At 47.7% G+C, this 144179-nt stretch overlaps 1 protein-coding gene across 2 annotated transcripts; it reads right to left on the bottom strand.

Annotated features, from left to right (window-relative positions):
- Positions 1 to 70332: 70332 nt before the first annotated feature.
- LOC138504018 (WD repeat-containing protein 76-like) lies at positions 70333 to 141980 on the bottom strand. Of its 2 annotated transcripts, XM_069624187.1 has the most exons (7): positions 136821 to 141980; positions 131452 to 131605; positions 130921 to 131079; positions 103943 to 104160; positions 103324 to 103476; positions 73734 to 73790; positions 70333 to 71183 (listed from the first exon to the last, which is right to left on the bottom strand). In XM_069624187.1, exons 2-7 carry the CDS (start codon positions 131581 to 131583, stop codon positions 70931 to 70933), a joined length of 972 nt encoding a protein of 323 aa, XP_069480288.1. In that variant the 5' UTR covers positions 131584 to 131605; positions 136821 to 141980; the 3' UTR covers positions 70333 to 70930. The 2 variants fall into 2 exon arrangements, with proteins under 2 accessions (XP_069480288.1, XP_069480289.1); XM_069624188.1 differs by lacking the exon at positions 136821 to 141980 and having other exon boundaries at positions 131452 to 132425.
- Between the last annotated feature and the right edge of the window lie 2199 nt (positions 141981 to 144179).

Here is a 144179-nt window from a genome sequence, read left to right as displayed (position 1 = left end):
ATCACAAAGAAAAGAAAAGGCGCTATAGAGAACTATCATACAAAATACATCTGTATTACAATTAATACAATATTTCTTACAAACAGTGCCAGTTCTTAAACACCGAACAAACCACTTAACTGACAGTATGGATTTATACATTACATTTATACATTTCTACAATGCATGCACAACATGTTCGTCCTTAAGGAGTTATTTACTGGCATTCTTATGGCACTTTTGTTTTCAATCTAATTAATTTGAAGGACATTCTCCACGGATTTAGTTAATCTTTAGATGATAGCAACATTTAGAAGATGCCTTTGGAGAAATATCACTCTCTCCTTAAGGAGAATCAATTATTCTGGGAAACACAAATCCGATAATTAATATATTTCTCTAATTGCCCAATAGCTTTTAAACTATTTAAGTATGGATTATCAATTTTCTAAAGAGCCACCAAATCTGCAACAAACAAATTACACACATTGATCAACATCTATATCCTGCAACACATTTTAAAAAAAAAGAAGACATATGTACACCGTGTTTGTGATCTTTACTGAACATTAACTGGTGAGTTTAGTCAGAAATGTTATCTTATCAGGTTTTTGAAGGACAATGACCTCACAATGTATTCGCCACCTGTAACTCTTTAGCCCACCCCCTTAGGATTCATCTTATCTTACTTCTTCAAATTGGTTATCATATAAATCCACACTAAGAGAGGTTTTAGATATGATTTTTATTTTTTAAAGTGTGACATTTTAGAAAAGAAAAATTATTAGAACAAAAAAATGAACACTGATCCAACTTTGAATGCATCTCACCTTGTTTTCATTACAAACATAGAGCATGGTAGCATTATAAAAACGCAAGTGTCCTATACGAAAGAAGCTTTATTTGTAACAACATTAGAGTCATAACATTGTACATTGCTACGAAATGTACTTGCAAGGAGCATGCCACCAGCCTTGTTTAAAAAAAGTATTATCAAAGTCATAAAGAGATGAACATAGAGACATCAGAAAATCTCTTTATTCCAGATATATCCTTTGAGAAAGGAGGCAAGAATACGTATTTTTTTCAAAACTGTGTGTGGCCCAAAATATGTAAGATTGCTATTAAATTGTAAGCCACTCTACTGCCTCATTTGAACCCATAGCACTACAATTGGACAAGAGCAAAGGTTGACAAGTAAAACATTATTTGAAACAGCAGTAATTAACATCCCTTACCAATAGTCCAAGATTGTTTTACATGAGGCAGCATTGTGGCGTAAAATATAGTAGCATGGGGTTACATATTTTGAAAACTATACTTGATATGATATATTTTATTTATAGCACGCCTATTCACAGGAGTTATAAGGCGCAACATTTTACTTATAATTGTATTTAGTCCCCCTGCTTTTTCTCAAAAAATAGACAGGGTACACCCCCGCAACCCCGCTCCCCTTAAATGGTATAATGGGCACAGCTTTACCAGCTTTCGCCCAATTTCTTTTACAGACGGCTTTTTTGCCGTGATTTTATTACTGCACACAAAGATAACTAAGGAATGTTTGAGTCAAAGAGTTCAACTGAAGAATCTGTCTGCGTCCAAAACCTATACTTGCCCTCACAATTAACTCTATGCAATGTGTAGGGATATCAGCTACCAAAACGAAACCGTGTTTAACCCAAAGTTCTGCCCCTTCCCCAAGTGTGAAGTAGTTTGTAACACAGTCTCAAAATTATCCTCCGTAGACAAAAGGGAAAATAGTTTGAATCAGGACCCAGGGTTCCCCTCCCCAGGTTTAAGGCAGTTCACAACAGAAACACTGGGGTTCCCTTCCCCAAGTTCAAAATAGTTCACAGTAGAAGCACTGGTTTCCCTTCCCCAAGCTCATAATAATTCAGTTTTAGTAGGCTCCACAAAAGCCTCACAATTTCTGGTTTTCACCTTCTGGTGGTTGACCTGTATTCAATCCAGTATTTAGAACAAAAAGCCACCTGCTTTATTTTAATTCAGTTCAGTGTTCAAATAGGTATGTATGTTTTATATGGTTGAGCGATAAAGATTTCTTCTTTTTTACGCCATTGAAATGTCTATTTCGCAGATTGGAACCTTCCAGTACTGCCCCTTCACTTTTCTCAAGGTGCACGGCCCTTTTAACACTTTACGTGGTTTGTTAATTTAATGCCAGTTTAGACAGAGGCTTTCAGACCCATGCGATCACTTCCCTACTCTGTATACTTGCACAATCACTGGTTCCTTCACAGTGCTCGTGGTCAGTTTCACACCGGGTTTCCTAGACTCTGAAACTCACCAGCTTCCTTTGCAGGCTTTCTTGCATATCACGCTGGAATTGCTTCAGCTTGGCTGCCTCCAGGGATTTCTCTTCTGCCCCTGAGACACTCCCACGCTCTCACAGCGCCAAAGGAGGATGAGCACTCTGCCTCTTCGGTAGAATGCCGGCCCCTGAGCATGCTACCTTCTCTTGCCTCGCTGTGATGCCAGAGAACTCCTGTTCCCACGCCGTCCCAGATAGGAGCGCCAGCCTCTGCAGTCCCTGGTATTCTGACGATCGTCACACGGCAGCTCTGCATCCAATGGCTCACAACAATGTCTCGCCTTTCTCTCCCTCCTCTCTGTGTTCTTTTGGCTTCCCACCTTTTTATACACCTGTGGTGTTGAATGAGCTGCAGGTGTGTGTCCTCTTTCAATTGCTTGACTATAGTTAGGCTTATTAGTGAGACATGCCCGACCTTTGTAGTGGTATTCCTCTAAGGCTCCCTTCCTCGTCTCAGTACCAGTGTGGTGTGTATGGCTCCTAGTCGTCTTTTCCTTATCCCAGTACTAGAATGGCATGATCAACAAAATAAGGAAATCTGGTTTACAATAACCCATAAAGGTTGGAGAAGGATTGGGTGGGTTATGAGGAAAAGGGGGATACCATGTCTGAGTGAGAATACCCTCAGGTTTCTCACAATACACAGATGAATTTAGTAAGATAGTGTGAGAAACCGGAGGGTATTCTCACTCCTACTCCCCTTGGATCCTCTGCGCAGGTGACTAGGGAAAGGCCACTGCTTTTGGAACCTGACCCTTGGGGTGGATAAGCGAGGGAAGATCACCTGGGTGGAGGGTCCTTGAGGATTAGGAGTGGGGTGCCCTCAGGCAAGACATGGCATCACCCTTTTCCCATTGATGATCAACCTAACTGTAAGGAACGCTGTCATGAATGGCCGGGTTCGACCCTTCTGGACTTCATGGTCCTTGATGCACTGCGGCATTAACTCTGCAACCCATCCAAAATGGCCACTGACACAGAACTGCGGCCGTCTAGCCTTTGCATGCAACCACCAGCTTCCCAGAAAACCGGCACGCCTCCGTGGCTCAACGTGTCTCAACTCTACCCCTACGAGTTACTAGACGTGTTCGAGTTCGCTCTCTGTGTATTGTGCATTCCATCTTCCTTCACTCCTGGAAACCCCCCCCCCTTTTTATTCCTTACCTTTCGTTATCTTCCTTCCTGGATTTATTGCCATTGTTCCTGGATATACGAACGCTACCGGCTTGGCAGCCGGCTTCCACGCTGGAACCCCGAAGACTCGCATTCCATCTTATACAAGTCACGGTCGGTGAAAAGGAAAGAAGCCACATCCCGGAAGAACGCCAACAAGGATAAAAAGGTGAGAAAGAAGGGAGCTTCTGACAGATTGAGACGCCCAGAACCTGATATGGAAGCGGCAGTCGAAGACCTCATGAGAGGTATGAAAGAATTAACTACTGCGGTCCAAAATCTTAAAGCCGAAAATGCAGCTTTAAAACAGCTGGTCCTATCCCGGGATTCCGCAGTCAAGGAAAGCGTTCTGCTTGGCGGAGTTGTGGATAAGTATGATGGATCTTCTAGGTCCCTACGTTCCTTCCTTGATTCATGCTTAGTGCACTTCACTTTCAAACCCTACTATTTTTCAACACCACGAGCAAAGGTTGGATTCATGATACCCCACTTAACAGGTAATGCATTAACCTGGGCTAATCCCTTGGTTAATACTGGAGATCAGCTTTTGGAGGACTACGAAGGATTTGTGGATGCCCTAAAAGCCATGTTCGATCGCCCTGAGCTTGTCTACAGCGCACAAGAAAGACTTCTTGAATTTAAACAAGGGAGCCAGGACATGCTCTCTTATGTCACTCGCTTCAAGCAGCTAGCCAAAGAAGCAGATTGGTCACAAGAAGCCAGTTTCACTCTCTTCAGAAGAGGTTTAAATGATGAGGTTAAGGATGAGCTAGCCAGAGTGGCTCGTCCAGCAACCTTTCAGGCCCTATGGACCTATCCTTGCAGATAGATTTCAGGATCCAGGAGAGAAAGGCTGAGAAAAGAAAGGTGAAAACCTCCCAAAGGACAGCTACTGAATACTTAACTACCAAAGAGACCGTTGCTCCACGAACCCCAGATCCGGACCCCATGCAACTAGGTGCCTTTAGGGGGCCAATTTCTCCACAAGAAAGGCTCCGCAGAATCGATACTGGTCTCTGCATGTACTGTGCCTCTGACAAACATTTGGTTAGAGAATGTCCTATAGCACCACCCCGGCGTTCGGGAAACGCCAGCTCCCGATCCTAAACGGAGCACAGCTTCAGGAGAGAGATGCCTGCTCCGCATCCATTCCTTCCTTGAATACTCCTGGACAGAACACCTTAGTACTTCTACAAACTGTACTGACATCTACCGAGAATGAATCCTTTCCCATCCTGGTGCTCGTGGACTGCGGTGCCATGGGGATTTTCATTGATCATGAATGGGACACCGCTAATGGGATTCCGAGAGAGCTCAAAGAAGTGATACAACCTGTGGAGGGAATCAACAGAAGACCTCTGTCTTCAGATCCTATTACTCACCAAACAAAGGAACTACAATTATCAATAAACAACCACCAGGAAAGAATACGGTTTGACATCATAAAGGCTGCCCACTATCCCATGGTACTAGGCATGCCCTGGTTACAGAAGCACAACCCTTACATCAATTGGACAGCAGGTTCCTTGGCTCTGAGTTTTGTATGTCTCACTGTTTATGTCAGGACACATCCCGGATCCCCTAGTAAACTCTCAGAACCATGAACCATCCTCCTTAAGCGTGTCCAACATTAACCAAGTACCAGAAACTTACCAGGCATTTTCTGATGTGTTTTCAACAGACATTGTCCAAGCTCTTCCGCCCTACAGACCTGAGGATTGCGCCATTGAAACAGGTTCTTCCGCTTTGATTCCATTTGAGAGAATGTTTATATCATCCAAGCCTGAAAAGAAGGCCCTACGTGAGTACCTGGATACCAACTTAGCAAATGGAACCATTCATTCTTCAAAGTCTCCCGCAGTCACGTCCTTGTTTTTTGTTCCCAAGAAAAACACAAGGGAGTTTCAACCTTGTTTGGACTACCATGGTCTTAATCAGTGTACCCTCAAGGACCGTTATCCATTACCACTCATTTCAGATATTCTGGAGGCCGTTCGAGGAGCTGTTATATTCACCAAACTCGACCTCAGGGGTGCTTACCATCTCATTAGAATCAAGGAGGGTGATGAATGGAAGACGGCCTTTAGAACTCCTTTTGGCCACTTTGAGTATTTGGTAATGCCCTTTGGTCTTGCCAACGCTCCTGCGGTATTCCAACGATTCATGGACAGAGTCTTCTCGGATATGTTGTTCCTTTTTGTTATCCTATACTTGGATGACATATTGATTTATTCAAAAGACCCTCAGATTCATGAAGAGCATGTCAAGGCAGTTCTACAGTGATTGCAAGAAAACAAACTCCTGGCCAAACCTGAAAAATGTTTATTCCATACTCAAACCGTTCACTACCTGGGTTTTGTGCTCAGTCCTAAAGGAATTGGAATGGACCCTGGCAAGATAGATTCCATACTTTCGTGGCCGGCGGCTACCACTGTGAAGCAAATACAATCCTTCTTGGGACTTGCAAACTTTTACAGAAAATTCATTCCTACATTTTCTGCAATTGTACAACCCATCGTGGCTCTTTTAAAGAAGGATACACCGTTTGTTTGGTCTACAGAACAAGAGAAGTCCTTCCAACATCTAAAAAGAAAGTTCACTGAAGGTCCTATCCTAGCCCAACCCGACATAGATTGAATCTTCCTGGTGGAAACCGATGCTTCTGACTATGCTATTGGAGCAGTCCTAAAACAAGAATTTGAGGACAAGATGTAACATCCAATCGCCTACCTATCCCGTACCTTGACCTCAAGTGAAGGAGAAGGAGCTTTTGGCCATCCGACAAGCATTCACTGATTGGCGTCATTTGCTCCTGGGAGCTAAATGTCCAGTGCAAGTACGAACAGATCATCAGAACTTACAAGTATTACAATCCCTGGAGTGCAGAAATAGTCACCAGGCCCGTTGGGCCTTCTTTTTTGCGCAGTACCAGTTTTGGATCATCCACCTTCCCGGAATCAATAACATCGTTGCTGATGCCTTGTCCAGACGTCCTGACTACAAATCTGTGGAGGTCAGGGCATTTCCAAAGAAGTTTCCAAAAACTGTGTTTGTGGCACAAGCTAATTGCCTCCTGGAAGACATCCATGCCCATACTCCTTCCTCAGATCTCTGGAAGGAATACATCCAGAATAATCATTGGAACTTGAATACAAAGGATGGTTATCTCTTTAAGGAGCAACGACTGGTCATCCCTACACAAGGACTGAGAAATAAAGTCATGAATCTCTGTCATGATATCTTTCATTCAGGAAATCGAGGCATCACAACTACCCTTCAGCTCATACAGAGACAATTTTGGTGGCCAAGAATGACCACTGACATAAAGGACTACATTCAATCCTGTGCTGTGTGCAATCAAAACAAACACGACAATAGAAAACCTGCCGGTCTTCTGCATCAACCTACATTACCAACACGTCCTTGGGAATTCATCGCTACAGATTTTATTGTGGAATTACCACCATCCCGGGGATATACAACCATAATGGTTACAATTGACTTGTTTACCCATACAGCTCATTTCACACCACTGTTCAAATTGCCCTCTTCACTTGAACTTGGATGGTAATCCATGAAGTCTGAATTTATTGAACACATATTCAGACTTCATGGATTACCATCCAAGATCATCTCCGACAGAGGTCCCCAGTACAAATCCCAGTTCTGGAAACACCTCTGTCAAATACTAGGTATTCAGCAAGCGTTGTCTTCAGGATATCATCCTCAAACCAACGGGATCACAGAAAGAACCAACCAGACTTTAGAGCAATATCTCTGCTGTTTTGCTAGCAAGGTCCAGGATGATTGGTCACTATTGATTCCAGTAGCTGAGTTCGCTTACAACAATTCAGACCATTCGGCCATCAAGACTAGCCCTTTTTTCTGCAGTCAAGGATTCCATCCTTCGGTTTTACCATCAATTTTGCCACATCCTACCCCGGTACCTGCAGTTGATTCCTGGATTGAAAAATTGGTGAACGTTCACAAGGATGCTAAAGAACATTTGGAAAAGGCCAGGATAGCTGTTAAACGATATGCAGACGCTAAGCCAAGACCTAGCCCTTCTTATTCAATAGGGGACGAAGTCTGGCTATCCTCCAGACTCCTTCCTCAACATCTACGGACTAACAAATTGGCTCCTAAGTATTACGGACCATTCACCATCAAAGAAATCATTACCCCAGTGGCATATCGACTTCAGCTCCCAGACTCCTGGAAACAAATTCATCCGTTCTTTCCCACCTCCTTATTGAAGCCATATGTACAATCCAATCAGACAGTTCCTAGACCTAATCCTGTGCTCATCAACGATCAGGTCGAATTTGAGGTCTCCAGTATATTTGATTCCAGGTATAGACGAGGTCAACTACAATACTTTGTGGAGTGGAAAGGCTATCCCCCTAGTGAGCGTACATGGGAACCAGTTTCTAACATGAATGCTCCTCGTCTACTGCAAAGGTTTCATCGAATACACCCAGGCAAACCAGGTGGGTCCGGGCTCAGGAGGAGGCATGCTGTCATGAATGGCCAGGTTTGACCCTTCTGGACTTCATGGTCCTTGATGCACCGCGGCATTAACTCTGCAACCCATCCAAAATGGCCACCGACACAGAACTGCGGCGGTCTAGCCTTTGCGTGCACCCACCAGCTTCCTAGAAAACTGGCATGCCTCTGCAGCTCCGTGTGTCTCAACTCTACCGCTACGAGTTACTAGACGTGTTCGAGTTCGTTCTCTGTGTATCGTGCATTCCATCTTCCTTCACTCCTGGAAACCCCCCTTTTTATTCCTTACCTTTCGTTACCTTCCTTCCTGGATTAATTGCCATTGTTCCTGGATATACGAACGCTACCGGCTTGGCAGCCGGCTTCCACGCTGGAACCTGGAGACTCGCGTCCCAGTTTATACAAGTCACGGTCGGTGAAAAGGAAAGAAGCCATGTCCCGGAAGAACGCCAACAAGGATAAAAAGGTGAGAAAGAAGGGAGCTTCTGACAAACTCATTGTGGCAACAGTAAAGACAGACACAAGTGATCACAGTTCAAGGGTGTTTATTAAGCTGAATATGCAGGTTGGAAAACACCTAATCTAATCTAAATCTAAAATGGCACCATCAAATGAAAAATAAGGCAGTCCTTCTGGCATCTTGTCAAAGTAAAAAGGGCCTATACTAAAAAAATTGCCAATCCTTACAACTAACATAGAAAGAGTGTGGGATAGAGTTTACAATAAAGAAAGAAAGAAGTGTTCACAAATAATAAGTCAGGATGGGTTAGCCAGGGGTCTCCCTTCCCCATGTTTTCAACACGGGACAAGGTGGCACCTCTGAACACAGCACATGCTCGAGGTTTCCCAGCACGAGCTGACAGTTTCGTTTCAGCTATCAGATTCTTCGATGGTTAAGTCTCTTTTGATGAAGTCTCTTTCCCTCGAGGACCTGATCTATCCAATAACAAATTAAAGTTGTTTTTTTAATCGCACTTAGGGTGATGATTCTTCACTCCTGGGTCGCCCTCTTCCGGGTTCAGACCCCCTCAAATCTCAGCCTTGCTCCGTGGGGTTCACTGTGGCTTTTCACAGTAACACTTTCTCCTGTTGCATTTCACAGGTCTTAGTGTCTTTTTAAACACCACACTGTGGACGTCCCTCCGTCGGGTTCACTCTTGTCATCACAGTGTTCTTTAGGGCATCATGCTTCGCCTCCGGCCAAAATCAACAGGTCCAGCGACCCACTGTGTCCTCGATGCGCACTAGAGGGAGTGGGGATGGCGCATATGTTCTGGGGGTGCCCAAAGATCCGGATGTTCTGGTCCAGAGTTGAGCAGACCTGCAGAGGAGCAGGGATGACCTGATACACATGGTCCCCGAAGGAATGCCTACTTGGTGCGTACCCGAGAATAAGCAAACTGCGACACATAGTGAAGCTCATGGACATGGCATGTATGCTGGCCAAGAGAGCCTTAGCCATGACGTTGAAGTCCTTGAGAGGCCCACACTTTGAGAGATGGTACAAAGACCTCGAACACTGGACTGGGGCTGAGACAAAGGTGTGGGGAGATGGAGTAGACAAAGCAGGAGGAGAGTCAAGCCCAACATTTGAAGACTGGAAAGCACTAACATGAGATATGTTCCTCCCCTCGGACGACAAACTCCCCTGAACCACCCCCTGACTACCGAAACAATACCGAATCAGACTTGGAACACAATGCTCCACAAACACACTTGTAGATCCATGTGAACTAATACTTATCCGCCAGCTCCACACCCAAGAAACTCTGATGCTGGAGATTCACATGAACCGAAGGAAAATCCCTGAAGGACTCAGACGGCAAAGAGACCAGTAGCTTAGTTGTTATTGTTTAAAAGTTTATATATTATGATTGTTTTTCCCCTTTCCTCCCCACTCCCGCTCGCTCCCTTTCCTATCACCCCCCTCCATCCCCTTCCCTTCTCCTTCAGAAAACCTCACCTCCCCTCCACTCCCCACTTATGGAAATGATGCCTTAATCGATTATTTGTAAATGCCACTAAACGTTAAATGCTAATAAAGACATTTCAAAATAAAATCATGCTTCGCCCCCTCCTGTCGGAATCCCTTTGTCAGGTTCACTCTTGCCAAGTTCTTTGCTTGTCGGTCTAAGACTTTTGATTGTACAGCGGATTTCGCTAGACCTCTGTATGACCACTTTGACCTTCTGGTTGCGGCCCTCCTTCTTAGGCCTGCTGGTATCGGTAGTTCCAACAAATGCGGGATTCACAAGAGTCTCTCAGGTGAACACCCACGTAGTGCCTGACCCTTCTGCAGCTGGTTTTCCCTTAACTTTTCACAGTTCTTTGAACTTCCCTTCTTTCACCACTTTGCAACTTTCATTCAACACAGTTCGGTTTCTTATCGGCTCTCTCCTCGACTCATCGACTGTGATGAACTGCTTGGCTTCTCTCGCACCTGAGACAAGGACGGTACCATGGTAGCAGGCGTCTCTCACTGTCTTGCTTATCAGCATAGGCATGCTCTGTGTACCGTTGACATCTGCTGTAACACACATTAGCTATTGTTTGCAGTCTTATGATTCCTTTCAGTGAGGCTTTGCAGGTCTGAGTTGGAAAGGGCAAGGTTGCTTCTCTCCTTGCCGCCCCTTCGGTACTCGCTGCCTTTCTCCTCCTCTTAAATTGCTGTACTTGGATAGCTGTCTCGTTGTGCGGTCTCCCTGGCTTGTAGTGTACTCTCGTGCTCCACCTTTTATCCCTGTGGGGAAGGGAAAGGACTGCCAATTGCGTGGTTGTGGTCAATTGCCTGACTTTGCCTGACCCTCGTATTGGGACATGTTAGGTAAACAGCTCTGGTGTTAGTCTGTTGTCTTTCATGGTGTGTGAAAGTGTTTGTGTTGGAAAAGGGGGGAGGGGCAGTATTTCTGAGTATCCTACGTGGTAGGATGGGGAAAAGATGCTGAAAGAAGGGGGATACTGCGTCTCACCCATGAGTATCCCACTCCCACTCCCCCAGGACCCTCCATCCAGGTGATCCTCCCCCACTGGTCCACCCCCAGTAACTGGATCCAATAGCGATGGCCATGTCCTGATCACCTGGATGACAGATCCCGGGTACTAGCTAGGAAGACACCTTCAGGTTTCTCACATAACCCTCCCCTGACCTTTATGGGCTATTATAAGCCAACTCCCATAATTTCCCTATATGTGACACTTGACAGTACTGAGACGAGGAAGAGGAGACCGAGTAATGCACACTAGACCATGTAACCACTTTAGGGCCTTTAAAGTGTAGTGAAGGTCAGGCATGTCCTCTTAATCATGGTCAAGCAAATCAATTGGAAGTATACACCCACAGCCTGTTAAAAGGTTGCAGGTGTTTGCCTCCACCATCACCTCCTCCCCCCCCCCCCCAGACCCCTCATTCCTCCCCTTTTGCCTCTCCCACTGATTCTGTCCTGGCCAATCTTCATCTTGCTATCACTAACACTCTTGACATTCTTGCCCCTGTCATGAGGATCTGTCTGGAACCAGCCTCCAAGCGTAACATTTGGTACGACTCCGATCTAGCTGCTCTAAAACGCAAGTGCAAAGTTGCTGAACAGAAATGGCAAACCTCTGGCTCATCCTCTGACAAACTGGCTTGTCGCCTGCTCCAAAGACAATACCGTCTCTCTATCGGCTCCAAGAAGATGGCCCACATCCAGGCCCGTATCTCTGGAGCCACTAAAAATATAGTTGAACTCTTCAAAATCTGCAAGGAACTAGCCAATCCATCTGCAGTCTCTACCTCGCCTCTTCCATCTCAGGCCCTCTGTACTGCACTGGCCACCCATTTCTCATCTAAAACTCAGGATAGTATGACCCCTCTCCCTTCTCCCCCCTCCTCCACTCCTCTCCCTGTCCCCCTGCCTCCCTTGGCTTCTCCCCTTTCACTTCGGATGAGGTCTCTAGAGTAGTCTGCTCTATGAAGGTCTCATCCAAATGGGTGTCCCCTTGTACTTCCAGAACCATCAAGGACATCTCCTCCCTTGCACGGCTCTTGCTGACTTCTGAACCCACTCCTTAGCCTCTGGCTCTTTCCCTTTGTCTCTCAAGCACTCCCTTGTGCACCTCCTCCTAAAAAAGCCTTCAGTCAACCCCTCCTGTTTGGCCAACTACTGCCCTATCTCTAACACACCCTTCCTTGGGAAACCCCTGGAGAAGTTGGTCTTCCTCCAACTGACCCAACACACTGAGCTCGTTGGTTGTTTACATGACCATCAATCTGGATTCCACACATCCAGAGGCACGGAAACTGCTCTCCTGAACACCTGTAAAGAACTGCTCACTAATTTTGACTCTAACTCTCCTGCTGTTCTCATTCTCCTTGAACTCTCTTCCGCATTTGACACAGTCAATCACTCTATCCTCATAAAGCGGCTCCAATATCTCAGACCGGGCACTGGATTGGTTGACCTCCTTCTTTACTGACCACCCCTCCAAGGGGCTCCTGAGTTCCTTCTCCTTCACCACCACTCTGTCTACATGTGGTGCTCCCCATGGCTCTATCCTCTTGCCTTGGCTTTTCAACATCTATCTTGTACCTCTTGCTCACATGATCTCTGCCTTCTCTGCTCATTTCCAGTGTTACACAGAAGACACACAACTCTTCTTCAAGCACCCTTCCTCCTAATCCTCCTCTTCTTCCTCCTCTATCATCCCTGACTGCCTGTCTGCCGTTCAGTCCTGGTGCAAGTCTAACGATCTCTGTCTTAATGCCAGTAAGACCGAAATTCTTACTATCGAGACACCTGTTCCCCGTTTCCCTCCTGCACTCTGGCCACCCTCAATGGGCTCTCCTGCCTCTCCTTCCACTGAAGTCAGAAACCTCGGGGTCATCTTCAACTCCTCTCTCTCCTTTATTCCTCACATCTTGGACATTACCAAGAAGACCCACTTTCAACTTCACCTCCTTAGAGGCATTCTCCCTTTGCTCACCTTCCCCCAGAAGCGCAATGTCTCGGGAGCTCCGGTCCTCTCCAGGCTGAATTACTACAACAGCCTCTTCCTCAACGTGCCTCTTTCTTCCCTACGCCCTCTTCAACTAATCCAAAATAGGGGTGCAAGACTTATGCTTGGCCTCAAGCCCAGGCACTATCTCTCCAGCCCCAAAATCTCTTCACTGGCTCCCATTTGCTGCAAGGATCAAATTCAAGACCATTTGCATCATCCACAAGGCTGTCTGGGCCCTGGGACCACGCTACCTGCAGCTTTCTCTTACTAAATACTCTCCTTCTGGATACCTTTGATCTTCTGGCTCCAACTCTCTGCTGATCAAATGTTTCTCCAAGCAGAGAGCTGGGGGCAGATCTCTGTCCTTGGCTGGCTCCCTCCTCTGGAACAGTGTCCCTCTCTCCGTCTTGAACCGGACCACCCCAAGTTCCGCAAACAACTCAAGACTTTCCTCTTCTCCTCCTCCTTCCCTCTCCACCGCCCATGCTAACCATCCCCACAGCTGCTGGGATTGCTGGCCTGGTCCTTGTCCAAAAGGGTCCTGGTCTTCTGCCCAATCGCCTCCAGCACCCGCCAACCGGTACTGTCCTCTGGCCCACACCCACCCATCGGTTGGTTTATCCCAGCCCTGCACTTAACTGTTGGGCGGTAGACCTCCCTCTTTGCTTGAACATCTCAGCCAATGCACCTACCCATTGCCTCCCCAACATGCACTTTTCTTTTTCACTGCACTTGCATGTTCTGAATGTCACAAGGCCTAGTAGGACCACTTTTCGTTTTATTTATTCACTGCCATTTCCATTATTTTTTGTTCCCTTTCTCTCTTCCCTTTTGCCTTGTGGCACTTTAAAACACTGTTCTTGTTGTACAAGTGCCTTATAAATACCCAATCAATAAATAAAAGCAGACAGTCTGGGCAGCAAAGAGAGAGACTGGGAAACCTGTGGGAAGGAGAACAGGAGACCCATGTTTGGAGAAGAGGCAGCCGCTTTGCAACCTGTAGGATAGGGAGCACGCCAGCCCGAAGTCTTGTGAGCAGGAGCCCCTGTGATGAGCGATGTGCAGCAAGAGCTGCGAAAGCATCTGAGGGCGCGGGATGCTGTCCACGTCTAGATAGAGGTAGTAGAGCACTCAGCGGGGCAGAGACAAGCCCCTGAATGTGAGAGGGGCTCATACCAGCGTTTCCGCTGACCTGCAAGGATGGAAGAGAGAACAGGAACATCGCTGCAGACCGATGAGTGTCAGGAGAGGCACTCGGTAGCCAGGGGGCATTCTTAGCGGGAGGCGAAGCAGAAATACATTACCGAACGAAAGGAAAACTTACAATGAAAGCTGCTAGTGCATATATTGAATATCAAATTAAATGGGAGATTGAAATGAAGCCTATTGAACATTTATTAAACAACAAGCTGAGTGAAATGTAACCATTGAGCTCATTGCATATCTGGTAAATACAGAGCAGAGTGAAGTCACACAATTAAGCTTGTGGAATATAAAACTAATTGAAGCCTTATGGGCAAAGCAAGTGATAAAAGACTACCAAAGGGGAAATGCCCAAGTAACAACAATATCCATGAAACCACATCAGTATGAAAGAGTGCTATAAAAGGTGGGACAGAAGTAAGACCACCACAATGTGACCTTTATGAACAATTGCAGTGCGGCAAGGCCAAAGACTGGCAAGGGGTGTGTTAAATAATGTGGCAGAGTCAGGGCAATACCAAGGAGAAGCCAAAGAAGTGTGAATATTATACACAAAGCCAAGAGGCCCCAAGGAAAGGGATCCTGGTTGTGCAAACTGTGGTGGGTTGACTGTGTAATCTGACAACTGCACCTAGACCATTGAGCCCTGAACTGCGAGAACCAAAAGACATTGTGGAATAATACTAAGAAGGGGCACTGTCAGTGAATGGGTGAGGCAATCCAAACATATGATCAAGCTGACCTTAAGTCGTGTTAACCTTTTTTTTTGTTAAACAATTTTTATTAATTTTTACAACAACCAATCAACAACAAAAAACACAAACCCAACAGTGCATGTCATATAAAATCAAGCATCATATACAATATCATGAAATGTCCAGTCTCCCCATTTCCCTCCCCCCCAACTCGAGCGTACCCCACTTCGCCATCTGCCATTGCTTCCTCTAGGGGTGCCTCCCCTTCTGTATCCCCAGAGGAATCCTGTTCACTTAGGCAGGCCTGGGTGGATCCAGACAATGTGGCCACTAAGTGTCTCCAGGCCATCAAAGTTTCTGCTTTCTCATCCCCCCTCTATTGACCGCTTCATTCCATACCACCGTTTCCGCTTCTGCCCATTTCTTGAGATCGTGCCACCAAACATCCACCTTTGGTCTATTATTCGCTTTGCACCCCATGGCAATTCTGCGCTTGGCCAGTATATAGGCCAAGTCCTTGAGTTTACTAACATGTTTCAGTTTGCGGGGTCTAGAAACCCCCCCACCATGCATGCCCACACAGATTCCACATTTAGTATGATCCCATTCTCGATTAAGCGGTGGGCAACTTCTGCCCAGAATTTTCCAATTTCCAGGCATACCCAGAACATATGTATCATCCCTGCATTCACTTCCCCACATTTGGGACATGTTTGTATTCCTGCATTCTTGAATCGAGCAATCCTCTGGGGGGTCATATATGCTCTGTGAGTAACGTATAGCTGCATCTGTTGCAACCGCACATTCCTGGACACTTTTTTGTGGTTTCTCTGAACCCTCTCCCACATCCCATCATTCATGGGTTCCCCTGCTTCCTCTTCCCAGTCCCGTCTCAGCTGGGTCACCTCCTTTCCCACCCTGGACATCAGCAGTTCATAGATTCTAGAGACCTCGTGCCCCCCCTATGAGATATCGTAAATTGTTTCTATGGCCGTGTCGGGTTGACCTTCCAGTGCTATTTCTGACCATGGCCCTCATTACGATACTGGCGCTAAACCATTGCGCTATTAGCACCATGGTTGGTGCCGGTATCGTAACGAATCCGCCAATGTTCAATGGGGAATTACCACCCCATTCCAAGGTTGGCGGGGCGGTAATTCCCCATTGAACATTGGCCCTTCTCCATTCCTATTTTTGCCCCATAGGGCTCAATGGGACTGGGGAAGGCGCTAAGTACGGTACCGCAAATTGCGGTACCGTACTTAGCACCAAGGTCCCTTTGCGGGTCCCTACTTTAACGGCTGGTCTAGACCAGCCGTTCAGGTCGGGTCCCGCAAAGGGACCTCGTAGTAAGGCGCTAAGTGTTTAACGACGCCGCAGCCTTTTACGGCGCCGTTAAACACTTAGCGCCAGGGTCCTAATTAGGGCCCATGTCTCTTTCCCCCGTCGCACCAATATGATGTAAGTAATATACTGCCCTGAGTGAAGACCAGTATCCTCTACAAGAGCGTTAAATTCCAATATCTTCCCATCTTGCCATACATCTCCCAGCGTTGCAATGACCACTGGTTCCCAATATTTGCGAATCGTCTTCCTTAGTTGCTTGTCCACTCCGGTCAATGCCACCAGCGGCATTTGCGCAGAGCACAGGGTCGGGTTCTCCATGACCTGGCAAGCCTTGTGCCACATCTTCCATCCCAGTTCTAACATTCTCGTGCCCCCTTTTAGCTCTGGATTTGGCAGCCATATCCATTCTTTCAAAAAAAACAGAAAAACTTCAGACCTCAACAATTTGGACTCCGATGTTGAGTCTTCCGTCAACCACTTAGCCACATATTGTAGTTGACTGGCCAAATAACAAACCTCGAATTTGGGCAATTTTATGCCCCCCTTGTCATACATATTCTGCAGTTTACATAGGGCTATTCCATTCCTGGTATTATGCCATATGAACCCTCTACATATGCTTTGGAGTTTAACAAAGAACCGCTTGGGTATCATATATGGTATATTCCCAAAAAAGTGTAAAATCCTCAGCAATACAACCATCTGTCTTCTCTGTGTTATATTTGTATTCGTCCTCTACCGTCTGATAAATATCGATCCCCAGGTATCCAACGGTTCGAGTCACCCACTGTATTTGTAATACTGGTAGACTTTCTCGCGGAATCCCCTTATATTTCCCCAAGGGGAATATGCATGATTTCTTAGGATTGACTGTAAGGCCAGAGAGCAACGTAAATCGCTCCATTACTTTTAAGATATATTGCAGGTTTTCCTCAGGATACTTCAAGTATAACAGCATATCATTAGCATACATTGATATTAAATGTGGCCCTTCTTTCGTGTAGATCCCCACCACCTCATATTGTTGCCTCAGATATATCGCTAAGGGTTCCAGTGCGAGAATAAACAGCATCGGGGACAAGGGCATCCCTGTCTAGTGCCCCTACTGAGTTGCCACCTTTCTGAAATGAGTGCTCCCATCTTGACTCTGGCTAGTGGCGTGCTGTACAGTAGTTTCACCCACTTCAGTTACCCAGGTCCTATCCCATATTCTCTTAGGGCTAACATCAGCCAAGGCCATTTGACAGAATCCAAGGCCTTCACCGCATCTAATGAAATAATTGCAACTTCGTGCGAGTCCTGTTCTGTTTGCTCTATGACATGGTGGAGCCTTCTGAGATTATCGGATATGCTTCTGTGCGGAACATATCTGGTCTGGATGTATGAGTTTGTGGATAACTTGTTTCAGTCTATTTGCCAGCACAGCCATGAGTATCTTGCTGTCCTGGTTCAGCATGGATAGCGGTCTATACAATCCACAGTCCATGCTTGGCTTGTTAGGGTTGCCTCTCTCAGGGATTCCGGCAGTATCCCTATTTCTAACGCTTCATTCAACATTGCCAGTAACGGGGGGAGCATTTCCATCTTATATGTTTTGTAGAACTCACTGGGGAGCCCGTCTGCTCCCGGGGCCTAGCTAGTAGGTAATAGCTTAATCACTGCTTCTAGTTCCCCCAGCGTGATGGGGCCTCTAAATTCTCCCTCTCTTCAGTTCCCAATTTAGGCAAGCCAATATCCTCCACTGTTTCAACCATCTCCCTCCATTCACCCCCTTCAATGTCTCCATACAGTTGTTGGTAGAACTCAAGGAACCCGCCATTCACTTCCTCTTGGGTGTTAAGTATTTGTCCATTCTCTCCCTTTATTGCTCTGATCGTTGGTCTGGGTGTCTCATTGTTATACAACCATGCTAGCAACCTCCCCGGCTTGTCCCAACCAGCATGCTGCCTCTCTATATATTTCTTGTAGTTCAAATTACATAATCGGTCCCAGTGCCCTCCACACTCCTGCTGCAATTGACTTATGGTTTCGGCTTCCTCAAGGGAGTTCTCTCCTCTATGCATAATTGCCTCTAATTTTGCATCTGCCTTTTGCAACTCCTGCGTTATACCTCCTTGCAGACCTTTGGATTTAGATATGGCTGCTCCCCTCACCACCACCTTAAATGCCTCCCATAGAGTGCTAGCCGAATCTACGCTTCCAGTGTTATTTTTGAAAAAATATTCTACTATTTCTTTTCTCAAGTCTCCCCTGAACACTATATCTTTCAATGCCTTGGCTCTGAGCCGCCACGTTGCTATCTTAGCTCTACGAGGCGAGTATTGCCATGTTTAAATCAGTGGCGAGTGGTCTGAGAGGACCCTCGCTTTGTATTCCGACTGCGCTAGCTCTCCCATCAGCTCTGGAGTTGCAAACATATAGTCTAGCCATGTATACAGGTTTTGTGGGGCAGAATAATGAGAATATTGTCTTTCATGTGGGTGGCGCAGTCTCCATACATCCTCCAGATGAAAGTCTCCCAACAGGGTCCTCAAGATTTTGGCTGCAGGGGTAGGTCTATCTAGCTTCCTGTCTGATCTGTCCACCCTGGGGTCCAGCGTGCAATTAAAGTCTCCTCCCCATATTACTGCACCCCCGAGGTACGGACTAACTGTGCCGTATAAGGTCTTGAAATAGGCCACAGTATCTTGGTTCGGGGCATCTGTGTTAATGATACACACTTCTCTATTTTTTATCAATCCCCGTATCGCCACCATCCTCCCATCAGACTCCACGGTGGACTGTAATAACTGAAAGGGGACATGTGATGCTATCCAAATAATCACCCCTCTGGCGTATCCTGAATACGTTGCTTTATAGTGGTCCCCTTCCATTTTTACTTTATCATATCCTGTTTCTCTTTCGTACAGTGAGTTTCTTGTAATAGGGCGATGTCTATTCTCTGCCTCCTTAGATACATCATGATCTTGTTCCTCTATAACTATAAATAACTATAAATAAATATAAAAAACTATTGAGCCACCTGACATTCCAGGTTGCTATCTTAAGGTCTCCCATCTCTCATCCATATCCAGTCCCGCCTCTATCTTCCCTTGTCCTCCACTTCATGCGCAGTAGCGCATTGGTGTAAGCTCGTTCCCTAACTAATTCTACACACTTCCCATCTCCCTTCTCTCCCCCATCTTACCCAACTCCCCAATTGCCACCTCTTTGCCCACACCCCAACCCCAACTGTTGCCCAGCTCCATCTCTGGATCTCAGGCTACCCCACATCTAGTCTGTTTCTGGTTTCCACCCGTACTCGGGACACAGCAGGGGGGTATCACCCTACTGGTGATTCGACTAATCTAACTACTTGGGGTAGAGTCGTGCTCTTCCTACCTCTCCCGAATTGATGCTACATTACATCTCCCCTGCCCAACCCATATGACGGTGCTCATATATATATTCCAGCCCAACAAGTCCACATGATGGGTATGCTCAACGGTCCTCATCTACATCTTGCTTACATGCCCAACGCCCCCCTTTGTGTTTAACCGCTACCTTTACATCTGTTTTAGGCAGCCCATAGAGGGACGCAGTTTCGTTTATGCTGTCCACCTCGATCTGGGCCATCTGCATCCGCTGGGCATCCTCGGGCATCCAGCCAGCTCGCTGCCTCCTCTGGTGTCTCCCAAAAAGAATGCTTACCTTTATGTAGGACCTTTAGTTTCGCAGGGTACAAAAGCATGTATTTGAAGCCGGATGCTCTCAGTCGCCTTTTAACAGCCACATAGTTGAAACGTTGTCTTTGTACCATCATGGTGTAGTCGGGGTACATAGTGACGGTTGCCGATGCTCTGATTATCATTCCGCCTTTGCGAAAGAATTCCAGGATCTTTTCCCTGTCCCTGTAGTTCAGTATTTTAGCAATAATCGCTCTGGGCTGGGCCCTGTGCGCTCTTTCAACTGCAAACCCCTGGGTGAGTACGCCTGCACCTATTTCTTGGATCAGCATGTTCTCCACATAATTCGTCAGGTCCGAACCTTCCTCCCCTTTGGGCAGCCCCACCACGCGGATGTTGTTGCATCTTGCTCGCCCTTCCGCCTCTTCAACCCGGTTTTCCAAGAGGCGCACCTGTTGTTGCAGTATGTGAACCTCTTTGGCGTTGGCAGTGCTAACTGTTATAAAGCTGCTTCATAGGCTCTTTGAGTTTCTTGTAAGATCTTTATTATAGGTTACATGAGCTCTTAAGAATAGAAAGACCACCGGGTCCCATCACCCAGGCTCAACTGACAGCATTAGAACTCTGGAGCGAAGCTCATAGGCAAACATTCCACGCTCTCTCACAGTGTTCCAAGCCATCTCATGGTAAATCATTAAGTAACATCACAACACATCTCCCTTTCTAATGACAATGCAAACAATAAGATGTCCAACGCAATCAACATCATAACACATCTCCCTTTCTAATGACAATGCAATCCTGAGATGTTCAACATACACACACCGAAATATGCCAAAGAAATAGCATCTTTTAGAGATGATGCAAACTCAAAACACTTAGGGCGATACCACTGACCACCATGGTGATGCCCACGACACATTTGGAGTCTCTACCTCCTAACATACCTCCTAACACCTTGTGGCACCACCCACACACTCAGAGACTCTACCTCCATACACTTCGGTGCCTACTTACTACGGGACGCTATCCCAACACACTATGGGACGCCATCCCTTCTTATAATGAGACGCTATCCCTACTCACACCGGGACGCTATCCCTACTTATAATGGGACGCTATCCCTACTAATAATCGGACGCTATCCCCACATACTATGGGACGCTAACCCAACACACTGTGGGATGCTATTGCTTCTAATACTGGGACGCTATCCCTACTCACAATGGGACGCTATCCCTTCTCCAACGGGACGCTATCCCTACTCACAATGGGACGCTATCCCTTCTCCAACGGGACGCTATCCCTACTTACAATGGGACGCTATCCCTATTCACAATGGGACGCTATGCCTTCTCACAATGGGACGCTTTCCCTATTCACAACGGGACGCTGTCCCTACTTACAATGGGACGCTATCTCTATTCACAATGGGACGCTATCCCTTCTCACAATGGGACGCTATCCCTTCCTCATATGGGGCGGTATCCCAATAACCTGCCTGTCCCCACCTTTCTACAATGGAGTTTCACACCTTCTTCATGCTAAAAAAAAATTGCTCTTATTTATTCTCATAAGTGCAACTTTGTAAACATATATATATAAACATATATATATACATTGCCCTATATGTCCATGTTGCGGAGCAAGACAATCCTAAAAGTCCAAACCACAAACCTAAAATGCCTCAAAAGAGTTAGTGCTAGTTCACATCTTCATACCAACATTCGCATACACTCTCTTCTGCAGCCATAAGAGCATAGGTATTAACTCCTATAAGTCCATGTCGCTATTAGCAACGTAATCCTAGAATTCCTGAAGAAGTTAATTCTAGACACTCTGACACTCTCACTCCCTGCTACTGACTCATACACTGTGCATATTAAGAAAGTCCAAATTAGTCCTTTTAACCTAAAAAGCCTCAAACGTGTTAAATCCAACACACTTACTCTCCAACCTCACTTCCATTACACTTCTGTCCACACAAGCTTCTCATGCACCTCCCATGCACACCAGTTCTTAACCTGTTACATTATTCGCTTGAAACTACAAACAAGATTACTAAACAGTAAAGGATACACAGCACTGTGCGAAATTACTTGCTTCCCATGTGGGTCCAACCTTAGTGGAATTTTGCTGCCGTCAGTAACTTCACATGCCGTCCTTCTACTTCCTCAGCAATATCCGCAGCTTGTTCACCGCTTCCACATTATAACGCACATTCCAGCTTCCCTTTCCGATGCTTCCTCTGAACTTTCGTCTCACTGCGATCATCTTTACTTCTGCCGATCGCTTACATTCCACGGCTTCCTCCTTTGTTCCTGCTCCCAACGGACGTTGTGCCACACATATGAAGGTCATCCCGTATCACGGTGCTGTTTGATCATTTCCTTTACACTGTTATGACAGGAACGGCCATACGCACAGGCCATCTCAACAGCATTCCATTCTTCGCCATTACCGGCTGCATTTGTGTGACGTCACCACTCACATATCTGCGCTGGAGCAGAGCGCAGCTCCTGCTTCCAACCGTCACTGCAGTAAAAGCCAAGGTAAACGCTGCCTTCCCAGCCTCTCTTACTCAGTGAATTCAAACGTACAATACTTTGAAACGCCACATCTAGTACTACGCACCACATCACGGTTGTTTCTCATAGTTATTAGATGAAAATAGTAATTAGCTGAAAACTGCTCGGCTTTCACCCCCTAGGTTCTCCTCTTATTTTTGCCTTGGGTTTCTCTTACAGGAGTTTGCTCTTCCCCTTCTTACTTCCAGGCTTACACTTATAATGTTTGGGGCAGCTTCCTCCAAATACAGTATTTCTCTGCAATCCCTTTCCTGGGACGCCCGCTAACGCTTCTGTGGCTCCCCCTTATTACTCCTTCACGATTCACAGGGGCACGCAGCATTAATACTCCCATGCTTCACTAACATGCTTACGAGACCAGCGCTTTACTTTTGTGGCTTCATTTATCTTCTTTAAGGGGGTTAAGCCACCATTTAGGAAGTCATCTCTTAATAGTGGGGCCTTCGCTGCTTGATTGCTGGGGCCCCCAACTATGACTTCTTCAGACCCACTTGTTTAAACTAATGGGGCCTGCGCTTGCCTTTGGGGTTTGTAGTCTACTGGGGCTCAATTTCTTCTTATCTTCTCCCCCAAATCTTCTCTACCAAACCCCCTGCGCTTTGAGGCCCCCTGGGTGATGGGACTTACTTCTGGATGACTGGGGGCAGTGGTCTCTCTGCTTCTTCTGCTGCTCCCCCACCACAGCTCAGCTTTCTTCCTCTCTTGGGTTCTTGAAAATCCTCGTCGCCAATGTTATAAAGCTGCTTCCTAGGCTCTTTGAGTTTCTTGTAAGATCTTTATTATAGGTTACATGAGCTCTTAAGAATAGAAAGACCACCGGGTCCCATCACCCAGGCTCAACTAACAGCATTAGAACTCTGGAGCGAAGCTCATAGGCAAACATTCTACGCTCTCTCACAGTGTTCCAAGCCATCTCATGGTAAAGCATTAAGTAACATCACAACACTAACGTCGGTATTAGTTTTCACTGCGCTTTCCAGGCCACTCGTGAGTTCCGCCAGTGCTCTCACATCTTGTCATAAGAGGTTTACGTCCACCCCAACCACGTCGATTTTGAATTCCAGCGCCCCCTTTAGTTCCGCTATGGCTATATCAATCTTGTTCCCCCAAGAGGATTTCCGTTCCGTTATGGCATCCAGGATCAGATTGTCGTTCCACGTCGAGGCCGTCGCCCCCTGCGTGTCATCCTTAGCTTGTGTGGACATAATCGGGGATTGTGGTGGTTTGGTGAAGATTTCCATCATAGGCTGTTTCCCTTTGGCTTTACCACTTTTTAGCACCATCACTTTCGCTGTCTGCTGGCCTGGGTCGCCTGCTTCCCAGAGTCCTGTGGTACCGATGCTGCGGCAGTTTGCTGGCTAGGCTCCAACCTCCTCTTAGCTATTGTTTGAGGCCCCAGGTGGCACTACCACATGTGTTTCTCCTCACTGCGTTGGTTGATCCCACCTTGGGTGGAGTGCCTCCTTCACCTGTCTGCCAGCTCGCTTTGACTGTGCGCCCACTGATCCTGTGCCGTTTTTCCCCAGTAGGGTCTTCAGTGCTCCTCAGTCTCATCAGCTCCTCCTGTTTTGCATTCAACTGGGGCGTTCCGCCTGCAGCTACCACATGTATGCTCTACCACATTAGCTGTTATGCCAGTTCAATGTGGTCCATTGTGTTCTTGAGTAGAATGGGCCATCCCTGTAGGAGTGTTCAGCACTCTATGTTGAATCTCAATTCAGATTCTAAAATATATAGTTCCGTTATGGCATTCTTCAGCAATATTAGCACAATGTACTATCCATTCGTCCTGCCAGCCCCAGCTCCCCACTGCAGCGCCTGCTCGTGTCCTCACTCTCCACTTCCACGTGTTTGACAAGTGATCCTCAATATTGGATCCGCGATGGGAGCCTGTCCGTTACTCGTGAAGCCTGCCCCCACACTTCAGTGTGTGTGTGCCTTCAGCCTTCAAACACATGCTGCCCACCGTGCATGCTGACGAATCGCACTGGTGGTTAATTGTTTTCATTGCACTGGGTGTCGCTCTTGGTCTGCGGCCGGTTTTCGCACACATGTAGATATTGGGCGCATGCCATTAGGGGGAGCCAGCCTGACGCGCCACCCGTCCCAGGCGCAGTTCCGTGCACTGTGGCTATTTCCTTCGTTATAATGCGTGTAATAACGCTTTTATCCTGACGGCAGCCCTCACTGCCTTTCATCTTCTGTCGCACTCAGCTCCAGGTTTCCTCTGCCCTCGGGCAGCCCACAGCATGTGCATGAGCCCCTTTGGCAACACTGGTCCGGCTCCTGCTGCCTACTTAAGAGTGGTTTCAGCGTTGCTACAATTGTTGTGAGCTGGGCGTGGAACGTATTTCAACACGCTCCTGCTCCGGTATAATTAGTTTTGCCCCAGTGTGCTTCCACTGCTTATTCAAGGCAGCGCGGGGCACCCACAGCACAGCAAGCAGTTCCACTGACCTTCTCGTACGCGCGTAGTTCATAGTCCACCTGCAGCACTATTAATGCAACGTAGTTCTGCTCTCAGCTGTTCCTCAGAGCCACTGCTATCCAGGAATGGTGTGCCGCCAATAATCTCTGCCTTAATGCCAGCAAGACTGAGATTGTACTCATCGGCACACCCACTCCCTCCTTCCCTGCAGCTCTCTGGCCGGCCTCTCTTGGCCCTCTTCCTGCCCCTACCTACAAGGCAAAAAACCTCGGGGTCATCTTCGACTCCACACTCTCCTTCTCTCCTCACATATCTGACATCTCTAAGAAGTCACACTACCAGCTGCACCTCCTCAGAGGTATTCTTCCTTTCCTCTCCTTCCCCCAGAAGCTCACTGTCTCCAGAGCCCTGGTTCTCTCTAAACTGGACTACTGTAACAGCCTCTATCTAAATTTGCCTGCCTCTACGCTCCGCCCTCTGCAACTCATCCAGAACAGGACTGCGAGACTTGTCCTTGGCCTCAAGCCCAGGGACCGTATCTCTCCAGGACTGAAATCTCTACACTGGCTCCCATTGGCTGCGAGGATTAAGTTCAAAACCCTCTGCATTGTACACAAGGCCTTCTGGGGCCTGGGGCCAAAATACCTTCAACTCTCTCTTCCTAAATATCTTCCTTCTCGAGCTCTTCGCTCATCCGCCTCCAACTCCCTCAGGGTCAGCCGCTTCTCCAAGCAACGAGTTGGGGGTAGATCTCTTTCCGTGGCAGGGGCCTCCCTCTGGAACAGCCTTCCTGCCTCCCTGAAACTTGAGGAGAACCATCTCTGGTTCCGGAAGCACCTCAAAACCTTCCTCTTTGCTTCTGCTTTCCCTCCCCCTCTCCCCTGCTAAATTCCTGACTGAAATTGCACTGAATCTGCAACTGGGCCACTCTCACCGATCTCGGTCCTTGGCCCAGCCACTCTCCCCTTGCACTGCCTACCTGGCAACCCCTGCACAGCGGGACTGTCTCTGTATCCCTTCGGCCCCCCTTCCCAGCATTTGTCTGCACTTACCTTGCACTTGCCACCAGCTGGCCCTTATTATTGATCTTGTTATTCTACTACCCCTGTACTGCACTTTCCCCTCTCCCTTTACCCTTGCAATTTTCCCTTCCCCTCTACCCATGCACTTGCGCGATCTGAATGACACCTGGCCTAGTAGGATCGTTGTCTGTCTTCCCTTTGTTCCCCCTCCCTGCCTCGTCACGCCTTGAAATACTTGTGTATAGGCGCGTTACAAATACCATATCATATCACTGCGTGTATGCACTGATTGCAGGTCTCCTAGGCACCTCCACCAGTTCAGCTCCCTCCGTCACCATGGGCCGGGCGCCGAGGTGTCCGTCTCCCAGTCAATTCCTTTGTTCCGAGTGGTCCGCCGTACTGAGACCGAACCAAAGTTCATCTTGCTGTTTCTTCGTGAAGCACGTTAGCTTCCTCCCCAATAATTCCTCGTCGTGCCTTTCACGTACTGATGGCTGTATTTTCTTCCCTGAAGAACCTCTCTGTGTTAGTTTAAGCAAGGATTGTTGCCGGATCATCGGGAACCCTCATAGATGCATGTCTCTTCACATGGCTGTTTAGCCACGCCCCCCCCCAAGTTGTGTTAACCTTTTTGTTTGAAAGATTGAAATAACTAGAACTGGCAGAGTTGAAGTCTTGGGGAAGGAAGTTCTGAGATGTGAGACATTACACCTGTCCTCTTGGGACAAAGCTTCAAGACCATTTTACTTTGAAATATATTGCTTGGCACTTGGGGAAGTGAACCCTGAGGATTGTGTGGAACTGTATTACATTGAGTGGAAGAAAGCTAGCACAGGCTTAGCATGGAGATTTGGAATTGATGTATTGGTGGGAGTGATAGATCCAGACTTTCGAGGGGATGTTAAGATATTGTTACAAAACCACAAAAAGAATCCATTCCAAATTCATCAAGGAGATAAAGTTGCTCCTCCGGGAGTGTTTGAGAAAGCAGTATTCCCTAGGCTTAAAGAAAAATCTGGGGAGGAAAACACAGATAGGGGAACGCAAGGCTTTGGGGAGGCTGATAGGACATCTGATGGTCCTCCCAAATCTCAATCCAGAAAACCTACAGAGGAAGAGCCAGAGACACTTCCTGACTTACCCTTCGCTCAAAGAAATGATCCCTTGCTGGCTGACGCATTTTTGCAAGTAGTATTGGAGCCAGAGGGTCGTGAGAAATGGGGACCCTTTTTGTTTTTGAAACATGGCTTCTCTATAGGGGAGATACCACTTCAGAGGGTCTGGTAAAAAATCAGTTGGTGGTCCCTAACAGTCAGAAACGGGGGCTCTTGAGATCGCCCATTCACATCTGACGGGAGGCCATTTGGGGTGGTGCAAGACTCAAGCAGATATAACAAATAAATTCTACTGGCCCGGAATTTGTGCTGACATTAAAACCTTAATTCAAGCGTGCGCAGTCTCTCAGAAAATGAACACACATATACCACCACCTTAAAACCATTACCAATAATTGAGGTCCCATTTTCCTGGATTTTTATGGATATTGAGGAACCCTTGGAAACTTCTAAACTGGGGAATAAATACATTCTAGTCAGGTAGATTACGCCACACGGTATCCCAAGGCCTTCCCCTTGAGAGCCAAAATGACACAACAGATTTTGAAACATCTACTCCCTTTCTTCTCCCGGGTAGGGTTCCTGAAGGAGATGTTGACTGACCAGCCTTCGACTTTCATGAGCAAGCTTATGGGGGAAGTTAAATAACTATTGCACATTGGCACTCTTAGAACATCAGTGTATCATCCCCAGACAGAGATGGCCTAGTGGAAAGATTTAATAAGACTCTCAAAACCATACTTCGGAAGTTAGTTGAACAAGACAGTAGACTGAAAAAACTGGGATCAAACGATACCGGGTGCATAGTTTGCAGTCAGGAAAACCCTACAGGCCTCAACAGGATTCTCCCCATTTGAAATCCTTTCTGGACAAGAACCACGAGATGTTCTGGATATGTTCAGGGGAAACCAGGGAAGAGAGAGATGAAGCTCCAATTCCACTCTCCCAGAATGCAAATAGATTGAAAGAACACATGACGGCTGTAAGGTCTTTGTACAGGCTCACATGGTTAAGACACAAGAACAACAAAAGACCTCCTAAAAGGTTTCTCTCTGATCCTTTTCAATAGGTCAAAAGGTACTTGTCTTATTGCCTACTTCGGAAAATAAACTTGTGTGAGATGGACCATACAAAGTAGTAGAGCAAACAAGTCCATGTAATTATAAGATCTTACAACCAAACCGCTGCCTAAAAACACAAATATATCTCATAAATCTATTAAAGGAGTGGAAGGAAAATCCCACAGAGTCCCCGGACATTACATTATCCTATCTCTTGCCAGAAGATACAGAGAGCAAGGCCCTAATTTCATCTGACCTTAATAATAATCAGAAACAAGGTTTATACGAATTTATAAAGCAGTACACCGATGTGTTTCGAGAAGAACCTGGGAGAGTAAAGGGTATATATCATCATATTCGCACTCCTGTAGGTAAAGTGGTACACCTGAAACCGTATTGGTTACCTGAAGCTAGAAAGGAAACCATCATTCAAGAGGTTAAAACGATGCTAGAGGCTAACATCATTGAACATTCTACTAGCCCTTCTGTCCTCTCCCATTGTGGTGGTGGCAAAACCCGATGGAAGTTTGGTATAGATTTTTGTTAATTAAATACCATTTATGCCTTTGACACTCACCCAATGCCCTGTAACGACGATCTGATAGATAGGCTGGGTAATGCTGTCTACCTTTCAACACTCTCTCACAAAAGGGTGTTGGCAGGTACCTTTGCATGGGCCTGATAAAGAGAATACTGCCTTTGCTACTCCCATGGGCTTGTTTCATTTTAAAGACCTGCCTTTTGGGCTACAAGGTGCTCCTGCAACATTCCAGAGACTTGCAACCGTACTTGGAATTTGGCAGAGCCTATATAGATGACATCGTAATACAAAGCAAGACATGGAAAGATCATTTATACCACCTCTACACCATCATGAGAGTATTAAGAAAAGCAGGGTTGACGGCCAATCCCAGAAAGTGCAAGCTGGCTCATTAGGCAGTAAAATATTTTGTTTTTTTTAGTAATGGCACCGTTCAACCACAGCAAGAGAAGGTGAGGGCCGTCCTTGATAGACCCCCTCTAAAAACTAAGAAAGATCCGAGAGCCTTTTTGGGACTCATCGAATACTACTGCAGATTTATTCCAAATGTTTCTAGTAAGACAGCCAGACTGACGGACACATTGAAAAATGCTGAGCCAAAAAGATCAAGTGGGAAGAAGATGAAAGATGAAGATTGAAACAATCCCTATGCCAAAGCCCTGTGCTGAGTGTGACAGATTTCTTCAAAGAATTCATCCTACAGTCTGATGCTTCCTTGATGGGACCGGGGGCTGTTCTGTCACAAAGATATGATGGTTTTGAACACCCAATTCTATACATAAGCAGAAAGCTCTTTCCCAGAGAGAACAATGATTCAGTCATTGAGTTAGAGGCATTGGCAATCAAGTGGGCCGTGATCCATCTAAAATATTACCTCTGGGGTTGAAAATTCAGCTTAAATCCAGACCACTCTCCTTTAGTTTGGATTAGTCAAAAGAAGAGAATTCAGCCTAAGCAATATGCAGGGTTCCTTGGACCGACAATCTCATTGCTCCAGAGTGGAAACCCCGGAAGGTCTGAGAGCAAGATAAGGCAAACTTCCTCTGCCGGTTTCCATGTGAAGCACCCCGATCCAACCCGCACTGGGGAAGCGCATGTGAGAAACCTGAGGGTATTCTCACTTCTATTCCCCTTGGATGCTCTGCGCAGGTGACCCTGGGGGTGGAGAAGTGGGGTGCCCTCAGGCAAGGTATGATATCCCCCTTTTTCCATTGACAATGAACCTAACCCTCCCCCGACCTTTATGGCTATTATAAGCCAACTCCCATCATTTCGCCACATGTGACACTTGACGAACTGAGACGAGGAAGAGGAGTCTGCAATTAATGCACACTAAACCATGTAACCACTTTAGTACTGGGACTAGGAAGATGCCTGTAAAGTCTAATGAAGGGCAGCCATGCCCTCTTAATCATGGTCAGGCAAATCCAATTGGAAGTATACACCTGCAGTGTAGGCTGTTAAAAGGTTACAGGTGTATGAAAGCAGATAGAATGGGCAGCAAAGAGAGAGCCAGGGAAACCTGTGGGAAGAAGACCAACAGGAGACCCGTGTTTGGAAGAGGCAGCCGCAGTTGCACCTGTGTGATAGCCAGGACGCCGGCCTGAAGTCCAGTGTGCAGGAGCAGGAGACCCTGCGATGAGAGACATGCAGCAGGAGCTGTGAAAGCGTCTGAGGGAGCGGGACGCTGTCTGCATCCAGTCAGAGGCAGTGGAGCACTCAGCTGGGCAGAGACAAGCCCCTGAATGCGAGCAGGGGCTCGTACCATCGTGTCCGCCGACCTGCCAGGCTGGAAGAGAGAGCAGGAGCCACCGGGGGAACATCTCTGCAGACCGGTGAGTGTCAGGAGAGGCCCTCAGCTGCTGGCTGCGTTCCTAGTGTGTGGCAAAGCAGCAATACATTACTGTTAGGGAGATGTATCATTTTTATGCTTTATCCCCTCTCCTAGTGAGAGTCCCAGCACTTTTTGCTTTACTTCTGGACCTTTTTCTTTCTATCCTGAATGAGTGGAGCCTTTTTCAACTCATTCATTCTTATGGGCTCTACCTTTTGGAACTCCGTTCTCTGTGTTTTACTTTTTCTCTGGAGTCTACTTACCTCCATATCTCTTTTAAGGCATCTGTATTTTACTTTTGCAGCACACAGCTCCTTATGGGCAGTCTTGCTGGGAACCCTTTGGGTTCTCATTTGAGATTCTTTCTTTATCCTTATTTTCTACTATTTTTAAGCATAGAGAGATACTTGGGGCCTTATCACGAGTTGGGCAGTAGCCCTTAAATCCAGCGGTAACGGTATTAGTGCCGGCAATACCGCTCCACCGGATCATGAATGCAAACCAGCCGGCGCAATTCGTCGGGCACTATTACAGCCAGCCGTAATAGCGCCGGCTGTAATAGCGCTGACAGCCCAACACGCTATTATAGATGTATCATAAGTACAGCATTGGCGCTCCTAGCGCCGGAAAACTGGCGCTAATATAGCTGAAAATACCTTTGGCAAAATAATGGAAGTAAAAGAACACATGTAAGAGTAACAAAGCCCCAGGTGGAAACAATGCACACAAGAGGCCTACAAAAGACCCACCCAGGCCCCACACACACCCCCCAACACCATGTTGCCATTAGGAGCAGGGATAAGACATCAATAAAGCCCCAGGTCCAAACAATGCACACACGAGGCCTACAAAAGACCCAACCATGCCCCACACACCTTCCCAACACCATGTTGCCATTTGGGGCCAGGAGCCCTGATGTGGACCTCTACATGCTACGGCAGGAGCTACAGAGGTCTGACAACCAGGCCATGGCACAGGGAGCAGAGATGGGAGGAGGAGGAGGATGGTGAGACCAGGCCCAGTAAGACAGCCAGCCATCCCCAGGGTCAGGCCAACACCCTGGGCCCTGACTGATGGACAGTTGATATCTGAGTACAGGCTGGACAGGACAACCATCACCTAGCTGCTGGACACAATCCAAGGTGACATAGCTAGCTGGATTGCCATCAGCACCACTGTGCCCCACTTGTGAAGCTTGTGTCAGTCCTACAGTAGCTTGGAACTGGCAGCTTCCAGCACACAGTTGCCATGATGCATGATATGGCCCAGTCCACATTCATTGCCGTGCTGGCCCAGGTGCTGGATGCGCTGCTGCCCCATGTGAATGAACACATATCATTGCCCACCACCCAGGCACTGGTTAACCATGTCAAGGCACAGTTCTATGCCATTTCCCAAGTCCCGAACGAGATTGCAGCCCTACACTGCACACATGTTGCACTGGTAGCAGCCCAGGACCATGGGGCAGCTTACAGGAATCAGAAGCATTTCCATACTCTCAATGTGCAGATGACCTGTAACCCAGACCCGAGTATCAGCCACTGCTGTACTCGCTATCCAGGAACCACCCACGACTCCATGGTGTTGCACAATGCCAGCTTACATGGAAAGGCACCGAGCCCAACGCACATGGATAGTGTGTGAGTACAAACCCTGCCTGAAAAGCCTGCCAAAGTAGACCAAATGTAGGTGGGGGGCAGACACACAGGAATCATTGCATGCCACCAGGAGACACAGTGAGCACCATCACAGCATCAGTTCCATGTATGTGTGGCACACAAGGACATCTGCACACGGCCAACACACCTGAACCCAGAGAAGGTGATGGGCACACACTTGTGAAATCACCATAACATATGGGACCACAATGCACCTTGTCTGTGTTGCAATGCTGCTTCTCACTCTGACACCCAAGAGCAACCTCACCCAGGGCACCACACAGGAATGCTAAGTGAGATGAATGCAATACCTATCCTCAAAACCACTGTAGATGATCCGGAAAAAACACAACCATGAACATCCCTGAGAGAGTGACCCCTGAATGCACATTTACATGCATGCAATAATTAAAAATATTGTGCCATGTAGCTAACGGCACATCAGCCACTGAGACAGGCACAACCCAATATTAATGAACATTGGCCCTGAACAGGCATACATGACGGGAGCCTCATCCTGATGTAATGTTTGCACCTCTGTGCCAATGAAACCCAGGGGGTGGTGTATGTAGAAGGTTGGCTACAAGGGACATGGTGCACATTGCAGAGCAAACCTGGGGCACATGAATACACCATAATCAAAGGACAAGTGGTAACATGACAGTACTTGTTGAGCATGAGTGTTCCACAAAATTACATACACGTAGTTCATCATCCACTGCTGCAAGTCCCTTAACACCAAGTGCATGCAAATGTAACCTGCCACAGAACACCTCACTCAATAACCAGGCTGCATGTACGGGTCACATCATGCATGTCCCTAAAGATGATGGATGTATACCAATCATGCAATCACATTGAATGTACCCGTTGCACACACAGATGACCACAGTGCACAGTGTATTGATGCGTATTCCTTGCACACCCAGTGAAGCAACCTAGGCCTCATGTACACATTCCATCCCATGCAGGTGATTCCGGATACCCGCAGTTCACATGGCTGAGGACCCCTGTGCAGAATCCACAAACACCGGCAGAGCTGGCATATAACAATGCACACAGTCGTACCCGCAAATGTGTGGAAAGGACATTTGGTTTGTTGAAGGCACGTTTCCGGTGCCGAGACCGTACTCGAGGGGTCCAGATGTATGTGCCAGATAAAGTCGGAAAGATTGTACTCACCTGTGCCATGCTGCACAACATCTGCTACCGTGGGCATGTGCCAATACCCCCTGATGCTGACGTGCAACAGCCAGGGGAGGGGAATGATGATGACCATGTGCCCGTTGCCGGGGCTAATACACACAGGGATGGGGTGAGGGAGGGGAGGTTGGCCAGACATGTGTTCAATTCTTTTTGATTTGGTGGATGGGTATATGTCATAAAGAGCACTTGTAAAATAAACAGCACTTGAACACAATCATGAATGTCTGAGCTTTCTGTCATGTTTCAACAGGCTTTAATTAGCGTGGAACAAACCCCCTCCCCCCACCAAATCCCCAGCACACATTCCCCCTAACCCCACCAACTCCCCAGCACACATTCCCACCTCCCCCCATCAACTCCTCAGCAAACATTCCCCCCCTCCCCAACACAGTGCCTATAGGTCCAGGTGCCCGGCTCTCAGGCCAACAGTGCATTTTCCATCTAACAAGGACGTTGTCGCTTTCCATGTCCTCCACCTTCAGGTGAGCCCTGTGAGAATGCCGCAGTGAACAACGCCTGGGTGACCCCTGCAGGGAGCCCTTGGTGGGGGTTGTTGAGGTTGATGGCAGCGATGCAGCCAACTGCAGCTGCTGGTGGAGGAGGTTATTGGCCTCACGCATCTGTTCTGCATGTGCAGATTGCATCTTGCATAGTTCACAGACTCTCTGCCCAAACCCTATGAGTGCCACAGCACATCCCTCCACCACTTTTCGTGTGCAGGCATTGTCCATTGCCATCGTTTTTGCAGCCCCCTGAATCGCACTGCTGATGGCCTTGTTGTGGCAGTTGTGTTGGACGGCCATGCCCTCGATCCGAATCTGGTGTGCCTCAATCATGTCCAGGCATGCCATCATGCACTGCCTGGACCTGTTCCTGAGTTACGTGTGAGGATGCTGTGCATGGCAGGTCTACGTGCGTTAGTAGGGGTGCTGTTGCTTGTCGTGGTGGCCTGTGTGGTGCGGCTGCCATGGATGGAGGGGCTGCCAGCAGGTGACACATATGAGGGTGTGTCCTCACCTGCCACTGGTGTGTGTACACGACAGCAGCATGCACTGACATGGAGACTGTGGCTTGGACTCCGCACATGCTCCGGGGTCCCTTTGGGTGTGGCCATTTCCTACTCCGGACTGTGGATTGGTGTCAACACAGGTACGACATGCTGCCCTTCACAGGATGAGTTGCCGTCCTCTGGGGTGGTTGCACTGGTGGCAACTTCTACATCCTGTGAGGCCCTGGTGGCGTAGAGGTGGAGAGCCCCTGGTGGATTGGGGGCGTTGAGGTGGAGAGCCCCTGGTGCAATGGGGTGGGTCTTCCACCTTGGCGTATCCTGCCGCGCCCATCGCAGGGTGGTGGTGCTGGTGGAGGCGCATCTGGGCAGACGCCGGGATGGGCCTGCCTCCTCGTTGCCCACGTTGGCCTCCAATGATGCCTGCATACCTGTAGGGTACATAGGGTATGGCAAGGAGGACAGGGCACCTACAATTATTTTCATGCATTTCATGGTTTACAGGGGGGGCGGGGGCAGTTTCAATCATGCTTGGGCCTAACCTGTTTAGTATTCACAATGCTGGTATTGCTGGGGCATACTATGTGGGTGGGGAACACGGTTTGGACTTGTTAGGATGGCATTTTCATGTATATGATGCAAATGCACAGCTGGCATGCCGCGGTCAGTGAGGGGTAGTTTGTAATACACACGCCCACCTGACAATGCGGTGCCCACACCACAGATGTGTGTGCCATGGTGCTTGCATGTGTCCATTGACTGCCCTACTGACTACTCTGGATACCTGGGGTCGCTTGGGTGCACTGGTGCAAGTGTGCAGTCGTGGGTGGCTGTGGTCGGTCACATGCACTGCACCGACTCACAGTGCCCGGCTGTCGGACATTCACACTGGGAATGGAGTGGTGGCCTAGTTACAATGCTATTTGCAAGGGGAGGTGACTCACCTGCAACCTCCTGGGTGCCGGTGCCTGCCTCCACTCCCTCAATGGATGTCATGTCAATGAGGGTGATGCACTGCTCCTCCCATGGTGTCAGCTCCGGTGGTGGTGGCCCTCCGCCAGTCCCCATGGACTCATTCCTGTGCTGGGCCAGGAGGCCCCCAGACACGGACCCACAGGTCATTGAATCGCTTGCGGCAGTCCTCTCCATCCCCAGGGACACCCCGCCGCTGTGACCTTCTGGCTGATGGATGTCCAGATCTGGTTGCGCCGCTGTGAGCCTGTCTTTTTTTAATGTGGGCCATAGAGCTCATCCTGGTGGAAAATTACTTCCTCCACCAGTATTACCAGTTCTGAGACGAAAAACTTGCGTTTCTGCACCCTGTCCAGGGCAGATTTGCCCCTCACACGCTCCTGAGACATTTTTAGATTTTTTTTGGGCGGACTGTGATTTCCAAAATGGGCGCCACCTTGTTTCCTGTTCCGGCGGTGACGCATTTCCCTCAGCGCTATTAGCACACGTGCGGGACGCCGACAAGAACGCAATGTGCACAGAGTTTTCCGGTTCGCAGCCACTATTACCACCGGACGCTTTTTGCGTTAATGCCTGGTCTGTGTGAGCGTGCCCGCCAACTCGTGATGGGGCGTTGTTAGCGCCACAACTCACAGCGTTAACACAAATACCACCCGGCGGTATATGCACCCGATCCCGCCAAACTCGTTAATGAGGCCATTGGCACACACCACCTTATGTGGAGTGCCAAGATGAAACTAAGTGCCCCCCTTGTCTCTGCTCCTGTGACTTTTTAGTCACATAGACAACCTTCTAGTTATGGCTGGTGGCAGTGAATGTGTACTACCGACTATTGTGCTATTTGTTACCGCAGACTGTATTCACAGTCCCGTTGTGCACAATAGGGGCACCTAAGTACTAATTTAGGGACTTCTTTCTTTTTTCACCATTTCTAGCGTGGTTGTTCTTTGTTAGCACATCTTCTACCATTCTGCGAGGGGGAGGTCTTTGTGAGTGTTTTGCCTTTGGCAGGAACCCTTGGGTGTCCCCTTCTAGGCTCCAGTGTCTGGAGAAGTAGGAAGGGGGGAAGTTTTTCACTCCCCTCCTCTTTGTCTGCCTGAGTACCTGAATGGGACCAGCTCCCAGTGGGGGTCTGGCTGTCCTGATTGGACAGCCCCTTACCCATTTCTGTAAACTGCTGAGAGAGATTGCAGAGGAGAATGTGCTGAATGTGAATAAAAGGTGAGGTTCCTGATGTAAAAGACGGAATCCAGAGGTCGGGTCCAGCGCTGGCACTTCAAAGAGAATCCAGCACAGACATTTCTTCAAACCAAAGGTATTGCTGTGAAAAAGTTATTGCTTACCTTAATCCGAAAAGTCATTCCAGAGCGTTTGAGTGTACATAGTGTCCATGGTGCCCCCCTCTTATCTCTGACCCAAGCTGCTGCTTGTGTCCCTTTAGCGAGTCTTGTAACAGGGTCTCTAGCATTGGTTTAATCTTCTTGCATCTTTACTAGAGACTAGAAAATATCCACAGGACTTTTCGTTGTTCTGCTGCTTTACAAGACTTTGGGCCTCATCACGATTTGGGCAGTAGCCTTTAAATGCGGCGGTAACAGTATTACTGCCACATTTAAGGGCTAGCCCTATCACAAGTTGGGCGCTAAAGGGGCTGTTTTACCTCCATTTTTTTCTGGAGGTGAAAATCCGATTTATCGCCCTGTTTTCAGCGTAATTGCAGCCAGCTATATTAGCGCACGGTATTTGCTCCAAAAATTCCACATTGGGTCCAATGGACCCAATGGGAAATGGGGATTTACTGTTAATGCCCAACCCCACGTTCCGACGGTAACACCACCAGACCGGTTGGCGCTAATGCTACTACAGTTGGGGGCGGTATTACAGCCGGGACACCGCCCAACTTGTGATGAGGCCCTTTGGGACCTCTCCTAACTGTCTTTTAGCTAGTGTTGTGTTTTGGACTTTAAAGCCTTGCTGTGCGAAGAAACTGTCTCTAGAACCTTAAGCTCTGTTAGTATTACACTAACCAACTGTTTTCCTTCCAAAAAGACTATGCGGCTCAGTACGAGTCTGGCGATAGCCACACCGGTAAAACTGGCAGGCTGCTGCCGGACCCGTAGTGATTTACCGGCGCCACACTTGCCGGATTAACCAGGGCATTACAGCCCCGGTGGTCCGGTAAATCCGGCACCAGCAAATCTGTTAATCCCCATTCCCGTGGAGTCCCATTGGACTCCATGGGAGTGGAGAGGACAGAAGCACCAGCACTGTGCGCAACATTGCCGGTGCTTCCGTGAAACTCTGCGGGCGGCTGCCATACCGCCCGCCAGGTCTGACCTGGCAGGTGGAACGGCACCCACCCGCAGAACTCGTAGTTTGCTGGTCTGGAAACAACGGTGCCTGTAAGCTTACCGGCACAGTTGTTTCCGGACCAGCAAACTCGTAATGAGGGCCAATAGCTTATGTGGTTTTGCTAGCCAAATACAATTACTGTATATCATTGTGTGTGAGCGAGTGCACGTTATTACTGATAACATGGTAGAACTATCAATTCATTAGTGTCAAAAGCTGTAACAATCGTAACCGCGAGCAAATACAAACTAAGCAGTATCCTTTGAAATGTATCCACAAGTAATCTTATGTGTTTTGGTTAAATGTACTAAGTATTTAAAAGTATAACCTGTGTATATATAATGCATCTATATTTCAATATACATTTATGTGCATGTGTTTTTTTTAATTGCATTACTAACCGGGTTCAGCTCACAGCTTCCTCTTAGGATAAGCGTGACTGCTCTGCCACTCTACCAAGGTTCCATGAGTAGTACAGATGGATACTAAGAGTTGGGGATCTAAAACCATTGGGATAGTTTTGTAAAGTCTTACCTCACAGTGTTGTGCGGTAGCACCTGGAGCGTTCCAAGAGCTGGATGGGATTACCACAATAATTGATCTCAGGCCGAAATAACCTAGACAGACTCAAAGAATATGGCAAAATATTACTTTATTATCAGCTCAATAAAGTAGGGAAACCTGGAGAGCAAAACAAATCGCAGCTCACACACTCTCAGCACATTTCAATGAAACGAAAGGCTTTATACCTCAATATACGTCAGCTATGATGTCATCCTACGTAGCAAATAGTAAAAACCTATTGTGTGGAGGGATAGAGGGATAGGGTAAGGGAACAGCATATATATATATATAGCTTATCTAGGTGTTAGTAACATCAATGGCTGTCCCTCAGCTGGTAAGCACGCCTGGAACAACTTCTAACTACGTATAATGGGGATAATAGTAGAATAACAGCAGCGGATTGGCTTCTGCAACAAAGCATAGTCCATCATCACATAGGCCCTCATGATTGGATGGCACTCTCTTCCAACCTTGGACATTCAGCTTGTTAGCAGCACGTAAGGAAAACAAAACCCAGGTGCGAGGAACAACGTCAGACAACTGCCCACTTAGCTAATTAGCCTACCATCTCTCATCAGTTAGGCCCTAAACCAAAGCTTCTTCTTAGTAGTTGACCTTGCTGACGGTTCTCTTCTCTGGAACTTTAAAGGGACTGAAGGTACATTGCTATCTTCGTCTGGAGCATTAGGTAAAGGCCTTGTTTTCTGATCTTGCACCACACGTGAGGAGACAGTTATTTGTCCAGTCTGTCCTTTTATTTAGTGCCATTTGATTAAATTTTACCAGACGCTATTACTCTTCTTGGCCTCTGGAGACTTGGTTGCTCCGTCTTACATATGCATTCTACATTGTTAATTGTCCAATATTTGGCACTCGCAAAGGTGTACTCCTTTACTTAATCTAAGAGAAATATGTCTTACATGCATGGCTTATCCTCTTTGACTCCTTTTGTACCTTGCAGTTGCTTCTTGCTGCAGCATCCTTGATACTTAGCCAAACAAATATTCTTTGTTCTTGCACAAATGTGTATTTCAGTGCCGGTCTGCTCTGCACTCTTGGTCTCTCTCCTTGGGGCTTTTAGCTTACTCTTATACACAACCGACGTCCATCTTCTCAACATGGCTGCTTTACCCATGTTATATTTTCTAATGTAATGTAGCAAGCTTCTAAATTTCTTATCTACCATGCGTTTCTGCGTACATACATCTACTGCATCTCTTCTTATCTTCTCAGTATTGTGAGGAGCAATGTTATCACAAGTAGACACTGACACAAGAGCTGCAAGTTTCAAAATCTTTATTGATGGTTTAAAAGGGGTTCGGAACTCCTATCTCGTCCTATAACTAAGATGGGCGTATTCTCGACCATCAAACAAAAAGGGTGGCTCCCACAGAGGCGGCTCCTGGCTGTGTCTGCAGGTGTCCGCAGGGGAAACCAGCCAGCTACCACGTTCCCTGTCCACCCCCTGACCACAGTGCAGAACCTCCAATTTAGCTGTGTTGTTCCTCCTGTCTTAAACATTTAAAATGTGCATTGTTACTCTCTAAATTTGTATTGGGAGATTATTTAAAAATTGCACTGTGAAACCTAGCCCTTTTACCCTTATTCAGGACTCTCAGACTTAGGTGTTTTCCCCATATCTAAATGACATTGTGAAAGTAGTACCATTCTATGGTTGCCTCTCAGCAAAGCAGTCATCTAAGTTACTTTCTATCAGCATCTGTGCCCTTGTCCCTTCCCCCCTGTCTCGTCTGCTTGCGCCCCTCCCTGCGTCCTTCCCCGGTATTCCCCCCCACTCCTATTCCCCCCTTCCTCTTCTCTCCTATCCCCACCAGCACTATGGTGCTCTCTGTCTCTCCTATCTTTTCTAACTGCTTCGCTATCGACTATCCTGCTCTCCTCACTAAATCTGGTAGGAAGAAGTTTAAAAAGGATATCCTAGGCGGGGTGGGTTCCTTGCTGTTCTTTGTGGATGTCAAATGTGACTTGTGCAAATGCATTTTTTATTTGGAAAATGTTCAATAAAATTTAAGTGGAAAAAAAGGATATCCTGGTGTCTAACCCAGGCCTCCTTATCGCTGACACCTATACCAGTGCCTCCTCTAGGCAATCCCTCACCGACATCCTCTTTGTCGTTCGCTCTCCAGGCCTATGGACTGCTCATATGGTCTCTGTGCTTTCTCCTCTCTCTTCTTCTCCCATTAATGGTAGCACCCAGTGGGAGGCCCTCCTGGCCTCCTTCCAATCCTCCAAGGTCATCATTAATGTTTACTTGAACGGTACCATCTTGGTCCAAGGCCCTCGGGCCACTCTTCTCCTCTTTGATAGACGCTTCCCACGCCTCATCAATTTCCCTCCTTCTCCTGCTGTCCCCTCTCTTCCAGCCATGGCTTCCTTGCCTCCCCCTGTTGTGCCCTCATGGCTATCTTACCCTTTTCTCCTTCCTCTTCTCCCTGACGGCTACAAGATCCTCTCCACACCCAGATCCAACCGTTCTAGATGGGGTGTAGCCCTGATCTTCCCGGAGTGGTTTCCTGTCTCTGTCATCCCTACGCAGGCCTACTCCTCCTTTAAATGCCTCGTCTGCAGTCTCTCTTCTCTCTCTCTCCTAACCATTCACTTACTGTGGCTACTATCTATCGGCCACCTGGTCAGATCTCCTTCTTCCTCTCTGAATGGGCAGACCCCTCCTCTTCCCTCCTGGTCTCGACCACTCATCTCCTCCTTCTTGGAGACTTAACATCCACCTGGATACTTCTTGTCCTTCCTCGGGACTCTTTTGTGACCTCTGCGACTCTCTCTCACTCTCTATTCTCCTCTTCGGCCTGACTCACTCTGCAGGGCACACTGTGGATGTTCTGATATCTTCAGACCTTCCCTTTTCTATCCCTCTCACCACTCCTCTCTCCTGGAGTGATGCCTTTCTCCTCTCCTCCCAGCTCACCCTTTCTACCCCTCAGGCTAGGCCAACTCCAGCACTGCCACCCACCTTCTTGGTCATCCAACCCATGAAGAACTTGTCAGTTGAAGCTTTTGCCATCACTTTCTCTCCCCTTCACCCCCTCTGGCTGACTCACACCCTGACACAGCCCTTTCCATGCTCCACTCTGCTATATCTGATACTTTCAATGTACTTTCCCCTGTCATGAGGATCTCCTTGAAGTCCAAAGCAAAGTGCCTCGTCACCCTCAAACGCAAGTGCAGGGCAGCTGAGAGGAAATGGCGTGCTTCTGGTACATCCTCTAACAAACTGGCCTGCCGCCTGCTCCAAAGGCAATACTGGCTCTCTGTCCACACCAAGAAGACAGCTCACATCCAAGCCAGCGTCTCTGCGACATCCAACAACTCGGCCAAACTGTTTCAAATCTGCAAGTAACTGGCCATTACTGCTGCAGTCTCTACCTCTCCGGTACCTTCCCAGGCACTCTGCATGGCTTTGGCTTCTATTTTCATCTCTAAAACTCAGGACATCCTGTCCTCTATCTCTTCCTCTTCCCCTCCACCCTCTACTCTCTGCTCTTCCTCTGGCCCTTCTTCGGCCACCTCTCCTCCCTCCTGCTCTGCCTTTCCCATTCTCCCCAGACGAGGTTGCTAGACAAGTCCGATCTATGAAAGTCTCGACAAAACAGGTTCATCCCTGTTCCTCCAAAGCTATCAAGGACCACATCGACTCCCTGGCTCCTGCTCTGGTCGACTTCTGAAACCACTCCCTCGCCACTGAAGTCTTCCCATCCCCCCTGAAGCACTCCCTTGTGCACCCTCTTCTTAAGAAACCCTCTGCCGACCAGTCCTGCCCGGCTAACTATCGCCCAATATCCATCAGTCCTTTCCTGGGCAAACTCCTGGAAAAGCTGGCAATCTCCCAGCGCAATCTCCACACTGAATCTGTTGGTTGTCTTCATGATCATCAGTCTGGCCTCAGAGCTGCCAGAAGCACGGAAACTGCTCTCCTGAACATCCTTGAAGACCTGCTCTCCAACCTTGATTCCAACATCCCGTGTCCTTATCTTGCTTGATCTCTCTTCTGCCTTTGACATGGTCAACCATGACATCCTGCTCAACCGTCTCCGTGATAACCTGGGTATCACCGGTCAGGCCCTAGTGTGGCTGGCTTATTTCCTCTCTGATCGACCCTCCTATGTCCAACTTGGGTCCTTCCTCTCCTCTATCTCTACCTGTGGTGTTCCCCAGCGATCTACGAATACCTGGCACTTCTTGCCCACCGCATTGCCGGTCTCTGCCTCAACTTCCAATGCTATGCGGGTGACACTCAGCTAATTTTCAGGCTACCTTCAGCCACCTCTTCTCCTTCACTCATCTTTGACTGTCTGTCTGCTATTCAGGAGTGGTGTGCTGCCAATGATCTCTACCTTAATGCCAGTAAGACTGAGATTCTCTTCATCGGCACACCCGCTCCCTCCTTTCCGGTCACTCTCTGGCTGGCCTGTCTTGGCCCTCTTCCTCCTCCCACCTGCAAGGTTAAAAACCTTGGGGTCATCTTCGACTCCACACTCTCCTTCTCTCCTCACATCTCTGACGTCTCTAAGAAGTCACACTACCAGCTGCACCTCCTCAGAGGTATTATTCCTTTCCTCTCCTTCCCCCAAAAGCTCACTGTCTCCAGAGCTCTGGTTCTCTCTAGACTGGACTATTGCAACAGCCTCTTTCTAAATCTGCCTGCTTCTACTTTCCGCCCTCTGCAGCTCATCCAGAACAGGACTGCGAGACTTGTCCCCAGCCTCAAGCCCAGGGATCGTATCACCCCAGGACTGAAATCTCTGCACTGGCTCCCATTGGCTGCAAGGATTAAGGTCAACACCCTCTGCATTGCCCACAAGGCCTTCTAGGGCCTGGGATCTCAATACCTTCAACTCTCTCTTCCTAAATATCTTGCTTCTCAAGCTCTTCGCTCATCCGCCTCCAACTCCCTCAGGGTCAGTCGCTTCTACAAGCAACGAGTTGGTGGTAGATCTCTTTCCTCAGCTGGGGCCTTCCTGCGGAACAGCCTTCCTGAAACTTGAGAACCATCTCCGGTTTCGGAAGCACTTTAAAACATTCCTCTTTGCTTCTGCTTTCTCTCGCCCTCCCCTCTGCTGAATTCCTGGCTGTAACTGAAACTGCACTGGTTACCTGGCTACCCTTCTGATCTCGGGCCCAAGCCCCGCAATGTTGTACACCTGCACTGCCTCACTGGCAACCCACGCACCTGGGGACTGTTTTCTGTATTCCTACAATCCCCCTACCAGCACTTATGTCTGCACTTACCTTGCACTTGCCACCAGCTGGCCATATTTTTTATTTATCTTATTTATTCTATTATCCCATGTACTGCACTTTCCCCTCCCCCATGCACTTTTACCCTCCCCCTTCCCATGCCCTTGCGCAATCTGAATGACACCCGGCCTAGTAAGATCGCTGTCTGTCCTCCCTCTGTTCCCCCTCCCTTGCCTCGTCGTGCCTTGAAACATCTGTGTATAAGCGCGTTATAAATGCCCTATCATATCATATCATAACACAGTCCTAGCCAGTCCTTAGTCCAAATAAAAGACCCTATACTAATAAACCTAATGCCTGCCCTCTAATACAATAAATGTGTAAAGGGAATGTGTAATGCAAAAAGGAAAATCAGTGTTCAAAAGAAATGTCAGTATGGTTGAGTAAACCTTCCCCACGTTTTGTAGCACGGGGTAAAATGGCACACTTGGACCTGTTGACGCACTCTAGCTTTGGACACAAGGATGCAGTTTGTTTCGTGGACCAGGACCCACTTGGCCTTCCACAGTAATACAGTTCAGCAAAACTTTATTTCCTTCTGGTTACCACAATTTTCCCTCCACCGGCTCAAACCTTTCAGTCACAATCTGTGGGGGTTCCCTTCCCCAAGCTCCAATCACACCTTCATATGCTTCCCTCCGTCGGCTCAAGCCTCCTTTCACTTTCCTTCTGCTGTCGAAGACTTTCGAAACTGCAAGTATTTTGCCCTTACCTTGGCATGACCACTTTGACCTTCTTTCTTCAAACGTCACTTTTTCTCTCTTACACCAAAGCCTCTTGGTAAATGTAGTTTTGAGCACAGTACTTATTTCAAAAGTTCAAAGATATCTCTCACAATCAGATTTCCCTCTGCCCAGACGAAATCCAACAGTTCAAAGACATTTCTCACATCCAGGTTTCCCTCTGCCGGGATCAAACCTAACAACAGTTAAAATCTTGCAAATCAAGTTTCTTTCTCTTCCTGCTGCTTCTCACAATCAGACATTTCACAGAGACTTTCGATTGGGCAATCTCCTTTTCGCCGGACCACTGTATTACTTTGTATCTTCAATTTAATTTACAGTTCTTTACAATGCTTTGTTTTCTCTAGCGTCTTATCAGTACACGCGCAACCTTAATTCGTCGGATACTGTTGCCATCAAGATTAATTTAACACAAACTGGACTTTCATTGCTTTCATCAACTCACCGGCTGTGTTAATACATTTTTGTCTTTTGCGGCTTTGATCTTGAAGTCAAGACTGATACCACAACTGCCGCTGCACCTCTCCAACTCTGCCGTTCACCTGGGAGGGTGGCTGGTATCCTTGAAACACAAAAGAGGGTTGTCTCTTCTCTCTGACTGGGCTTCCTTGCACAACCTTGAAGGCCCTTTGGAGGTAATGATCTCTGGCCGGGGTGTCCAAAGATTCTCTGTACCTTGGCCTGTCGCTCTGCTCCACCTGGTTTGCATCATTCTGGAAGAACTGCTCCTTCTCACGCATCGCCTTGCTCAGAGTGTGTCTCAGTGTTCAACCTTTTAACCATGTGGGGAGAGCTAATAGGTACCAGGTGTATGTAATTAAGATCAAGTGCCTGATCCTATTAGTGGGACATGTCCAATGTATTGCATGGGTGGTACTCCTTTTAGTCTCAGACCTCCTCTTCCTTGGCTCAGTGTTTGTGTAGGAAAGGGTGGGATCTGGGAAGTTGGAATATCTTATAAAATAGGATGGGACAGGTGTATTTGGAAAGGGGGGTACCATGTCTCGCCATCGGGTGTTCCTACCTCACTCCCCTGGCACCCCTCACCCAGGGTCTGGATCCAAAGGCGATGGTCGTGCCCTGGCCACCTGAATAAGGGATCCCCGGGGTCTAGGTAGTGAAACACCCTTTGGTTTTTCACAGTATACATAATTTCTTCGTAGCTATATGTTCATTTACTTTGTTACTTCTTCACATCTTCATTCTTTAAGTATTGGTATATCGTTTCAGTGTGTCCTTGTGTCTTTTCTACATGACGTCACTTTACACCGGTCAGACTTTACTTATAGTTCTTCTATGTGCAGTGGTGTCTGCAGACTTCCTTCTACTGCATCAGTTCGAGGGCATATTCGGTACGGTTATCTCAGCGCATAAGGCATCTCATATCTTCGATGTGGTACTGGGATGATACCCGGTGTCAGGCATAGTGTCTTATTATTCTTCGAATATGACGTATGTGAGGTCTAATGATGTATACATATGCCTCTCTACATTCCCCCCTCTGGTTGATTCCTCGACCACCTCCTTAATCTTCTTCACCTTCTCTTCACACTGTGATTTCTTTGGAATCCATATCTTTGTCAACCCCCTTAGGTCGCGTGCATTCTTTATGTGTTCATCAGAACTGCAGGTCATATGGCAGCACGCCACCGCTTGGTGAAAAAGGCACCCAATGTCCCATAGTTCTTATGGTCCTTATGATACTGGAACTTTGTTCCTTGATGTGCCAGAGGATTTCCTTTCAGGTGCTCACAGGTGGTGTTTTCGGTCTGTGTGTGCTCATCAGTCACATGATTCATGTTGATCATTATCTTCATCCCAATAGCTTTCTCTGCTGTCTTCTTGCATTGTCCTATGACTATTCTTGTAAGATAGAATCCCAGCAACTCTAGCACTAGTATTGCGCCTAACATTTTACAGACATTTGCCATCCAGGTTGGAACCCACGAGAGTAGAGACGAAAACCAATCTTCATCTTTGGTCTCATCTACTTCTTCCATCATTTTTGTATGCAGAGTTAACAGCATAGTTACTGCTTCTGTGAGGATTCCATTTTCTCCATCATGGGCAGGCATGTATGTACAGCAAGAAGGTCAGTTTTTTGCGTACACACCTCCTTCCATTGCTGTAATTAAGTCCAAGACACACCGGTTCTGGAGGGTCATGAGTCTGGTGGCCCTTAATTCTTCTTTAATTGTATTAAATCCTTTTATTGTTGTGTTAATTGTTTGTAGCAACTCCCAATTGGTGATTTGTAGCCACTTGGCATTCGCTTCATCTTGAAGTTCTGGCAGGAATATAGCTATATGTATGACTGTTGTCCTATCGAACATTTTATGCTCATCTGGATTGTCAAGGTAAGCTTCTATTGATTTTGCCGAAAAGTAGTTTTCTCTCTTCTGTCGGGTGAGGTTAAACAACCTCTTCTTTCTTTGATGTGCATCAATTTTCAGAAAACGTTCTATGTGGAGATCACTTTGAGGCATCACCAACCCAGGAATATGCATTATCACTATAGAACATATTTCCCTGCAACTTTTAGGTAGCTTCATATAAGATTTGGATCCACAGGCCCAATCGTGGCCCATCAATACGGCAGTTCCTCCTGTCATATCAATTATTTGCATGTATCCTTTATTTTCCCCAACGTTGGTAAGACCCTTGTTTCTGAAACACAGTGTTGCATTCTTCATAAGTTACCACCCTTCAGGATAAAATTGCAAATAAAAAAGCTAATTTACCTAATCTGATCTCACCAGCCAGCACCCCTACGCATGCTCATAAACCACTGCTCCGCTTTAGTTTCTCTAAATATCTACTCTCTAGTTTGAAAAAGTCATCCTTTCCCTCAAACTTTCGAACTGCCAGGGTGACAAATGCCCAGCCCAAATAATTAAAGATTCTGCAAGAGATTTATCTCCCTTCATATCGAAGCTAATCAATGCTAATCAATGTATCATTTTCTTCAGGCACTATCCCTTAAACTTAACTTAAAGGAGTCTTGGGTACACCCCCTCCTTAAAAAACAGACACTAGACCCAACTATACCCACCAACAACAGGCCCATTACAACAGTGCCATTCTTACTCAAAATCTTAGACAGGGTGGCCTATCTCCAAATACAAGAGTACTTGGAGAATAACCAGCTCTTAGGAGCCCGCCAATCAGGATTTAGGCCTCAACATGGCACTGAAACGGCACTTATTGATCTTAAGGCCCAAATCGATGAGCTTCGTGACAAGGGGAAATCAGCCTTACTACTCCTTCAGCTGCGTTCAATTTGGTGGACCACAAGGTATTATACAAATACTTTGACTCAGCAGCCCACTTCTCTCAGAAGGCCATAGTTTGGATACAATCCTTTCTGTGCAATAGGACTATGAGAGTCTTCTCACCATCAGCAGTGGCAGACCCCATTCCTATAACATGTGGGGTACCTCAGGGGCCCTGTGTCTCACCCACAATGTATAATATATTCACCAAGCCCCTTTTCGATGATCTGGACCTTCTTGGTATCACCTATTCTAACTATGCAGATGATACCCAGATTCTCATACCACTTACTCGGGATTATGATAAGGATTTGGCCTTGGTAAATAGAATATACCTCATCATCCAGGCATGGATGGCTGTCCACGGTCTATGCCTGAATGATGACAAAACTGAACTTATTATTCTGGGTACCACCCCTAACATTAATAAACTTGGCTCTAATTAAACCGCATTCAATAGCGACGGCAACTCTATTAAAGTTGCCAAAGAGGTAAAAACCTTAGGTTTTTACCTAGATTCCACCCTCACCTTTGTGTCAAGGAGTTCCCCCCCTTTTCACCTGAGTCCGATCTTTGCTGGATTTCTTGGTCAATGTCTTCTAGCGGACAGATCGGGTCTTGAATAAGGCTGCACAAGTCTCTTCCGACTCCAGCGTGCGTTCAAAGTTCCGGGATGCAACGATCCAGGAATCCGGAAAATTAAGAGTGCGCTACTCAGCACACGAGTCCAGGAAGCAAGAAAGAAGGGAAAGGGTCTAGGAATGGGGTTGGTTGGGATAGAACGAAGGATAACAATACCACGAGCTACGGAGCACACGTCTGGTCGCCACTTCGCAATAGCATTTTGACGCGCGGAGCCGCGGGGGGCGTGGTCTATTAATAGAACACGCTATGTTCAACATGTAGAGCGAGGAAGGTGTTTCACGCTGGACGGCCATGTTGGGAGTACCAAGGAGTGCAAGCCCCGTTGAGACAAGGACCAGAAAGTCCAAAAGGGGCGCATTCTGTAGGTCATGACAGCATGCCTCCTCCGAAGGCCGTTCCTCCATGTTTGCCCGGGTGTATGAGGTGAAATCTTCTGAGCAGTCGAGGGGTCTTGAGATTAGAAAGTTGTTCCCGGGTTCTTTCACTATGAGGATATCCCTTCCATTCAACCAGGTATTGAAGCTGATCCCGTTTATACCTGGAGTCGCAAATTCGGGACACTTCATATTCCAGTTGGTTGTCGACCAGCAGAGGAGGGGGTCTACAGGATTTCCGGGAGGATTGGATGTAGGGTTTTAATAAGGATGTGTAAAAAACTAGGTGAATTTTCTTCCAGGAGTCCAGTAGTTTGATCCGGTATGAGACTGGATTTATAATTTCCTTGATGGGAAATGGACCATAGTACTGAGGGGCCAATTTGTTTGGCCGTAGATGTCGGGGTAATAATTTCGAGGACAACCAGACTTAATCACCAATTGCATAAGAAGGCCCTGGTCTTCTTTTGGAATCCGCATACCTCTTAGTCTGTGTTCTGGCCTTCTCTAAGTTTTCTTTGGCCTCCTGGTGTACGTTGATGAGGGTTTTCGATCCAGGAGTCGACAGTAGGTACCGGTGTAGGATGAGGAAGAACAGAGGGTACAACCGATGTATGGAAACCTTGGCTAAGTGACTGGTCTTAAGTGCTGAATGATCGGAATTGTTGTAGGGGAATTCAGTCACGGGTATCAGGAGCGACCAGTCATCCTGAACCTTGGTGGCGAAACATCGAAGATACTGTTCCAGGGTCTGATTAGCATGTTCTGTGGCCCCGTTGGTTTCGGGATGATAACCTGATGAGAGGGCGCGTTGGATTCCCAAAATGCGACAGAGATGTTTCCAGAATTGTGAAACGTATTGAGGTCCTCGATCAGATATGATCTTGGAAGGAAGTCCATGCAGACGGCATATGTGTTCCAGGAAGATTCCACCAAGTTCGGACGAGGATGGTAGCTTACACAGGGGTGTAAAATGAGCCATATGAGAAAACAAGTCAATGGTAACCATGATGGTCGTGTATCCTCGGGAAGGTGGTAATTCCACAATGAAGTCCGTAGCAATGAACTCCCATGGCCTTGTTGGCAGTGTAGGTTGCAGTAGAAGACCCGCCGGTCTCTTGTTATCATGTTTATTTTGACTACAGATAGTACAAGCTTTGATGTACTGCTGTACGTTGGTTTTCATTCCAGGCCACCAAAACTGTCTTTGTATGAGACAGAGGGTGTTGGTTATGCCACGATGTCCGGAGTGAAGGGTATCATGACAGAGGTTTATTATTCTTTGTTGTAATTTCTGTGTAAGAATGACCAGTGCATTGTCCTTCAATAAATATCCTTCCTTGACTCTTAGGTTCCATTGATTCTTCCTTGAAATATCCTTCCAGAGATCAGAGGATTGGGTTTGCACTCGAATTTCTTCCAGGAGATTGACTGCTTGAGCTACAAAGATCGTGTGGGGAAACATCTTAGGATAGGCCCTATCTTCAGTGGCTACATAGTCAGGACATCGAGATAAGGCATCAGCAATCAGGTTTTGTGATCCGGGAACATGCGTGATGTGGAACTGGTACTGGGCAAAGAAGTAGGCCCAACGCACCTGACGACTGTTCCTACACTCCAATGACTGTAGAATTTGAAGATTCCGATGGTCCGTGCGGGCCTGGACTGGATATCTAGCACCCAGAAGTAGATGTCGCCATTCAGTGAAGGCTTGGCGGACGGCTAACAGTTCCTTTTCCAGGACGGAGTAGTGTGTCTTACTGGGAGTCAGGGTTTGTGAAAGATGAGCAATAGGGTGCTCCAGTTTATCCTCAAATTCCTGCTTCAAGACCGCTCCTATGGCATAGTTAGAGGCATCCGTTTCCACTAGGAATGGTTGATTTATGTGGGTTGGGCCAAGATGGGGGCTTTGCGTGAACTCTGCCTTTAAACGTTGGAATGCCTTATCTTGCGGTGTAGACCAGATAAAGGGGGTGTCTTTCTTCAAGAGTGCAACGATCGGCTGAACGATCTCGGAAAAGGTGGATATGAACTTCCGGTAGAAGTTGGCAAGCCCCAGGAAAGATTGAACTTGTTTCACAGACGTGAGAGCGGGCCATGCCAGTATGGCCTTTACCTTTGAAGGGTCCATACCAATTCCTTCTGGGCTAAGGATGAATCCTAGGTAGCGAACAGAAGTAACGTGAAACAAGCATTTTTCGGGTTTGGCTAAAAGTTTGTGTTCACGGAGTCATTGTAATACTGCCTTTACATGTTCTTCATGCTTTAGAAGATCCTTGGAAAAGATCAATATGTCGTCCAGATAGACAATGACGAAGAGGAATAACATGTCAGAAAACACCCTATCCATGAAACGTTGAAAAACTGCGGGGGCATTAGCTAGTCCAAAGGGCATGACTAGATATTCATAGTGACCAAAGGGTGTTCTAAAGGCTGTTTTCCAATCGTCTCCTTCCCGAACACGGATCAAATGATAGTCACCCCGGAGATCCAACTTCGTGACTATTACGGCGCCTCTCACAGCTTCCAGGATATCCGAGATCAAGGGCAGTGGGTACCGATCTATGAGGGTGCATTGATTTAAGCCACGATAGTCGAGGCAAGGTCGGAGTTCCTTGGTGTCCTTCTTGGGAACAAAGAACAACAAAGCACCTGCTGGAGATTTTGAAGGTCTTATGGTGCCATTTTCAAGGTTGGTATCCAGGTATTCTCGGAGGGCCTTTTTCTCAGGTTCGGAAAGGATGAACATTCTGCCGAAGGGAATCACAGCTGAGGGATCTGTATCTATGGGGCAGTCTTCAGGTCTGTGAGGGGGTAAGGCATGGACTATGGCAGTTGAAAATACAACAGCATCTCCCTGATAGGCCTCAGGGACTTGTATGATATTGGAAACCATGAGTGGTGTTTGCTGGTCTCTTGGTGGTTCTTTAGGGGGTGTCAAGAAGGGATCCAGGAATAGACAGTGAGACATACAAAACTCTGAGCCTAGGAATAGTGATCCTGCTGTCCAATTGATATACGGATTGTGCTTTTGTAACCAGGGCATACCCAATACCATGGGGTAATGAGCTGACTTAATGATGTCAAATCTAATCCGCTCTTGGTGATGGTTTATAGAAAGCTGGATCTCTTTTGTCTGTAGGCTTATGGGTCCTGAAGTGAGGGGTCTTCCGTCGATTGCTTCAACCGGCTGTATGGTGCTTCGTGTTTCGTATGGAATATGATGACTAACAACCCAGTCTTGATCAATGAAAATTCCCATAGCTCCGCAGTCTACCAAGGCCAGAATGGCATAGGTCTTATTCTTGGAGGGCGATAGGAAGGCCTGTAGTATCACCAGATTGTTTTGTCCAGGAGAGTTCAAGGATGGAATTGATGTGGAGCAAACATCTCTCTCCCGAAGCTCTGCTCCATCTAGGATCGGGAGCTGGCGTTTCCCGAACGCCGAGGAGGGGCTAGAGGACACTCCCTAACCAAGTGTTTGTCCGAGGCACAGTACATGCACAACCCTGTATGAATCCTTCTCATCCTTTCTTGCGGGGATATAGGTCCACGGAAGGCTCCTATCTGCATGGGTTCTGGTTCAGTGACTGAGCCTGGGTTTGTGTCCGTCTTGGTGGTGCTCTCAAAGGACACTTTCGGAGGATTTCCTCTGGATTTCTTCTTCTCTGCCTTCCTTTCCTGCATACGAAAGTCTATTTGCATGGCAAGGTCCATTAGTGCCTGGAATGAGTTTGGGCGAGCCACTCTGGCCAACTCATCCTTAATCTCCTCATTCAGTTCTCTCCTGAAAAGGGTAAAACTCGCCTCAGGGGATCAATCAGCTTCCTTGACTAATTGCTTGAATCGGGTTACATAGGTGAGCATATCCTGGGATCCCTGCTGAAAGTCTAACAGGTGTTCCTGGGCACTATAGAACTGCTCTGGCCGGTCAAACATGGTTTTAAGGGCCTGTATGAACCCATCATAGTCATCTAGGAGAGCATCGCCGGAATTAATGAGGGGCGTAGCCCAGGTTAAGGCAGTTCCTGAAAGGTGGGAAAATATGAAACCCACCTTAGCCCTGGGAGTCGAAAAGTAGTAGAGCTTAAAAGTAAAGTGGACCAAACATGAATCCAGGAATCCACGAAGGGTTTTTGCCGACCCATCGTATTTGTCCACTATGCCGCCCAGCAAGACACTTTCTTTTGTGGCAGAATCACAGGATAGCACTAATTGTTTGAGAGCGGCGTTTTCTGCCTTTAGATTCTGTACCTCGGTTGATAGCTCTTGCATGCCACCCATCAGGTCCTGGACGGCCGCTTCCATGTCCATATCGAGTTGGGTCGGGTGGCGTCTCAAACTGTCAAGGAGTTCCCCCCTTCTCACCTGAGTCCGATCTTTGCTGGATTTCTTGGTCGATGCCTTCTTGCGGACGGATCGGGTCTTGAGTAAGGCAGCACGGGTCTCTTCTGACTTCAGCATGCGTTCAAAGTTCCGGGATGCAACGATCCAGGAATCCGGGAAATTAAGAGAGTGCGCTACTCAGCACACGAGTCCAGGAAGCAAGAAAGAAGGGAAAGGGTCTAGGAATGGGGTTGGTTGGGATAGAACCAAGGATAACAATACCGCGAGCTACAGAGCACACGTCTGGTCGCTACTCCGCAATAGCATTGTGTGGTCTATTAATAGAACACGATACGTCCAACGTGTAGAGCGAGGAAGGTGTTTCACACTGGACGGCCATGTTGGGAGTACCAAGGAGTGCAAGCCCCGTTGAGACAAGGACCAGGAAGTCCAAAAGGGGTGCGTTCTGTAGGTCATGACACTTTTCCAAACAAGTTAATTCCATGGCCTCTGCTTCTGCATACACATGCAAACTAATCAGAGCTGGTAAACCATTCCTTTCCAACAATAGCTGTATCATCCTGTCCAGATCGCTAATCTTGTCTAAATTGGACTATTATAACTCCCTGTACATTGGTGCCAATAAGTACATTACCAGTAAAATTCAGACACTACAGAAAAATGCCCTTAGAGCAGCTTTGGGTACAGCAAGGAAAGAGCACATCTCTGAGGTAAGGAGACAGAAGAACTGGCTATCTACCAGTGACAAAATCCAGCTAAAAACTGCCACGCTAACATACAAGTGTCTTAACAACACTGCGCCCTGTTATCTCATAGAGATTCAACAGAAAATCATCCATTCGGCCCACTAGAACTGCCAATACTAACTTTCTGACCGTACCAAGATTCAAACTGACAAAAGTTGGGGGTAGTAGTTTTTCAGTAAAAACTGCACAGTTATGGAACTCCCTACTACCCTCCCTGAGAGCAGACCAATCCTATTTGAACCTCAGACAGAATCTCATCAACTGGCTCAAAGAAAGCGACCACTAACACACTAATGCACCAGCTACTCTCCATTTGCCCCTCGAACACTTGCACTGCATATAGATCTCAGAATGCCCATTTTTTTTATCCTGTATCTCAAATTATGTAATATTGTATTGTGTATTCCTGCTTTATGTACTTAGCATTGCCTACATATGTTTGCCCATCCTTGTATATTACTGTGTAACCCTAAGCTGAAAGTTTTCTTGTATCTTCTGCACTCTCATACCCTTGGGTCTAGTGCGCATTACAAATAAATAAACAAACAAACATGGGCAGTATGGATACAGGTCCTGCTTCATCTTCAACCCATGTTAGTAACTTCGCATACTTGGCCCAGTACTTAAGACATTAGTAATTCACTATTTGCTCTACCTTTACTGGTGTTGTCATCAATAAGTGTGCACTGCATCCCAACATTCCTGCTTCCCATCTTGTACTAGTGGATACTTGTCCATATACCAATAGCTGAGGTCTCTCACAGTATCCTGGCAAGCCAGGTGTTTTTCACGTATCTGCACAAGTCAATCTCTTTTGCTCAACAATCCTCATCTCTCCTCCAGTCCGACCACTAAATGAGTACTGGAGCAATCTGCTTTTCCAATGTAGGCCCTTTTCCATCTTCTTTGTCTTCATGTAAGCATCTTCATATCAGAACGTTCTCTATGACATTCATCATAGGGTTGCCCAAGGCCCTTCAAATTGTCCTCTTGTCATGCATGCTGCTAGATGGCTGAGACACTTTGCCTCATGGATAGGTATTTCTCTTGCTATAAATGTTCTGGATGTGCTTGTGGCATAAGGGATAGGAGAACATACATAGCATCTCTCATCTGACATTCTCCTCCCCACCTCACTCATGTGCTGATGCCACACATTTTTTTTAATGGGCTGAGTTATCAAGGTACGCATTTAGAACTTGATAATCTTCTCTAACATCCCTCTTGACTCAGTTAATTTGTTTGGAAAAATATCACTCTTTTGTTACGGATAGAAAGAGATGTCTCATCGTTGGGTATTCCATTTAAATTTTAATTATTTCATGAAATGCAATAAGCATAAGGAAGTAAAGAGAACACATGGCACAAAATGTAGCTATAAGAAGTATTGCAAAAGAAACAATGTATCGAATTGTACCTTGTGCAGGAGGTGGCCTTCTTGCTAGCAATGTGTATCGTACATAATGGAAGATTCCCATTTTCTTTAATTCAATCGTTCAGCTTCTGTAACTTTTATAAACCCCTCTTTTTATTTCAAGAATTGTAATATTATTGCAATGATCCTGCAAATGATAGGACTGTTTTTAGGATTTCCGAAAAAAGTGACAATTTCAACGTGTCGTCTCACTAGAGCTGGATAAGATCGAAGTGTGTATACAAAAACAATCCTCATCTCTCCTCCAGTCCGACCACTAAATGAGTACAGGAGCATTCTGCTTTTCGGATGCTGGCCCTTTTCCATCTTCTGTGTCTTCATGTAAGCATCTTCATATGGGAACGTTCTCTATGACATTTATCGTAGGGTTGCCCATTCCCCTTCAAATTGTCCTCTTGTCATGCATGCTGCTAGATGGCTGAGGCACTTTGCCTCGTGGATAGGTATGTCTCTTGCTATAAATGTTCTGGCTGTGCTCATGGCATAAGGGATAGGAGAACATACATAGCATCTCCCATCTGACATTCTCCTCCCCACCTCACTCATGTGCTGATGCCACATATTTTTTAAATGGGCTGAGTTATCAAAGTATGCATTTATAACCTGATAATCTTCTCTAACAACCCTCTTGACTCAGTTAATTTGTTTGGAAAAATATCGCTCTTTTGTTACGGATAGAAAGATGTCTCATTGTTGGGTATTCCATTTAAATTATGAATTATTTCACGAAATGCAATAAGCATCAGGAAGATTCCCATTTTCTTTAATTCAATCGTTCAGCTTCTGTAACTTTTATAAACTACTCTTTTTCTATATCAAGAATTGTTATGTTATTGTAATGATGATCCTGGCAAACATGCAAGGAGTATGCAATATAGCCATCCCTTCTTTAAAGGCATCTTGATCTTGCCTATCCTTTCTTTAAGGAGTCCATTTAAACGTTCACAGATACCATTCGCCTGTGGGTGATAAGCAGAAAACCTGTGCTTTATGCCTAATAGAAGAGCTATCCGTTCAAACAATTAACTTACACAATGCGGCCCATTATTGGATCGCAGGACTTCGCACACACCCCATCTAGAAAACACCTCACGCACGAGAAACTTGGCAGCACATTTCACTACAAAGGGACATACTACAGCTAACATAAATCTGTAGCCATTGCATGTTTGCAACATATCCACATAATCTATATGCAGATGCAGAAAAGGACCATTGGGTCTGGGTATTGCTGTCACAAGTCTCTCCCCTTCTCACCTGTCTGTATTGTTTACTTGTGATCTTCGGAGATGTCTTCTTTCACACAGTTTGGGATTTATATAACCCTGTGCGTAGATCCTCGGATTCCAGTGTGTGGTTCGTAATCCAACTCCAGGATGCATTCAGATGTCGGAGACCAGGAAATAACGAGGTTCGCACTCAGAGACCCGAATGTGATAGAAATCCAGGATATGCAAAGGTAAGGATAAGGGGAAGGAAGGAAGAAGAGGAATTCAGGGAACCAGGAATCAAAAGTAAGCGCTGTACGAGCTCCAGCAACACAGGCCTGACTACTCCAAGCGGTAGCGTTGAGAAGCGCAGAGCCGCGGGGGCGTGTCTGCTTTGTAGAACGTAGAGCGTGTAACACAGAGACTGGCAAACAGCATTCCGCTGCCATGTTGGGAGGACTACTGAATTCAGTCCCCTATGGGCCAGGGACCACGAAGTCCAGAAGGGACGCAAACGGCGGTTCATGACAATTGCTACTCTCACTGTTCGCAAGGTATGCCCTGCTGTGAACTTCTGGCAGACGATGCAGTTTACAATCCTCACCCATTTTCCTTGTCATAATCGCACCCATTTCTGATGTGTCAGGATATTGTACTCTAAGTGCCCTCCATATATGTGCTCAACAAATATGAAATGGTGCTCCGCCATGCATCATATTTTGTGCTGTTACACTCATATCCTGCTCTTCTCCAAATGTCATCAGCTCTCTCCACTAGAATGGCTGCTAGTAGGCCTTTTCCATCACCCACTGCTGTCATTCTTTCTAACTCATAAATCCATTTTCCCACACCTGCAATCACACTAGGTGATTTACATTTCAAATGTTTTTTATCCATTTGTGGCCACGGTATATACTGTGGTCATCCTCCCCCTTATCTGATAACAGGAATTGTGTAAATCATGGAATACAATTGTATCCACCTACGCTTCTTGTCTTCTAGGTGGGGCTAGTTTTGCCTGTTCATCTTCTTCCTGGCAGTGACCTCAATATACATACATAAGGCGGGGGGATATATCCCCTGTACTATGTGACCATGCTTGTGGTCATTCAGAATATGGTATAGGTTCTGGAGATTTTTCTTTTGGATCTTCTAAGTGACCACTTTACCCCTCTATCTATGTTTGGATCTATCGAAAAACCACATGTGCCCACTCCTCGTGCTCTCTCATTTTCTTCCCTTTCTTCGTCTGACATCATTATACCCCAACTGCTATGGCTGTTGTCCCTTACCTCATCATCAAGATCTAGTCTACTTAAGGACAGTGTTCTATGATTGTCCATCATTACATCATCGAATCTAACTGTCTCGGGAGGATAACGCAGGGGCAACGTACTCGCCTTGGAAGCAAGATGATGTGGAGCAACACAGGTTCGATCCCCGGGTCTGCGCTTAGAAACCTCTGGGTATTAAGCACGTTATAAATAACCTATCATATCATAACTCCTGTTTCTTTCGGTGGAGATCCTTTGATACTCTCTTTGGTCTCGTAAACATCTTTCTCCCTCATTTGCCTATATAGAGCCCCAATCCTTTTCCCTATGCCTTCTGCCTCATGCTCATCAGTCTATGTCTGTACTCTAGGTATCTCGTGCAGCTCCCTGTGAGGCTGTTGTGACCTTCTCGCTTCTTCCCATTGTTCTCGTTCTTCAACTGGTATTACACATCTATTAACAATGTGATCTATTTCATCATCCCTTTGTCCCCTACTCCTTCTAATTTCGTATCTCCCTTTTCTCTTCTTCTTCTTGCCTTCTTTGCAACCTATGTTCTTTTAATCTGTTTCTACTTCCTCACGTTTCTTCTCCTCTTTTCTCTGTTCTTCATACCTTCTTTGTTCTTCCTTTCGCTTACTCTCAATTTTCCTTCTCCTCTTTGTATGCCCTTTCTTGTTCCCTTTCCTTCTTTACCATTCCACTCTTTCTTTTCTTTCTTTAACATCTTCATTACCCTTTCCATCTTATTTAAGTAATATCTGTCCTCCCATTCATTCATTCTGTACTATTGTTATTCTGCTGGCTCTGTCTTTGTCTCCTTTTTGTCTTTTGGCTTCTTCTATCTTTATCTGTTTGTCCCATCTTTCATCATGCTCTTTATGTTCATCGCTTGTGGACATATATGTTTGTTCTTTACTCTTGCTTTCTCCTATATTACCTTCCCTACTATAAGCAGGGGGCACATTTGTCGGATTAACATACCACACCATTGCTTTTAACTCGTTTAGAGGATAAAATCTGTGTTTGTCCTCAGTTGTACTATTGTTTTTAGGAGGAGAAAGAGGAGCCGAGGGCATTACGCCCTCCCCTTTATGCTGATTAATCATCCACTCCTTCTCGGGTGGGTCTTCTTTCTCGGTCTGATACATTTTCCATAGCTCTAAAATGGATAACCTTTTTTGACTCTTATTCGCAGAGTATGCAGCATGTAAGTATGTTGTCATGTGTTGCAATACTGTGCTTGAAAGCGATAATTCATGAGGCAAGGGCATGAACATTTTGTCAGCCGTGCCTTTTTCCCACTCAGCATGGTATTTCCTAATCTTAGGTGTGTATCTCGGTAATGTTTTGCCCAATTGTAGAAGGGGAGTGTCCCCCATAATGACAATAACAACACAACAATCAATACCGGTAAGCACCATCAATCACCGCACAATTCCCAAAAACATTTCTCCAAACAATTTTCGAGCCTCCACAATAATGTTCTTTTTGCTACTTTATGGTACTATCAATTCTCACTACCCTACTTTTATGATTGACAATCTAAGAATCTTATTTTACTCTATTTTTTTGCAACTGCTTCCCTCCTATGATTGGCGCCAATTGCTTGTTTTTAGGTTGTAATAAACACGTCAACTTTTAACACTAATATTTTCACAATCCCAAACAAATGTGCACAACCATTTCTACGATCGTCTTCTTTACCTTCCTAGTAAAAGTATCTCATCTGTATTTTAGTCCATTTTGGAATGTGTTGCGCATCCTTCTTTGGCCTAGCTGCAGGGATCCCTTAAAAAATACTCTGCTCCGGAGGGTGATGTGATCCCTTTTTATCTACTTGAGAATAGGAAACGAGGTATCTCTCCTTAATCAACACCTGTTATGTTCCCCACTATATATACATGCAATATGATTCCTCCCCTTTTATTTACCACTTTCAATCCTTCTAGTTACGTCTATTGTTCAGTCCGAGCCCTTCGGTATTGACTCTTCTCCAATCGATCACTTTGCTTTCAGACACCGGGGCGCCCTTGGGGACCGGACATGAATTTCTTCAAAAATGCACCTGCCAACCATCTCGTTTTACACATGTTTTTCTTCCGCTCTCCACAGGAATCTCAGCGGTCTTCCAGCTGATGGTGGAAGACGTCAGATTCTGAGGGTCTGGATTGAACCATCTGCACCGCTACCAAAATGTGCAGTAGCACCTGGAGCACTCCAAGTACTGGATGGGATTACCACAATAACTGATCTCACGCCCAAATAACCGGACAGACTCAAAGGATATGGCAAAATACTACTTTATTCAGCTCAATAAAGTAGGGAAACCTGGCGACCAAACAACGCAGCTCACACACTCTCAGCGCATTTCAATTACACAAAAGGCTTTATACCTCGATGTACGTCAGCTATGACTTCATCATACGTGGCAAAAAGTAAAAACCTATCGGGCAGAGGGATTGGTTAAGGGAACATATATACCTATCGTTGATTTAGGTGTCAGTAACATCATTGGCTGCCCTCTATCGAGTAGGCATGCCCTGAACTACCTCTAACTTCGTATAATACAGATAAAAGCAGAATAACAGCAGCAGATTGGTTTCTGTAACAATGTATAGTGCATCCTTTCATAGGCCCCCATGATTGGTTGGCACTCTCATCCAACTGTGGACATTCGGCTCATTAGCAGCACATAAGCAAAACGAAACCCAGGTGCAAGGAACAACATTGGACAACTGCCCACGTGGATAATTAGCCTGCCATCTCTCGTTAGTTAGGCCTCAAGCCAAGGCTTCTTCTTTGTAGTTGACCTTGCCGACTGTTCCTTCCTCAGAACTTTAAAGGGAGTGAAGGTACATAGCTATCTTTGTCTGGAGCTTTATGAATAGGCCTTGTTTTCTGGTCTCGCACCACGTGTGAGGAAAGCATGATTTTGTCCATGATCCCGAGCCAAACAAACATTATTTTTCTTTCACAAATGTATATTCCCGTACTTGTCAGTTCTGCAGCCTTGGTCTTTCTCCTTGGGGTTTCTCGATTACTATTATACAAAGTCGACGTCCATTTCTCAACATGGCTGTTTTACTTGCGTTATATTTCCTACATTTAGCAAGCTTCTATATGTCTTATCTACCTTGCGTTTCTGCGTATGTAGATCTACTACATCTCTTCTCACTTACCTTCTCAGCATATACGATTTCTTCGTATTCGCATACATGTTCAATTTGTCGCATCTTCATTCTTTAAGTATGCGTATATCGTTTCAGTGTGTCCTCGTGTCTTTTCTTCATGACGTCACGTTACACCTGTCAGACTTTACTTATAGTTCTTCTATGTCCAGTGGTGTCCGCAGACTTCCTTCTCCCGCATCAGTTTGAGGGTACATTCGGTATGGTTGTCTGAGCGCATGGCATCTCTCATACCTTCGATGTGCTATGCGTCTTCTTATTATTCTTCCAATATGGGGGAAGGGGTGGGGTCTGATGACGTATACATCTGCCTCTGGGGGCTTTGAAACACAATTTACTTGATGTATAAGCACCTTATAAATGCACAATAAATACATCAATGAAATAAATACAGTGGACTTTAGGAAAACTCCCCTAACACTTACTGAACTAAAGGAAAACGTACAACTAAAGTTGCTAGTGCATATTGAATACCGAACCAAATGGGAATTCGAAATTAAGCCTACTGAATATTTATTAAACAACGCATTGAATGAAATGTAACCATTGAGCACATTGCAAATATGGTAAATACCGAGCAGAGCGAAATCACGCAAATAAGCTTGTGGAATATAAAACTAAATTAAGCCTTATGGCAAAGGAAGTGATAAAAGACGGCCAAAGGGAAAGTGCCCAAGTAATAACAATATCCATGAAACTACATCAGCATGAAATAGTGATATAAAAGGTGGGACAAAAGTAAGACCACCACAAAGTGACCTTTATGAACAAATGCAGTGCGGCAAGGCCAAAGACTGGCAAGAGATGTATGTCATACTCTGGCAGAGTAAGGGCAATACCAAGGACAAGCCAAAGAAGTGTGCATATTATACACAAAGCTAAAAGGCCACAAGGAGAGGGATCGTGGTTGTGCAACCTGTGGTGGGTGCACCGTGTGGTCCGAGAACTGCGCCTAGACCAGTGAGCCCTGAACTGCGAGAACCAAAATACATTGTGGAATAATACTAAGAAAGGGCACTGCCAATGAATGGATGAGGCAATCCAAGAAATGGTCAAGCTGACTTTAAATTGTATTAACCTTTTTGTTTGAAAGACTGAAATAACAATAACTGGAGGAGTTGAAGTCTTGGGGAAGGGAGCCCTGAGATGTGAGACATTACACCTCTTGTCTTGAGGCAAAGATTTCAGACCATTTTCCTTTGAACTATATTGCTTGGAACTTGGGGAAGGAAACCCTGAGGACTATGTGGAACTGTATTAACTTAGGGGAAGAAAGGTAATTCTAAGAATTGTTTTTGAATATTCTTGAACTTGGGGAAGGGAGCTGAAGAAGCTGAGAGCTGGAAGCAGTTCAGAACTTTATTGAACACTATTTATTTTGACTTTGACATCCCTACACACTGTTTATCTTTAGTTGTGAGGACGAGCATTGGTGTTGCACACAGACAGACTTTTAAGTTGAACGCTTTGCCTCAGACTTTCCTTAGTTTCGTTCAGGTAGGGAAACCCCATTTAGCATAGGGCAAGTAAAGCCTTCAACCATCCTGACATTTAAGTTAATAAATATCTTTTGTTTGAATTTTAAGTCCATTGTCTGTGTATTACTTCACAAACCCTTCACAATAGCCAGGGTCAAATGTTTAATGTGGCGCTATATACTTTTTAGTGCTATGCAATCACAAAAATAGATTTTTCAAAAAAATAAGTTTGTAAACAGAATGGTGTCATTAAGGTGGATCAAGATTAGACTGGGTTTTCCAGAGGCCATAGGAACATGGGGTTAATGTGGATCTCCAGTTGTTGTTATTCATGGGACAGGAGGTTATCTGAACTCTAGCAGAAATGCCCCAATCCTGGGCTGTCCTAGCTGAGGTGCAGACAAAATGGCAATGTTTTAGGGGTTCACTTTAACAGATATGGAGTTGCACAATGGGCATCGGTATGGTAGAACAATGTCCTGTAACAGTAGATTTCAATTGATACACTATGAAATGTATAGGAGCGGCCTATGTTATGCCTTTTTTGGTCACTAGTTTGAGTACACAGAACACTTCAGAATGTTGCAGGTGTCGCTTTCCATCAGTAGTTTTTATACGCATGGCCTAGTTGCAACTAGGGGGAAGGGTTTTGGGCCACTGTTGATGAAACTGTAAGAGTTTCTAAAATGCATGTAATAGTTTCAAATACATCATACCTGCTGGGGGAAGAAGAAACAAAGGAAAACAGTGCCCGAAAGAAAAGCAGGCGGCTTTGGGCCTGCTTCTAGCCAAATGGAAAATAGCCACAAATTGAAAAGGTTTGTAGCTGGAAGGCGTGCGTGGGTTCCCCGATCAAGAAATGGGTGAATGTGCAAAGGGGACTGCCTCTGGAAAGAGGGAAAGAAACAATTTGGATGGCCCAATGTGTACCATTTAGCTAGTACAATGCGATGGACGATTTAAACTTTCCATCTGATTGGAGCCACTTTAAAAAACATGCAGGTACAGGATTTGGAGGGACAATGTAGACTAGCAAAGGGTTCCAGCTTATCAGTATGAGAGATGTGCAGGCAGGTGGCCTTGATTGGCCCTATGAATTGGTCTCAAAAAGTGTACTTGAAATAGGGTGGTCAACAGATTCCTTAAAAGTTGTGGACAAAGAGGATCCAGTGCTTTGGTATCAGGTCTGGCATGCTAACAAAGAAACAGTTACACAGGATTATGCACTAAAATGGTGCACCATGCTCTATAATTTACACTGCTTTGCAAACGCTAGAGCACTTTAACGCCAGCTGCGCTACCCTTAATGTTTTGTAATACACACTTGTTAATTTAATAAAAAAATAAAATTAAGACTTAAAAGAAACCCCAACTCCCCCAATTCAACATTAGAAAGCCTCAGTTCCATGCTTTGCACATTACAACTCAAACATTAAAAGTAGCTGTACCGACTTAATCAGAACATTAGCAAAAGCATTACCTTACAATGGCCCTCATTACGACCCTGGCGGAAATCGGAAAACGATGGCGGAAATGCAATACCGCCATCGAATAGCGCTCGGTGCGACTATGACCCGTCACCGCAAAGTACGAAGCCATTAGCGACACCGTAGTGAACGCCAACGCTAACTGCACCAAGCACGCGCGCGCGCGCCATGCCAAACCGTAAATACCACCATGGCGCAAGGGTACGCCAATTCCGACCCTAGCGGACATGTACCTAACGCCATCAAGCATGGCGGAATGTACCATTCCGCCATGGTGAGAAGTACGGCATCGCGAATCAACCGTAAACGGCCCCACTGAGTGCCTGTACACCGCTCCCTGCCCACAAAGTACAACTCCCCGTAGGTGCAATGAAGTCACAATGCAACCAGTGAAATGTACAAGTCACCCATGCATGCCAACGAACAAAAGAATCACAAGAGGGGCCAATGGGAGCTGCAGGTCACAGATGGCACGAATACAGAAGCCAATCCAATGGACATGACCACAGTCCCCCCCCCCGAAACGCACGCAAACACAGGCACCTGTGACCAGCAATATTCCGAAAATCACATCATTCCACCAGTCCACCTGGCTGACCGGCATCTGTTACACAAAACCCAATCCCCCGCCCCTGAGCATGACAACATTCAAACAGTCATATTGGCAGCCCCCATCCCTGACCTCACTGGGCTTCGTAGGCAAACGCGCCCAGTACAGTACCACGCAACTAAACTCCGAAGCTGGAACCCAATGCAGATCTCCTCCCAATACATCGCTCCCCAAATAGGAATATGCCACATCACTTGCAAAGAAGAACGCTACACGGGCCAAATCAGAATAGAAATTTAATGCACAACAAAATCACCAAGCCCATACAGCCATTAGGCCATGAACTCCAAAACACATTTCACCATTGTGGGCTGCATCCGCAAGAAATGACCAGCCACTACTTGTGTGACGCCCTGTTCCATCATGGTACACAGAGCCACATTCACGTACGAAAAGGCAACATGGAAGCGCACAGAACCGCAGGGCCGTCCCAATGGGGAGGCACTAGTCCAGCTGAAAGGCCGAAATGTTGCTCCGAGCCACCAGTACTGCGTAAGGGCATGTGGCCCATTGGCGATCGTCCCATAAGATCGTAATGCTGCTCCACTGATTAACACGAAGCAGCAGGTGTCGGGAGTAAAAGCCATCTGCAGGAGTGGCATACAGATGGCAGTGGCAAAAGGGGAGGAGATACCGGTCAACCAAAAGAAAAGAAAAAGAACAGAATGGCAATCAGAACTACATCCGAACAACTCACTTCAATGATCACACTAAATCCACAGCCATATGCATGCTAGCCCACTCCAAAGGATCATCACCACCCCAAAACCACTTGCGACTCATAACTATCTATATCGAGGTGTAAACACCATCACAAACGAGTGTACCTGTGCATGCGTCTGTCAAAACAGAATCCATCAGATGGGATTGGTAACGTGCATGGACACAAGTGTCTGAGGGCGCTTCGAGACAGGGAGGGCTCAACAAGGCCAGATAGACGATGGTCCCACTATGGCAGCCCTGCATCACATAGCGCAGGGGAGGCGGATAGATTCCAAGAAGCCCTGTACATGGCAAACTCTGTATCAAATCACCTGCCCATGCATCCATTCATCATTCCCTCATCCCGGTATGAAAACGCCTGAATATTTACTCACATAACATTAGAAATATCCATGGAGTCTGTGCGTTATGCAGCCTGCAAAATCCACAGTGCCCCAGCCCGTAATTCCAGTGTAGTGAAGTAACATGTATTTGGGAACGTCCGGCCTCATCGCCCACGTCGCTATTGCGCATCCCAAACCATTCATATCAATCATTGCATCCTCGCCATGGCCCCTGTCTCAAGGACATTGAACAATAGAACGTTATATTTGCAGTCAGACCTGTGGGCATCTCCTCGCCGCTAGCTGAAAACCGAAAGCGCCGCCCTTCGAATTCCTCATTTGCAACATCACGTCGAAGAGGCATCTGTGGCCGTTTGAAATCACTAATTAATCCATCTAGTGCGGCTGTGTGTGAAAATGGCAACTGCCTTCACCCACAAATGGGACGCCCCGCCCGTCGTTGCAACTCGGTACAGTGATGCATGAGGGCCCACTGTTACTCGAGTACTACGTTCCACTGACCCTTCACAAGTCTGTTCGCGACTGCACAGATAGTATGTGAAACAATGGGACCACAGCAGAATGAACATATCAACCAATGTTACACGGCCATCGGGTACAAATACATGATTGCAATAGCAAGATGCCATTCCTCGAATTGCAGCGTTGTGTGCGGGACGTGCTCGGCCAAAGGGGAGAGCAGTTTGCACAGGTGGAATGAATCACCACAGGTGGAGGCCATACAGCCTGAAAACACATAAATTGCACACCCAGTCTCCTCCCACAACCACACCCACTCCGAAATGCTACCGGCAGGACTCGCGATGTTGGCCCTGGGGGACCTGATAGCACTGCAAGTACTCCAACTCCAAGAAGAAGACGAACACCAACTACAACCGGCCGCACGGAGGAGACGCAGGAGGAGGAGGAGGGCAAGGCAGGGCCAGCAAGGGCCGCCAGCACAGCCACTACCACCACGCAGGCAGCCCGCAATCCCACGCCTCCGAGCACATCCGTTCAACCTCACTGATGAGCAGATCCACACCCTCTACCGTCTGGACCGGGACACCATAGCCGCCATTGTGGACATGACACAGGCTGACCTTGTCAGCATGATAGATAGCCCAACCGCCATCCCACCCCTACTGAAGGTGGTGTCTGTACTCCACTTCCTGGCCACAGGCACCTACCAGCACACAGTCGGACAGTTGCATGGCATTTCTCAGCCACTGTTCTCACGGACACTATTGCAAGTGCTCGATGCCCTCCTGCAGCACGCAGACGACTACATCTCTCTACCACGCTCGGAGCAGGAAATTACCAACACAAAAGTGGGATTCCATGCACTTGCCGGCATACCGGGTTGCATTGGTGCCATCGACTGCACCCATGTGGAATTGGTCGTCCCACATGCCATGGAGGCCCAGTACCGCAACCGAAAACAATTTCATTCCCTGAATGTACAAATGGTGTGTGACTCCAACAGGATCATTACACATTGTTGTGCCAGATTCCCTGGATCAACCCATGATTCTATGGTCTTGAGGAACTCTACTATACCACGCTACATGGAGCGACACGCAGGGAACAGATCCTGGCTACTCGGTGAGTCTCATTTCATGCATGATGATGTGGGGTATGTGATGCGGCAATGACCTGGCAGGAAGGGGGGGGGGTGTGCGTACGTAGCAATGGCATTCCACATCATACGTTTCTCGTCCACATACAGGTGATGCTGGGTATCCACTGAAGAGATGGCTCCTCACACCAGTCCGGAACCCACGGGACCAGCATGAGGAGGACTACAACCATGCCCACTCACGTACCCGTGTAGTCATTGAACAGGCATTCGGCCTACTGAAGACTCGTTTCCGCTGCCTCAGCAGGTCTGGCGGGGCACTCCTGTACCGCCATGAGAAGGTTGCAAAGATGGTCATGGCATGTGTCATGCTACACAACATGTGCGTACGTAGAAATGTGCCCATGCCCCCTGACGCAGAACTGCAAGCACCTGATGATGGTCATGATGAGGGTGGGGATGTGGCAGCACCTCAAGGAGTCTGCGAGGCACCGGAGGGCCGTGACATTCGTCAGCATCTCATTGATGCATGCTTCTAGCACTCACGCCTGGTGGCTGATACATGGACACGGGACTCGTGGCACTGTGTGTGTCTGGGACATGCACAATATGGACTGTACGCCTATGATGGCCTAGTACACAAAGATCAATGTCCACACATCTCATTGGTTGATCGTGCACTGTTTATGGCATATGTGATATCATGTTGAACACCCTATCGACCCGCCACCCAAGTGAGCCCAACACACCCCCTCCACCCTCCTACCTCCCCCCCGAACACCAGTGTCCAAAGATGCTCATTGTCAGTGGGCTGTCGCTATTGCAAGCCCCCTCTGCGGGTATCAGGGGCACCCCTGCCTGTGGAGCGCATGTTCCTCCCAGATCTACGTTGGGGGCTGCCCTGGACGGAACTTGCAACGGATGATGTCTCTGCCTGCTCACGTCCATGCATGTCCCTAAGGGTTTGCGAGAGCTCAGCGAGCACACGGCGCACTGCGGCAAGTTCGGCACATACGTCTTTGGACGTCGCATGCAGTTCCCCCCTCAGGCTCTCGGTGCTTCTCTCCATTTGGACTCTCAGGCTCTCGGTGCTACTCTCCATTTGGACTCTCAGGCTCTCGGTGCTACTCTCCATTTGGACTCTCAGGCTCTCGGTGCTACTCTCCATTTGTGCCCTTAGTGTCTCTGTACCTCTCTCCATTTCTGCCCTAAGTGTCTCAGTTGATGTTTCTATGTCTGCCTTAGTGCCCCCACATTCATCGGCATGGTCCTTGAGGAGCGTGGCCAGTTGCTGCTGTTGCACGATTAACTGGTCGAGGGACTGTTGCCTCTGCTGGGCCATGGCCATTTGCGGGGGTGTCACAGAGGGGCTGTTGACCTCATGATGCCTTGCCACAGGGCTTGTGGGGGATGGCCAGTCGTCGTCTTGTGGGTGCCCCTGCGTGGTATCCTCATGTTGTACGGGATGGGACAGACAGGGGGATTGGGACAGGTCATGGATGGATCTGACTTCGACATCCCCGTCTTCTGTGTCGGAGCATGCTGCCATCAATGGGGTGTCACCTATGGTGCTGCTGCCACCAGAGGCAGTGCCTTCTGTGGCATCCGTTGGGGGGACCTGTGGTGGTGGTGTTGTGGGAATGCTGGTTGCTGGGGTGCCTGTTGATGTTCCCTCCTCTGTGCTGCCACCTGATTTGTGCTGCTGCCGTGTCTTGATGCGTGCAGCTGAGGTGGAGGGTCTTTGGCCGTTGGTCTTGGCCGTCTTTGCAGGTGTGCTGGTAGGGGTGTCCTGATGCTCGTCGTTTGGATCGGACCCTGTGGTGGAGTAAAGGAGGGCGAGGGTTATTAATGGGTCTGTGGGAATTGGAATGGCATTGTATCACATGCATTGGGGTGGTACCTGAGGGTGATTTGGGTCGGGGCCTTGGAGGTGCTTTCATTTGTGTGTGGAGTGAGGGTGCAGTTGTTTGGCAGCCTGCAGTTAGGGTGTGCCTGCTGCACGTGTAGTGCGTGTTTTAGGGGTTTTTAATTAATTATGTATTTATTGTGGGTTTTAACGTGCGCTATCAGGCCGATGTGTGTGGACGTTCTCCTGGACATGTGTTTCTGTTGCACTATGTGGACACATGGTACTTCACATGATTGGACATTGTGGATTTAGCATTGTTTTATCTGGCCCACCTACCTGATTCTTCGGATGTCTGCACTCCTTTCTCCATCCCTCCGACTCCCTCTATGCTCTCCATTCCGATGGTGGAGGCACAGATTTCTTCCCAGGGGGTCAACTTGATGGGTGATTCAGGACCTCCCCCGGTGGCTGTGGCAATGTTGCGGTTGGCAGAGAGTATGCTGCGGACGCGTATCCGCAGGTCGTCCCATCGCTTTCTGCATTGCTGTGGGTTGCGGGGTGCGGTCCCCACCGCACTTACCCGCTGTGCCACCAGAGCCCATATGGCCTTCTTGTTCGCAAGTGCCGTCCTGGTCATTTGCGTGGAGAAGACGACGGCTGCATTCTCCTGGAGGGTCTCTGTTAGCACGGTGAGTTCCTCACGGGAGAAGTGGACCTGCCGCTTGCGGTCGCACGCTTTCTTCGCTACTTTTCCCATTTTTCTTGGTTTCGCTAGGGTGGATGACGGGTTGGGGTGTGTCTCAGGGTAGTGTTTTTGGTGGTTGTGTGGTTTTTGTGGTTTTATAGGTGTACGGCGGGATGTTTCCCGTTCCGGGCCCATGTTTTTACTTCCGTTTCCGTATATTTCTGGTCACCGTACTTTCCGGTAGGCGCACACTGCGGTGTCCGCTGTGATGGGTGGCGGTATTGCACCTAGGGCGCCGTACGGCGGCGGTGTGGGCCGTTTTGGGGTCATTTCCGCCATCGCGGACTTTGCACTTCCGCCATGCCGTGGTGCTCGTGCCCGATGGGTCGGAATGGGCCGCACTTTGCTCCTTCGTGCAATGGCGGAAACGCTATTTACGCTGTGGCGGTCCGGTCAGTCACTTTCCGCCAGGGTCGTAATGAGGGCCAATGTATGGGTTGGAAGAGACCAATATTGCACACAGAATGCAAGCTGATCCAAAGAAATCTTTGCATGCAAGCCAAAACCAACCGTTCCCACCATAAATAAAGCACAGGCTCCAGAGAACCACAAATTGCACAAGCAACCACCTAGGTCTCTTGCTTGAATTTCTTTCCACTGCATAACTAAGGCTTTTGGTTTAAAAATGTGTAGGAACTGGTCATTGGTGCAGTTCCAGGCTACTTCTTGATGTTTTCAGATTACAGACAGCAGTCAAGTAAATCAGCAGTAAACCACTTTATATTGCAATATAACATACCCATGGAGTCCAATTCAATGGTACAAAACAGGACCTTTATCCATTAGAACAAGATAGGTGGCAAGAGGTTTGTAGTAAAATCAAAAGCGTTAAATAACTTCTTTAATATCAATAAAAAGTGACAAAAAAGTGGGGTGGAACAAACTACACAAAAGGAGGGGAGTGGGGGGTTTGAACGCAATTTTAAAGGGTGGCAAGCGTTTTATGGAGACACTGCTGACAGGCCTCGCCCTCTCCCCACCCCCAGAAAACTAGGCGTTTACGTTTTTAAGTGGATTTTGGGCAATCCCACCATGCAACACCATACAGGTGACACTATACACAACAGAGACACACTCAACTTTAACTGAAACTGCACCACACTGGGTCACCCAAAACAAGGGGTCTTCAGCGATTGTGCAGCCCAATTAGGTTTCAGCATTAGACTGAGTCAGTCCTCACCAGCCCCCCCCCCCCCTGCGACTGATGAGTTTGTACTGAGGCGACAGCCAACGTGGATGCCCACAAATCAGGCTGAAAATATGGTGAAACAAAGAAAGTGCTCAATTATATGAAAACAAAGGGACTTGATGAACACCCAAACCATAAGCATTCCTTGACAGTACAAAAGAGAACAAAAGGCAACCACCTCCAGCACAGGAACCCAAGCATGCAGTGCCAGTTAGTCCATGAATACATGCAGACGGCCACTTGCGTTGCCCCCTACTAGGAGGTTCCTGGTGGGATGCAGGACATTGATGGAGCACACAGATCCCAGGCAATCCTCATTGGTAAAGGCATGTACGAGCTCGCCACTCTCATGGAATATATCAATCTGACGAGGGCGTTCCATGCTACCCACCACGAAGCAGTCCTCCTGCCTGGGGTCCCACACTGGCCGGAACCTGGTTAGCCAGCTAGTAGTGTTATTGTGCCTGAAATGGGACAGCAAGAAACATTAGAATTTGAAAAGCAAAAAAAAAGTACAAATCAATGTTTATATAATACCTTAATCAGAGTTGTGGGGTTGAATACACCTTTAATTTATTTGAACACACATTATACCGTGCTGACAATGTGGAAGTGGCCATGTCTAGTGAGGAGTGGCTCTTTACCAACCCCCAATCCCTCTAAAGAGAAATTAGGAAGTTTAGCACAGGAAGCTAAAGTTCCTGCGTCACCTGGCAGTATAGATATTGGAGGCAGCATTTATGTGATTTGAGGAACCAGGACCACAGCATCACTTTCTTGTGTAGGCATGAGCTAGGCATTTGCCAGATACTTCTGTAATGGTACAAACTGGCCATTAATGGTAGCTGCTGCAAAATGGTGCGAGTAACTGGGTATATAATAGCAGTGTCCGGCAAATGCCTATCTAATACCCACAAGCCAAACAGAACTTCAGTTAAGGGCATGCAAACTGCTTATAAATCAAGTGGCTGAAAGCACACTTGTTAAGGCCGATTTATTAAACCAGTAGCAATACACTACTTCAATTAAGTTAACTATCAGAAGTTGCTTTGAAATAAGACTGCAGGCACTCTGAGCACAGAGTGATGTTCCTGCTTGATAGAACTAGCTCAAAAGAGAAGGATGTGTTTCTAGTGCTTAACGGCAGGGAGTGTGTGGGAATGGCCACATGAGTTTGCATAGGAAGTGAATGGGTGGGTAAATAACCCAACATATGCAAGCTTTGTGTACCTCCTCATATCCCACCTAGTTGTACTTCAATGCAATAGTTTCAGCTTATTTAGTGCCACCTAATAGCCAAAACTAAGAAAAAATGTTATTAAAACAGCAGGCATGGTGCTAACAACTGCTGCTTTGACATCTGCTGAGTGTGAAGTAGCAAGGGGGAATCCTTCCTAAGGGGACCCTTCTCGGCAGGTGGAGGACTGCACCTTCCTTCAACAAACTTCAGGCCGCCCTGATGTACTGGTGTACACAGCAGCAGAAAACACAGCCCGAAAGGCCAATTAATGAAAAGTGGATTGTATTGTTGTACTCAGTGCAATGCAGAAGAGTAGCACCACCTTCACAGGAGTGCTAGACTAATTGCGGAGAAACAATGCAAAACAAAAAACGGAAGCGCCATCTTCCACTAAATGGCCCTGTGAATTCTTTAGCGGTGGGGGTCAACATTGGCTTTTCGCTAGAAACTGCACTGCATCAATTTCCCCGGGAACTCACCCTCATTTGATGGAGATTTATGGAGGATTTGGGACCCCAATGGTGAGATAATACTACGGGATATGTTTCCAAATGGGAAATATGTGACCCTGGGAGACTTTGTTAAGACAGTTTGTTGGGACAGTATCACCACATGAAAGCAGCAATCAGTGCCAGATGGCCGTCATTCCTGGACAAACCAACCTCTCATGATGAGGTTGCTGCAATTCACTCCACCAGCAGGGGGCCCAGTGGATGTTGGTTTATCCAGTGTTATTACTCCCTTGCCGGTGCCAGTGTGCGGGCCATGGACCCTGGGACTAGACGTGGTATATCCAAAATATACGCCATGATACAAACACACTCCCTGTCCTTAAACACAGTCAAAACTACTTGGGAGGCAGCGATCACCGAGGAGAAATGGCTGAAGTACTGCCAACTATTCAAGTCCATCTCATTAAATGCGGGCCTCTGCTTGATTTGAATAAGTCACATTATACGCCGGCCAAGATGGCCAAGTTCCCTGAGAACTGCATGGGAGCTGTCAGAAATGTGGGGACCCACGGGCAGACTCGTTCATATGTACTGGGCCTGCCCATTGGTTGCTGGGTTCTGGCGAGAAGTGGCCGAGATCATTGTGGAGATAACGCAAATACCGGCCTCTCTCACCGGCCAGAAATATCTGTTTGGGTATATTGGGAAAGCAGCGGAAAACACAAGAAGACTATTTACTGTGTCCTGTGTGATAGCGAAAAAATGTATATTACAAAGTTGGAAGAGGCCGCATGCGCCACGTCCCAAACATTTTCTCAAGGAATTAACATTTATTAATGAATGTGAAGAACAATATGTGATGACATTGCACGGGACAAGTCGTCCTAAGGATATTTGGGCCCCATTTAGAATGTACCTCTGTGACAGGGTATCGGATGATGAAGCCTCTACTAGGACAGCACTATGATTATATGTAACTTGAATATACTGTGCCATTGGAAAAGTAATGCCGCTTTTACATTGTGTTCCATTTAATTGTGCTGTACGTAGATGACATGACCATCAATAAATAAAGTTTAAAAAAAAAAACTGCACTGCATCCTGGTCAGGGTATGGGGATATCACAGCTACTCGTGTGCGGCGCAAGGCAGCAGCTTGCGGAGGAAGGAAGGTTGCTGAGCCAATAACTAAATGTTGATCGAGTATGAATTGAAGGAGAGGGGGGAAAAAAGTGCACCCCACCTTGGAAAAGAAGGCAGTAAATGAAACAGACAAGATCAAAAGGCTGCAGCACTTTGCGTTTTAAACAAGCTCCAACTTACTTAAGGGACAGGAGAATTGTGGGTGATTCTGCATGCAGACTGCTGGTGTCGTAGACCCTGGCAAGAAGCAAAGACAAATTAAATGGCCAGGCAGTTTTTATATGAGGTCCTAGAGCACCAGGAGTATTTAGATCCAAACCACATACTTCAAGGCTCTGCAATTTATGGCTCACTGATGTTTTTGGACTACAACTCCCATGATCCCACAGCATGGACTGTGCTGGTTAGGGCGAACTGTAGTCCAACACATCTGGGGAGAAACGGTTGCAGACCCCATTGGGTAAAGTCACACTTGTAGACACAAAAATAAATACATTTACTACGGGCTGTGCGTAATGTACACAATCTACTTCCAAAATGCCACGGTTAACAGTCAAAACACTTGTCAGAAAACTTTTAATGCAACATTCGTTTCAACACAATGGGAAATTCTACCAGACCACCCAAGACAAAATGCCTACACACGGATACAAGAATGTTCACTTTTTTGTGTGGAAAGTTTCTCATCTTTAGGTGGGACGCAGTTGAGTGAATCCCTCCAAAAACCCAGCACATGCATACTACATCGCCTGAAAATAAAACATCAAAGTTTAAAGCCTTCATTAAGCCCTAAGATGCTGGACAAATCGAACAATGATGAAAGGATTCATTCAGCAAGAACTTTGTTTTACTAGGGCGACGTGGCTACATCGGCACGGAATAGGACGTGACTCTGATGTGCTCCTGCAGATCCTCTAATGATCCTGACACTCACACGTGCTCCGAGGCAGTTGGGTGATGCAAAATCGAAGCTACTGCAGCATGCATACACATTGCATATTAAGATCACAACTCTGGTGAGAATTGCAGCATGGATTGCAAACTGTGGGCTGGAGAAGTTTGCAGAATCTTATCAGCGGGACAAACAAGATGGCGGCTAACTGAGAACAAATGAAATAGCCATGGGGCAGTTACATCAGAAGAAGAGCTGCGCTGAAGCCAAACAAAAGCAGACCCTGGGGTCATTACGAGTTTGGAGGTAACCATGGCGCTATTAGTGCCATGGCTGCCTCCAAACCCATACTGACTCCGCCCATGTGAACGGAGCTATTACTGCCCCATTCCGTTATTAGCTCCAAAGTCCCTTTGCGGTTCCTTAATGCCGGGTAAAACTAGGGAGGGAGGGAGGACCCGCAAAGCGACCTCGGAATAGGGCGGTAAGGGATTTTTCGGCACTGGTGCCCTTACCGGTACCGGTAATCCCTTACCGCCCGGGTCGTAAGGAGGCCCCCTGATTGAAGTACGCCGTGCGATTGGACAGAGAGGAAAGTAAACAGCGGCTGTGCATGAGGACATCGAGCGCAAGAGACCCTACAGCAGCAGAGTGGAAGGCTGTTTAACAGCTGCGAAGGAGCGTCGTAGATGTGGTAGATCCGAGAGACTGATATAAGCCCACCGGATGGTCGAACACGGTGTGCGCTACATGCGAACAAAAAGGAAGACTGACAGAAGGGGCTGGTAACGCCAGAGCCACCCGAGGAGATAACAAGATTGACCGGGCGTCCCCTGCTGCACTAATGATATTCGCTAAATCGGAAGCTAGAACAGCAGAATACTTCAGACTTCGGTGTGAACACTGTAGCAGTGAGGGAGCTGGGCGATACAGTAACAACTACGGAAAGCAGAGATCGCCTTTCCGAAATGGTGAAATTGACACGTGCAAAGAATGAGTGCAAGGCTCACATATGGTGGATGAAGAGCCGATGAACAACACGGGGTGGCTTACCTCATGAACGAAACACTATAGGAGATGAGAAGACACTGAACGCTCGTTGGGGAGCACAACTGCCTGAGTGCTAGCACAGCAGGCGTGCAAAGGAACAAAAGCTGAAGCAGGGTATGTTGCAGAAGGGGAATTCAGGAAACACGCAGGCCCGGCTCAAGTAAAGACAAGGCCATGCAGGACAACTACGACACCGCAGGGCTGAACACGTCAGACAGATCGGAATAGTACAAACAGTACGGAAAGTGAGAGGGGGAACGACAGACTGGTGTAGGCAAGCAGTGTTGTGTCAGTGTGGAGATAGAAGTACACCAGGGCCTTTGACATTCTGAAGGTTGATATTGGGCCAATTAGAATCATAGCTGCCATAGATCAGGCCCTGGAGAGTGTAATCCGGCAAGGGAGTGGTAACACTGGATAAACCAACATCCACTGGGCCCCCTGCTGGTGGAGTGAATTGCAGCAACCTCATCAGCAAGCGTATAGACATATCAGTGATTGAAGACTTTTCAAGGTGCTTGGGAACACAGAGCCTCTGAAGATGCAGAATTGGCCCACAAAATGGGATGTATGAACCAGGTGCAGATTGCGAGACGCTGTTCCTCCCGCCCCCCTGGATTAGGCCGGCCAGACCCAGTGGGAGCACTTGGCAGTAACGGGCAAACACAGAGTGCCAACTGAACGCAAGGACAATTGCAGAAGGGGAGTACCTAGCTGGGCGGTTCAGAAGACACTGCAATTGTAAGCGCAACAGAGAGGTGCCCTGAGGTAGTGTAAAGACCAGTAATTGGAGGACGGTGGGAAAGACTATGAACACACCATTCAACCCAGTAGCACCCACTGGAAAGCCTATGGACAAAAGGAGAGGGCAAGAAACACATGAAGTACATGCAATACAAAGATCCCAACTGCATAGGCAACTGAGAGAAGACACCGGAGTAAGCCGGAGGCACGAGTCCCAGGACAAGACCATGTAAAGATAAGATACAGAACGTGCCTCTATAACAGCAGAAACACCCCCCAACACAGCACTGGGGTAAACAAGTGACAGCACCACATGTACTGGAGCAGAAAAGAGAGCTACATTGTAAGGGGGGCTACAATGGCATCTAAAAGGAATAGAAACAAAGGGAAACAGTTGTCAATTGGAGCATTCACCAAACCAGTGCAGATGATGGATGGCGCGAAGGCGACGGCTCAAGATGCACGCGAGGGAGAAGCGCCGGGCGAATGGATCAGCAAATACTAGAGGCCATAGCAGAGTTGAAGTCGACGCTGGAATTCCAAATCGACGCAATTAGCATAGATGACTTGAGACAGGTTGTCAGAGCATTGACGGAACGCACAGGGCTTCTAGAGAAGGAGGTGAAAGTGAACACAAGCAGTTGCAATGAAAACTCCCAGGAAGTCTCTATATTGAAGAAGCAGGTGCAGAATCTTGAAAACAGGGCAGAAGCGGCAGAATGACAGGCACGAAGAAACAACGTACGGATAATTGGGCTTCCAGAGGACGAGGCCTGTACGAACCCGACCAACTACATAGAGGATATGTTCTTGCAAGAAATAGGGGCTGGAACACTAACCCAAGGGTTTACTGTGGAAAGGGCGCACAGGGCCCTGACAAGGAAACCGCCACCAGGCGCCCCGCCTCAGCCGATTATTGCCAAGATACTGGGTTACAAGGACAGGGAGAGAATCCTAGAACACTTCTGGAAAGGAGGTACTATCGGCCGTGCATCAGCGTCTATCACAGCATATCCTGATTATACTTTTTTGGTGCAAAAACAAAGGCTGAACTACGCGGCCGTCAAGAGGAGGTTATGTGCCGCCAATCTTAAATACATGTTGCTGTACCCAGCGAAGATGAAGGTCATATATAAAGATCACACTGTTTTCTTTGAGACCCCGGAAGACGTAAGCAAGTGGATGGACATGAAGAATATGCCGGTGGAGGAACAAGACCATATGGGAGCTAGAAGTGATAAGTGAACCCTTTTTTTTTGTGATTAATGTACTTTGGAGTAGCACAGCAGCTAATAAACAAGGATCCGACAGTGACATTTAAGCAGTAGACTGAAGGCGTACCTTACTGTAAGCTAAATGTAGGAGGCACAGATGCTGCTTAGTTTAAGCAGTGCTGGAGTCACACTATTACCCGCATTAGTTTAGAGTAGTTAGGATACCAGTAGTTCAGTATTCTCCTGCTGCACTCAGAGTACAGGCACTAGACTGCAAAAGGAGCGAGATGCAGTGCTGCCTGACATCCAGAATTGGAGCCGAGCAAACGTTGGGAAGAGTTGGGGAAACGGGTGGGAGTTGGTGTAGTTAAAGGGGAGTTGGCCTACGGATACGCACCGGGAAATAAGGGTGGGAGAGTCATGGGTGAGAGAGGAGTTGAAACAATAGAAGATTATGGGTGAACTCAAAATAGCAACCTGGAATGTGAGAGGCTTGAATAGCTATATTAAAAGGAACCAGGTTATGACGTATCTGAGATGCCAAAAAATAGGCATAGCGCTCCTGCAGGAAACCCACCTGACCAAAGAGAAGCAAGATATGATAGCATGGAAATGGAGTGGGATGACCCTGGGCTCCACATACTCGGTGTACGCTAGAGGGGTTCTAATTTGGGTTGCAACGACAATCCTATTCAAGGTCCTTCAGACCGTTTTAGACAAAGAAGGTAGGATGATTATAATTCGGGGATTGGTTGAAAGTAAAGAAATATGTATTATTAACATGTATGCCCCAAATCAAGATACAGCAGCTTATTTTAGATCCCTGTATTACAAGATTAGTCCATATAGAGACAGTGGGGTGATATAGGGAGGAGATTTTAATTGTACTTTGGACCCGACAAAAGATATACATCAGATGATCAATTCGCTTATCCAACCCCTCCGCTTAAAGCTTTGAATATGCTGTTGCACACGTTTAAGTTAGCGGACGTATGGAGAACAAGGTATCCAAAAGACCTAGTATACTCCACTATGCCGCCCCGCAGAACCTGTATATGAGGCTAGACTATGTGTTTGTGGGGGAGGAGGCGCTGAGTGAGTTCACACAAGCTGAGTATAAGGCAAGGGTCCTCTCGGATCATGCCCCTCTGGTCGTTAGGTAAAATACAATTGGTCCCAAAGCTGCTATTTTATTATTTTAGAATCTGATTCTTCTTATTCAAATGCGTGTACACAAAAAACAGACATTTGTTTTTTACAAAAAAGACAATTTATTTGGTGTTTTTTGGAAGTTGAGTTTACATATAACAAATTGAGTGATAAAAATAGAAAATAGTATGTTGCAAAAGAGAAATAGTTTTTAGAAAATACAAACAAACAAACAAATGTTCCAAGGCTCAAATTGAGGTTTGAAATTTCCAAACAGTGCATACAAAACAAATTATAATACAAAACATACTCAGTTTAGCTCAATATTCTTTGAAAAAAGTGTACAACCAAGTTGTTTTGATGAATTCACAGTTAACAACCAAATTGTTTTGTTAATTTTACAGTTTAGCTTTTTCTCTAAGCAGGTCTGCCTACGTACATATGTGAAAACATTTATTTTGAGGATGTCTTGATCTTGTATGCAGACACCCAAGTACGTTTCGGCAAGCAAGCCACCTGCTAGGCTTAAGTGTCAGCAGCCTTCCTCAGGGCGAGTTATTTTTACCAAAAACCCTAGGGGAAGCAGACTGAAATTGGAAGTGAAGATTTAGATAACAAAGATTTAAAAGAATTATTTGTTTACATTCAGACACAGGAGTGCGTTAGAATGTCCAAAAAGACATACCAATACATTTTTTGGGTAATCTTGAAGTTGGACAAGCCGGTAGTGACCCTTGTCAGTGAAAGGCGTGTAGAGCAATGGTTAAGATAGATTGGTCAGGTTTACAATCTGTGAGCAAATGAAAAATGCTCAATTCAGTCCATGTCTGACCTTTTAGAATCTTTAGTTATTCCTCATAGTTTTTCAACAAATTACTTATGGTCAACAGATTGCTTATAAATCAGGACTTTTAATTTGTGACTTTGAATGTACATGGATTCGTTCTATGTTTGCTCATACCTGATCTAGTTGGGAATGAGGGATTCCCATCTTTTATCCAAATGCTTCCATTGGGCTTGCTTCGGTATACTACAACCGGGATTGTTTGGTCCGCACAGTTGTTGGATTGCAGTAACCGAATGGTAAAAGAATATACATGTATATACGTACAAGTGTGTAGACAGGAGTCATCTCCTATTTTATCCTTCATGTTTTTTGGTATTGGCGTAAACTGCGCAATAGTAATGAAACAATCCAACCTACTTTGCGGTAGGAAACGCGGGTCAGTGTTCTAAATCTCTTTGGTGCGAGTGAAAGTAGTTCCTATTTCATTCTTCGCAATGGTTCGGTATTGCGAGACTCAATTTGCCAAACATTTCTCTCTGCAAGAGAGTGGGTAAACGTAAGGTGTTTGTTGCCAAGTCATTTCGAAGCTACAGGATGGGTTAAATGTTTGTGAAGTCTGAAGTATAAGTTATATTAGTTCTTCGGTTCGGTGCGTGACCTGCTCCTAGGTCTTGCTGCCATGAAGTCAGCGAGTGTTTGACTCTGCTTGCTTGTATGTTAAAGCTATTTAGCTATTGCAGGGTCCGGGCGAACCCCTTCAGCAAAGATTACAAGCCACAATCTGATTGGTCAATGAGGGCTGAGCTCAAAACCCTGTGTTGGCTGGATTGCCATGGTAACAATCATGGGCGTATGGCCACTGCATTCTTATTGGATCTCAGGTGTCGAGCCTGTGATCGAACGTTACCTAATTTGCTCCGGTAACATGGTCGGGCGTTCACTCGTTTAGATATGCTAAAGTGAGTACGATTGCAAATATTAGTGTTTCCTGTCTGCCAGCTGTTATTGAATCTTGTTACATTTTGGGCATTACAGATTGGTTTGCAGCATTGTCGTACAAATAAGTGTGATTATTGTGGATACGTGCTTGCCTATGCTTGAAGGGACAAGCATGTCATTTCGGATATTGTGGCAACTTAATTTCGAGTCATGGCCATGACCGCATATGTAAGCACTTTGTGCCTGATCCTAAGGTGTAGTTCTAACATGCCGGGGAACCCCCCTCGTTGGCAAAAAAAGAAATAAATAGTTTTGGAATTTAAAAAATGGCATTGGCCTAAAATATATACAGGCCGATTCATGGAATTAATGTGCGCTGAAATTTTCGGCGAAAGCGTGCGAATCGCAGGGCAAGTGCGAAAATCGCAGCAAAACCCACGCACAGCGATTCATGGAAGTCTCTGCGCGTGTAAATCCCAGGATGTGCGCCAAAATTCTGCGTGGCGCACGCTGGTGTACACGTCTCCAAACAGCGTGCGCTACGCGCACAGCGAAATCGCTCATAGCGCGGCGGACACAACAAAAGTAGGAGGAACAGGGGGCGTGACAAGCGGAATGGGGAACAACGCGTGAAAATGTGGGTGTCACGGGGAAGTACTGGAGGCAAATGCGCGGAACGCCCACACGCACGTTCAAAATACATATACATGGAATCGAACGGGGCTAACACATGCGCCAAAAAAGACGCGCTAGTACGGAAACACGTACGCCAGCAGAAAGCAGGCGTATATGGACACGCGCAGCATAAAAGGGCGCACCAACAACAAACAAGCTCAGACGCCAGGATGAATATACCGTTCCTAGCAGCAGTGGTCGTGGGATACCGCAGGTGGAGGAGGATAGTCAGGCCCAGAATGTTTACACCCAGAACCAACCTTTTTGGGATGCCCGATGACCAGGTGTATGGGAGGTACAGGTTTCCACCTCACATAATGCTCGACCTGGTCAGTGAGTGGGAGAATGACCTCACATCACCCACCCTGTGCTCCCAAGCACTCAGCCCCCTGCAGAAGGTCCTCAATGTACTGCACTTCTTGGCCACTGGATCATTTCAGCGGACAACAGCTATAGTGGGGGGGGTGGGGGGTGTCACAGGCCATGCAGTCATGCTGCCTACACCAGGTGTTGGCCATCATGACTGCACGCCCATCAGTCCGCAGGCACATATACCTGCCCAGAACACCTGCAGAAAGGCAGGCTGCCGTCCAGGATTTTTACGGGGTGGCACAATTCCCCAAAGTGCTAGGTGCCATTGATTGCACCCATGTGGCCCTACGTCCCCCCCGGGCATCTGAGCACATCTACAGAAACCGCAAACACTGGCATTCCATCAACGTCCAGGTAGTATGTGATGCCAAGGGAATCATCACCTCAGTATATGCCAACTATCCAGGGTCCACCTACGACAGTTTTATTTACAGAATGGCAACCCTAAACCGGGACCTAGAAGCTGGGCGGCACGGCGATACATGGCTGCTCGGTGAGTATAAATGCCTCTGCACATGCATGCATGTCAGATACTGAGTAATGTCACAACCCCACTAATGATACCCATCATCACCTCCCCAGGGGACAGTGCCTACCCTCTGAGCACCCACACGATGACGCCAATTCGGAACCCCACCACGCCACCCGAGGTAAGATACAACACAGCCCATATTGCAACCTGGGGCATAGTGGAGCGCACATTCGGAGTGCTCAAGTCACGCTTTCGCTGCCTTGACCGTTCTGGTGGGCAGCTACTATACGCTCCCCCAGTAGTGTGCAGGATCATAGTGGCAGCATGTGTCCTGCACAACGTTGCAACACGCCGGGGCCTGCTGGTGGACATGGTGGTGCCCCCACATCCCCAACCACATGCACGCCCGCTGCGCATGGGAGGGGAAAGGGCACGTGGTAAGGCAGCCCGTACGGAGCTGGTGGCTAATTACTTCACATAAAATCACACCCCTGCGGAGTGCACACAGCCCTGGCACATACCAGCTGACAATCAATGATGATGACATAAGGGACAGTCAACTGTCACTACCATACCAGCCTGCGTTTGGTCACCTGGAAGTGCTATATTGTGTGCATCCCTACCTACTTAAAGACAACCAATGATGTGTGATGAAAAGACACATTCATGCTGCATGAATGACTACCCCCTTGCAAAATACAACATGAAAATAGTGCCATGTCACCCAACCCCTCCCCATCTCAGCTACCCAACACACCATGGCATGTCATGCAATGTGAAAGCAACCAAATGAATGCACAACACGTGACACAAGTGTCACAAAGTGCACTGTTCGAAATGGAAACAGGCCACAGACAATATGCTCCCAGTAATCAATAAGAAACAGCACACATGAACAAATACTTACCAGCAACACAATATAGAAACACAGGATGAAACAGTGGCAAAATATGACAGTACAAAATCAAAGTAGTGCAAGTCATACAACCTGAATACGCCAGCACATCGACCCCTTCCAACTGTACAGTGTTACTGCCACGCAAATGTCTCAGTGTACTGCATACAACATGAACTCCATCTGCAAAGTAGACGGCCTTGTGAAGACATGAGGAAGGAACCTGCAAATTAGGAGGAAGACATGGATGCACAAGCACATATCAATACACCATGCAGCGTACAAAACAACAATATCCACTAGGAATGTCCACACAGTATTGACTACAGACTGCCCACACAGCTTATGGGAGCCCAACCTCACTGTGTGATTCACTGTCACTTGGTAACACCCTTTGCAAGCCCATGGAAACTAGAAGCAGGAGGGGTGTGTGTCTCACGAACCCAAGCATCTAACCCAAACTCAGGACAAGCTGCATATGCCCAGCCGGAATACAGTGGATGCCCACGGGAGCCACACAAGGCAACACACTGTAAAAAAAAAAAAAAAAAAAATGGCCATGTGGGGGGTAGGGTGAGTGGGGGAGGCCACCCAGGAGGTTTGAGGACAGGGTGCACACCAACACCCACCTGCGTGGATGTTGCAAAAAAAAAAACCTCCTTGGGCTCATGGCCTACACGGCTATGCCATTGTGGGAGAACTGCTGTCGCTCTCCTCACCCTCTGCTGCTGCATCAAGAGGTGGTGGCACTATGGGAGGCAGCCTACGCAAAGCCCGGGTATGGTCCTCCATGGCAGCAAGCATGCGGGTCTGGAAGGTCTGATTCTGGAGGATTAATGTGCCGCGATCCCCATGCAGCACCTCACCAGTTGCCTGCATTTCTGCACGCATGGCCTCGCGTGATGCCCGGATCGCCTCACGTGTTGCCTGTGTCTCAGCTGAGAGCGAACGTGTGAGCTGCTCCAGCTGCTGTTCTGCACTAAGATTAGTGGAAGCCTCAAGGTCAACCAGAGTCAGCCTGAGGGTATGTAGTTCTTCCCTCAGGGCTTCCCTGTGGGCCTGGGACTCTATTGATATCGATTGGCGCAGAGTCTCCAGTGCCACCCATCGGTCCCTGTTGGACGCCAACATGTCTTCCCTGTGTGAATGGCAAATGGAGTCTGTTGCCTGCTGTTGTTGCTCCATCTGCCTTTCAGGGGGCAGAATGGAAGTGGCCACCCTCTCCATTGCCTGAGCCATCATTTCTACTGATGCTGCCTGTTGGGTTGCAATACCGTACATGGAGTTTTCCCATACTGTATTGCCTGGTGGCGCACGGCCACCGCGTCAACGGGCACCACACCTGTTTGGGGCAAGGCGATCTGCACCTTGCTGTGCTGGCACTGCCTGAGGCTGCAGGACTGCATTCCCCCTCTGATCTGCTGGCCCAGGAACAGGATCAGATGCTGTGGAGTGTGACCCTGCATCCGTAACCGCCAAAGGCGCACCTACCAACACTGACATCCCCATAGAGGGTTCTACCCCTCGTGCAGGTGGGTTGGACAGAACAGAATCCCTGCCAGAAACACTTACATGCGACGGCACATAAGTCTCATCATCCGATTCAGCACCCGAATAGAGGTCTGGGGAGGTGCACTCAGAGACACCCCATGGAGAGTATGGTCTGCAGTAACATTGGGTTCTCACCCACCACCACACCACGTCCCCTACTGGTGCCCGGTCGTGCCAGAGATTCCTCCTGGGTCTGCACCATCTCCTCAACCTCAACAGCATCAAGTGCGTCATCACCTGCAAAAACATGAAAGACAACAAATGGAAACAGGCATGAGCACCATAGCACACACATAGGCTGTGACAAGCCATAGATCCAGTACATGATCAACACATGTGCCCCATGACTATAACCCTGCCATGCATGCACTGTCAAAGAGTTGGAAGTGGAGTCAAAAAGGCAGACACTGGGGAGAGCAAATGGAAAAGCAACACATTTGTAGCATGTTGGGTAGCACTGGCATCACACATCATGCTGTCAGTGGCATGTCAAATTCACATACATGACACATGGCAGCACACAGATGTCATGTAGCATAGCCACGGTAAAGTACAAAACTACAGCAATATGCCAGTGATTGAGTACTCCCACACATCCATGTGACATCAACATGATGAGAAGATTAATGCTGATTAGTGTTTCAAAATATGCGTGTGCCACACACTGAAACACATCCAGTGTCCAAAAATACTGTCATTCTGATCAATGGTTGGTCACTTTGACATCACAGGAAACATCTGTCATGTTACACATGCAAACAGCCCCTTATAATAATTTGTATGCAGGCCAATACTCCATCAGCCTGAATGGTGTAATCATTAACATAACCAGGTAATTATAGTGCCCCAGTGTGGCCTGTAAACAATGACCGAAGCATATCACATATGTCGCAATAGGGCATAAAATTGTCTAGCAAAAAGGGGAGTGTGCAAACAATCAGCATGAATGAAGACTTACTAAATCGGACCAATGTAGTTGCAAGACAACAGTTCAAGGTAGAGTGCACAAATGTGGGCTTAATAGGCAACTGTGGCCAGAAGGGATACAGTCATACCCAAATCCAAGGCACGTGAATGTATGGGAGGAAGCACATTTGTGACCCATACCACTCAGGTGCACACCCCCTCACCTGGCACTCAATCTGAACCCGTCACCCAAACGACATACACATGGATTACAAATACACGCATGGGCACTCACCGGACAATGCATCATAATCAGGTAGTTCTACCACGCCTTGGATCTGTTCCTCTGTGACGAAGGCCCCAGCAACAGACTCATGTTCAGTGAGTTTGTTGTCCTCTTGTGGAGACCCACTGCCAGTCACCAGAGTAGCGGCATGATTTGAGGCCAGCTTGTTCTTTGGTCTGCGTTTCAGGTCATTCCACCGCTTGTAGCAATCATCAGCTGTGCGCCTCACAAATCCAAGGGCACTTATGCGGTCGGCGATGATCTCCCAGTGTGCCTTACGTTGACCAGTTGTGGTCTTGGACCCTGCAGTCACCAGCATTTCATGGCTATGTGCCGATACATAGGACACAAGTGCATCAAGTTCCGCGTCATTAAAGCAAGGCTTCCTTGACGTGCCGGAGTGTGTAGCCATGTCTGGGGTCTCAGCCTGTCGTGCCAGAGCACCCTTCTTCCTCTTCTTTAAAGGTGGAGCGGAGCCAGAGCGGCTTACGCCGCTCTGGTCAGTAGGGGCAGAAGCACCGGTGGACTGGGTAGTAGGAGTGTGGGAATGCACAATGACCATCGGTCTTGTTGCAGGCATTGGTTGCAGGGTAATGTTGGCAGGGGGAACGTCAGTTTGATGGACCTGGACCGACACTGTCCTGGCTGGGAGAGTCAGAGCTGGGGCGGATGGAGCTGCAGCTGCCCCTGCAGCCTCCCCACCCTGCATACTTGGGGCAGCAGATGACATAGCTGCCCCAGATCCACGTGGCTTGGTGACAACAACTTGCACCGCCACACGTGACCTAGACTTGCTGACCTGGAAGTCAGCCTGGGAGTCATCCTGTGCCAGGTCAGGTGCCACAATGGGCTGGTCCAACAGGGGCTGAGCTGGGATGGTGTCAGCCACGTTTCCCTCAACCATGGGGGGGGGCATGGGTGTCCCTGATTGTTCCTCCACACATGGGGGTATAGGGGCACCCTGCAAATCCCGGCCACGGAACTCAACGCCTGCCTGAAAAAAGAACGTGAAAAATACGCGCGTGTGCGCGTTGGCAACACCCCCGCCAAAAGAAGAATTGTACGCTGTCTGAGGAGACAGGACAAAAGGGGAAGTGAACTCTGTTTGAGGAAACAGGCCCAACCAAAAATCAGAAAAGAGCTGTCTGAGGTAACAGGGAGTACGAACTAGAAACTCTGTGCAGTAATCGGGTGTGAACCGACAAGGAGTACAGATTTCACCCACTCGCTCTCCACGAAAAGCACGTACAGGGAAATGGCGTCTTACACGTAGCTTTTACACCAGCCCACACGTACACGTCAGATGCGCGTGTACGCGGCCCCTTTCCTCCAATTACACGCGATGACACTCGAACGTGCAGTTTTTCCACGTGTGCTCTGTCATCACGTGCTATGAGGGAAACGCCCGCATGCGTAATGTAACTTACGCGCTTACGCCCTAAGGGCCTTTGGGCCAATGAGATCGCGTACGTGTGCTGACGCGCTTACGCGCGAAGGCCCTTTCCTCGAATTACACGCTGACGTGCAATTTTTTCACGTGCCAAATCACTCCCTATCAAACTGGCCACGCGAAAACGCAGGGGAGACCACTCTCCTGTCCTGAAGGCCATTTTCCTGCCCCCCAGAGCCCCGAGCATGCTCTCACCTGCCATCTGCTGCTGCCTGACTGTCTGCTGCCCACGTGCCCTGCTATTTGGTGCCTGCACATCAGCCATCTGCAGGGGTCCAGTTGCTGTGTCCACCCCTGCTGGAACAGAAGACTCCCGACTGGGATACTATCGCTCCACAGCCCAGCCCCAGGACCCAGTTGCCCACCCACTCCTGCCTCTGGGGTTGCCATGTCGAGCACATCTCCATCTGGCACCACTGGCAACCCCCAGCCAGAGAGGCAGAGGGCAACCAGGTTCACTGCCACCGAAGTTGGTGTCCTGGTGGAGCATGTCCTCGGGCATTATGATGCCCTCTTCGGAACATCACGCGCCAACAAGGAAGGACGGGAGAGGATCTGGGACGACGTAGTGGGTGCCATCAACGCGGAGGGGGTGGCAACACGCGACATCAAGCACGTCAAGAAGTGCTGGGAGGACTTCAGGTCCAGGACCCTCATAAAGGCCCGGCGCCTCGCGGAGGGGGGCCGGGCACACATGAGTATCATCCAGATGAGGGTCCTGGAACGCGTAGGCCCAGCGCTCCACGCCCAGATCCTTCGGAGGCAGACCCGTCTGGAGTTGAGCGGTAAGTGGCCAAGCATTGCTGTGTGAGACAGGGCATGTTGCAGTGTGCTGGTAGTCTGATGCCTGTATGTGTGACATAGGCCATGTATGGATGTGTGTGTGCAGGGACATCATGGTCATGCATGTGAGACCAGTTATGTGTGAACCACATGGTTGGTGCATGTGTTTTAATGCAACATGGGGAGCTCTATGCGGAATGCACACATGAAAGCATGGCTGTCTCTGTTCCTGGACATGGAGGGAGGGTGAAGAATGGGTGCTGATGTCATGCACATGTATGGTGCACATGTGTGTGTTTGTGCCTGAGAAGTGTGTGTGTTACTTTGAAACGCCATGGATGCATGTGACTTTGAAGGCATCATCTTGGTTTACAGAGGCCCTTCTACATGGATGTTGATGTTGATTGCAGGTGCCGGGACTGTTTCTGCATGTGTGTTGCGTGCATTCACCCATGTGTTGTGGAAGGACAGGATGGAAGTGACATTTGACAGTGCCACTCATGTGTTATTGCTTCCTGTCTAGGGTATTTTGTACTGTACCCTGATGCTTGTGTTCTATGTCTCCCTCTACGCAGCGTCAAGTGAAGAAGAGGGCGGAGACAGCGCTGTGGAGCCAAGCGGCGGGGATGCCTCCACTGGGCAGCGACGCAAGGCCCAGCTACCCTCCCAGGAATTACCATCATCCGGGAGCGAGGGGGCTGGTCCTGCGTCTGCCACAACGGCTGTGGCAGAAGGGCTGGGTGAGCCCCCACAGGGGCTTCCAATGGTGGAAGACGGTGCAGAGACATCCAGGTTGGTGGTCTCCACAGAGGAGGAGGAGCCCGCTACTGAGCCGCACATGGGGCCTGGTGGGGGTAGTACCACTGGTGCAAGTGGTGCAGTCCAGGGCCAGGGTCAGGAGGCAGCACAGGTCACCGCGGAGGGGCCTGTGCATGTCGCTGTCCTTGACCCTGTGACTGCACCACCATGCACCAGCAGGGAGGCCCCGTCCCAGGCCCGTCCGCAGGGAGGGGAGAGTGCCATGTCATCTGCCTCTCCACTACCTGCGGACGAGGAGTCCCACGACCGTATGGGCTCCGTCCTGGTTGGTGTCGCGTTGCGCACGCGTGTCATTCGTGATGACGTGCGTTCTTCCTGGGTGGAGAATGCACGCCATCACGAAGAGCAGGGTCGTGACGTGGCACTGCTGGGAGGGGCCCTGGTCGGTGGGTTCCTACATGTGTTGCGCACTCTGGCGGACCTCTCCTCCTCTGTGGAGACTATGCGCCAGTCGTTCTCCCCACCGTCTTCCGGCCCAGATTCCACCAGGGCCCCCTGTGGACCTGACCCGACCAACACAGCCAGCTTCGTGGAGCTCACATCCCTGCCACAGTCGGGAGTTGGCGGCCCAGCAGGGGTGGACACCACAACTGGAGACCAGCTGATGGAGGATGTGCAGGCACCATCAGACACGGCACATGGGCAGCAGGAGCAGGCTCTAGGTGGGAGCAATGATGGCTCGGGGCCATCAACATCGGAGGGGCAGGCATCGGCCAGAGGGCTGGAGGACCCAGGAATGGGAGTGTCTTCCGTGTGGCAGCGGTTGGGCCAGCAGAAAGATGCGGAGCGGCGGCAGGCGGAAGAGGCGCGGCTCACCATGGTCAGGGCGGAGTTCTCCATGCGTCGGGCTTTGAGGCGGGCAGAGTGCCTCGAGGCAACTCAGAGGGAGTTGGAACAGGCCATGAGTGCCTCCCTGCGAGACCTCGGGGCCAGGACAGAGGCCCGCCTCCGGCAAATAGACATGGATTTCGATGATGCCCTGGCTGACATCATCACTGAGTGAGCCGCAAGACTTGCCTGTGTTAGGTTTCCTTTTTATTTTTTTTATTTTGGGGCTATTGGACTATGCCCCACACTTTTGTATATAGTTTTTTTGTTAGGTAGGTTATTAGATAGCTTTCTTTAATTTCGTTGGGCTCATGCACCCTTGCAAATGGATTGTACATAGTTGGACGTTGGATTTATTTGGACTTTTTCATTTCATTTCACCATGGATCAATGGATTTTGCTTTTTGCGTTTAATTTGGAGTTGGTTTGGTGGACAGACACTTTTGGCCATTTTTCTTTTGGATTACTTTGGATTTCTTCTGCATTTCATTAATTTTTTTTATTGGACATGCATTTCATTTCATGTTTGCAATTTTTTTATGCTTTCATTTTTTCACATTGATTTTCATATTAATACATTTTGATATTTTACTTCAATGTGTGGGATTCGCTCATTGGGTTCATGCATGTCAAAATGTGGGTTTACTTATTGAATGGCAACCTGTGTGTGTGTGTGTGTGTGACGGACATGTGTTGATGTACATAGTTGACTTCTGGTTTGTGTCATGAGATCGGCATGTCACTGCTGGGGGAGTGAGTGGGTGGGGGGACATGAGTGGGGGCCTGCTGACAGGTGCCCCTGACTGCTGGGGGGTGGGGGTACAGGGGGACATGAGTGGGGGCCTGCTGGCAGGTGCCTGACTGCTGGGGGGTGGGGGTGCAGGGGGACATGAGTGGGGGCCTGCTGGCAGGTGCCCCTGACTGCTGGGGGTGGGGGTGCAGGGGGACATGCGTGGGACATGAGTTGGGGCCTGCTGGCAGGTGCCCCTGACTGCTGGGGGGTGGGGGTGCAGGGGGACATGAGTGGGACATGGGTGGGGGCCTGATGGCAGGTGCCCCTGACTGCTGGGGGGTGGGGGTGCAGGGGGATATGAGTGGGACATGAGTGGGGGCCTGATGGCTGGTGCCCCTGACTGTTGGGGTGTTGGGGTTCAGGGGGACATGAGTGGGGGCCTGCTGGCAGGTGCCCCTAACTGCTGGGGGGTGGGGGTGCAGGGGGACATGAGTGGGGGCCTGCTGGCAGGTGCCCCTGACTGCTGGTGGGTGGGGGTGCAAAGGGACATTAGTGGGACATGAGTGGGGGCCTGCTGGCAGGTGCCCCTGGGGGGTGGGGTGGGGGGTGGGGGTGCAGGGGGACATGAGTGGGGGCCTGCCGGCAGGTGCCCCTGACTGCTAGGGGGTGGGGGTGCAGGGGGACATGAGTGGGGGCCTGCTGGCAGGTGCCCCTGACTGCTGGGGGGTGGGGGTGCAAAGGGACATGGGTGGGTGATCAGTAGTGCAAGCTGACATGTGGCTTGGCTGGGAGGCATGCCCATGGTAGATCGGCTGCCTGCGGGACATGACCAGGGGTGCAGGGTAGTCCCCTATGGTGTGGGCTGCCTGCAGGGGCCGTGGAGGGTGTAGAGGGAACATCTAGGAGGACCCACACTGCCAATTCACGTTTAGGACTCCCCGCGCACCCCTGAAATTCACGTACACCACTCTGACAGCAAAATCGCGTGTGAAACTTCCCGCAAACCCCAGGAATACACGTACCCCACTCGCACAGGGCCAATCGCGTGTGAAACTTCCTGCGCACCCCCGAAATACACGTACCCTGCTCAAATCGCGTGTGTAACTTCCCGTGCACCCCAGGAATACACGTACCCCACTCGCACAGGGCCAATCGCGTGTGAAACTTCCCACGCACCCCCGAAATACACGTACCCTGCTCAAATCGCGTGTGTAACTTCCCGCGCACCCCAGGAATACACGTACCCCTCTCGCACAGGGTCAATCGCATGTGAAACTTCCCGTGCACCCCCGAAATACACGTACCCTGCTCAAATCACGTTTGTAACTTCCCGCGCACCCCAGGAATACACGGACCCCACTCGCACAGGGCCAATCGCATGTGAAACTTCCCACGCACCCCCGAAATACACGTACCCTGCTCAAATCGCATGTGAAACTTCACGCGAACCCCAGTAATACATGTACCCTGCTCAAATCGCGTGTAAAACTTCCCGCGAAACCCAGCTATACACGTACCCCGCTCACACAGGGCCTATCACGTGTGCAACTTCACGGGAACCCCAGTAATACACGTTCCCCGCTTGGCGTTTGCTGTTTGGCAGCCCTGTAAACTGGTCCAGGGTTAGCGCAGCCCTTTGCGCTGGGTTGGGGATTTTGATGGCTTTTCCTTGCGCTAGGGGCGTTCTTGGGGGTGTAACTGGCGCTGCTGCAGGGTCGCTGCGCCACTGTGCGCCACTGCTGGTTTTGGAGGCTAAAATCCATGAATACGCTGTGCGCGGAAATGGATTTTAGCGCACACGGCTGGCGCAGAGATTCGCACACGCACACTGTGCGCCAGCCGCTTGCGCCACTTGTGCGCGAAATTCTATGAATTACCCCCAAAGTATGTATTCCTGTGTTTTCAAACTTAAGTTGTTGTTTTACGTTTGTGCGGAAAAAGGGGTCGCCACACATTAGAATTATCGAGAAAAGGATTCTCGAAAGGATTTATTGGAAATATACGTAAATGTTTTTATTTAGCAGGGCTAGGCTCTTCGGCGTAAAGGGATCGCCGCACATAAAAAATTGTCCAGAAAGTATTCTCAAAGGATTTGTAGGAAATATATGAAAATGTTTTTAATATTATTTGACAGGGCTATGATCCTCAGCGTCTCTCTAGTATTTGGGGCTTGCAGCTCCAGAGAGGCACTGATCCGATAGGTGTTCATGTTTATTTTATTGGGTCCTGCTTGTGTTTGAACATGGCCATGTTGCTCATGTTGCTTGGGATTTGTTGGGCTGGGTGTATCATTGGTATTCAGTTATGATGCACCTGTTGTTTCTAGTTCCATTCATATCCACTTGAGGCTCATGTGGGTATTAGCCGTGCAGAGACACCACTGGATCTCCAAAGACTGTACTTTGACATGTTGGTCCACAATAGTGGCTATAAGGGGGAGTAGAAATTCCTCATTAAGCCCTTTGGTATGGGTTTCCATTCGATGGATCAATCATGCTTCTTTTTGTAGCAGAATTCTAGATATGTTGGCTGACAACGTCCAGGATCCACCACAGAATCTCATGTTGTAGTTCTATGTAATGGTTGACCAAAGGGGCAGTTGTGGTTTTACACCTGATTCGAGAGCGGTGTTCCGAAATTTGAATGTGTAATGCACGGGTAGTTTGACCAATATATAGTAGGCCACACGGGCATTCGATGCAATACACAACTTATTTTGTTTTGCAATTGGTTATGGTTGGTAAAGTCCATATTCGTTCAACAATCTTTAATTCCTTCATTTTCTTTGTAAATTTGCAGACGGTACAACCTCCAGGGTAGTGTCCTGTTACTTATCTTAGATCCCATAGACCAGTTTTCGGAGGTGGCTTCCGAAAGTTGGAGTGTACTAGTTTATCCTGTACATTTTGGGCTCTTTTGAAAGCAGATCTAGGCAGGGGTTCCTCAGGTAAGCTCAATTTAATAACAGGCCAATGTTTAGAAATAAGCTTCTTCATTTTAAATGTCTGAGTCCTATGTGTGATGACAGAAGTCATCCTGGTGTTTTCAATTGTTTTATTTTTAGGTAACAGCAAAGAGTCCCGATCCATAAAAAACGGGCCTGTTTCGTGGATCGACTGATGTGTTTTTTTGGATATCCTCTTTCTTTCAATCTAGTGTCCAGGTCATCTGCGTGTTTGTAAAAATCGGCAAGGTCTGTACAGTTTCTCCTTACCCAGAGGTACTGGCCATATGGTAGGTTGTCTCGTAGATGTTTAGGCTGGTCACTCGAATAATGTAGTAGGGTGTTTCTAGCACTTTCTTTTATGTAGAGGCAAATTTTCAATTTTCCTGCATCATGCATGATTCTCAAATCCCAAAAGAAAATGCCTTCAGTCGAATGCTCCATTGTAAATTAGATGTTATCATCAATTTGGTTGAGCCAGGTTTGAAAGGCTGCAACTCTATTTCCATTCCATCCCATATGAAAATAATGTCATAGATGAAGCGTTTCCAATTCGAAATGTTCTTTATATATGGATTTTTATCGCACAAGATGTTGCTTGTCTCAAAGTTGGACATGAACAAAATTGCCAGAGTCGGAGCGAAAGCTGCCCCCATTGCTGTCCCCTTCGTTTGTATATAAAACTCATCATTAAATTCAAAATAGTTTTTACAAAGTGCCAAGCTCATGAGCTCGATGATAAAGTTGTGTGGAACCCGTTCTTGCAAGTTAAATTGGATGAGGTGCTCTTGCATAAACTCAATTGCCTGTTCTTGAGGAATACTGGTGTACAAAGACTTTATGTCCATTGTAACAAGTATCTGTTTATTCCTTTCAAAAGGTTGATTTTCAAAAATCTGGATTGTGTTTGTAGTGTCCCTCATGTAGGTGCCTGTGAGGACACTCATAGGTTTTAGAAAGGTGTCAACGAATTTGCATAGCGGCTCTAGTATAGATCCACGTCCAGATACAGTGGGCTTCCCTGGAGGGTTCTCCGAGTTTTTATGAATCTAAGGTAATGCACAGATAGTAGGAGTTCAGCCTTGACTTGTTGTAAGAAATTCAAATTCATTGTCACTGATCCAGTTACGCTCATAACCGTATTTGACAGTCTGTTCAATGTCGGTTTTGATCTCCTTAGCTGGATCTTTTTTCAGTTTTTTTTTTATCGCTGTCAGTGTCCTGTAATAGGGTATACTGAAATATTGTCCAGAGGTTTTTTAATTTTTCAAAGTATCAAAATGTATTTACTAAGATACATCATTTTCCACAATGAATTAATCATCAATTAATGCACACATTAAATTACATAAATATTGCAGGAGAGCATAATACACCAGATTATAAGAAAACCTTACACAACCATCATTCCACAACAGTCAAACCATCATTTGCAATTCACATCAATCAGCCTCATTCAACCACAATTTGATAAAAATTGAACCAAACTATTAGTACAATATATATGTAGTGGCACTTCATTAATTAGCCACACATAATCTTTATCATTTCATCCACAATGAATATGTATCAGCACAATAATTCTCGAAAATGTGCTCTGTTCCATGGGGTGGGTACATTCAACAGAAAATGGCTAGTCCCATCCCCGGGTGTTCTTCTCGACCGGTTTCGACGTTTGAAAGCAATTAGAGCAACGTCTTCATCAGGAGAAACAATTAATAAAATACAACAACTGAAAAAAACAAAGAAATACCACAATTATATGCAATGATCCACTTGCCTAAACTGGCTAGCTCAAACTAACAACATACAATTGTTTGTGCCAAAAATTAAAAATGAAATTGAATTAGAGGCACCACATGGGGGTAAATCCCAAGATGTCTCTACTGTTCCAGAGTATCAAAAGGGTTTGTGAAGCCCTAAAACCAAATTGAACACTGCGTCTCGAGTAGAACTGCCCCAACACCGTGGCTAAAAACCAAAACGCAAAACACGAAAGGCAATAAAGCCCCACTAACCTGACTCCCAGGGTCATATGCTCTCGGTAACCAAACCCATAAGTAGCATTCAAAATCAATTCAAGGAAATTCTACATCTGAAATGACATATTTACTGTCCATAAGCTGAAAAGTTATCAATTAAAGTGCTGCAATTAGCCAAAAGCACTCAGATGTGTAGATACGACCACTCACCTCGAGCAAGGAACGAAGAATGTTCCAATGTTCGAAAAGTTATTGCAGTGTATACCTCCAATGTTAGTGTTCATTCAGCTCAGAAGGAATCGAAATTCAAAATTGTCTATATGAAGCAAGACAATAAATAAATAATTACACAAGTGTTGTAGATTCATACTGCTCACTATAAAAAGATAACATAGCGGTTACAAAACCTATTAGTTGAAAAATAGCTATAGCAGCAGCATATTTTAAACAGATGAACCCAAGTTTACAATAATTAACTCATCCCTCTTAGTTTTATCGAACATGCAGCCATCTAGTTAAAGATGACTGCTCCGTTTAGAGGCAATAAGATTACTAGAAAATTGACATTAATCTCGCATTCAGAGTATGCCGAATTTGTGTACTTAAAGCTGTTAACGCTGAGAAGAACACGCGCTGCGGAAAACAAAATTGATTCCAGTGACGGGTGCGCGTTGCGTTGGTAGTTCGTGGCAATGGCGAATATACATTTGACTTTACAAGCGGAAGTCCCTTCCTTGACTACACGTAAGTATAGAGATCGCATGGAGATGTGGCATATGACGAAACTCCGTGAGCGATCATGTGATTGCTGTAGAAGCCGGTCACATGGGTCAGAACCATATTGTTGCTTAAAGGGCCCGTCATGATTTAACTATGCCGTCAAAAATGATGGGATTGCCCGAAGAATTATGTTATATGCTGTATGTAGCTGTCCCTAAATGTGCACATGTCCCAACTCGCAGCTTTTTCTGCTGCTGGAACATCCATACGAAATTGCAATTTTAAAAATGGTGCAGTGCCAAATTAAACATGTCTTGCTGGGGCTAGGTCATTGTCCTGCATTTGTTGTAGTGGGACATCTCACTAAAGGACTCCAGTGTGGATGTCGCAATTTGTACACAAAACATTTGCTGCATGGTATTAGAGCCATATGCACAAGAAAGGCAAGGGGGACCAGGGATTAATGTCAACGTGAGTTAAACTCCCAAGGTTCCGGTGTGTTAAGACCCTTATCTAAGGTTTTAAGATTAAAGATCCACAATTGTTCTTTGTATGTCAGCTTGTTCCTGGTTTGGACAAGTCCACTAGTGATCATTTTCTCCACACAGAACCATATTAGGTCTTCCACACTATGGCCTGTCTCCACAAAATGAAGAACCATGGGAGCATTGAGATTACGAGTTCGAATTTTTGAACGATGTTCATTGATACGAACATGAACCTCTCTTGAGATTTTTCCTATATACAGCATGTTGCAAGGACATTGTACCGCATATACCACATTTTTGCTTTTAAAGGTGGTGAAGGTACGTAAGTCCCATGTTTTACCTTCCCCAACAAAGGTGGTAATTTTTCTTGAATATTTGCAAGCTGTACACGAAGTACAAGCATAGTGCCCTACTACTGGGTTCAAATTGATATCTCTAATAAGGTGATTTTTGGGCGGGAGTTGATTTGCACAAGTTAGTTTTGTCTCAAATCTTTTCCTTTCTTAAAGGTAAACAATGGTTTTTGAAGTTTCGTTCCTGTCGAGTTCGAAATTCCCCAGTTTTTTTTAATATAATACCCTTGATCGTCTGACTATGCTGGCAAAAGGTGGAAACACACAACAGCTGATCTTGATCAGAAGTCTTAGTCTGTGGACTGAGAAGTGCTTCACTATTCGTATACCGTACTCGCTTCCTGGACTGTTTAACTAGTTTTTTAGGGTACCCACGTTCAATGAGCCTAGTTTCCATGACCTCTGCATGTTTATTGAAATTCGCCACATTTCAGCAATTACGCCGAAGCCGTAAGAACATACCATGTGGGAGATTCTGGAGTAGGCTTTTAGGGTGTTGACAGAGAATTGCAGTGTGGTGTTTCTTTCCGTTGGTTTCCTAAATAGCTCCAATTGTATATGACCTGATTCATTGTAAATAGAGAGGTCCAAAAATGAGATTCTCGTGGTAGAATATTCAAAAGTAAAATGTAGATCGTCATCTATCTGATTTAACCAATTCACGAAAAGGCCAAGTGTATCCGCATTGCCTTCCCAGATCAGTAAGATATTATCTATATATCTTCGGTATAACTTGATCTGTTTGACAAATGGGTTACTATCATGTAACACTTTGGTTTTCTTCAAATAAGGCCATAAAATAATCGCCAGGTTAGGAGCAAATGTACACCCCATTGCAGTTCCCTTACTCTGCAAAAAGCAGGTTTCTTTAAATTTAAAGAAGCTATTTGCAGGACTAAATCTGCTGCTTGACACAAAAATTGAGTTGGCACACTATGTGGTAAAGGACGTCTGTCCAACATAATTTTCAGACTGTTGACCGCTTTGTCCTGTGGAATGTTGGTGTAAAGTGCTTCTATGTCAAGGGTGACAAGAATTTGTTTGGTGGGATCAAATGTCAAACCCTCTAGCAAATTAATCCCATCCCTAGAATCCAATAAGAATGTTGGTGTTGCCATAGCCAGAGGTTTCATGAAAAAAACAATATATTTTGACAGGGGCTCTAAAATAGAGTCACACCCTGATACAATAGGGCGTCCAGGCGGCTGGCTGATGTTTTTATGGATTTTGGGGATTATGTAGAACAAGGGAGTGCGCTCTTCCGAATAGTTAATAAATTCAAATTCTTTTTTGGAAAGATAGCCTTCCCGCTGGGCTTTTTCACTAAGTACCAATATTTTTTCTTTTATTGTCAATGTGGAGTCACTATTAATTTTCAAATAGTGACCAGGAGTATCCAACAGTCTTTGTACTTCCTGATCGTATAAATTAGCATCCCAGACTACAATGCCACCGCCTTTATCGGCCGCTTTGATCACTATAGATGGATCCTTGGACAAAGTATCTATGGCATGGAATTCGACCAGACTGAGATTCGGTCCACCATTATTTCTTACAAATTGAATAGATTTTTCAAGTTCTTTAAGTACAATTTTTTCAAATGTCACTACTTCAGCTGGGACATCTGATGTACTAGGGGTGAAAGAAGATGGCTTTGCCAAACCAGATAAGTTGGTCTCTATTGGGCCATCTTTGTCTGCAAAATAGGCCTTCAATCTAACTTTTCTCAAGAAATCTTTTACCTCGCTGTTGAGAGTCATTGCACTAGGTGTTTGTGTAGGCACAAAAGAGAGCCCCCGTTTTAAAATTGACAACTCAGGTTCTGTAAGTACCCTTGATGCTAAGTTAAAAACAGGTAATGGTTCGTTTACCAGCGGTATGCCCGATTCCGTGTTTGGAATTCTTGGTGGGTTAACCCTTGTGGGAGGGCCTTCTGCATTTGCATGTTGCGGGTTGCCCGGCCTTGAGGGAAACATCTGGGGCCTCTCCGACCACACCTTCCTCGAAAAGGGTGATCTCCCATGGTGGAATTAGAGGCTTCCTCATTGCTTGAATTGCTAGAGGAGGTACGGGTATACTAATTCTTTCTTGAATTGAGAAATATCTTTCTTCAATTTGTCTTTTTTTCAATAGTAAGGTTTTTAAATTCTTGAAAAGATGTTTCTATTGATTCAAGTTTTTGTTTGGCTTCATGTTCTGTAATAGTACATTAACCATTCCTAGGTATTTGGCATTGGTCATCACGACTATCCCTCCACCCTTGTCTGCTGACTTTATGACTATGGCCGTGTTTTTTGAGAGGCCATTCAGGCTTTGTATTAATCTTTAGAGATATTCTGTTTCTGAAAGTTTTTCCTCCGTTTTTCCTTCCAGCAATGTAGATCTTTAAGAACACATTTTTCAAAAGTCAAGATTTCTCTAGGAATCGGATTGTCCTGTGGTATAAATGTGGATGGAACACGTAAATCTGAGTCTAGATCAGGTGATCTACTTGGAGAGACCAGAAAAAAGGCTTCGAGTATAACAGTCCTCAAGAATCTGCGAAGCTCCATTTCGGTGGCATACCAATCCGTCTGAGTTGTAGGAACAAACGATAGGCCTTTTAATAGCACCAAAATCTGGGATTGGGTCATGTCTAGGTTGTCTAAACTGAAAATGGGTATCATCGGTTCATTATTGAGCATCGGTTTGGTCATTACTTGGCAGGTTCTTCCCCCCCCCAGCCTGCGGGTCATAATCCAAACATGGAGACTGAGGGTCGAAGCACTGAAAGATACAGGGTTCCGAGAGCATTTGAGGGCCGAGGTGAAAGAATATTTTGAGTACAATACTGGCAGTGTAGACTCAGCCAGTATGCAATGGGAGGCCCTTAAAGTGGTCATGAGAGGAGCAGCTATAGCTAAATCGAAAGGGATGCAAGATGTTACACCACGGGATCTACAAAAGACAGAAATTAAGCTAGAAACTAGGCTGGTAATAGATCCTTAGAAAAGGCTGGGAAATTGTACCACCTACAACAGGAATGTAGGGTATACTGGGAAAGTTTAGGTAATCTAAGCGCCAAGAAACACATTGAGAGACAACACGCAGAGGGAGACAAGTCAGGCAGACTGCTGGCCTGGTTGTATAAAAGTGAGACCACACAGAAGACAATCAGAGCAGTGAAGGGGATGGATGGAAAAATGTGCGAGACGCAGGTAGAAGTGAATAAGTGTTTCTACGATTATTATACGTACCTGTATAAGGAATCCACGGGGGGGCAGGAGGTGGATATACAGGAGGCACTGACTGAGATCAATATTCCCAAACTGAGTACGGAAAAGAGAGACAGCCTAGAGATTCCTATTATGGTTGAGGAATTAGAGAATGTGATAAAAGAATTACCAACCAATAAAGTCCCAGGGGCTGATGGGCTTCCCAGGGAATTGGATAAAGAATATTGGGCCGACATCCTTCCCCCCACTACTGGCAATGCTAAATGAGGTGCTAGAAATGGGCAAATTGCCTGGGTCCCTGTGGGAATTGATAATTATCCCCCTCCTCAAACCAAACAAGCCAGATACGGATTGTGGCTCGTATAGGCCCCTTTCTTTGCTGAACCAGGATGGGAAGATTCTTACGGCTGTTATGGCAAAGAGGCTTAGACCGGTCATAGGTAAGCTCATTTATCCGGATCAGACGGGATGTGTCCCACACAGGAATATTACCAACAACCTGATAAGATTACATCACATAATTGATAATACCCATAGAGAGACACAGGAAGTAGCAGTAGTGTCACTTGATGCAGTAAAAGCATTTGACTCAGTCAGATGACTCTGGCTGCTAGCGGTTCTGGAAAAATGTGGCATTGGGCCCACGTACATTAAATGGGCACGGCTGTTGTACAATGCACCGATAGCAAGAGTCAAAACAGGCTCCACTGTCTAGGAGCAGTTGCAGCTGTGTAAGGGCACAAGGCAGGGCTGTCCATGGTCTCCAATGCTCTTCATCCTAGCGTTGGAACCACTAGCGGTCTATCTAAGGGACGAGTATGGAGAGGATGGTATAAGTACCCTGGAGGGGAGGCATTTGATCTAATTATATGCAGATGATATGCTCCTATACCTGCAGCGCCCAGAAGAGAATTTAGAATATGTCCTGGACGTGATGGCATGTTACGCTGCACTGTCGGTATAACTGTTAACCCCCAAAAATCGACCCTGTATCTCTTGGGAGAGTATGTGAGGAAGCATGTGCACGAACTGCCGGTCTTACCAATTAAGTGGAACATAGACAAGTTCCAGTGCTTGGTGGTGGACATATACCACGACCCTAAGAAAGAACATACACATAACACGGAGAAGGCAGTAGGCAAAATTGAAAAGTGCATATCATTCTGGACAAAGCTACCATTGTCCATGATGGGGTACGCAGCATTACTGAAAATGGTGGTGCTGCCGCGACTCCTACACTACTTTGCAAATATCCCGTTTGCGATACCTAAAACGTTCTTTAGGCAATTACGTAGTATTTGCAGGCGCTTCATATGGCATAATTCAAGGTGCAGGGTGGCATTGTGGAAGCTTCAGAATTCATATGAGCAAGGGGGAATAAAATTGGCCAATTGCGAGGTATATTTTATGGCTAGCCAGCTGCAATATGTAGCCAAATGGCTGTCATATGAGCAAACACCGGAATCAAGGTTCCTGCGAGCAAAAAGTGCGCCGTTCTTCCTCAAGGAAGTTATGTGGCTACCCGATTCGCACATGACCAGCAAGCACCTACTGTTTCACCTGGACTGCACAATGTGGCGCAGTGCATGTCAGGGGATGGGGTACGCAGCATCTTATTCTCTGCAGATACCGCTAGTGGCGTTGGAAGGGGGGGATGAACAACTTTGGTTAAACGTGAAAAGGAGTTGGGAACCCATGGGGGTGGCGACAGTAGGGGACGTACTGAAGGATAGGAGACCCAAGGAATTCGAGGAACTGAAAGAAGACACTGGGGTGCACTGGGGGAAACACATCATGTACTCCCGACTCTTGAGGAGTCTGAGACGGAGATGGCCAGAGACCAAAACGTCCCTACAGCCGGACAAGATTATAGAGACATTTTACGATGTGTCAGAAGGGGGTCACAAAGTCTCACGTATATAGGAACTATTGATGTCCAAGGTTGGCAGGGAAGCAGGACAGCTGAGGCAGAATTGGGAGACAACCTACGGGAACCAGTGTCTGACGAGATGTGGAGCAGAGCTATGGGGTACCACAAAAAGGTGTTGAGGAATGCCCGAATACAACAGATTCAATGATATGTGACTCATAGAGCTTATCTGACCCCGAACAAAATAGCCAAGTTTAATCAAGCAGGGATACAGACCTGCCCAAAGTGCGGGTAGGAAAATGTAGATCTGGTGGATATGTTCTGGGCGTGGGCAGAGATCGGCAGATTTTGGGGTGAGGTAGCCCAAACATTAGCAAAAGCAGAGATTATCCTGGATGTGGGAACCCCCACGGCTTGTCTATTAGGGGACTTCCCTGGACTCAAACGTGCTAAACATGTGTGCAAACTCAAGGAATTAGCATATATACTGTCAAAATGTAGAATTGCGATGGGGTGGAAGGCACAAACGAGACCATCAGTGCAGATGTGGTGGAGGGATTTGGTAAAAATGGGCCAATGCAGAGACCGTGGTGTGGCAGGAAGCGATAGACAGGAACACTGAACTAAGTGAGGGTGGGGTGGAGGAGTGGAGACAACTGATAGTTGATCTGGCAGTCTCCGAACAGGATACCCAGGACTCGAAGATACCTTAGGTCACGCTGATACCGTAGTTAGATAAGCGGATGACGGAAAGGAGGGAGGTGGTATGAAGGGCGCGATGTAGGCCTGGGAATCGGGGGGAGTTTTTGGGGGGGCAGGGACACAGTCATACAATCAAATGTGAAAAGGTTGTAATGATGAATAGTTTATAAGTTGTTATTATAAAGTGTAAAACCAATAAAAATTGTTTACAAAAATAAATAAATAAAACTAGGACTTGAGCAGGAAATGTTCCTGCGTTATTTTGTTTATCGTTAAGACAGAAAGCTAATCAAGTAATGTGGTCTTCTGAATTCCCAGACAATAGAGCAAAGCAAACATCCACCGACTCCTACAAGCATCTCACTCCAAGGTGTCTATGGTCTCAAACACAGGACAGACAAAAGTAAATATACATTTCTGAAAAGCACTGTTAGCCATAGTATATAAGTGCAGTGTGGGATCAGCATAGGAGCAGTCACAGAACAGCAGTGGAACCCATATGTGAGACCCGCTCGAGGTTAGTCTTGGGTAGGAATGTGTGGATGCAGGATTTGTCCGATGCCTTCTATACAAGCCCTGGTGCGTACACAGCAGATCCTTGCCCAAGGAGCAAATCACCTTCGAAATAATGGGCTGTAATAATCCTCCAATATACAAACCATATTCAGATCTTTTCCTGGTTATGCTCATGTGCTGCAAAATCCTAAAATCTCCACAATAGATTACGATTTGGGTGCTTACTTCAGACAGAGGACAAAACCATGGAGGTCAGACTTGGAAAGTGCGACTCTCGCGACTCTCACAAAGTGGATAAGGTTATAGCACTTTCTTCCACAATTGGAACGTAGTTCACAATATTCCATATCAGTTATCGCAATTATAATATTCCATGTAATCAGTTACTGCAATTACTTTTCTCAAGGTATCCCAACCAGCAGCCCTCCAGATTACCTGATGTAGTTATCAGCACAGATAGTCACCACCCGGTTACCAGTCACTGGTGAGAAGTATGCAGAGCCTACACTCTTGGTATTGCCGCTCAGAGAAGCTACTGGGTGCATTCCACTTGGTTTCAGGCATCGGAGGTCATAAATTGAAACATCCCTGAAACAGAAATTATTTATTTTTAATGCTCAAAAGGTTTTTGGCTTCAGCTGTAGACTCTACTCCTAAATCATATCACAGAAATGAAGCATGCACTTGATAACCCCATGTGAGAGGAAAGGCTGTGTAGAATGGCATGCATAGGGGGAGAATCATGCGTCATCAACGCCACCGTCATGGCTGTAGAGGACCAGGGCCATCCAATGCCACAAAGAGGAAAGACAGCAAGAATACCTAGGGAGAACCAAAAAGCATGAGATGGAGCATGTGACAGCTGCTTGAAGGCCAACTGTCAGACTAAGTAAAGCACCACAAAATGCTACAACCACCCCAGTATCAAAGGCTCGGAGAGCCCGCCCCGACTGAAAAACATTCTCTCAAATATAATGCAGCATTCAGAAAGAGCACAGTGCCCTTATGGTTCAACAGACGTGCATAAGCTATCACAGAAAATAAAGAGACACACCGTGCTCCTGCTGTCAGGAAGTAGTTCCGGTCCACTGGATGCATGTGCACTGTGCGCACAGTCTTGGAATTCACTTGTCCCAACAATTCGTGGGATGTTCCTGGGGTCCGCCTGTCCACCACAGCGATGTGAGCATCCCAATGCCCCACAATCAGGGTGGAGCAGTCATTAGATAGGAAATCAAAGGAGGAGAAGCTGGCCGATTCATCACGGTACACCTAGGAGTAGACAGACAGAGGAGTCGCCACAATGAGGAACTTCTGCGCCCATGCCTATAAGTCATTTTTTAGTGTTTTTGAACTACCAACCTGTCTACCTTCAGAGTTGGAGCAACCACTTCACGACTGCTGAAAATGAGAAACGTAAGTGCGTATAACACCGACAGCCAGGTGTTTGCCGGGAGGCTGTAAAGCCATTCTGTACAAAGAAGAAAATGTGTAAACACTTGTGATCAATGATTGATACAAGATGTCAGACCGGGCACTGTTGCAAAGGTCTGTGGTCTCCTCCCTTTAGGGATTCACTTGAGCCACATTGAACTGTGTGAATTAATTGGGTCATGTCGGTCTCCATGGTTTATTAACGACCGGAGAGGAGACAGGGATAAAGCAGTCTTTATAGATCATGCTAACAGAACGAAGTCGAGAAGGGTTATAGGTCAAAGGATCGAAAAAAAAGGGTAAATGACAAAAGGGTCGAGTCAATTCAACCGAAAAAAAAAGGATAGATTTTTTTTTTTGGGGGGGTCCCACGTTTTGGGGGTAAAAAAACCCTTATAAAGTTACACAAGAGCAAAAAAAAAAATTGATTGAAAAAAATATTTCGATCCTTTGGTTTTCGGTCGAATACACTTGACCCTTTTGCATTCGACCCTTTTGCTTTCGACCCTTTAACTGGACACCGTCGAGAAGCATGACGATGTATACGCCATTGAACAAAACCGACACGGCCTCCTACGTTAATGCTGTAAACAATTTCAATACAATCCCAAACATTTCTAACACTCAGATCTACAGGGATTCTACTCCCTGCACCATAGCCTATTTCCTTTTGCTCCCCTTGCATTTCTGCAGTTTGTAGGACCTTAATCAAAAAATTAGCACAATACTTCTGAGTGGTTTTAGATGTCCTTGATTTCATTCCAATTTTTATTATTTTAAGAGTTCCAAGCATGGAAAGATACTACTTCTGAACGCAACACAGCTCCGCTACCAAAGTAACTTTGGCAGGTGTTTGAAAATCTGGGGAGGCTGACATCGCTCATTGTGTGGGCCAATATTGGGCAGTCTCTCTGCAGCCTCTCCCAGTATCTTGATGAACTGCAGTAAAGGCCCCAGTGAAAGAAGGCAGCAAAATCTTATGCCAAGTAGGCAGAGTATCTGGTCCCGTAGTCACACCATTAAAATATATGCATACTGGACCATCAGGGGGCACGGACCAAGATGGCTGTGTAGTGAACGAGCTCTGCTCTCTCCCACTCCGATTCTGTGTCAATACCCTTATCCGACAATAAATCCAGGGGGCCGATGCAGTGGCGTATGCCACTGAGGCCCAGAGTTGTCAGATACTGGGACGCCGGGTACTGTATGTGCCTTGGGCAGCGCCTGTGTGGAGAAGTGGGCCTTGCGGCGACTCCCACGTGGAGGCCCAGGTGGTACATTGCTGGAGGGAGTGCGGGGCTTCTGCTGGACTTGTGAGGGCAGCGGCGGGCCTCAGACGGGATCGACGGGCGGTGTCGCCCCCCTGCGGCAGGGTGAGCTGAGCCACTGCGGGAGGCCTCCTTTCCATCAGGGAAGCGCCAGAGCTGTGAGGCGCCTGGGAGCTAGCTGTAGCAGCGGCGAAGCGGACAGGAATATCGGCCCATAAAGGATTCCCATCCCCAAGAGCAGTGCAAGGGTGCTACAGGTGATGAAGGTAGGCCCAGATGCAGCTCGGGGGAGGTTGGCTGTGTTGTTGGGATCCCTTCTGGCAGGTGACGAGCAGTCCAACGCAGGCAGCAGGCCCCTTCCAGTCCTGCGGGTGCACCGTGCTCCAAAAGTACCTGGTGGCTGGTGCTGTGTGGCTGCTTCTCCAGCTGACTGTCCCTGGGTGTAGGGGCGAGCAGTGAAGGACACAAGGGCCCTACAGAGAAGGCAGGAGTGGCAGGGAAGAGGACTGGCAAGGGTCTGGTTGCCTGCAGGGGAGCCTCGCCTGCAGGTGGTTGTCTGCCACGCAGTGGGGGCGAGAGAGAAGAAGGGCCTACTCCCCGTAAGGGCTGATGAATTGTGGAGAGTCTGCTGGTGACAAGAAGGTGCTGCTGAGGCGGTGGGTGCCTTTGATTAGAGGCAGTCAGTGAGGATACAGGCCCAGCAGCAGTTTAGGAGGGTTGGAGACATGACAGGAAAGCAGGGGACTGCGGATCACAAGCAGCAGCCTCAGGAGGCAGGTCACCCTATCCCCTCTACAAAGGACAACATCACAGACATTATTCAGGAAACAAAGGCACTGCGGGGTGACATCCAGGCCTCGATAAATGATCTGCGGGGTAGGGTGGAGGTGCTGGAAAATAAGATGGAAGGGATGGAGAGTAATCACCTGAATGCAGACCTGTTAAGACATGTTATAAGAGGCGACAATGACAGATCTAGAGCCTCTGGAAGAGGAAGTGCAACTCAAACTGAATGACTTGGAGAATAGGGAGCAAAGTAATAACCTCTGTATCTTTTGGTTGAAGGAGCAGAAGGGAGAGTCCCTGGTGGATGTGCATAGGAAGGTGAAGGCCATTGTTAATGCCTTGTTCTTAGACCAAGGAGGGAAGGAGGTAGAGTTGGAAAGAGCCCACAGAGGGGCTACGGCACGAGGAAAGGGCCAGTGGTCTGTAGTGGTGAAGGTCCTACACTACGTGGACAAGGCGGCAGTGTTGGAGAGAGCAAAACGGCAGAGGACCATCCAGTTTGAAGGGGACTCTGTGCAAATCTACCAAGACCTTTCATATCCGACCCTCTGCAGATGGAGAGACTGTCGCCCCTTGACTACTTGGTTGTTGGGGAAAGGTATCCGGTATAGATGGACTTAGCCCTTTGCCTTGTTGTTTGAGGTGGAAGAGGTTGATTACAGAGTGACCATGGGGTCGGAGGCCCAGCAGGTATTGCAGCGGTTGTATACAAATTGTTCGTATTACAACTGTTCGAATGACAATTGACCTTTTCACAATTGACCGAATTGTGAAGGTCAATTGTAACATATATGCGGGGGGAAACCCCCCGCAACCAACCCAAACCCGCCCAAAACCCCATATATATATATATATATATATATATATATAACTAAAGCGATATATATATATGTATATATATGTGCGGTCAATTGTGAAAAGGTCAATTGTGACCCTTTAAATTCGGTAAATTGTTCATTCGAACAATTGTAAACGAACAATTTGGGTAATACCATTGCAGCACCTTGCTGAGAGTGAGAAGGAAAAGGAAGGGGCCCCTCAGGGGGCAGATGAGGGAGGCACCGGGGCCGGTTACTGGAGGGGGTCTGGAGCAGTGGCACAGTCTCAACACACTGTTGCCAGTGAAGTGAGAGGGACTCGAGGGGGCAGTGTAGTTCTGCTTGCAAGGAGTCCTACTCCAGTGTGTTTTTCATAATGAGTTGGGGGTTGGGTATGTTTTTGTGTTGCTATGTTTTGGAATTAAGTGGGGGGAGGGTGGCCCGTTCAAGGATGGGTCGTCTCTGGTTTTGGGTAGGTTGAGGTAGGCAGTATTATGAATCAGTGCTCCTGTGCCCGCTCTCACCCTCTTCGCCCCTCTCACGAAATGTGGCATCCCCTTTTCTGTGGTGCTGGCGGTTGCCGTGGTGACGGACCACAGCCGATTTACATCTTGTCAAGGGACGCCCCGCATGGGGCACTCACGTGATCAATTCAGCGGATGCACGCAACAAGTTACGTCTTAGGCGGATGCATAAATAACGTTCTTGCCTACTGCTTCTGATTGACTCCGTGCTCTCTAGTAGCGCTACTTTATCTCTTCTACTTTTGATCTCCTCCCTGACAAACCCAGCCTGTTACACCGACCTGCCTTTTGCCTACCGATTGATACCTTGGATTACAAGCATGTTACCGAACACAGCCTGCTATCGGACTGCCTCTTGCCTGCTGTTTTTGTTCATCGGATTATAAACACATTGCCGAACCCTGCCTCCTATCGGACTGCGTCTTGCTTCCGGAGCCACCGCTGCTTCACAGCTGTGTGTGCCTCGCAGCGTTGTACGTTCCTTCAGTGCAGCAGAATGCTCGGATCCTTCAGGGTTCATTCAGGTACTTTTCCCTGCATTGTGTGACTTGCCCATACTCCGCCTCATGGCTCTTTGTATGCTCGTACTTACTTAACAGTGTGCTCGTTCTTACTTACCAGTGGTTCCCTTCTAATCCCAGTGAACTGCCATGTCTGTACGTGCACTTGGGACGCCCTGCAGTAAAGAAGTGCACCAACCCGGCTCTAGAGAGATCCTCGTTCCGACCGGGTTAGTTTCCTCTACTAACCTTCCTGTTTGTTATTTTGCCCTTACGTTTTCTTCCAATCCACACTCCTGCTCTACCTGGTTACCCTGCTACTCAACTGCTCTCATGTATGCTGCCTGGTAAGAAGGGTTTGGTTGCTTTATTTCAGTAATATGATAGGGACTACAAAATAAGGGTATTGATTGCTCATATCTTAATTTTAGGTACTACTAAATAATAGCTTACCTGGTCCTTATTCCCCATCTCGTCAAGCTCCATCAATCAGGTTAATAAACACACCAAGAGTTGCATTCTGTTTTACTGGTGGCTGTCAATAACCTTGTTCTTTCTTTCGTTGCAGCTTGGGTCTTTAGCGGTGTTGCTACCCGCTCTTTCGCTTGATCAACTCCTCTGTCTGGTCGTCTGTTGACTACAGCAGAGGGGTGTATTGAGAGGAAGAGCTCCCTCAAGTGAGGACGCCCGGGTTAAGGAATAACCCAGGCTCTTCAATCAAGCTGAAGGGGTCAGGAAGACAACTCACCATTGTCGGGCTCTGCATCCATCCTAGTCGGTGAGTGACAGGCAGAGGATGGGGGGAAAGGAGGAGGGCAGGGCTTGGGTGGGGGAGCGTACGGTTTTGTCAAGCAGAAGAAGGAGCATGTGATATGTGCTTCTGTCCCTGTGGTCGAGCGGCACGAGCTAGACCCAGTGCTATAGTGGAGGTGAGAACAATTTGGGGTGGGGGCCATGGATCAGCTGCTGGTGGGGACATTAAATGTGAAGTGCATGAATGCACCTACCAAGCGATCTCTTATTCCGAGGAAGTTCTGCACGTTGCAATTAGATGTCCCATTTATTCAAGAAACCAGGATGATAGCGGGGGAGGAGCGTTGTATCACCTCTGGTCAAGTTGGGCAGGTGTTCTGGGCATCGGGGGTAGTGACGAAGGGAGGGGTTGGTTTTTTGCTTCATAAAAGACTGTTAGTCTTCGGTGAGGTCTGTGGGCGTGGCAATTTTGATCACCACGTCATACTGTCCCAACCAGGGGCAGATGGGTTTCCACGAGCACACCTTGCCCTGCATTCTACGGGAGGCTAGGAGGCCCCTGCTGTTGGGGAGAGATTTCAATCTGTGGGCCGACCCAGCACTGGACCGGTGTGCAGTGACGGAGGAAGGGACACCTGAGTTGCTAAATATTGGACTCTCATGGTGTGTGCGATGTGTGGTGGCATCTCCACCCAGTGGTGAGGGGATTTACTTTTTTCTTGCAACCACACAGTACATGCAGGTCAGATAGCACAGTGAGTAGAGCGCTCACTTTGACATCGGTGCAGAGCCTGCCGACGCTGGTTCAAATCCTGACAGGGCCAAACTCAGCCTTTCATCGTTCCGAAGTCGATAAATGAGCACCACACACTGTGGGGAATAATAAGCAGCGCTCAGATGCCTGAGGGTTTGTAGTGCTATATAAATGCAAAATTATTATTACTTACATGCGGCTCGATTATCTGTGCATCCAGAGGGACATTTGAACAGGGTGTCATCCTGCGACATGGTCCCGATCAGCTGGTCCGACCACGATTTGGTGTGCATGAGCTTCCTATTGGTGGGTTTGCAGGTGCGGGACCCCCTGTGGAAATGTAATGACTCGCTTTGGGGAGATGTGGTGTTCCAGGTGGAGACGTGTGGAGCAATTTCCAACTACTTTGAAGTGAATGATACAGATGAGGTGGATACTTGCACAGTGTGGGAAGTGGGGAAGACGACACAGAGGGGTTCTAATCAGGGAAGGTTCCCGAAAGAAAAGGGGGCGAGGGGTCTCATGGAGAACAAGCTAAGATCGGAAATCTCGGCCTTGGAAGAGAATGTGCAACAGGAGGAGGTATTTGATACGAGAGGGGAGGAATTGAAAGCCCTGGAATTGGACAAGGTTGTGCATAAGTTGTAGTTTCTGCGCCAGAAATACTACGAGCACAGAGACATGGCGGATGCAATGTTGGGGCGAGATTGCGGGCACAAAAGGCAGAGAGGTGAGTAGAGGGGATTTTGGATGGCCAAGGGAATTATTTCACTGCCCCATAGGAGATAATGACCCAGTTTGCGTGGTTCTAGGAGTATCACTATGGGGAAGAGAAGGCTAGGACGGCAGGGGTACTTGGAAGGGACGAGGCTGCATAGGCTGAGCGGGGAGGTTGAGATGGATGCCAAATTCAAGCAAGAGGAAGTATTGACAGCTATTTGACGGATGCAAGGGGAAAGGTGCCTGGGGGAGGATGGATTCACAGTGGGGCTTTATATACAGTTTGCAGGGTTCTTGGTTCCCCATATGGTCAAATTGTTTAATCACACTGTGGAGACAGGAAGGGTGACTAGGTCGTTCTGTCAGGCGCTGATAGTTGTGATCCTGAAAGAAGGGCAGGACGCTAGATCTTCTAAGTCATACAGATCGCTATCCCTTCTCAGCGTGGATGCCAAGATCTTTGCAAGGGTGCTGGTGTCTCGCTTTGAGGGTCTGATGCACCGGCTGGTTCATTCCAATCAGGTGGGTTTTTTAGCAGGGAGCAGACATGTTGAGAAAGACTGTTGCTCATGGATGCGGCGCGAGGAAAGGGGGGCAACCCAACATCTTTAGATGCTGAGAAGGCTTTTGATAGAGTAGATTGGGTCTTCTGCTACGCAGTGCTTTATAAATATGGGTTTTGGCAGGCCATCCTCAATGGGATCAGGGCATTTTACAGTGAACCAGGGGCAAGAGAGTGGTGGTAAACGGGAAGATTTCATGAGGGTTGGCTTGGAGGAGAGAAACAAGGCAGCGATGCCCTCTTTCGCCTCTCTTGTTTGCATTGTCCCTTGACCCCCTGGTGGCTCGACTACGTGGGGCTATGTGGGGGCCCTCAGGTTACAGGGATTAAGGTGGGAGACAGGGAATTTGAGTTAGGTTTGTATGCCAGTGATGTTTTGTTGCATTTGGTGCACCTGCTGGTCTCGGTGCTGATGGCGTTGGAAGTAATTGAGGAATATGGGGCTCTTGTTTGTGCCCTTGTTCTGCCACTGTGGTCTTCACCTCGTCAACTCTTTTTTCAATTGCCATGACGTTTCTATTAAGATCTGTGATTGACTTGACCAGCTCGGAGATGCTTTCTTTAATGTCCTTTTTTAATTCTAGTAGCATTGCCATCAACTCTGATTTCCTAATAGGTGGGTTCTCTCCTTCAACCGTGCTGTCATGAGGGGTGAGTGTACCGGGGCGGCTGTTTGTTGCTGGGTGCGTTACTGTGTTTCTGTGACCTGCATTGGGGCTTTTATGTCCCCCAATGCAGGCCCTTTCTGTTTTGTTGCTTCCTTGGCCATTTCCTTTTTCCCTTGTTGGTACTAGGGTAACTCCGGTATCTCCCAGGCCCAGCATGCTGTCAGGCTATACCCCCTTCACTGTATCTGCTACGGTCGCCTTGTAGCCTTTGATTTCCAATGCCACGAGTTTCATTCAGGTCTTCCCGTTAGTGTCACCCACCATGGGCAGGCCTGCTCCAATCAGGTTACGGGTTCTTCTCCCCCATTCCTTCGTCTCAATGTGAAATATTTGGAACTGGTTTTGGTTCTGCTGGCCTTGCACCGCACCTAGCCCCCGTTAAGCTGGGGTCTTCCTTTGGTCCATGTATTATACGTGTTTTGCAAAGTTCTTGCAGGGATGAGCATCTTTTTGTGGGCAAGTTCAACCTTTCAGTATACCGGCCCCTGGCCGTGGTGTTTCTGCTTTGCGGCCTCCTCTTTGGGCCTCCCGTGCTGGGGTGGTGTCCCTCCTAAGACATCTTGAGGATATGCTGGGCTAGGTTTCTTCCATCAATGTATTGGCAGGTCTGCCCAGTCACCAGGCTCGTTAAAGTCTCATACTTCGGCCTCCTGGACGTTCCCCCTATCGGTCGGCCTTTGTTTATTGCCACATTCCTTCAGTCCTTAGTCATGCTTTGCTTCTTGCGCCCTCCGACCATTTAAATATCTGCTTCAAACAGTGCTCCCGAGATCTAGCTTCTTTTAGTGCCACAGTTCACTTAATATAATCAGCCCATGAATGAGTGAGCCACCGTTTGCGCATATTCCTCTCCTCCTCTGATCCGCTTCCACCCCCGATAGGGCATGCCGGCACCACGGTTTATCCGCTTCTGTTCCCTCCCGGGCACACACCCTGTAGCCTCTCTCTCTGAAATATAGCCCTGAAACACCCAGGTGGGCGTAGTTGGGTAAACAAAACACAATTTCAGGGTGAGAGGTCACACTGATTCAACATTGTAATACATCTGAATGTCAATAACAGCACATGTCTCAAATTAGTGTATTTAATAGCATATGAGTATGGGATAGAGTGTCCAGGATTATTCAGAAAACAATACAATTAAGTATAATCCAGAAAAAAGGGACTGGATTTGAATGAATAACAAACAGTTTCTGCTGATATTTGTCAACCTTTTTCAGTTGTGCAGTTACAAAATGAGCAAAGAGTTCAATGATCTAAACAACAAACAAACAAACAATGCATAGGATGTGCACTGTACAAGTAATGTAATTGTCGACACACAGGTGTTACGGCCTAGAGGAGAGCTGTAGAGTGCAGCTTTTTATGCAGGCCTTCATCAGGACGTGTAATGGAGTAAATTGTGGTCCCGGGAACTCTTATCTATAAATGAGAAATGGAGTGTGATGAGAAAAGGGGGTGACATTAAGAAAAATAATTCAACAATTTAGTAAGCTCCAAACGGATGCTTGACTAGGAGAACAAACACAATGCACCATGTGTGTGTGGAGCATAGGTTTTACCGAAGACTTATCCAGTACAGGGGTAAGAAAAAGAATCCATCGTAGTATGGATGTCTCGACAGCATATGATTAGCCGGTAAGGACAACAAATCAATGCCTGTAACGACATTGAAAGATCCATAAGGATTCTTGGTAGATTCTGAATAGGGTGACTTATTAAAGGAAAATGTAAACAAATAAAATCTTACCTTACGCGGTAAGTAATGTAATCTGTTATGACGGTAGTGGAACTAAAACTCAACTTCTTATTTGCTGCAACTAAACCAGCAGATCCATGTGTAACGGTGACTGCGATTTCATATTTATGCGTGACAATTAAAAAACAGTCCGAGCCAGTGTACTTGATTTTAGTTTGAATAGTTTTTAAATCTTACCTCACGCGGTAAGTAATGTCAATAGTTATGGCGGTGGTGGTGCGAATTCCCACTTCTAAATCACTGCAGCTAAACTGAATTCCCCATGAATAACGGGACCTGTTGGTGAGAAAACGTGTCTTAGTATGACTGCGATTTCATATTTACACGTGACAGGTAAAGGCGCGTCGTACACGACGGCTCCTTCGTTCTAGAACAGTCCGAGCCTGCTGAAGGACTGAGAAGCGTACTATAAACTCACTCAGCCGTGGCGAGGTCGGAAAAGTTTAAAAGGGACTTACGAGTTCGAAAAAGTGTTCGTCCAGAGTTCCACTGTGACAGTCTGAGAACTGCCGAGGAGCGGAGCCGTAGTCTAGGCAACCGCAAGTGAAAAAACCGAGTGTGGTTTTGATTGGATATATAATGGCGCTCCCCTCGTCGCACGTCATCCTCGGTGCAGCAAATGAAGTGCTGCCACGAAAAACAGAGGGCTCCAGTGTCGCCAATCGATGAAACCCAAAATTAAAAAAATTTAAAAAATGTGTACAGCAACTGTGTTGTGCTCACTTGTACTGGAACAACAGTGGAATATAATAACTGGGTTAGTTCCAAATAAAAGGAGAACGCTTGATCTCGTTCAGCGATCATTCTGGACAAAGTGAAACATCTGTTGTGCACGTAATGTGAGGTTTCGGGACACCTGGTGTTCTCAAATGAGAAACAAAGTAAACGAACACCCACAAATGGATGTAACATACATTGTTGGGCTTTCCATAAATTGCATAAAATCTGAGTGAGCGTTTGTAACACTGCGTATTGCAAAACAAACAAAACACATAGATGCTGGTGCTGTGAAAGTAATATACTAGACATCCTGCATTCATATCTGGTAAAAGAAACAAGACTGGCAACAGCGATATGTACATTAAGTCTTCACTCCAGGTACTTTGTGAACAAAAACATAAATGCAGGTGCTGTAAAAGTATTATACTAGACAACCTGCATTCATATCTGGTTAAAAAAAGACGGGCAACAGTGATATGTGCATTAAGTCATCAGTCCAGGTACTTTGTTGATGGATCATTAACACATCTGGAGTTGGTACATTATAAATCAAATATTGGTAATGCATAGTGTGTGATAAGCAGTGCAAGCTACCCACAAATACTTTTTGGGCCATTTTGCATATCAATGTCACAAACATAGCTCATTGTACTTAGGCAGATTGGTCAATAGAGACACACATTTCAAGCATACACTTGTGATGGTGTAAAAAGGAAAACATTAATTTAAGCAATGGTAAAGGAATACATCATGTACGCTAGCACTCAAAGCGCACAGAAATGGGTGGATGGACAAAAGGGGCAACATCTCCGTGGAGGGTTGTTATATAAAGAGGGATCTCTCCTATTTGCTAGCTGTAAAAATGTTTCCATTCCACAGACACATTTAGTCCTGTTTTCACGGTGTCAAGTTTGTGGATCAATTGTTGTTCCAGTCTCGTAAGTGCTTTGTCCCTATCACCTCCTCTCTTTTGCGGAGTGAGTTGTTGTATGATGGTCCAGGAGATGTCATCGTTGGTATGTCCCATGCGACTGAAATGTTCGACCATGGACTTGTCCTGTATTCTGTTCTTGATGCAGGGCCTATGTTCTGAGATCCGCTGCTTGACTGGTCTAGTGGTCTTAGCTATGTATAGTAGGTGGCACGGACATAATATGTCATAAATGACAAACTTACTGTTACAGTTGGTATGGGTCTGCAGAATGCGATGATAATCATTGTAGTCAAAAGTTTTCGTCGGGGTAGTGAAACGGCATGCCACACAGGTTCCACATCGATAATGTCCTACAACATGTGGAAGGGCCCATAGTGTGTTGTTTCTCTTAGTCTCTTCTCTGTATGTATGGACCAAAGTGTCCCTCAAATTCTTGTTTTTCTTAAAGGCAAAAATCAGCTTTCTCTCTAGAGTCCCCTTGTTTTTTATAAGGTGCCAGTGTTTGTTTGTTTGTTTGATGAGATTGCTTAAAGGGCTGTATGTTGTTACACAGACCAGCCTCTCTCTCTGGCCACTGATCTAGCCCTTCGCCTCCGACCCCGGCCGCTGCATACCTTTTTCACCCCTCTCCCGGGCTCCAGCGCTTCCTGCGGCCTCCCGTCTCCACACTCCTTCAGCCGGACTCGCCCTCCCGACTCCCATCAATGGATCTCCTACCTAGAAGGGGGGAGGGGGCTCGTCGCCTACGTCCTTCTCTCCGGGTCCACACGGAGCAGCTCTGGGGTCACTCACCGCACCCCCAGCCCCGAGTGGAATCCTCAGGTTCTGGGCCACCTGCAGGTCTCTCCTCTCCAATGACCACTCACAGCATCAGCGCGGGTTCACTGTCACCGCCTCCTCGCTTCTCCCGTCTGCCATCTTGCCACTCTATCTCCACGCCCCGCAGCTTCCAGCCTCCTCTGTCTCTTCAGCCGTTCGTTCCGGTGCCATTCTTCCTTCCAGCTGGTGGTCTGGGCATTCTTGTGTCCGCACCACTTCTGAATTTCAACAAATTATTATTTTTAGGTGGAGTTTCGGGACGCAGGGCCACCGTAGAGAAGGGAGCTCACCGAGGCTACATACGTCGGCTTCCTCGGCTGGCCACGCCTCCCACCCCCATAGACCATTCTTTAATCACCCTTATTTAGGCTGCCCTATAGTATTTAAAAAAACATCTGGGAGTCCCATCCCAACCCTCTCCGTTGGAAGCATTAGTGTACTAAGTGCGACTCTCTGGGTTTTGTTCTGCCAGGTGAATGCCGAGACAACCTTATGGATTCTATGAAAAAAGGATCTGGGAAACCTAACCGGAAGAGCTTGGAAAAGATATAACACCTTAGTAAGGGCCACCATTTTTATTCAATTTATTCTCCCCAGCCAAGAGATGGTAAGTGGGTCCCACCTTGTTTATTGTTCTTCTATCGTCTTTAGAAATGTGGGATAATTGGATGTGTATAGATTTTTAATTGGAGGAGCGATTACCACCAGAGTAATTTATTATCAGACTAAGCACAGCCCAAATGTATGCGTGTTTGGATGTCTTGCATTTCTTCCGTTGACAGGGATAGGTTTAAAACCTATGTTTTAGATACGTTAACTTTTAATCCTGCCACCTTAATGAAGTTTTTCAATTCAAGGGTAGCAAATCGTAATGAATTGACTGGATTTGTCACCATGAGCAACATGTCCTCAGCGTATGCCCTGATTTTGTGGGAAATGCCCCCAAATTGTATCCCCTTTATTTCCCGTGATTGCCGAAATCTTGTCAGGAATGGTTCTAGGTGGAGTGTGTATAGCAGTGGGGTCAATGGGCACCCTTGATTAGTTCCCTGTTGTAAGTAGATGTGGGGGAAATAAGGCCATTTATTGATAAGCAAGCTGTTGAGTTATCATAATTAGCTGTGATCATACGTATACATTTTGGACCAAATCCTTCTTCCTTGGCACCTCCAAAACCAATATAGCCAAACTGCAGCTTATGCAGAATAAAGCTCTCCGAGCTACCCTAGGTATAAAAAAAGCCGAACACATCTCCAACATCATGAGAGACAACCACTGGCTCCCCATCCAAAATAGGATACTATTCAAAACCCTAAGCATCACACATAAATGCATTGCCAACAAAGCTCCAAAATACCTCATCAACACAGTCACAAAGAAATCTCAGACCAGACTCCTTAGATCCAATAATGACTCTCACCTCAAAATCCAACGATATAAAAGAGAGAAAGCGGGGGGCAGCAGCTTCAAAGTCCTTGCTCCTAGACACTGGAATTCACTACCTACCAATATCAAGACTGAAACATCCTACCCACAATTAAAAAAATCACTGAAAACTTGGTTATTCAATCAATATTAAACTGAACTAAGACCCTTCACCCCTCCCGGCTAGACCTACACCATCCATTTGTATATACACTGTATGCAACATTATCATTGTTTTATTGCATTCTTCTGTTATTTTATAAAGCTTGTACTTACCCATTGTGTGCAACTACGCCGTGATACCTCCGGGTCTGGGAGTATAATAAATGTAATAAATAAATAAAATTGTGGGGGCAAGAAACTAACAGGCCGATTCATGTAATTCCTCTCAAAAGTGTTGCACGCGGCTGGCGCACAGCGTGCCCGTGCGAATGTCTGCGCCAGCCGCGTGCAATAAAATCAATTTCCGCACACAGCGTATTCATGGATTCTCGCCTCCAAAAGCAGACGTGGCGCAGCGACCCTGCAGCAGCGCCAGTTACGCCCCCAAGAATGCCCTCGCGCAAGGAAAAGCCATCAAGATCGCAAAACCATTGCAAAGGGCTGCGCCAACCCTGTACCAGTTTACCGGACTGGCAAACAGCAAACGCAAAGCGGGGAACGCGTATTACGGGTGTCGGGAACACGCATGCGCAAGAAGTTTCACACGCGATCTGGCCTGGGGGAGCGTGTGCGTGTATTTCAGGGGTGCGCGATAAGTATTACACGCGAATGGCCTCGGTGCGTGTATTTCAGGGGTGCGCGAGAAGTTCCACACGCGAATGGCCTGGGCACGTGTATTTCAGGGGTGCGCGAGAAGTTCCACACGTGATTGGCCTAGGCGCGTGTATTTCAGGGGTGCGCGAGAAGTTCCACACACGATTGGCCTGGTAAGTGTATTTCAGGGGTGCGCGAGAAGTTCCACACGTGATTGGCCTGGTAAGTGTATTTCAGGGGTGCGCGAGAAGTTCCACACGTGATTGGCCTGGTAAGTGTATTTCAGGGGTGCGCGAGAAGTTCCACACGTGATTGGCCTGGTAAGTGTATTTCAGGGGTGCGCGAGAAGTTCCACACGCGATTGGCCTGGGCGCGTGTATTTCAGAGGTGCGCGAGAAGTTCCACACGCAATTGGCCTGGGCGCGTGTATTTCAGGGGTGCGCGAGAAGTTCCACACGCGATTGGCCTGGGCGCGTTTATTTCAGGGGTGCGCGAGAAGTTCCACACGCGATTGGCCTGGGCGCGTGTATTTCAGAGGTGCGCGAGAAGTTCCACACGCGATTGGGCTGCGTGCGGGTATTTCAGGGGTGTGCGGGAAGTTACACACGCGATCTGGCCTGGGGGAGCATGTGCGTGTATTCCAGGGGTGCGCGGAAAGTTTTACACGCGATTTCAGCAGGGTACGTGTATTTCAGGGGTGCCGGGGAGTCCTACATGTGATTTGGCAGTGTGGGTCCTCCCAGGTGTTCCCTGTACACCCTCCACGGCCCCTGCAGGCAGCCCACACCACAGGGGACTACCCTGCATCCCTGGTCATGTCCCGCAGGCAGCCCACCCAACATGGGCATGCCCCCCAGCAAAGGCACATGTCTCCTTGCACTAATTATCACCAACTCATGTCCCCTTGCACCCCCACCCCCAGAATTGCGGGGCACCTGCCAGCAGGCCCCCACTCATGCGCCCTTGCACCCCCACCCCCAGCATTGCGGGGCACCTGCCAGCAGGCCCCCACTCATGTCCCCCTGCACCCCTACCCCCCAGCACTGTGGGCCACCTGCGAGCAGGCCACCACCCATGTCCAACTCATGTTCCCTACCACCCCCACCCCCCAGCACTGTGGGGCACCTGCCAGCAGGCCCCCACCCATGTCCAACTCATGTTCCCCACCACCCCCACCCCCCAGCAGTGCAGGGGCACCCTCCACCAGGCCCCCACCCATGTCTACCACCACCCCCACCCCCCAGCAGTGCAGGGGCACCCTCCACCAGGCCCCCACCCATGTCTCCCACCACCCCACCCCCCAACAGTGCAGGGGCACCCTCCACCAGGCCCTCACCCATGTCTCCCACCACCCCCACCCCCCAGCACTGTGGGGCACCTGCCAGCAGGCCCCAACTCATGTTCCCCAGCCAACATGTCATCACAATCTAGATCCCTGGTCCCTATGGTCATCCTCCAAATGCAAAACACCCACCAGAGTATTGCATCCACCCACTCAGAAATGGCAATTACATGACAGAACACCAATTGCAAGTTTCGAAAGAAACACATGTCCCTCACATACACCCAATGGGTGTCAGTGAATCTCAAAACCCACATCATGATATGCATGAAACCAATGAGATGATACTACACATTGAAGTTCGATAAAAAAATATGTATTAAAGGAAACATAAATAGATTCAAAAATAAAGAAACAGAAATGGGAATGTACAAAAATGAAAAGAAGCATGTCCGTGAAAAAAAACAAAACCAAAAATCATAATCCAAAGTAATGGTGTCCAAAGTCACTGTCCACAAAAGCAAATCCAATGGGAAATAATAATTGAAAGCCATTGCTCCATGGGTAAATTGTGAAAGAAAAATTAAATCCAACAGTGAACTATGTACAGACGAACAAGCCAGGTTCCATTATCCCAACAAAAGAAATGAAACCTATCTTACAACACTAACTAATAAAATAAACTATATACAAAAATGTGGCCAATGTCCAAAAGGTCCAAAATAAATCAAAAAACAAAGGAAACCTAACACTACCTACATAACTATGTACAAGGGCAGCGGGCTAGTCTGACGGCTCACTTTTGGATGTCCCGGCCCAGGGCATCATCGAACTCCTGCTCAATGTCCCGGAGGCGGTCCTCCACCATGGCCCCGAGGGTCCGCAGGGCCGTCGACGTGTCCACCTCCAACCCCCTGCGGATTGCCTCGAGGCACTCGGCCCGCCTCAGGGCCCTCCGCATGGAGTTCTCTGCCCTGACCATTGTGAGCGGTGCCTCTTCCGCCCGCTGCCGCTCCGCATCTATGGCGTGGCCCAACCGTTGCCACACGGAAGACACTCTCTGTCCTGGGTCCTCCTGCCCTCCCGCCGATGCCTTCCCCCCCTGATGTTGAAGGCTCCGAGCCTTCATGGCTCCCACCACGTTGCTGCTGCTGCTGTGCCTCTGCCCGTGCACTGCCTCCTGCTGCCTGCACATCCTCCGCCGGCTGGGGTGCAGTCGTTGATGTGGCCACCCCTGCTGGACGTCCGACTCCCGACTGTGGCAGGGATGCCTCCTCCACCAGCCTGGCCGCACCGTCAGAGGCAGCTCCACAGGGCACCCAGGTGACTGATGGGTGGGAAGATGGCACGGAGGACGACTGGCGCGTAGGGGGTTCAGTTGAGGAGGGGGTCATAGCAAGCCCCATCAAACGGAGGAATCCGGCCTGGGTGACCTGTCCCAGCAGGCTGACCTGGTCAACGAGCCATTGGAGATGACGTGCAGTCTCCTCATGAAAAGACTGCAGGTCACCTCGCATGGCCCGTTGACGCAACGCCACACCAGTCAGGACAGGCTCAACCCGGACCCGGATAGCCACGTCCGCAGGCAGAGGAAGGCCAGTTGTCGTTTGCTCATCCCCTGCCTGAAAACGGGTCTGGACGTAGGCATCCCTGCTGGTGCAAGATGATGCAGGGACAGGATCAGGGACAGGATTGCACACAGGCACCTTCGCGGCGGCCTGTGCTGCCTCCTGTCCCTGGTCCTGCACTGCACCACTAGCACCAGTGGGATCCCCACCTCCAGACCCCGTCTCTGTTGCTTGCACGGCCTCCTCCTCCACCAAACCCCCCACCAACCTGGATGACTCCGTGCCATCTTCCCCCGTTGGGCCCTGTGGGGTCCCAGCTGCCCCTTCTGCTGCCGAGGAGTCCAACTCCAACCTCCGCCTCTTGGACCTCCCCCCGGCAGCTGCAGCCTGGGACGCGGCACCTGACTCCTCACTCCCCGACGAGATGGCAACATGGGAGGGGAGCCGGGCCTTGCGTCTCCGGCTGGCGGTGGGATCCCCGCCGCTGTGCTCCACAGCACCTTCTCCGCCCTCTTCATCAGTTGACACTGCAGACAGGGAGAAATAAAACACAGGCATCAGTGCACTGTACAATGGACACATACACACATGACAGTTCTACATGAGTGGCATTGGCAAACCTCAGACATGCCATCACAATCCCCAACACACATGTTATTTCAACTCGCACACATGAGCCATACCATAGCCATATCGCAACTGCCAGCACCATCCATACCCATACAACAGCATGAGCAGGCAAAGCTGAGACAGACATCACATGCAACACAGGAAGTGCACCACACATGTACACACACCACCACACTTGCATGCATGTGTACACCTCTGCCAAGTGTCGCAGTGTTCAGATGGGCATCCATGTCACATCTGCCAATCAGGCTTCCACATCCCGCTGTCACATGCATTCATGTTGCATCACTGTTGCACCCTTGTCAAATACACACGAATGCACATGTACACAGTGCTGATACATGCAGCTGAAAACAACATACATGCGTGGCATCACGGACATGTCCACTTACATACACATTCATCCAAACATGTGTGCCCACACAACTGCATCTGGCATGCAAGCTAACACACACAAGCACCATCCATGTCTCACACATTACAGCCCTCGCATGTGTTAGCCCCAAGGCCCTGTACACCCCCACCCATACTCTACCCCATACAAACAGATGTGCAACCTGCACACTACTGAAACATCACCACACGCACAGCTCACAATCAGGATGCATGTACACTTACCGCTCGACTCCCGACGGGTCTGCCTCTCAAGGACCTGGACGTGGAGCGCTGGGGATATGCGTTCCAGGACCCTCATCTGAACTTCTGACAAGTGGCCCCGGCGCCCCTTGGCATCCGCTGCCTTCAAGAGGCGCCGGGCCTTGTTCAGGGTCCTGGACCTGAAGTCCTCCCAGCGCTTCTTGACATGTTAGAAGTCGCGGACTGCCACCCCCTCCGCGTTGATGGCAGTCACGATGTCAGTCCAGATCCGAGTCCGTCCTTCCTTGTCGGCGCGGGAACTTCCGAAGAGGGTATCATACTGCCCCAGGACTTGCTCCACCAGAACACCAACTTCGGTGGCACTGAAGCTGGTGCCCCTCTGCCTCTCTGGCCGGGGGTTGTCAGTGGTGCCAGATATTGCAGTGCCCGTCATGACAACCCCAGAGGCAGGAGTGGGTGGGCAACTGGGTCCTGGGGCTGGGCTGTGGAGCGATGGAATCCCAGTCGGGAGTCTTCGGTTCCAGCAGGGGTGGTCACAGCAACAGCACCCCTGGCTGATGTGCAGGCAGCAAATGGCAGGGCACGTGGGCAGCAGGCAGTCAGGCAGCAGCAGATGGCAGGTGGCAGCGTGCTCGGGGCTCTTGGGGGCAGTAGTTCGGCCTTCTGGGCAGGAGCGCGGTTTTCCGTGTGCTTACGCGTGGCCAGCTTGATACGGAGTGATTTGGCACGTGAACATTCAGCACGTCAGCGTGTGAATCGAGAGGAAAGGCCCTTAGCGAGTAAGTGCGTCAGCACGCATACGCGATTCCATTGGACCAAAGGCCCTTAGTGCGTATGCGTGTCTGTGACGTATCGCGCACGGGCGTTGCTTTTCGTGGGGTGCGGTGCGTGTGTCTTGCAGGCTTTGGGGTTCACACGCTATTACTTCACAGCGGGTGGGTTTTGGCTACGCGTTCTTCTACACACAAGGCAGACGGTGAGTGGTACCCTGCTCCCCCAGGCCTGATCGCGTGTAAAACCACCCGCGAGCCCCTGAAATACACGTACCCCGCTCTGCCAGGCCCGATCGCGTGTAAAACCACCCGCGAGCCCCTGAAATACACGTACCCCGCTCCCCCAGGCCCGATCGCGTGTAAAACCACCCGCGAGCCCCTGAAATACACGTACCCCGCTCCCCCAGGCCCGATCGCGTGTTAAAACACCCGCAAGCCCCTGAAATACACGCACACGCTCCCCCAGGCCCGATCGCGTGTGAAAACACCTGCGAGCCCCTGAAATACACGCGCCCAGGCCAATCGCGTGTGAGAAACTTCTCGCGCACCCCTGAAATACACGCGCCCAGGCCAATTGCGTGTGGAACTTCTCGCGCACCTCTGAAATACACGCGCCCAGGCCAATCGCGTGTGGAACTTCTCGCGCACCTCTGAAATACACGCACACGCTCCCCCAGGCCCGATCGCGTGTGGAACTTCTCGCGCACCCCTGAAATACACACGCACAGGCCAATCGCGCGTGGAACTTCTCGCGCACCTCTGAAATACACGCGCCCAGGCCAATCGCGTGTGGAACTTCTCGCGCACCTCTGAAATACACGCGCCCAGGCCAATCGCGTGTGGAACTTCTCACGCACCTCTGGAATACACGCACACGCTCCCCCAGGCCCGATCGTGTGTGAAACTTCTCGCGCACCTCTGAAATACACGCACACGCTCCCCCAGGCCCGATCGCGTGTGGGCCTTCTCGCGCGTGTAGGACTTTGGCGCACATTTTTTTCCTGCGCAGGGACACTACCGCCTGCTTTCGTGTGGCGGACATGTATGGGCCTGTGCGCGTCTTTGGCCGTGCGCTGTTTTTCCCTATTCGATTCCATGAATACGTGTTGTAGGCGAGCGCGTGGGCGTTCTGCGCACTTGCCTCCTGTACTTCCCCCGTGACGCCCACATTTTCACGAGTTGTTCCCCATTCTGCGTGTGACGCCCCGTGTTACGCCTACTTTTGTTATGTGCGCCGCGCTATGTGCGAATTCGCTGCGGCCTTATCGCACGGCGTTCGATGACCTGTGCGCCAGCGTGCGCCGCGCACTTTTTCAGCGCACATCCCACATTTTGCGCGTGCACGGACTTCCATGAATTGATGTGCGATGTTTTCTGTGCGATAATCGCACTTGCACTGCGATTTTTGCTATTTCACTGCGAATCGCACGTTTTCGCACGCGTGTGCCGTTTTTTCGGCACACATTAATTCCATGAATCGGCCTATAAATGTTTTATAAAACCCGCCTGGAAAAAGCCATCTGGACCTGGTGATTTATTCAGGGAAAGATCCCGAATGACATGCAGTACCTCTTCTTGAGTGATAGGTGCTTCCAGTATTTGGCTATCTGTCAGCGACAATTGGGGAAGAGTAATCAACGCTAAATATTCTTTTTGCGATTGTGTATCTGGGACTTCTGATTGACATAGAGTAGAGTAGAAAAGGTGGAATTGGTGGAGGATATTAGAAGTTTCGGATGTGAGTTCACCTAAGGGCAATTTGATCTGCTGAATTAACCTTGCAGCCGCTTTCTGGCTTGGTTTTCTAGCTAAAAGCTGGTCCGTTTTATTAGCTTTTACGTAGTATTTTTGTTTTAAGACTAGGAGGGCTTATTCTGTTTTCTTAGTTGTGTGAAAATTTAATTTTCCTACCAGAGCCCTATACTCCTTTTGCACCTGTGGGACAGAATTCGTCTCCATTTTCTTTAAGATTTGCGCTAATTCCTGCTCCAATTCTAGTTCTAAGGTTACACTCCTCTTACGTCTATTAGCCTCCGCAGCTATGAAGAAGCCTCTTAGCGTAGCCTTAAAGGCGTCCCATATAGTATTCATTGATGTTTCCCCTTCTGATATAGCTTGAAAAAAATCTGTTATTTGGCATAGAGTGTCTTCCTTTATCACCTGATCTTGTAATAAGGCTAACAGGAATCTCTATGACCACAGTTTATTTGTAATTTTTGGAATTTTAGGATCTATCGCTATTGGGGCATGGTCTGAAAGGGTGATTGTGTGAGTCGTGACCCCCGAGATGAAACCTAGGAGTGAAGTAGAGGTCCAAACATAGTGGGAACATCTACTCGCGAGAATTATCCATGTACGTGAGAATAGAATGTATATCCCGTCTCTTCCCCCTTCATAGTTAGCCATACGTCTAACAAGGATACATTTAAAAATTTCTTCTTCAGGGCTATCAATGGGAAGGGAGCGATATATATAGTGTACTTGCTGCGATCCCGATCTGCGTCCCAGGCTATATTAAAGTCCCCCATTACTAACAGTTCCCCCTCCATAAAAGCTTCTAATGTTATGCTCACCTGGTCTCCGCGGGGACATTGGGGCACGGTTGCAGCCCTCTCTGGAACTGGCTCCCCTGGGTCAGGCTTCTTCCCGTGCTCCTGTGTTGTGGACTGCGCTGGTTGTTGATACTGCCCCTGCGAGAATATGAGAGGCCGTGAGAATGCTGTGATATGGCTGTGGTTACCCTCGAACCCTTCTTCCCAGAATGTGGTGAACATGTGCTTACCCATATAGTCTCACCTGTTTATTTATGAGGGTGGGCTCTCCGTCCTGCTTCTCAAGTGCAGGGGCACCTTAGATAGACCTAGTTTCTTCACTGATCCAGGTGCGTGGCAGCGCAGACCGGCTGTGGCTGAACCACTTCAAAGGTAAGTGTTCTTCAAAAATGATTATTGTCCGTATTCTTTTGCAATGTCCTTTTTCCGTGATTATTGTCCGTATCCCTTGTAATGTCTTTCCTTCTCCCCAATAGGTGATGAGAGGCCCAACAGTCGCGGTGCTGGAAGCAAGCCCCAATGGAGGCCTGAGGAGTTTACAATGTCCTTAATAGATGGTAAGTTTGGTTCTAAGGTCCAGCGCGAGGATTGCGTTGCGCACAACCTTAGCGTAATGTCTTCATGTTGTTTCTAACCTTATTTGTCCTTTTCTCCTGCAGGGATGGCCTGGCGAAGTCAGACGGGGAGCAGCTATCCGAAGACCTGCCGGCGGGTGATGGATGGCTGGATCTCGCCGAGATGAGCTCCCGAGTAAGTGTTGGAAGCCCGGAACAGGTAAGGATGCGTTCTGACCGCAGTGACTGGTAGGATCAGGTTAGGTGCGCTGCAGGCGACGATTATTGCTGGAATCAGGTAAGACGCGCTTCAGGCGATGGTATTGCTGGAATCAGGTAAGATGCGCTTCAGGCGGTGGTATTGCTGGAATCAGGTAAAATGCGCTTCAGGCGATGGTATTGCTGGAATCGGGTAAGATGCGCTTCAGGCAATGGTATTGCTAGAATCAGGTAAGATGCGCTTCAGGCAATGGTATCACTGGAATCAGGTAAGAAGCGCTTCAGGCGGCGGTGAGCGTTACGCTGCTATGAGCAGACTAACGTGAAGCGCTTGCATGCGGGCGGGGCAGGCTTAAATAGCCTGGTCCCAGCCAGGCCCCTTTGCTCTGTCTTGTGGCCCCACCCTGCCACTCCCAGAAGATGCTGCACGTGCAGCCCAATGTATTCCTATGGCCAAAGGCGCCAGGACTGGGTCCAACTGGATCCTTTATTTGATGGAGCTTGTGGTCCTTGCTCTGTGGCCATGACATCTAGTTGCTCTGCTGCATTTTTCAGAAAGCCATCTTGGCCAGTGTTTGGAGCATGTAGTGAGATTACTGTCATCTTCATGTCCCATACCTTTAATATTGCAAACATAAATCTGCCTTCCTTATGGAATTTTGTGCGAACTACTTGGATCCCAGAGTCTTGCTTTATGGCTAATAGCACACCGGTCACTTTGCGGTCAGCTGTTGCATGTAGAATAGTTGGATATTGCTGCCGGCGAAGTTTAACTGTCCACCCTACTGATGAGAGTTTCTTGGAGCGCCACCAAGTCAGGTTGGTGACGCTTCAAGAAAGACTCCACTTTCCTGCGCTTTTGTGGTGAATTAAGGCCCCTCACATTCCAAGATAGGCTTTTGAATTGTGTTCTGTGTGCATTGTAAGCCATAAACGAGATACAAACCAGCATATTACTGTCACCACCACCACTTGAATCATCATCAACATGGGAGTTGCCCCCACCTTCAACTGCAAGTCCCCCCACCCTTAACAATTTTTTTAACATCCCTAGTAACTTTTATGAACCCCCATACCCTCCCCCTTCCCCGCCCTTCCCTTCCCCAGAACTGTCCCCTGGTGTGAGGCATAGTACCTATTGTATCCCAGTGCTTTTCCCCCCAGGCTGTGACTCATCTGTTCCCCAGGGCTAAATGAGGAGAGTCCTAGCTCTCCCATCTGTTACCTGAACAGGAACAGTCCAAGATGTCTCGAACCGTTTGAAATGTATATCATGGTTTCATTTTTACCAATTTTGCTTTGTTTACACTGTTTTTGGAGACCCGGTTGTTCAGTTAGTGTTGAGTTTGTGTGGCAGCCCTCTAAATCAAGCTCTCCTGTCTTCTTTTTGTGGGCCTCTACGTGTCCTCTTTTGTCGGTTCATGGAAGACCATTTCCCTGCCTTTTGGTTCGTCGTCTGTGTCGTCGGTTTTCCCTGAGCTCCTTCTCTAGAGTCATCTTGAATGTTCTCTTCGATGTGCATTAATGCCATACCTGATTCCCCCGAAGTGACCCTTTGTTGTCTGCCATCGAGATTGAAAGTTAACCCGACTGAAAAAGTCCACCTGTATCTGATTCTGCATGCTTGAAGGGCCTGTACCACCACATGCATTTCTCTGCGTTTTTGTAAGGTCAGCCTGGAAAGGTCTCGGTATAAGTGAATCTCTGCGTCGTCAAGTGTTATTGTAGCTGCCATTCTCGCCTCTCTTAATATGTGTTCTTTTTGTGGACATCGTGCACAGACAGCCTATACGTCGCGAGGCCGGGCACCTGGTTCTGAAGTCCAGGGACCTGTTCTATGAACTCTATCCAGAAGGATATTTGTGACCTCATTTTCGGCAATTATGTCTGCAAATACATGGGTGACTGTCTCTTTCAGCTCCGAGTTCAGCACTGTTTCCGGAAGATTTTTTATTCTTATGTTGGAGCGCCTTGAGCGATTCTCAAGGTCTTCCTGCTGAAGTCCCAGATTGTGTGTCAGTCGTTCCAATTCCTCCAAGCCTATGCCGGATTGTCTGTTCCCTTTAGTCAATGGCTGGATAGTGCATTCCTTGGATTCAACTCTTTCTGATAAAGCGTTGAGCTCTTTGGTGAAGTCTGCAATTGCCCCCCTAATTTCTGACGTGAATGTAGAAAACTGTTGTTGGAATGAAGAGGTAAATGCATCTTGAAATTCTTGGACGTTTTGCAATAATGAATCCTTAGATGCCACCATGTCCTGTATTCCCGTTGCGTTTCCTGCTGCACTTTGGTATAACTTTACTTGTGATCAGGCTTTTGTTTGCTGGCCAGAGGACATTCAGAGATTTAGGATGTTTATGCCAGGAGTCAGGTTGTCCCGACTGATTACGTTTCTTCCTTGTGCTTGACATAAGACTTTTGTTATGCAAAGGGAGTATTTTGGTTACTGTGATAAAAGGCGGGGGCAACCTTTTAAGCGTTGCGTTTGAGTAGACTTATGTGAGGGTGTCTGAGATTAACTTCTAAGAACCTAAAATGTTCCGCAGCAAAGTAGTTAACTGGGCTTATTCCTTTTGATATTTCTGGAGCCTTAGACAAACCTTAAAGGTTGCATGTGCAGGTCCGCCGATGAAGGCGGAAAGGGGCTATTTGACAATCTGGAGTCTCCACTATTAATGCTTTAATGCTGTGAGCTTACAGTTATGGTATTGTGGCAAGTCTCCTTCTCACCAGCTGTTTCCCTCTGTCGCACCCTCTTTTTAACCTCTGCACATTATCTTTGCGTTTGCAGATCTTGTCTGAAGACGGGATCGACTGAAGGGGCAGGCCAGATCACCCTGTGTTGTCTGGTCGCGTAAAACCCGGACGGAGTGAGGCACTGCACGTCCTTCCTAAACAGCGGCCATCTTGTATCCGGGGATCATCTTTGACTCTTCTCTTTCCTTCCATCAAGGACCTTCCCAAGAAGTCTAACTTTCAGCTCCACCTCCTCAAGGGCATTCTACCTTTCCTCACCTTCCCCAAGAAGCTCAACGTCTACAGAGCCCTGGTTATCTCTATGCTGGACTACTGCAACAGCCTCTTCCTCAACCTGCCTCTTTCCTCCTTTTGCACCCTTCAACTAATCCAGACTAGGACTGCAAGACTTGACTTGGCATCAACCCAGGGACCGCATCTCTCCAGACCTAAAATCTCTCCACTGGCTCCCAGTGACCGCAAGGATCAAATTCAAGACCCTTTGCAACATCCACAAGGCCGTCTGGGGCCTAAGACCTCACTACCATCCAGCCTTCCCTCCCCAAATACCTCCCTGACAGAGTTATTTGGTCGCCTAGGCTCCAACTCTCTGCAGGTCAAAAATGTCTCCAAGCAGAGAGTGGGAGGTAGATCCCTTTCCTCAGCTGGTTCCTCCCTCTGGAACGGCTTCCCTGCCCCTCTCAGACTTGAGCCGGATCTTCTCAAGTTCCAGAAACTTCTCAAGACTTTCCTTTTCTCCTCTTCCTTCCCTCCCCCCTCTGCCACTACGACTGGGGCCTGGTCCCTTCAGAGTCCCACAGGTGCCAAACCACCCCCTACCAGTCCCTTCAGCATCCTTTGCTAGCACTTGCACAAGTGTTCCCTTTCCCGGACTAGCCCTAACCTGGTTCTCCCTGTCCACTGCACTCATTCTCCCTTCCCCTGGCACTTGCAGCATTGGCCCCCCCAGCACTTGCCCACCCCATCCCTTGGGCAGCCCACTCCTGCACTTCTCGCTTGTACCCATTCCCCTGCATTTACCACCTTGTCTTGCACTTGCATGGTAGGATTGTCACATGGTCAAAATAACTGTTTTTTTTCCTACTTCTTTCCCATGTTCCCATGTTCCCCCCAACCCCCAGCCCCCAACCTGTCTTGTGGCGCCTGGAAACACTTGTGTATAGGCGCCATACAAATGTACAATAAATAAGCTGCCATCAGACCAGGTTATTACATTTAGCAACAGTAATTTCAAAAGTTTAAGCATGGCTAGTGGAGACTTGTGTGAAGGTGTCACAAAGAACTCGACTTAACCATTAAAGCAGCCAAGCTCATCTAGAACCAGCAAGGAAATTAAACTACTTCTGCAATGAAAGGTACCGTAGGAATAGTTTTCGGCCTGTGATGACACAAGACACTATGAGGTGGCGCAGGAGCATCTCATGCTCAGGGCTACAGAAAGTGAAATCTAGCCAGTCACCTATGTAACCACCAATTTTGTGGTGGGACGCAGATGAAGAGGTGATTGGGTTACAGGATACCCAGTACATCAATATATGGCCCCATTGGTCATGGGAGGAGGCTGCCAATTTAGCACATGCTCATGGCAGTGCCTCATTACAAGTTACCAGGAAAATTGATTTTAAGGCCATCAACTTGGAAAACACATACATTACAATAGATTGTCTGCAGGACTCATCCAACAGACAAGCTCATGTGGAAACAAGACCCTTTGATGCTGGAGATGAAACGTTCCGATTTGTAGTCCCTCTTCTGTAAACTGAAATGGTAGTTGGGAGATGGTTCATCGGGGCCCAGCTCAGTTTAGGTCTTAGCCCAATCACGTTCACCAAATACATTACCAGCACCTCAAGACCTCAAATATGGAAGCACATGATATAGCCATATGCCAGAATCTTACCTCATCAAACACTGCCTTGGTCACATCGCCACACCGCAGGGATCCATCGTTACTCACGGAGAGGAGGTGTGCAGCGTGAGCAGGAGAGAAGTGCAGGCACCCCACTCGGTGGGAGTGAGGCTCGAATACATAAACACCACCATCAGACGACCGATCATCCTGGAACAGGGAAGACTAGATGACATAGCTACTGGTAACAAAAACATTTAGTGGCAGGAATCCACACAACACCATACACGTATTACAGGCCACACGACCAATACCACAAAAATAGCCCGCTACGCAATGCATCATGCACACAACACAATGGCCCCAAGGCAACAGTGCCAAAACCGCAAAAATTAATCTCTGCTCATATCTAAAAGGTTCACACCCTGCCTCCATTTAAAAGGCATCATCCATTTCATGTTGACAGATATCCATCATAAACACTAGGCACCCAAGACCAAAAGTTTTTCAGCCCTAAACTCCTAAATAACAGTGAATATATTCCCATCTAAGGGTACTTCACATTCAGGAAACATTCATCACCAGGTTCCAGAGTCCAACTTGACCCCTCTTGTCTCCAGCAGCCACGAGCGCTCGGCTCTGCGACGGATGAATCGCTACAGAGAATATCCAGTCCATCGTCACTTTGGCAACCTGATCCTCCCCGAGAGTCATTCTGCGCAGGCGTGACTTGTACCTGGAGAGGGGAAATCAGAGGAGTAAATCTCACCATGCAGATGGGCAAATAGAAAAATACAAGCTGCACTACAACATTCATACAGGGAGGAAAACCGGCAGAGAGATCAGGGAAAGGCTTAAATCTGGCAGGGACTTTGGAAAACGTTATTAGTTAACCATTGGGTAAAGGGTGGCTTCTTTTAAACACCAATCCAAGGGTGAATCTTCCAATCAGAATGGTGAGAGAGGGACAAACGGGTGCATGCTCAAAAGAGACAAGAATGAGGTCTTCCCAACAGTACGGCAGTAGCACAATGTAGAGTAGTTAACTGCATCAGGCTCCAGATCCCATTTTTTCTGACACCAGATCATGCTGCCAATCTTGAGCAGGTAAGCAACACAAGGTGTTGGCCTTTGGGATAGGTACCCAGGGAAAGTGGCAGTCAGTGCCATAGTAGTGGTAAAGGCTGAAGCAAGGTCCCCAATGGGATTTGGCCAAACAGGCAGGGCACATAAATTGTTAATTTTAATGGGTGTTGTACCGCGCACTGTCGCTACTTGCATGGTCTTTTGGCGCTCTGGCAGATCTGCAATGGAATGAGGGTTGCGTGGTCGGTAAGTGGGGTTGAGAGGGAGAAGAGCAAGGAAGCTTTGATGTGCTGTTGGCAGCTTCAGATCGGAGAAACCGGTCACTGAGGGTTGGTGCGTTTTCAGTTGGTGTCCGTCATGCGATGTTGAGGTGCGATCGTGTATGGTTTTGGTGCGGTAGAGGTATGGTTGTGTTTAGTACGGAGTTTGAGGGTGCGCATGCAGAAAGTTTTGTTTTTAGTACGGTTAGTGGCAATACCACCTTCTTGCCCCCTCCTACCCCTTCGGCTGACTCCCACCCTGACACAGCCCTCTCCACTCTCCACTCTGCTATATCTGATACTCTTGATATCCTTGCCCCTGTCATGAGAATCCGCCTGAAGCCCAAAGCCAAATGTAACTCCTGGTATGACTCGGATCTCGTCACCCTTAAACGCAAGTTCAGGGTGGCAGAGAGGAAATGGCGTGCTTCATGTTCATCCTCTGACAAACTGGCCTGTCGCCTGCTCCAAAGGCAATACCGGCTCTCCGTTCTCACCAAGAAGAGAGCCCTTATCCAAGCCGGCATCTCTGCGGCATCTAACAATTCGGCCGAACTCTTTAAAATCTGCAAGGAGCTGGCCAACCCTGCTGCAGTCTCTACCTCTCCTGTCCCCTCCCAGGCCCTCTGCACGGCACTGGCCTCTCACTTCATTTAAAAAACTCAGGACATCCTGTCCTCACTCTCCTCCTATAACCCCCCCTCTATTCCCTGCCCTTCCTCTGGCTCTTCTGCAGCCACCCCTCCTCTCTCCTTCTCTTCCTTTCCCCTTTTTTCTGCTGACGAGGTTTCAAGACAAGTCCGATCTATGAAAGTCTCGTCAAAACAGGTCCACCCCTGTTCCTCCAAAACTATCAAGGACCACATTGACTCCTTGGCTCTTGTGCTTGCTGACTTCTGCAATCACTCCTTCGCCTCTGGAGTCTTCCCATCCCCTCTCAAGCACTCCCTTGTGCACCCCCTTCTTAAGAAACCCTCTTCCGACCCTTCCTGCCCAGCTAACTATCGCCCAATCTCTATCACTCCCTTCCTGGGCAAGCTCCTGGAGAAACTGGCCATCTCCCAGCTTAATCTCCATGCTGAATGTGTTGGTAGTCTTCATGACCATCAGTCTGGCTTCAGAGCTGCCAGAAGCACGGAAACTGCTCTCCTGAACATCCGTGAGGACCTGCTCTCAAACCTTGACTCTAACATTCCATGTGTTCTCATTTTGCTTGATCTCTCTTCTGCCTTTGATACTGTCAACCACACCATCCTGCTCAACCGTCTCCGTGATAACCTCGGTATCACTGGTCAGGCTCTGACGTGGCTGACCTCTTTCCTCTCAAATCGACCCTCCCAGGTCCAACTGGGGTCTTTCCTCTCTGACATCTTCTTCTCTACCTGTGGTGTCCCCCAAGGATCTAACCTCTCTCCCTGGCTGTTCAACCAGTATCTGGCACTTCTCGCCCACCACATCGCCGCTCTCTGCCCCTACTTTCAGTGCTATGCGGATGATACCCAGCTCATTTTCAGGCTACCCTCGGCCTCCTCTTCTCATTCCCTCATCTCTGACTGTCTTTCTGCTATCCAGGAATGGTGTGCCGCCAACAACCTCTGCCTTAATGCCAGTAAGACTGAGATTCTACTCATCGGCACTCCCACTCCCTCCTTCCCTGCTGCTCTCTGGCCGGCCTCTCTGGGCCCTCTTCCTTCTCCTACCTGCAAGGCAAAAAACCTTGGGGTCATCTTCGACTCCAAACTCTCCTTCTCTCCTCACATATCCGACGTATCTAAGAAGTCACACTACCAGCTACACCTCCTCAGGGGTATCCTTCCTTTCCTCTCCTTCCCCCAGAAGCTCACTGTCTCTAGAGCCCTGGTTCTCTCTAAGCTGGACTACTGTAACAGCCTCTATCTTAATCTGCCCGCCTCTACTCTCCGCCCTTTGCAACTCATCCAGAACAGGACTTCAAGACTTGTCCTTGGCCTCAAGCCCAGGGACCGTATCTCTCCAGGACTGAAATCACTACACTGGCTCCCAGTGACTGCGAGGATCAAGTTCAAAACCCTCTGCATTGTCCAGAAGGCCGTCTGGGGCCTTGGGCCAAAATACCTTCAACTCTCTCTTCCTAAATATATTCCTTCTCGAGCTCTTCGCTCATCCGCCTCCAACTCCCTCAGGGTCAGCCGCTTGTCCAAACAACGAGTTGGGGGCAGATCTCTTTCCACTTCAGGGGCCTGCCTCTGGAACAGCCTTCCTACCTCCCTGAAACTTGAGGAGAACCACCTCCGGTTCCGGAAGCACCTCAAAACCTTCCTCTTTGCCTCCGCTTTCTCTCCCCCTCTCCCCTGCTAATACTACTGAAACTGCACTGAATCTGCAACTGGGCCATTCACCGTTCTCGGCCCAGCCACTCTCCCCTGCACTGCCTCCACGGCAACCCCTGCACTACGGGACTGTGTCTGTATCCATACAGCCCCCCTTCCCAGCACTTGTCTGCACTTACCTCGCACTTGCCACCAGCTGGCCCTTGTTATTTATCCTGTATGCTGTATGCTAATAACCCTGTACTGCACTTTCCCCTCTCCCTTTCCCCCATGCACTTTTCCCTTCCCCTCTACCCTTGCACTTGCGCGATCTGAATGACACCTGGCCTAGTAAGATCGTTGTCTGTCTTCCCTTGTTCCCCCACTGCCTCGTCGCGCCTTGAAACACTTGTGTATAGGCGCATTACAAATGCCTTATCATATCATATCATACATCCCACATTCCATCTAGGTGTGATACATCCACCTCCATCCCCAACTGTTCATTCCAGTACGATGCATTTACCTGCCACAGCAATTCATCCAGGTGATACACATTCCTCCGTCCCAAGCATTCAATCATAATGTAGCATGGTTTCTGCCCACTACCCGTCTTAGTGGGCTAAAAGCAAGGTATAGCTACCGTACACATTTAGGCTAAATGCAAAATATGGCTACCTTACACAATTAGGCTAAATGTATGTAGGTATATGATATTAGGTAGTAAGAGTGGTGGGGCTGTACTCCCCTCCCAGACCACACTTACCTTATCAGTCGCTGTAGATTGTCTGCATCAGGCATCCCAGGCAAACACAGGCTAACACAGAGTAGAGCTGCTCAGAGGTAAACTACCCTTTGCCAGTGGCTACCCAGGCAGAGTCTGCCCTGGAAGGTTGACTGAAAAAGGGGCCTTCCGGACACCTGCCGGCTGCAGCAACCAATCCTGCAGGGGAGTGGGTGGGATGGGATGTGAGGGAGAAGAGGGTCAGGAAGTGGCTTTCGGAGGGAGGTAGAATGAGTGGGGAAAAAGAAGCAAAAAATACAAAATAAGGACAGGTTCAAGTCCATGTGGGCAGGGGTAGGATGCAAAGCAGGCTTACCGCACTGGAGCGATCTCCGCGAGTTTGGAGCTAATGTGGTTGTGGAAGGGGGTGCAGGAGAGAGACTTTCCGAGGCCTCAGGGAAGGCCTTCTGGACACCTAGATTGGCCGAATGCAGTTAGCAAAACTGGCCAGGTATCAGGGTCATCAAGCATAGAGAGGCCATGAGGAATCAAACAAGGAGTGTCCTATAAGTGGATATGTACATGAGAGGAGTAGGAGGATTTGAAATTGGGCCCCACTATTAAATCACATCCCCAAGTAGAAATAGGGACCAACTCACCTGCAAGCCTCCCTTACAGCAATGGGACACAGATATAGTCAGGGAGGCCCAAAATGGGCATTCCCTCACTCTATGTGAAGTAGAATCCAGTCCAACCACAATGATGTGACGGGTCCAGCAAATTCCCTGGTGAAGTTCACCAATTAACACACAGGAAAGTCCTCAGTGCCCAACTACTCATTATCCAGGATTCAGAAGGTCATCAAGAAGGCCATCAAGAAGGTCACCAAGCTACAGCCTACGATGTTGCACTGGAGGGGGCATAACCATAGGTTTCACCACGATCACAAATAAGGAAGCAAGTCTAGACCGAACACTCCATGTTAGGAGGCAGCCACCAAGATTCACATTGTGGCTAATGGCACTGCCATCGCTAAGAAAGCATGAGGAACACGGATGTCAAGGACAAGGAGTGCAACCGTGTTTAGGTGGAGGTGAATCTGGAAACAAGTCCCAACCTTAATCTCATTCACCTCATTCAACATGCTGGATGATCCTCAGTAAAGGTGGCTCATATAGGAACATTTGGTGGGAGCAAAGTTAATTTAGGACTTCTTAACACTCCAAACAGCATATTTGCCCCGAACAATGTACTTTTTATATACCTTCAGCACTCTCTCCCGAATCTCCTTGCTGCACTCCCACTCCTCCCCTCTTCACCACACTGCGGCAGCTTCAGTAAAAGAACAGATTTATAGACACAACAAACATCGAGTTTGAGATGAGCATCACGATATCCAAACAGGAAAAACAGGAACACATCAAAAAAGCTCTACAGCCAAGGCAAATACAGACAAATGACAGAAAGAAAAAGGGTGAACGACCCAGAACAAAAAGGATGAAAGTCAAAGGATCAAGTAACCAGACGGGGGAGAAAAGTGTGAGTATTACGGCAAGGTCAAGAGAGAGAGTACACGCACACCAAATTACATACCCTTTCAAATCGCTCAGTGACTGCTTCAAGGCTCGGGCATGCCCATCCTGCAGAGGATAAAACTGTAGGTGAGGTCAATTGTCAATCAACAAGTCGGTGAAAAAAAAAACAGTAAGAAAAATCACAACAGCACAAAGACAAGGATTACTGCTAGGAGAAAAAAAAGAAGTTGGTACACAGTGAAGAAAATATCAGATTGCGAGAGATGCGACGATGCCACCGAGAGGTGAACCTGCAATTGGCAATACTAGAGAAGCACCAGTTTTGGTAAAGGCCAGACCCTGCGTAAAAGAGGCAGAATGATGGAAGACAAGAACTCTGCAGGCCAGAGGGATATTTCCTGCAATCACCAGCTGGAGCTCTAGATGGTGTTCTAAGTAAAACGAGTTTGGCCGCCCAATGGAAAAAGAAAATCTACATTTGCTGATGTTTTGAGATGGTTCTTTCCCAAAATATGGCTTGAAGTACATTTATCACTAAAACAAACTGTATTGCCTGAAACGGTAAATTATATACGTAAAAGACCACTGCAGAACTGTGAGAAGGTAAGGCCTCATTTTGCATAGCATTAACACCAACGAAGACTTGAGAATTTTGGTCCAGCACCTTTTTCACCATACCTTCTAATAATGATTGATTTTGCTTATTAATTATGTACAATTTATGGAGCAAACTTGGTGCACCTAAAACCTTGTCTAAATCATTGAGCGGAGTGCATCAGGTCATCTCCGTAAATAAAAAAAACATACTTTCGATAAAATACTGGTGGACAAAAGAAGGGAGTTCCGTAAACTCAAGAGGGTGGCAATTAGACTCAACCCACAGTTGGCCAAAGCCACAGTCACTGAAGCAACTAGGAACTATTGATCTTGGGTTAGAGGCCATCACATGACATTGCATGACATTGTATCAGCAGGCCTCTGAAACCATGTTAAAAGCGATCAGTGGACGCAACCCCAGGGAATTCTGGTCCCTCATGAGAACAATCACGCCTACCTTTGATGATTCCATCCTGAACAGCATTGGAGAATCCACCTGGGTGAACTATTTTAAGGCTTTATTTCAGCCCCCCTTAGGAGCCACTCTGGAAAGCCCCACAGTGACAACTGCACTCTGGGCTAGATTCGACGACAAGGAAGAAATTGTTGTGTTAATTCAGAAACTAAAGAAATCCAGAGCTCCTGGCCTGGACGGCATTACAAATCTTGACCTTAAGAGCCACCAGGAGGAATGGGCCGCCTTTATCAGCAACGTCCTCAGAAGATGTGCAGAAAGAAAGTCTATCCGGTCATCATTGACATCTGCAATAGTGGTTCCATTCTTCAAAAAGGGAATCAGTAGTGATCCAGCAAACTATTGCCCGATCGCTCTGCTGGACCCTATTGGGAAAGTCTTCGGCTCCCTTTTACTCAGGAAATTCCAAGCGTGGGCAAACAAAGCCCATTGTCACGACCAGTTCCAATCAGACTTGCCCTAAAAAGTAAGATCATAGAAGGGGGCCTGAGGCTTTTCGTTGCATTCGTCGACCTAACCCAGGCATTTGACCGAGTCGATAGAGATCAACTCTGGGATAAACTCTCAGCTTGGAACTGTCCGAATGAAAATTCTCAAACTGATAAAAACTCTCTATACCATGAGAGTTCATTTAAGCCAGCAGGGCTTATTATCGGCAGAGATACCAACACTGAGAGGCTTTAAGAAAGGTTGTCCGCTGGCTCCTGCTCTCTTCCTGGCCTACCTGGAAGACTTCAAGGATACGGAAGCCACTATAAGATCTTTTCCACCGAAACTAGGCCAGAGCAAAATCAGCCGCCTGTTGTACGCTGATGTCACTTAATCTTACTTGACCATACACCGATTCGTCTTCAGCAGCAACTTAACAATTTACACCAGTACATCACTGCGAACAACCTTGAAATCAACAAAGGTAAAACTAAAGTCATGGCGTTAGGAAAAAAACAACAAGAGAACAGAAAAACTTCAGTGGCACCTAGAGGGCTGCACAATAGAAAAAGTCAAAGACTTTAAGTACCTAGGAGTCACTCACGACAGCTCCAATCATGGAGAAAAAACAGAGAAAACCAGAAAACTCACAACGCAAGGTAAAGCCACCGACAGGAAATTGGGTCGCTTTTCAATGATCCTGGCGATCAACTTCTACAAAATGAAGGTAGTACCATCTTTGACCTATGGTGCTGAAGCCATGCCGTATATACCAAAATCATTATGGCCCAGATTAGAAGCCTATTTCTAGAGAACGATCCTGGGCTTACCGAAATCCACCCCTGTGGCATCAGACGAGAGCTCAATCTATTATCACTACAAGCATAACTCCCTGATGCTGTATAGAAAATGTTTGCTTGCAAACAACCCTTTAATATACAGCCTGATAAACGAAGAAATAGTAGGGTCTACCTGCAAAATGCTCAAACATTGGAAAAAGGACAGTAAAGACCTACTGGACTCCATTCAGATCTGTCAAGGTGAATTTATCAAGAACCCAACAAAATTCCTTAAGAAACTGAAGGAACTCGACTGGATCTTGACTTAAGACACAGCTGCGGGAAACAAACTTACAATTCACCTGCCAGGCAACACCAAAAAACTGAATGAACTTCAAGGATTTATTATGAAATTTCCGAACAGATCCTCGTGTAACCTCCTTCTGCGAGCCCCGCTCAACCTCTTAGAAACTAACGAAATATTGGCAGTAAGAGGCCTTTCTTCTACCAGCAACTGCCGCTTTTGCAGATTGGACAATGAAAAAGAGACTATACGCCACTTGCTGCTGTCATGTTTGGGCACTCATCAACTAAGAACACAGTATTTGAATCATTTCCTCACCAATCCTCTACTCATGGATGAAGAGACTTGGTGGTTAAGGTTGATTGGTGGGGACAAGTGCTCTTGGCTAATCGCAACATAAAAAATTCTGCAGCACGTTATGACAAATGCAGCAAACTTGACCACTCCTTCTTCTTCTTAAAGGTCTCTGAAAAACCTCAGCTGACTTGAAAACAGTTTCATTAGTTAACGTAGCGTCTAGTATGCAACATTTCTACGTTTCCTCTTTCTTTCTTTGTAAAAATCTTTTTTTTGAAAAAATTAGGTCATCTCCTCCACTGAATCTAAAATGTACACCAACTGTTCAAAGAACAAAATCACTGCATGTTTTACTGCGGGCAGCTGCATGCACTTCAGTTGTTACAAGCTTTGTTAAGGATACGATTGATGTCGCTACGTACCATCAACTACCGCCTCTGGAGTGTTCAATAATCAATTGGTCATAGTCTTCCACTCATTGGAAGACTGCAAATAAATAAAGCATGTTAGTGGTGGTCCATGGGCAAATAAGGCAGAGAGAAAGCAGCACAGGGGCCAGCAACATAAAATGGTGGGCAGAGATTGGCTACGGATTGAAGAGAAAAAGCAAAACAATTAGATAACTAAATATACAGAGTATGGCAATAATTCAATTGTAGGAGAACACATATTTGGCTGGATGAAACCTGTGAGGCACTTTCGCACAAAATAAAATACTTAAACCAAAATATGGCTGCCAGCACATAAGGGTGGGGGATCCTTCTGCCAAATTCTTGCCTTGCTGCTGTGCAGCAAAACGGCCAGTATAGAGATTGAACGCCCAGGGAGAGGACGGTCTTCCACTACAGAGCGTACAAAGAAACATTATAGACCACAGATCCAGGCTCCAGAGAGCCAACTCAAAGATGAAAAGCTATTTGAACAAAGGTAACCGGTTCTAAAGCTTTCTTAAAGCAAATGGTGCCATGCCAGAGAAACTGAAGAGCTGTAATGCAACTAAAAACTTCACGGTTAAAAGATCTGCTGGTTCTGTTCTGTTTTTTCTGACTGCAACAGATCTTCAGAGAATGTATGACAATGTACTGTTAGGCAGAATTATATGCAGTACCCTTTGGGAACACCACACACAATTAAGACTACAAGTGACAGTACAAATTCACCTTTGGTACAAGCCTGTACTACACAATAAAAGTGGTAGTACACTTTTATTGTGTAGCCAGACTTGGCTGAGCAGCCAGACTTATCTCAAGAGTAAGTTGCAGACAAGTTAAGCTCACAAAATGAAGTGGGAGCAAAATGGCACTCCAGCAATTTAAAAGGGAGGGAAAGACAAAGTTAATAAAAATTGAACCACACCAACAGGTAAGTACTCAGGGCAACGGAGCAAGAGGAACTACAGGGGCCAAAGTCAATAGGTCAAAAGTCTTTTGCTCAAGATCACACGGTTCAGGGTAGTTCGCGGTAAAGTTCATGCCACAGATTCCGGACGAGGTTGGTTGGCAGAAAGGTTAGTTCAAAGAGAAGAGACGGACAAGCCCTCGGATTGGAGAAAGATTTCAAACACTTTCACCGCCGTTGAACGAAACAAACAACCGGATTTGCACAGTACCTTAAAACGGAGAATAAGCTGTAGCTCCTGCATGCTCACGGTTCCTGAAGTGACTGTCGGACTGACAAGAAGTAGGAAGACGGGAGGGTCCTGCACTACCCAGGGAAGAAACCAGCAGCAGAGCGAAACAACCAATTAAAGGTGTGCTCCTTAAAACCCAAGCAGGGTCCGACCTTCCTGGCTATCCGGCCCACTGTAGCTCTGTACAGTGAATTCGACCAGAGGAGGGGTCCTGGCTTGCAGTTTGGGCAAATCGGTTGGTCCCACCAGCTCAAGGGAAGAAGTTTCCTGGACGATCTTCTCTGTAGTCGAACTCTGAAGATTCAGACCTGCAGCAGGGCTTCACTGGGCGGTTCAGTCGTTGTATGGGTCCTCTTCTGTCAGCTCCTCGTTAGTTCTTTCGTTCCAGTGGTGACTCTGCCTTTCTAGTCCCAGAGACCTGCCTTTTATGCAGTTTTCCCCCATTCACACAGCCTGGCTGTCAATCACACAGCAGGGTGGCTGTGCTGGCAAGGACAGTCACCCAGCCAATCAAACAGGAGTGCGACTTGGGTTACCAAAGGAACCCATGGCAGGGGTCCTAAGACCCCTCCCTCACATCCTGCCTACCCAGACTTTCAGGCGCCTTAAGGAGGGCTTCTGTGCAGAAGCCCGCGAAAAGACGGCGAACAAAGGGACCAAACCTGGTTTGACGCGCAGAGTAAAACACAAGAAAGACTTTAACAAAAAGAAATGGCGAATAAATCTAGCCGGAGCCGAAATAAAATATATTTGGTCAAGCAGGTTTATGTTCGAGGCTAATAAAATAGCCTAAAACAATACCATGGTTATATAAGATAAACGCGGTATGAAAAATAGGGTAGTTACCACTGCCACCAGCCAAGTCTTGATGAAAAGGGAGCGAAACAGTGCTCCAAGAGAAACAGACAGAAATGGATAAGAATTAACCCTTTCCAATACTCCATGTAAGATGGGGTGTACTGGGTCTGTGATTTAAAGAGACTACATAAAGTTAATGGCAACTTTACATGTTTCTGGGAGACAGTAGTCGGTCCCAGAAAAATGGAGTCAGTGGGGAGTCTAAAAGACAACCCTGTGTCACTGCACTGAAGGTGCTGTGTAACACACAAAAAAATGATGCTCATGGAGTAGATGAGGCTCCAGAGTCCAAGATCACACAAATGGTAAAAACACACACAGCAAAACACATGTAAGAGTGGGAAAAAGGCTCACACTCTTACCAGGTGAAAAAAAAAGAAACCCTAGAATTCCAGCAAAGCTGCTGAGGGACTCATTAGGTAAGGGAAATCAGCCATTTATGAGAATTTTCCCTAACATGTACGAGTAATTCCAATACCGAGTCATGGTGTTTGTGACCCGTAAAATTTGGATTTATGCTTGCTTTATATACTTGTAAACTGGGTGTGTAATTATGTGCCCCAGGATATCACCAGTGTTGGCTCCACTTTCAGGTGTGTGGAGTTAAAGCACTACAGTAAACTATTCCATATGTACTCGTCCGAAGGATTGTACCTGGGTAATACCCCATGCGAAAACAACACCCCCTACAGCCCACCCTCTCAGATTCAGGTATAACTCCAACATTAGGTTCCCAAATGAGGTCTCCGGAATAAAAATAAAGGGGTTGATCTAGGTGTGAAGATGTCGGAGAAACTCCTGCTTGTCCACCATTTTACAAAGTGACACAGGCGAGGCGCTCCCCAACTGTTAATGCCTAATGGCCACAGTAGTGGGAGGTTACAATTACATTTTAGCCAGCCAAACGCCGGACTCTGACGAGTCAGTGTGGAAATTGCCTCACCAGTTTCTAAGCAGATCGTATGATTTGTCAGGAACCACCTAGCTTCACTGGTACAACGTCCTTTCATCGACTTTTTGGGGAGGTTAGAAAAATATATATTTTCATTGAAAAATCTGCGGTAAAAACCCTGCTAAAAACATCCTGCAATGAAATGACATAGAACCGCAACACCTGTACCCAGGTCGCCTAGATCACAGAACAAGCGCCCCTCCCTCCCGGTTCTGGACCATGCACAAGGAATGTGGCACATGTAAGAAGGCTTTCAGGACCAAAGGAATCCCAAATGCTCCCTTTCCAATGGGTTCTCAGACCACAACAGTGTCTCAAGCAACAAGATTTAAAGACAGGACACAAAACAAGACAACTGCTTAAGGTACTCCATGTCACGAAATGCTGACGGGCACAGCAGAGCACCATCTTGGTGGAGCTATTAATAAGGGAGAGATGTCAGAAAGTTGGCGGATGGGGCGTAGGGAGGGTTGAACTCGCGGAGCTCCCCATATTTTCATAGTGGGGTAGTGGGTCAGTAGGGAAGGGCTTGGACCATCAAAACTATGCTCTGCCACACTGGTTCCCACAGCCTGACTTAGGAGGCATCCAAAGTCACAAAGTGCATGCCGTGAACCTTACCTTCCACTGCGTTTTATGGCAGTTGAGTCCCTGCAGCACTCCAAGTGGTTCTGTATTGCACACACAACTTTTTTGCAGCATTGTGCCGATGTTCCTTCAAAGCAAATTTAGGATATATGTCCCTGTACGTTCTTGCGTTTTACAAAAAGTAAACTAGCTGGAAATCAAACATTCTCAGACCGCATGGCAACTCTATGGAAAGCTCCTCCTGTAGAGCTTAGAGCCATTCATAACCAATTCCACATCAGAATGGTCCTCAAAAACCACCTTCTCTGTGATTTAGCTGGTTACTTCACAGATGTCTTGTTTAGTTGCGATAGGAAGCTACTTTTGGAATGCCAAGAATCTTTACAAGACTATATAATAATTCTGTTCACTAGTGGTATACTATGCATCTCCCAGAGTGGAAAGGGGGAACGCAAGAAATCAATGATACCGTGTACCGTACCTTTAAAGAAAGAGTACTTCTGTTGGT

Source organism: Ambystoma mexicanum, chromosome 11 (assembly GCF_040938575.1).
Source record: "Ambystoma mexicanum isolate Mex_15411 chromosome 11, UKY_AmexF1_1, whole genome shotgun sequence".
NCBI lineage: Eukaryota > Metazoa > Chordata > Amphibia > Caudata > Ambystomatidae > Ambystoma > Ambystoma mexicanum.
Note: the sequence above shows the minus strand (reverse complement) of the source record. Positions and strands in the feature narration are given on the sequence as shown.

Excerpts from the sequence above, each read along its gene's own strand:
- LOC138504018 (XM_069624187.1), bottom strand. The coding sequence starts at position 131,583 with ATGACTCTCGGGGAGGATCAGGTTGCCAAAGTGACGATGGACTGGATA. Across the intron at positions 131,080-131,451 it reads AAGTTGGACTCTGGAACCTG|GATGATCGGTCGTCTGATGG; the intron begins GTGATGAATGTT and ends TCCCTGTTCCAG. Across the intron at positions 71,184-73,733 it reads ACAATTCTCCTGTCCCTTAA|GCACAATAACACTACTAGCT; the intron begins GTAAGTTGGAGC and ends GTCCCATTTCAG.